This window comes from Glycine soja, chromosome 2 (genome assembly GCF_004193775.1).
Source record: "Glycine soja cultivar W05 chromosome 2, ASM419377v2, whole genome shotgun sequence".
In the NCBI taxonomy this organism is placed as follows: Eukaryota; Viridiplantae; Streptophyta; class Magnoliopsida; order Fabales; family Fabaceae; genus Glycine; species Glycine soja.
The window spans coordinates 11,840,994-11,985,172 of NC_041003.1; the positions used below are offsets into that span (position 1 = coordinate 11,840,994).

A 144,179-nucleotide genomic window follows, 5' to 3' on the forward strand; every position below is an offset into this window, starting at 1 on the left:
CAAAATCGACAAATAGCACCTGCAACCTATCACACCCAGTGCCTTTATTTGTGTCTGACCTTGTTACTCACCTAAATTAATTTAACGTGCCCTACTTGTAGCCCTCCTTCTGACCCTTATTTACTGTCATAATTATTTTCAGAAGATACTCTTCACTCTTCTCCTTTTAGAATCCCATTGTAGATAAATGGAGTTGTCAACATGTAGGTGTGTAGGAATATTTTTTTTTTCAATAATTCTACTGATACAAAATTGTTCTTGTTGAAAAATTTAATAAACTTTGATTAGAGACTTTGAATGTACCAAAGAAACATAAATAAATATATTTTTAACATAATTTATTTCATACACAATAATCAATTATAATTTAAATTATAAATCACTTGATTAAAAAACATAAATCATTATTATTTATGTTAATTATTATTAATGGTTTGTAGATATATATAAAAAAATATTTAATTATTATATATTAAAAACATAAACTTGCTATTTATTTCTGAGTTTTGTTGATGAGGGTTTTGAAAATAATTGTTGAGAAATTAACAAATGAAAAATATTAATACTCGTCATCCCATGTAATTGTTTAGCTAGTTGCCTAGTTCATTAGCATTCTCATTTTTTAGTTATCCAAATCTTTAACAAGATATGTAGTATTTAATTAAAAAAATCCAAATATATATAAAACAATTTATTACTCATTGTGATATTTCAAAAGCATGGAGAGTTAAGTCCTATAGGTTTTATTTGCATATTTTTTATCTACAAACTTGTCCATACAATTTTTTATAATAGAAAAAAATAAAAAGATAAAATAAATTAAACTTCTTTCCTTTTTAAAAACTTTAATGGTTAAATTAGAACAATTTCATGCAGATTAATTTATACGCTCAGTGTGGTTTTCCATAAGTTATAAATAATGTACACTTCAACTACATTTTAACTCTTAAAGAATTTTTCTCATGTAACTTTTCCTAAAAATTTTACAGAGAAATTTATTTAAACTTGTTATAGTTAAGTTTATGACGAAATTTTAAGCAAAATCCAGGTGTTACTCTTAATCGTGTTTCTTTTTATTCTAATAAGTTTTTGTAAATTAGTTTTTTGCAAACATAATTCTGCTATTATAGAACAAACAATGAAATTCATATATGATGACCTAATTTAGCAAATATAATATTGGTTGCATTTTGTCCATTTACAAAAAATATTCATTTGGATAACAATGATTATTTGGGTAAATAAAGTTCAAACAAAAGTATGATAGTTTTAATTGTTTTAATGTTAATAAATTTTTTATAACTTAAAGATTTACTTTTTACTTATTTTAAAAAATCACTAATTAAATAATATGAAATCAATATTTATATAATTACTATCATAAAATGTTTTGAACACACACATATTGAATAATATTAAATCAATATGAGATTATATAGATGATCTATATCATAGAAAACTTTCAATTAAATGGTAGATTTTAAAATAAAATTATCTAATAAAAAAGTTATTAAATGATATAAAATGTGATGTAACTTATGTGGGTGTAAGTATATATCTCCTATGTGTATGTGTGGTTATCACTTTATATCCATAGGTAGTTCGATAATGGATGATTTGATAAGCCTAGTAAATAATCATTAAGATAAACTTTGACACCATATCAAGATTTGGGTTATAGTTTAACTCAATTAATCAATCTTAATTAAAGGCTAGTTCATGAGATAGGAATTGGCTCCTATTTATATACACTAAGCTGATCTTGTCATTAATTAGTTAAAATTTTACAATAATGAATCAAAAGGGTGATGACACTCAAGGTTTTGTGATGCTCTATATGAAAACTTGAAGTGAGATGTGAAAAATGGATGCCACACATGAGAGTCTTTGAAAAGCTTGTTTATATAGACTCAACAAAAATAATTAATTATATGCTAAAGATAATCGATTAAATTATTCTTGTCAAGTTTCCTAGAGAACAAATAATCAATTATATAGCCCTCATGATCAATTAAATGCGCAACAATATTCTTCAAGACTAATGATCAATTAAATGCGCAACAATATTCTTCAAGACTAAATGCTTAGGATAATTGATTATTTGCTAGTCTTTGCTCTATTTCTAAGAAACAGGGGTCCTGAGATAAATAATTATATTTGATCTTGGATCAATTAAAAACATTTTTAAAACATATTTCGATCAGATTCTATCCTCAATCAAACTTATTCATGGATCTTGACCATGATATGAATATGAGAATACTGAAATGCATATACTAGCCTAAGATGCATGAGTCACACACATTCAAGCATATAAAGTTATAACATATATCCTAAGATAGACTAGTGTTCATACTAATAAGAAGCTTATTACATGTTACAAAATAACTCATCATCAAAATATAAAAGAGATGATACAAGAGATTTTCCAAGTTTTCATGTTCTACCTTACAGTGTGGGAGTCCTATCTTAATCAAGCTTGTTGAATTCACATAAAATGATTATGTATTTTATTTCTCAATTAAAAATAAAATAGTAGTGTTTCCTTATGGTTCTCCAAGCACGTAATGATTGGCTTTGCAATCGATCAATTTGTTAGGGAAGAATTCCGTCACTAATTTTGTTAGCCATTTCTATAAATGACTAATTCTGTTATTGGTTGCTAAATTAGCTACAATTTGCAATAAATCATTTTGCGTCACTATTTCACATTTTTCTTGTAATGCACACACGTCTTAATATAAGAATTTTTTTTATCACCTTAATTATATATATATATATATATATATATATATATATATATATATATATATATATATATATAGAAAATATTGGAAAATACAACTCTACGTATTCTTAGATGAAGAATAGATATTTATAATAACATATTATGATGTGAATGTTAAGAGAGTCTAATTCAATTGATTTAGTAGGATATGTGAGTTGTTATAAATTTTCTGGCAATGTATTCGATTCCTATGAATAAAAAAAATATTATGATGTGAATTTATAATCTTAGATGTTTCACTTCAAAAAAGAATCTCCACTTTTAGATAATTCAAAAGCTTCTTGTATTAAGCAAAACTAACAGTTAAAAACCCTAAATTAATTTAACCAAAACTCATAGAAATATTCGTCTTATTATTAGAAACTTGAAAACACACAAAAACCTTCATATATAATTAATTAAACATATTGTATAGAGCATTACTAAAAGAAACAGTAATTACATTGGTCTAGTTACATGAATTAATTAACAATCGTGAGAAATTATTTGCTTTCAACCATAAATATTTTAATATCACTACTAAAAAAAGGGGTTTCTACGACGCAGTTTCTACGACGGTCATTACAAAACCGTCTTAAAAATATAGGTGGTGGCATTTTCATAATTTGAGGCTGCTATACGAAGAAGGTGTTACTCAAACCTGTCTTCAAATTACTTCTTCAACGACGGGTACTGCAACATCGTTGTAGAAAGCTATATATCATGAAGCTATATACTGCAACACCTTTTGTGAACACAAGCTTCCTGGAGCTCTCCAGACAACATGATTTCAATATCGAGACTGCAGTTGGCATTAATTCAAATGGGGATGTGCACAACTTATGTTTAGGGTTATCGTCTATTAGCATTAATGATCATCTAGAAGATTCATACTTCACTCCTGATTCAGAAAAATTACCTTTTGCGAAAAGTCCAAGACAAAAATCAGTCAAGGTTTTCCTTTGCAAGACAGGATGATTTCATGAATGAGGCATCTAATTTGTAGCAACCATTTGCGGTTACTGGGCATGGTCCTGAAGGGAACTTTTCATTAGGTGGTTTAATAGGAAACAAACAGTCATTGGAAAATACCCATATGTCTTCCCATCTGGCAAATATGCATCATCAGATAAATTTGTTGGAAGTCAGTCTTTTGTGCCATCTAATTTTTCTAGTGAGTACTGATTACTAACATGATTAAGTGTTCCTTTTTGAGTGTGGAGATAGAGGTCCATTTCTTTCAAGTCTTTGTTGTTATCATGATTACTTATTCTTATCTGTGTTTGTATATATAATTCTTGTTGTTATAATTTCTATTTTCTGGTTTGACATACTTATTTACTATGATATTCTGCTTGTGCTATTAGTATTACTTGGTTGTTCATCATTTTCCTTCTTAAAGTTTCTATATTCTCCCTTTTGCTTTATCTTGTTTATTTTTTATAGTAGGATAAACATGGTATTTTGAGCACTTCTACAACCCTACTTTGTGGATGACTCCTTTTAGTTTTTCATTGCCTTCTTTTAGCCCTGGAGTTTGTTGTAGGTTGGCGTAGGTTTAAGATGATGAATTTAGTGTTTCTCATCCCTGTTGGGGCTACCCTATATAAGTAGATGTAATTTGTTGTTCTTGGGATTTCTGTTATGTGTTTGATTGGAAGTATAATAGTATAATTTGTTATAATAGTTTGCTAAAAAATACTAGTGCCCTTGGGGCAGTGGTTAAAGAATCAAAAGTGGAAAGTTTTTATTGTGAAGTGTAATAATATTAAAAATACTAGTGCTTACGTAAGCTAGCTTTTTAAGACGGTGCTTACGTAAGCACTATCTTAGAAAGCTACCTTTTGACAATCGTGCTTACGTAGGCATCATCTTAGAAAGTTCGCTTTTGAGGACGATGCTTATGTATCGTAAGCATCGTCTTAAAAAATAAGCTTTCTAAGACAGTCAATATGGATAACACCGTTTTTGGAAGGTGACTTTTTTCTAAGACGGTGTGTTTTGAACCGTCATCAAAAGTGTTAACTTTCAACGACATTAACTTCAAAGATGATTGACAACCGTCTTTGTATGCTATTTTGAACCCTCATAGAAACCCTTTTTTTTAGTAGTGTATGTATTTTATTTCATCTTCTTTTTATGAACATGTACAATGTTAGATTTATAGTAAACTACAAGATATATGGTCAAAGTCAAACTCAAATTTCCAATAAAAGTCAGACAAATTAAACTTTGCCAATATTGTTCCTCCTGATACTTTTCAGCTTCTAGTGCTCCTATAGTATATTAAAAGAAATTGAAAAAGATGATGAGTTGAGTGTGAATAGATTGATGGACTATATAAAGTATAAACCGTGGAGACAAAGAGAGTTGCCCTTGGTGCATTCACTTTCACCACAATACCTTTAATTTCATTTTCTTTTCATTTCTCAAATTGCTTTTCGTTCACCTCTCTTACACTTAAATAGCATGTGTAAGTATTATAAATTTTAAGATATTGTATGCGTTCAATTCCTACACAGAAAAAAAAAGTTCAACTCCTCATTTTCTCAACTTTTCCTTTTGTAATTAGAGGCAATGTGAGGTGACTGTTTTGATGTATCAACTTGCATTTATTCTGCAAATGCATACCAACCAAGCAACTAATGTAATCATACACAAAGGTTTAAGAAAGCAGTCAAGCTTATCTTTTTTAAGCTAAACAAGAATTGAGTGTGTTGAAAATGGCATGACCTACAAACAATTAATTTAATCATAACCCCGTTTAAATGAATTGCTAAAACAAACACTAACAATGTTGCTTTCATGAGCTTCAAGTGCTGTGCATGCGTTAGCATAATTTGCTTTCGAATGTTAATTTTGCGACAATCTTTGTGGCACATACTCATTACCAATGCATAAACATTATTGCTCAGGTCTTTATTAAAGTTTATTCCCTTTTTTCAAATGAAAGAAAAAATATGTTTATTTACAAAAAATATTTTTTACAAACAGACAGACTTTTCATTATTTTATTTTTTTACTCTTTCTCTCTATCACTTTTATTTTATTTATGGCTCGTATTTTTGGTGTTTAGATGAGAGAAAAATGGATAATAATATATTTTCTTTTATTTGCATGGTTGAAGAGAAAATGAAAAGAAAAAATTATAAATAATATTTAAAAATTTATTTTTTTATTTTTCCTTCAATTTAAATTTCAAATTATTTTTTCTCTTTTTCCTCACTTTCTTTTCTCATAATCAAGCATAGCCTTCTTACTAAGTTAATTAAACAAGGTGTTTATTTAATTTATCAATTCGGTATGTTTATAAGCTAATGAAAGTAGTTTATAAGCTATCAAAATCTCTACCAAGGAGTTATAAGGTTTCGATTTGGTACATAGTTGAAGAGAGAAGGAAGAGAAATGTGGTGTGTTTAAATCCTACTATTAATGTTCTAATTAATGATTAATATTTTTTTATAAAAAAAACTAAATTCCCTATCAAATCCAATGATAGACTTGATAGAAAAGTACTACTTGAGATTTATTAAATATTATTTTAAATTTAATCAAACGATTATCTAGTGCTATTTATTCTAATTTTTGATAAATAAAATTTAAAATATTATATGCATATACGGTATAAAAAAGTAGTTATTTAATATGAATTAAATTAAATGAGACAATAGTTATTCAATTCATGTGTTATGTTTTCATTAGACGGAGTATTTTATTTTATTTTATTCATTTTAGTCTTATTTTTATAAAAATTCATTTTGATTTTTTTAAAATTGATTCAAAAGTCAACACAAAATGTAAAAAAATATCCTAATCCCAAAACTTTTCTAGCTTATTTTCTTTACTTAGAACAATTAATCTTTCCTCAAAGGCCAAAACTTTTAGCATCTAATCCCTTCTAATTAACTTCCTATCCTTCAATAATCAAAATTTTTCTCATCATCTCGCTCTCCAACTTTTCCCAATTGGAATTCTTCTACGGTGCAAATCTCAAAAGATAATTAGAGAGTTACAGATTTTGTTCATTAGAGACCTGAACAAACTTGATTTTCCTTTTCATCATCGTCATCACTACATGATGCAGTGCCCTTCACATCAAGCAGGATGGCAAGATTACCTCCTTAGATGGGATCAACAAACCCACCAATCCATAACGTCATTCACTTGAATTCGATTATGATTTATGATTTGCACGTGGAGTCATGGGATTTTTTTATCTAAAAGAGGATTAGGTTGTGAACGATGAAACTAATATATAAAGAGCGTGTTCTGAGTGCTTCTTCTCATTTTTCATTTTGTGGCGGATTTTAGCTGTCAGTATTTGAATATCTTTAACGACGTTAACTTCAAACTAACGTAATGATCATTTTGAACCTTCTTAAAAAGATAAATGATCACAATGAATTTTCTAAAAAATAAATGACAAAGCAGTAAGATAAATGAGCAAATATGTCATTTGAACTTATAATAATAATAATATTTTTATGTATAATCTATTTCTTACCTTTAAAAAAGTCTTCCTGATATTTATTTGCAAATATGTTTACATTGTGTTTGATAGAGAAGAAAAAACATAAAAGTGTAAAAAAATGAAGAGTGAAAACTGAAAAATTAGGTGTAGATGAAAGAGAGTTTAAAAGAGATAAAATACTTAAATTAAAATTGTTAGATGGGTAATAAAAAAATTAAAATTAAATAATTTTGAAATCCCAATTTTACTCTAGTCTGAAAAAAATTGCTCTACGCCCTTTATTTCAAAAAATTAAAAGGCGTATAAACGATTATGCCAATGGCATAATCAATTATATGCTCCAGTTTAATATTTTTTTAATAATGACCATAATCGATTACGCGCTTATAAATTTTATAAGAAAATGGTTGAGAGAAGACCTTGCATGGTAAGGCCTACAGAAGCCATGCCCCCGAAGTTTTTAAATTTTTGTAATATTATATATAAAATTACTTTTTGGGTCCCCTGTTCTTAATTTTCTAAGTTATCTTTAGTAATTTTTTATTAACATATTTCATAAAAAATGAAAATTTTCTTTATTATTTACTTTCCTCCGTTTAACAATTATATTTAGTTTCTCATACACTCTTCTAGCTTTCGCAAGATTGTAAACTTTTTTTTATTGTTTGTTTCTACTTTATGCTATAAGTTTCTTTTCCTATACTTCTAACATTTTTCATCTTGTATTTTTTTTTTATCCCGCATGATTGTTTTTATTGTCTAAACATCTAATTATAATTATTGGTTTTGCAATTACATCTCAAGTGTACATTATTTTTTCTTGCATCTTGTATGTTCTTTCTGTATTAAAGATTTTTTCATTGCATTTCATTGTTGTGAATATTTTATTCGTTATCTTTTGCATTCTTATTAACTTTTTTTCTATTAATTAGACTATTGCCATAGTGATAGGATTAGGCTTTCAACTCAAAACCCCACATGTGCTTAAATTTTATTATAAATGCTCATTGTGTTTTTATTTATAAAATTCAATGACCTAACTCACTAAAATTAAAAAAATGATTAATTTAATTGATAGAAATATATTTTTCATATTTTTTTCAAAACATCATTGTCATTAATACTCACTATTTTTTTTTTGTTGAACTTGATAGAAACATCATTGTCCTATTTTTTTTCTTTTCAAAACTTCATTGGCATTGATACTCATGACTCTCTTATAATTGTTTAATATATAATATAATTAATTAGAAATATTTTGGTATAAAAATAGTTAATGCAAGAAATATTATGGATTGGATCTTGTAAAACAAAACAAACACCACTCTTAATTTGAGTCTTATAAACAGGAATTAATGGAGTTATAAAATAATTAAAATAACTTAGTACCTTTCATAAAATGATTAACTTATAGAAAAATTAGCTTTGAACAAATAAAATAATTTTAATATGAATTTATTTTTCTCTTGCTTACTATTTTTAACTAAACTAATTAATGTATTGACACAACTAAGTCATATGTTGGTTTATTTTTGTAACATGTGAAATATATAAAAAATATTTTTTTTAACATGAAATATAAAAAAAATAATAACACACGAGGATGAACATTTCACATAAAATACCGATAAAAACGTTTCCATGAGATGAACAACTTACTTTAAATTATGTTAACATTTGAATAACTTCAGAAAAATTATTTTTTATCATAATTTTAGCACTTTTAAATTTATTGGTTTAATAATTTTAATATGAATTTACTTTTATCTTGCTCATCATCATCTCTTAATCATACTAATGTACTGACACAACTCATTTATGAATGTTTTATTTTTATAACATGTGAAATATTAAAAACAAAATATCACATAAGGATGAACATTTTCATGAAAGAACAAAAAAAACATCCAAATCATAGGATGAATAATTTATCTTAAATTGTGTTAAAATTTTAATAACTTAGGAAAAATTAAGCTTTATTATATTTTCATTACTTATAAGTTTAGCGTTGTTATAATTTAATATAATTCACTTTATTTGGCTTATTATTTATTAACTAAAATAATTTATGAATATTTTATTTTAGTAATATGTGAAGCAAACTTTTAAATTTATTGCTGTAATAATTTAATTTTATCTTTCTTATCATAAGGTTCTGATATATTTGTTTGAGTTACAGGCTTTTTCAACTAAAAATGAGTTTTTTGGTTTCTTTCTTCATTTTTTATATTTTTATATTTTTTGATTGATTTAAGTTTATATATAATAATCATGGGTTTCTTTTTCTAACTGAATATTAAGGAATAAAAAAACTCACTTGAAATACAAACTTGTTGATCAATGTTTTTTTTGAGTTGGAGTAACTTTATACACGTGATAGCTCTACAACACTGTCAATTCTTAATTTTTTTAATACCATACCACTTTTAGGCAAAACCTTGACATCCGTGTATTTTATCTATTTCTTTATCTTTATTAGTTGATGAAAGCAAACTAAATGAAGTTGAGCCAACTCAAATTTCTCATTATTTTATAATAAGAGACATGAATATTTTTTTGAATGTTTTATGTATTCATGTTTATTTTGTATTTATATTAATATAAATAAATTAATTCTTATATAATTAATTTTTATATTGAAATGAGACAAATGTCTTCAATGTTTTGGTGGTTAGCCTTCTATTAGATATTTTTCTGGATAAACTTACTTTGTTTCTATAAATATGTTGGCCATCATACTATTTTTTTCTACGAAATATATATTATAAATAATTCTTATATAAAATTAAAAAAAAGTGCATTGTACGGTAAAAAAACTAGCAGGAACTTATTATACAATGCAAGTAAACCTTCATTGTGATTTATTTGAAACTTATTTATTTAATTTTAGAAATTGTATAATGTTTGTGTTTTTTAATAATTATAAAGAAAATAATTACCAAAATACTCATTGCACAAATTATTTACCAATATACTTTTTTTTATCAAGAGAACTGCCATCCCCAAAGTCAACTTCTCACTGTATCCTTTTTTTTTTTTTGGTTTAACACTATAAGAAAGTCGGTTTTGGACCCAATAACTTCCCAACTTGTGTTCTTTTTAGTTTATTAAAATATTTAATTTTAATTAATTTATGATTTAGGGTTAGAGTTAATGTTTTAGGTTAAAATGATGTATTTTCAATGTAAAAATATGGTCAACAGCTAGCTTAACCTCAACTTTGATAACTTAAATAGAATTTGAAATTAAAGTGAAAATAAAGTTTAATTTCAATTATTTTCCAGACATTTTCAATTGCTTAAAAGCTTGAAATGTGTTCAGTAAAGTAAACAATAGTACATAAAGTCGCCTATAAAAATAATCAAATGAAGCTGGCATATAGTACAAATATATTAATATTTACGGGGCCACTGCCAAACTTTTTTCCCAATAATGCCAAAATTGATTCAAACAGCAAACCTGTGATCTGACTTTCAATTCATGTCCAACAGGTTACTTGGCTGGTATTATTGGATGAAATGCAAATGATATTTCAAAAGAATGACCAAATGGATTTTTGACTTTGTTTTAAACGGTTGAAAATGATGGTTATGGTCACTCAATTATAAAATGACCTATAATCTTTATTTTATTTTGAAGAAACTATGCGCAGAATTTATTAATGATGGAAATTAGTAGCAGGCATTAATTTAATTATCTCAAGTATGGAGGAAACACAAGTTGGTATTAATTTTGTACCCAAATTAAATCAATCAAAGAAAAAAAAAATTTACCCCATGATCTACAAAAATAAATTTCTAAGCACTAACATAAGACACCTGTCAAAATGTGAAATTATTAGTTGCTAAAAACTTGGGATTCTAAGTTTGTGGTACCCTACTATACAATTCACGGTTTAAGTCTATAACCTGTTAGCGTAATACATAATTTTGTCTATCTTTTATATCTAACATTGTCTTTATATAAGTCTAGTTTCGCTTGTTAACTTATTCGGATACTTATATATTTCATATTGAGATTTTTAGATAGACCAATAGTCTTATTCTTAAGCAAGTCATGAAGAATAGTTGTGTTCTAATGGATCTATAACTAAAGAAAAAAGAGAGATTTATAAGCTAACAAGATTATCACTAAACAATTCAGTTACAGGTTAATTAACAGGCCTGTCACACCAAAAACAACTAAAACAACAAAAATTATTAAATTTTAGAGAAAATAGTTCATGTATGAATAATATAAAATAATTTTATAGTATTATGTATTCATTTGTAACACATCAAATATGATAAGTTTTTTTTATAATAATTATTTTAAGAGTTATAATAACCATAATTAATTGTTGGATGATATATAGTGTAGAACTCATTTACACTACAAGTAACCACAACATAAATAAAATAATGATATCTAACACACTATTAGGATGAGACGTGTGTCAAGAATGTAGTTAACACTATGAATCGAAGACGAATGTTGTTAAACCTTGTTGCCCTTATGTTTTGTAATTACTATTAGGTAGTTTGGATCAATTGACTAATATGAGAAGGGGTTGAAGAGATTTTAAAGTTTCTTATATATATATTATATATATATATATATATATATATATATATATATATATATGTTTGTTTTATGATAATCATGTGAAGTTGAAAAACTTTATTTTTCATGTTTTTATTTATTTTTTTTAAAAAATAGTATTCTTAGAATTTTGTAAAAAAAAAAAACATTCTAAGAAAATAATGTTTCTCCGAAATATTTTTTATGTTTTTACAAAATTTTCTTACGAGAGAGGTGAGAATTTAACTTTTTTATTGTGATAAAAAATATTATTATTTATTTATTAGATAATGTAATGCAATAAATAACTACTACCGTTTGACATGACATGGTGAGTTATATTACAAATGTTGAGTGTATTTTAATTCTTAAAGTGTTGAAGTTGGTGTGGATATTGATGATCAACTAGAGAACATAATTCATGATTGGAGTAAAGACCTTTCAACATGCACATGTACATATGAGATATAACATTAACCGTACAGTGGTGCAAAAAAAGCCTTCGTACTTAGTGTACACTAAATTCACACATTTGTTGGCAATTTTGAAAGTGAAAAATTGGTGAAGCAATAAGAATTTTACCAAATTGTTTGAATTGTTGAAAAACATTTTACCTAAAGGTAATACCACTACATATCGTAAATATGAGGCGAAGAAAGTCTTGTGTCAAATAAGAGGTTAAAGTGACACTTGGTTGGTTTGAGTATCTTTTTGTTTTTATTTTTATTTTTATTTTCTAAAGATAATTTTTGTTTTAAATTTTTCAAAATTTAAATAATATGTATTATTATGAAAATAGTTTAAGGTGCTGCCATCGTGTTTTTACTTCTTTGAAAATTTAAATGATTAAAGAAAATATTTTCTAAAATTTAAGTTAACATATTTTTACTCTTATTTTCTATTTTTAAAAAAATATTCAAACCATATTTTTTGGTTCATATACTTTTTGGAAATTCGATTTTTAAGTTAATGAACAAAAGTTTAAATCATCAAGGATCTTCAACTTTTTTTTTTATAAGATTTTTAGTAGTTTGAACAAAAGTTTGATCGGTGAAAGTTGTTAAACTTTTCAAAATTTTGGATTTTAGCTCCAAAAATCAAATCAAATAAATAAAAAATAACGGGATTCAAATTTTTGTTCAATGATTATTTTTTTTTAAATTTAGAGACTTTGACTAATCAAATTTTTCTTTCGTAATTAGAAATTTTAATGGAAAAAAGTTGATAGATTTTGATCAATCAAACTTTTATTTAATGATTAAAAATCATTTTAAAAAAATATAGGAATTAAAATTTAATTAATCGTTAATAATTTGAGCTAGTTTTGATATTTAAGAGATTCTTTCTTTCTTACCAAGGCTACCTGAATTAGACGAAAAACAGGAAAATGATGTACATGTAATAATTAAGAGGTGATCATCGTAAAAGGATACAAGAAAATATGTCCACGTAAAATTGGAATAAAAATATTTTTCTTATTTCATAGTTTATATTTTAATTGTGTTTTATTTATCTTATTTCATATCTTGTTTTGTTTCAGTATATTAATAGGTACATCGAGAATTCTCGCTAGATCATAAACCTCATCATAGACGCCTCATCAACACCAATATCCTTAGATGTATTATCCATCATTTGATTATGTATTTTTCTTTTTCTTTTATTTTTGTTTGATCTAATAAAAATTCAATTCCTTTTTTTATGATAACTGTCTTTTGTTTTTCAAATATTTGTTGACATAAACTTTATATTCGGATGACATTTATTAAATTCTATCAAAACCTTCGGGCACTACTTTGTATGCTTTGATTAACCGTTTATTTTTATTGGATCAAACTTAGAATCTATTAGAAAAAATGGGTACTAAAATCATAGTTATTGGACTCATCTTGGATTGATTAGGTGGACCTATTGGTCCAAAAACCATGCACACAATAGGTTTGAGTCATGTATTACATCGATTATGCATTCAACTCAGTATGTAGTGATCCGACCTATTTTTGAATCAATTACTTCGACTTGGTATGTAGCGATCCGACCTATCCTTGAATCAATTACTCGACGACGTGGTTGACTCGACGGGTCATGTATTACATCGATTATGCATTCGACTCAGTATGTAGCGATCCGACCTATCTTTGAATCAATCACTTCGACTCGGTATGTAGCGATCCGACCTATCCTTGAATCAATTACTCGACGACGTAGTTGACTCGACGGGTCATGTGTTTTAATTTTTTTAAAAAAAATTTCACAGTTGAACAACATGATTAATTAGAAAATTCAACATATACATTATATTGTTTATAGATTTACTTAATTTTTTTGAGAAATGTTAGAATGTGCCACTGTAAGAGACTGAATACTCCACCAAATCAATTATAACTTGACACCAATATACTAACTTTACTGCAAATTATTTAAATTTTTTTAAAATAGACAAAATCATGCAGGTTATTGGTGACTTTTTGAGTTAATCTCCAATTCAGTGATCTAATATTCCGGTTGAGCCCATAACATGTTTGAGTTTGATAACATTGATTTAAACATTCAAAATAGCATTAACACTTTCATAGTTATTAGTAAAGATAATATAAAATGAGAGGTTTATTATAGAGTTTTTATGGTACCCCTACTAACTTTGTGGGTTTTGATACTGTTAATATTTAATCAATAATTATCAAGTAATTAGATAATTATCTTATTATTTTGATATTTAGTTATAGTTTTATCTTAATTTTAATTTAATCACTGTTTAATATATATATATATATATATATTCTAAACTCACGAAATCAAATCTCAGCAAACAAGCAATTCAAACTAAATCCTCAACAACACACGTCCAGCAAACAGATCCAGCAATCACTGTTGATGAACAAGCTATGAAAAATTGCGTAGCCCAGTAGCAGCCGAATAAGTGAAAAGTGTAAACAGTAAAGTGTGCACAAGAAACATAGGATGTGCTAATAGATTTTACAATGAGTCAAATTTGAAAAAAAAAGTTAATATAAAAATCATTTTATAAGAGTTGAAAATAAGAAGATAAATGAAATAGCCCCTCTTTATAAAATTTGCTTATATAAGTTAATTTTTAAAATTTCACATATTTTAATTTTTATCTTATATACTACTCATTTGACTTATAAATAAGTTTATTTTATTTTGTAAAATATTTCTAAAAATTATCTAAACAAATCCTATTATTTTGGGCACTCGGCACTGATGCCTCTTGTCACGAGGTACAATTAATTTAGTACAGAACAAATTATATATTACATAGTTGCATATGAATTATGAGTAGCACCTACATCATACTTAATAATTAATCCTACATTATTTTTGTATTATCTGACCCTAGTTTTGTGAACTAATGTGACATAATACACATTCTTTAGCATATATACTATATAACACTTGTCTATTTAAATAAACACATTTTTAAAGATGATTATTATTTTCTTAAAGAGATTAAGTATACCCAACCATGCACCTAGCCACCTATACTACCAACAAACTTATCCTTTTAGACATGATATGATAGGATGTCTTTTGTACATACAATGATTTTATGATGAAAAACGTGGCCTGCTTGACACCTATACTACCACCCATATCTTACTTCTTCTGCAAGAACGTGGCCTGTTTGACACCCAGTAACTGTAAATTACTTTTCTTTTGCCATTGCTTTTGGCTGCAAGCATAGTTATTAGAAGGACACTATAGACTTCGAAATCAGACATTCTTATATCCCATGATGAAAAAGCATTTATTGCACAATGTCTCCTACTTGCATTTTTTCACATTTTTATAATTGTATTATGGAATAAAAATAAATTTGATATATCAACACAGGTAAGCATATTTGGTAAATAGCTTGATTCTTTAAACATGTTTTCAAAGACTTTGATTCTCTTTTTTATTTGTCGATCGTTAGACAATGGTAGCCTCTCTATAGCAAAAAAAAGAAGAGAGAGAAAATAGTAGCCACTCTCCTTATTCTTCCTCTTTCTAGGTGTTTGAAAGTATATAAGATGTTTGTTAAACATTTTTCATTTAAGAGAGTATTAAAAAGATAATATTGTTAACATTTTTCTTCTTGATTTTTTTTCTCCTTTGATTGTGCATTTTACACACTATACTTACACAATTTATAAAAAAAATTGAACAAATTACCCAGAGGTCCCCAAGTCTAAAGAAATTAAACATACATTTCTTTCGTTTTTAAAACCTACACCAACCTTCCTTAGGTTTTAAGGAAATTATACTTGTCTCTCTTCGATTTTTAAAACTTACACAAATTTATCTAAATGTCGTCCAAATATTTGATAGAAGTAAATCATGTGTATTGCACATAACATTTCATGAGTATTTTTTCTTTGAAAATATCATTGTCTTCTTCCTTCAAGTATGAGACAATTTTGATAAAAAAAAAAAAATAAGTTTTAGAAAACTCAATCAATTTGTCATACCAATAAACCTATAATCCAAATGAACATCACCATGAGTAACAAAATCATTGGAACCAACCCCATCCAGCCAACCCATAAGCTAAATGAACAATTATGAATTTCACAAACCAAATAAAATCACCCCAATGGAGCCATCAATTATCCAATACACAAAATCACTTGAACCAACTCCATACCAACAATAATAACATTTAAATCTAGCTATATTTTTAAAATAAAGATGAGGTGTGTGTAATTTCCTTAAACCTTATGAGAGGTTTGTGTAGGTTTAAAAAAGCATGTGTAATTTTTTAAGCTTCAAAGGGAGTTTCATGTAATTTATTAAAAAAAAATCTCTCAACTATCTACAAAAACCCTCATTCATATTTTTTTTGCATATTAATATTCTTAACCACCTCTCTCTTTCAATCTATCATCTTTATTCAACGGTATTTGTTTATTTTAATTATACTAAAATTTATTTAATTATTATAAAAATTACTTATCCCATGCACAAGGCCTGCCTTGATTTAGACTTAAAATATTTCTTTTTTTTACAAAATAAGAAATAAAAAAAAACTCAAACTATAAATGAATAAAACTAAATATCAATAAATTGATAAAGAACAAAAATATATGCAATATTTAATATGAAATGATATTTATTGATAATAGAAAATAACGACAAAACTAAAATATTTTCTTCGATAGATAAAATATAAAATTAAACTATAAATATAGAAGTAAATTAAAATTATAAGAAAATGTGATGAATTTCCCATAGGCTTGACCAAATTTGTAAATCTAAAATATGAACATATCATGTTTTATGCAAGAATGACATATTGAGTCAAACCTATCATTGATTTGTCGTGCTCTCATATCTATTTTATGTATAAATATTTATATTATGTAATTATTTTAAGAATAAATTGAATAATAATAACTGATAAAATAAGAGTAATTAAATTGAATAAAAAATGTGATATATCATTTTGAGATTTATTAAAACTATATTATTCATTTAATGTAAGAAAACATGTAATTTTTAATAAAATTATTGATAACTACTAATTATGAGTATATTTTAGGGTTAAATTATATAACAATTTATAATTTTTCTCTCCTAATTCTTCCTTTTTGAGCAAATAATTGTTAAATTAAGATCATTTAAATTTTTGTGTAGAAAATATTAAAAGTGATAAATTTATGATGCTTATGAGTAAAATAAATTCCAAAAAAGTAAAATAATTAAGGAAAATAGGGATAATAAAGAAAAGTAGACTAATTAAAAAAAAACAAGGCTCATTAAAGAAAACAGACTAGTTAAGAAAAATAGGCTAATTCAGAAAAATAGACTAATTAAGTATCTAAATAAATTCATCATTAGGGATATATTGATATTTGTTTAGCCTGTTATACATTTCTATTCTTAATGCAATTTACTATTTTATGTCTGCAAAGTGATTTGAGAGAGAAAATAGATAAATTAAATTCTTTCATGCGGGGACTAAAGTTAGAGTATATTAGTATATGCAAATTGAAATAATTATAAATAAAGAAAAATTATAAACATTATCTCAAAGAGTAGCTCTAGTAGACTAAGTTTTCAATATTCACATCTTCTGAACCTAACTTATGTAATAATTGACTCTTCTTTTCTTCTTTGTTTTTAATTAATTATTTTAAATTCTCTTCTTGTTTTATTTAATTTGCTGCCACTTTAAATTACTATTTCTTTCGTAACCTTTCTTAAATAATTTTCTTTAACTTCTTTTATTAATAAAATATTCATTTACCTAAGTACAAAAAAAGTTTTATTTATATGAATTCGACACTCGAACTTTCGTTTTAACTTTACTATTTAAAACAAATTGATGCATTTACTAATTCATCAACAATTATGTGTCAACTTTTTATATTATATGTATTTATATTTTGAATACTTAAATATAAATATAAAAGGGTCCAATTTAATTTTTTGGCATGGATAAAAAATCTCAGGATGGGACTGTCCGTCCGTGTAATATACAAACTAAAATATTAACAAATTTTAATTTATCAATTTGATTTCTCAATATTTAAATTTCTACTACTTCTATCAACTTTATTCCACCCATCATTCTCCTTTATTATTTCTCAGAGGGACATAAATTTAAAGAACTTGAATATTTTGGTACAGAAAAAATAAGATATATATATGTAAGTGACCGAATTGATATTGTCATAATCAAAAAAATTAGAGTAAAATTTTAATCTTGGCAATATGTGGGGGGGGGGGGGTGGGTTCACCCATGAATAAAACCAAGACGTGGAGCAATCTCTCGTTGACTAATTTTCGTGAAACTGAAATGGACAAATAGTACATACTTGCATGCAACTAGACCATAGAAAAAATATATGGTATAGTAGTATATTACATTATCACATTTTTTCTCTCTCTCTATCATTTATAAATTAGACCACAGAAAAGGGATATTGTGTGGCTGTACATTACATTATTACACTTATTTTTTCTATATAATTTATAAGAAAGCAAAAAATATATAAAAAGCACGTTAAACTGTGTACTGTTTATTTTATTTTATTTTTGAAAGAATTAATAAAAAATAATTATAATACATTGATAGTGTAAATTTTTTTATATTATCATCAATTATAAATTGACTAATATAGTAAGTTTATTGAACTTTATATTAGTTTACTTTTAAAATTATTACTAATTGATTGGTAATACAAATAAAAATTACCATGATAATCTATGAAAATTAAACACATAAAAGAATCTTGTAATAAAAATTGTTATATATGATTATTGCATACAAAGTTGTTAAGAACTAAAAAATAAAAGGAAAAACCACAATAGTATTTTTTTTATTAGCTAAAATATGTGTACCTTTCTTTCACTCTCATCATATTGCTCATTAAAATGAGAACAAATTTAGAAACAAATTTAATTAGAATGCATTAAAAGTATAAAAGATTTTATTATTAACTAATCTCTGCCTAAGAATCTAACTAATTACTCTTAATCACGATTTTTTATACATGAGATTTAAATTTGAAACTTTATTTAAGAGATCTGAGTCAAAGATTACTCACACTAGTGATATGGTGGTGTGTAAAAGACTACTCTTACAAAATAGTTAGTTATTTTATCAAATTATTATATTTGGAAATATTATTGATTTTATAACATGGAAAAAGTATTTCTAGCTATTATTTTTTATGTGGAGTATTTTTTTCTTAAGACAAACTATGTGAGTTGTTATGTGAGTTATAAAGTCAAGATAGATTTAAGTCTCAATGAATATTTTCAAAGGAAGGTACTCGTAGATTTCATAGTTTTCACATCGATAGGAATCAAATTCTCATTCTTTTGGATGTCTTTTTTTTTTTTTTTTATCAAGTGAAACAATCTTTGTTGGCGATGTGAAGTATTTCTATTTAATTGAGAATGGGTACACATAAAATGTACTAAAATTAAGCAAATTGGAACTACCTAGTTACTGTGGCATTAGATGCGAGATCTAGGAACTGCGTTGTAATCAATGCTGTGGTTACTTTCTAGTTCTACTTGTTGTGTTTGCTTTACAAAAGGGGTGATAACATATTCTCAATATCTTCCATTACGCATCCATCATAGGCATACCATACCTACTAAAACTCCGCGACAGATCATATCATATCATATCATTTCATGCGATAAGCTAGCTTATATATACACACACAAATAAGAGGGCAGAAGGGAAAAATTTGCTTGAAAAAATTTCTAATCTATTCTATTCTATATACAATTATGTCTTTTCCATCTGGTATTCTGAAAAGGCTAGTTTAATTTATTTGTGGAAAGAGATATAAAGCAAGCAATTAATAAAAACATGGGTAGGGGAAAGGTGGAGCTGAAGAGGATTGAGAACAAGATAAACCGTCAAGTGACATTTGCAAAGAGGAGGAATGGTTTGCTCAAAAAGGCTTATGAACTCTCTGTCCTCTGTGATGCTGAGGTTGCCCTTATTATCTTCTCCAACCGTGGCAAGCTGTATGAGTTCTGCAGCGGCCATAGGTAATACACACACAAACCCCATCAAGTCTTTTGTTTATGACAGATTTTGTGTGTGTTTGTGTTTCCTTGTGTGAAATAAGATTCTGTTGAAGTTTTGAGGGAGTTTTGTTTTCTGGGGGGTCTTGATTTTCTTTCCCTTGTTTCATGGGGTGCTTAAAGTTTGCATCTTGCTGGTGGTAAAGTGGTTGTTTGTGCTTGTGTTTTCATTAGGGGTTTGCGTCTCATGAGTTTTTTTTTTTAAGTTTTTGGTTGCTTTGCTTTGTTTCTGGTTTTCTGTGTCTGATTTGTAGGGCTTGATGAGGGCTGTGCCTTTTTGTTTTTGTTTCTTTTAATTATTTTTTTTTGCTTTCTCTTTGAAGTTTAATTTCTCTTTTTTTTTATGTTCTTTTTTCTTTTTTTGAAGAATTGTTATTAGAAAGCAGCTTCAGCTTGCAGATCGCTTTGAATCAAAATTTTAGCTGGATGGTTCAACATCATACATAGTGAATCTTCCCTAGTTACATGTATCTGATCATGGTTCAATTTCAGTTTATGCTTTAGTTTAATGATTAGAAATATTTATATTAATAATCTAAAACCACTCCTTTTTTTGTTTATTCAAAATCTAAATTGTGGTATATGGTTTTGCTATATTATAATATTGTGATTATAATTTCCTTTCTTAAGGTTTTACAAGTGTGATTATTAAAAAAAAAAGCTTTTACAAGTGTATCCCTTGCAATGGAACTTTCTCTTCTTAAACAGTTTCAATAAAAATTAAGAGGGAAACAACTGGGAAGTTTGGGTGAGTGGTCTCCGTTTCGGAGCTACCAAATTTTCTTGGAAATGAGTTGTTAGAGTTTGAAATATTGTGATAATAAATTTTCATGTATTTTCACGCACTAACCCTTTTGGATTCAGGTCCTTTACAGTTTTGAAAACACTTATGTCAGGTGCTTTTTAATTTTAATATTTGATAATTTAATATATAAAAAATAGATACACTCACAATGATCAATAAGTCATTAGTTTGAGTGTTATTATAAGTTCAGTAGTAGGCAAAGTCTCCTATTCAAGAGAATGAAAAAAAAATATTATTGAGAGGAGAGATTCAACTAAGAATAGTTAATTAATTTGACTGAGAATTATCAATAAAATTGATAAATTAATAATAACAATTATCATGATGACTAAAGAAAACAGATACACTCACATATGAATAGTGAAGTTAGTAACTGTACTACCGCAGTTCTTTTTGAAACCGCATGAAATTCACTTCCCTTTTGTAATGGATGATGGTTCATAACTTTATGACCAAGTGCTATAGAGCTTAGTCCTTAATTTCTTATTTTTGTATTAAAAAAAATTAAATTTACATAATCTTTCATATTTTTTCATTTTTAGATGTATTTTCATTTAACATATACAGCACTTACGAAAAATAGTCATGAGTATCTAAATTACATTATGCAATAATTAAATTTTTTACGAATTTTGACTTTTGAATTTTTGGAATGTAAATTCATATTAAATAAAAGGAATTAGCAAATTTTACCTTCCTGCAAAATGGCACCAAGAGAAAGTAGTTTTTGCCTTGATAGTTGTGTAAAGTTCCGTGTTTCTTATACTGAAAGACAAACAAATTAAGCAGTTAGTTGATTTACACCTATGCTACTACAGCAATGATAAATGTAATATTATGACGTCCAATCTTCATTTTAGGAAGCCTTAACACTAACATTCTAGCTAGATCTTCAGATAACAATATTTACAACCCCAAGATTCTCATTGTTCATGCATACTTGATTCTGATTAGACATTCATCCGTATGTCAGAACACATCAAAAGAAAAGAAAACAAATTATGCATTTGCATTCAATGTAAAAGATAGGACTTTGGTACAATGCATACTTTGGAAAGTTAAATTCATATATATCATATGATTTTGTGCTGAAGACCCGTGTATGATATTTGTACGAATATATTACTTTTGAAGTGTCATCACGTAACCTTTCTTTCAGATTTGATAGGCTTCTATACCGTTATAATAGGTTTCTCTCTACTTTGGTGATTTTATAATTAGACATCTATGTTTGATCAACATTCCAGTTGGGTTATACTTTTTGGCATATATGCATCCACATAATTTAATTATTGCATAAACATCATATAATAAGCATTTTACACTTTCTTGGCTAAATAAAACATAATGTAATTCTCTATCAGAAGGAAATCCTATATGCATAGAGAAGTTATGTAATATAATTACTGCATGATTGATTCTGTGAAGTGTAGTAGTTACTAACTTACTGGTAGCTCTAGAAGTGAATAGATTAAAAAGCTGCGTAGACTTTGCTGCATCAGACAAGCTTTAATTTGTGTTTATTTTTTGCTGCATGGCTAGATCTTCTATACATCCTATACCTTCATTGCCCTGTATGTATTAAACTTTAGTATTAGAGAGGATTAGTGGTCATGTCTGATATGTATATGGAGACATGTAAGAGATTTCCTTAGTTTTTATTTATTTATTTATTTATTTATTTATTTTAAGAGAGTTCTTTTTTTAATGAGAGACATGCTTTATATCCAAATTATATAAGCATGAAACTTTCATGAGCAAGCCAATGGTGATGGACTTGAATAGTTTGCAAGAGGCATATAGTTCAAACCGTTACTATGGAACAAAAAAAAAATTGAATAAACTTTCATTTCAGTTTTTGAAATTATGAGCCATATACTGTATGGCCTTTTTAATTACATTGTTGATGCTAATACTAACACTAATATATTACATATTCAAGGGTATATATATAGCTATTTCTTCAACTTTGATATCATCTAAAACTCTCTTTCAAGAAGTACACTTGGTCTGGGAAGATTTACATTCATCATATATAATGCTAATATTCCAAGACTTACTATAACCAATCCCAATATTGATATATCTACACGTGACTTGATTATATTAAGTTTCAAGAATAGTTAATTTGTCCGTTATGTGTTGTTAGAAATTCAAGTGTGGATTTTAAGTTTCACATTAAATAGTTGTGAATGAGCTTAATGCAGTTAAATATAAGAAAATAGATTATACATTTAATGTGGAGCCATGTTGTGGATATTTGACTCTGTTAATAATCTTGTGGACCCGTTTGCTCATAGATATTTCCCTTGAGGAAGAAATAAAACCATTTTAATTGACTCCCACTTAATGAGAAGAATGCTAGATTTTTTTTATTTTTATGTTAGAAATTTAAGTGAATATATGAAGTTTCACATTGACTGAGAGCAGGATTAGTGAAGATAATATAAGGGAACGTACCTTTTTCTTTTGAACATATACCTATATACATAATGTCTTAAGATATTTTGGATTAAAGATGCAGTAATGCAGGTCCCTCCTTACTTTTAGGCTCCCTCAAACCCCAACAATGAACATCTCCTTCCAAGAAAGTTCATAAGATCTTGAGGGCCAAAAGTGATAATATTTTCTAGAGATAGATGATTTAATGCTTGAAGAAATAAGGTGTGAGAATTGAGAAAGCAAAATGATTCAATAAATAAAGATAAGAAAATTAGAGGAAATGAAATTTTTACTCTCCTAACCATATTCAAAGCCAAATTTAGAAGATTTAGTTTGATTTCAATAATGTAGTAGTGATGTAGCATGCTAATCATTTATTGTAATCTTCCTCATCATAATTTATCCATTCTTATTCAATTGTTCTTATAATCAATACAAAAAATTTTGTGTGTGCGCATGCACATGTGTGAATATATTTGAAATGATAAAATAAGATGAAAGAAATTAATCTTAATTATACAGTGATTTGTGATTACAGTTGTTTCACTTAATTCTAATGTTGAGAATAAATGATTTCAAGTTAATTATATATTTGGGTTGGTAAAGATAAGATTTTTTTTATTTAGTAATTTTTGAATTAAATAAATATTAACTTTTAACTCCTAAATTCTGTACTAAATGAGAAATTATATTTTGACATGATTAAAACCCAACTTTAAAATTTCAGGGGTCCAAAAATAATAATTCTTTTTATTGATAAATGTTAATTTTATTAGAAATATTAGTGAAAAAAATAGAGAAGTTTGAATTTACAATCTCTCCTCCTCCCTTTGTCCTTAAGTTTTTTCTTCTCAATTATTAGGTCAATCTTATATCTTCATAGGATCCAAAATTAATAGTAATGCTTATGTGAAAATAAAATACGTGTTTGATACAGGCTGCAACTCATGATATATATATATATATATATATATATATATATATATATATATATATATATATATATATATATATATATATATATAGACACACACAAAGGATTAGTTTCATTGCCTGTATTATATGATTTGATTTACAGGATCTTGGTTGTTTTACCCTAGCTTGCATTTCCTTTTTCTTGATGTAAAATGTGTGGATGTACTCATACTGGCAATTGGTTTCAGCATGGCCAAGACACTTGAACGGTATCACAGATGCAGTTATGGAGCCTTGGAAGTCCAGCACCAACCTGAAATAGAGACACAGGTGTTCATCTATCTTATTTTGGCTAGAATAAGGTTTTAAGAGGATATAGAAGATAGAAACTGGAAAACGTAGGATATGTTGGGTTTGAAAAATAGATCTTAATCTTTATATTTTTACTTCGTTAATATTTTTGGGTTTTGTGGTCACGAATCACTCTTAAGTGATGACCTGATAGTCATATTAAAATTTAAGTGAGTTGTCATAACATCTATTAGTTTGACGTGACAATCACTTATAAATTTTTTGATATTCTATTTTTATTGATCGATCTTTATCCCTTATTTTTTTTAAGAAATTCACTTTTAGTACCTCAATAATATTTTATTGGTCTTAGTTCCTCAATTATTGTTCCCCATTGTTTTTAAGTTTCTCTCATCATCACCTAGAAGTGATGTAGCAAACATGTTGGTAGTGATTTGAATTGCTAGTTTGACATGAAAATCGTGTGATAAAATATTGATTTAAGACGTTTTCTAGTCAATTTTAAGGTGTTATAAATTTTCTAGTGGTTTTACACATCCAAAAAAAAGTTTGAAAATTAAAAGAAAAATATAAAGGGTATAGTAAACAAAATCAATAAATCTCAATACACAGATCAACAACCATTTAACTGTGGTCTAAAATAAAAAATCAACATCCTACAGTAGGCGACAAAGATGGGTTTCGATGTGATGAGAATTTTCAAGTGGGTTGTTGATTTGTGTATTGTGAGTTGTTAATTTTGTTTACTAGATATCCTTTCCTGCTTTTGTTTTTTCCTTCAAATTTCCAAACCCCTTATTTGGTGGTTTTACCACTAGAAACTTTGTAGTGTCTTGGAACTTGACTGTCACATTAATGCTTCATGATGATACTTGATAATACGGATTAAAAACAATGACGAACAATAGTTGGGAGATTAAGACTAGTAAAAAGTTATTGATACTAAAACATAATTTTGTGAAAAGACAGGGACTAAAAGTATAATTTACAAAAAAAAAGTTACATGTAACTAATACAACAAACTAGATGATATAGCAAACTAGATGATATAACAACTCACCTATTTGTTAATATGATTGTCACATCATCATTTAATGATGATACTTGATGATAGAAACGAAAAAAATGTTAATAAAGTAAAAGTGAAATAATTATTTTTTTCGTGTTATAAATAAATTTTAAAAATAAAACAAAGTAATAATGATTATGATATTTTTGTAATTATTTATAAAACAATATTTTCACAAAGCACTATAGATATTACATTGAAAATGTTATGTTCAATGGTTGGAGTATTATGTTTTATCATCTTAATTTATTTATTTTGATAAAAAATTTAAAATTAAAACGGACTTAACAAACCATTTTAAACCTAAAGAGTCAAAACTCCTAATACCATTACATTGAATTTATTTTATTAAAAGAAACTTGATTCTTTAAACTTCAATTTTAAGTTGTGTTCTTAAATACTCATTTTTATTTCCTTTTCTCAAGTGTATATGACTTATTTGTCTGCTAGTAAATGCAGTCTGTCAAAGTCCAATAACATGGATTAGTAACTTTTGGCAAAGTCTAACATATGTCACCCCATGCCCTTGTGCAGAGGCGCTACCAAGAGTACCTGAAGCTAAAATCCAGAGTTGAGGCACTACAGCAAACACAAAGGTAGCATGCTAGTCAAATTATCTTGTTTGGAGAAAAATATTTTCTTTTTATATTTCTGAAACTTTAATTTTTAACTGTGCTAAATGGTGTTGTGTATGTGTATCATTTAACTGATCTTACATAGTGGATAATGCTTTGTTGTTGTTTATATTTTTAATATTATTAATAATTACAAAAACTGTCATATTATTTTTTATTGTATTTTGTTATTTTAAACATTTTTTTATACAAAAAACAGTAATAAAAACAAAAGATGTTTTCAGAAAAAGAAAGTTACAATATAAAATGATACTTTCATAATTATCAATAAAAACAAAATGAAAAGGAATATATAAAAAAATGTTTTCTGGAATTAAGTCACAAGCTAGTTAAATCCACAAGTATGAATAGCAAACATTGGTTGTATTATTCTGTAGAAACCTCCTTGGGGAAGAATTGGAGCACTTAGACGTTAAGGACCTTGAGCAGCTTGAACGTCAGCTGGACTCTTCCCTGAAGCAAATCAGGTCAAACAAGGTATGCAAATTTTTCTTTTGGCTTATAAATAAAAAAGTATTCAACTTTGGCATCTGAGTATGATAATACTAACTGATCATATGTCATGTTGAATCCCCTCTCTTTTAGTTTATCCTTTTCATCTTTATTTATAAATTGAACTTAATGTTTTTTTTTAAATTATTGTAAGTTAAAAAATCCTTGAATCACAATATAAATTTTTCACCAGAAATCTAAAATGTAATTTACATGTTCAAAACATTTAATACAAATTTAATTATAGTATAATTATAATAAAAAATGTATATACATTTATGCTGTAATATTTGTATATTTTCTGTATTTTATTTTATGTGTCTTGGCTATTCTATGAATATTATTTATTATTTATTATATTCTTGATGGAAAGATGAAAAAGTGACATGGGTACTTGTTGTCATAGAAAAACTCTTGCGTGCCTAGTGCCTATGCAAGGTACATTTGGAAGCCATTGTGGCCCATGTTCAATGCCGCTTGGATTTTTAGTTGAAGTTGAATGAATTTTATTATTGTTCTTACTGGAAATATAACTGTAGGAATGGGGTTTGTAGTGAAAAGCATATTGAGGTATTCTTTTATGGCTGCATTGCACATGAGAAAGGACATGAAATCAGACTAGGGGTACTTTCTTTTAAGTCAAGCCAAAATCACTATCTCTTATCTATTACAGTCTATAAAAGCTGAAATTTGGGTTGCAGCATTGATCTCGCTTTCTCATTTAGCTTAGTTATTGTCATCAATATTAATTTGTATTCATTTTATAAATATTAAGAAAAATATTAAATAGATGAAAAAAGATAATAATTTTATAAAATTAATCTTATATTATTATTAATTTATTTATAAATTTTTGTTGTCCACCATTAATATTATAAAGAGATTTAAGTGGAGAGATTTAAGTGGAGAAAAGTAATTAATGTTATATTAAAAAATTAAAATAATAATTATTTTAGAACAATTTTTTTCTCTTACAGAATAATTAAAATGGGATGAAGGGAGTATAATTTATGCTTTGGAGGATGACAACTTAGGTTTTATGCATAGAAATTAGGGATTTTAATTAAATGAGCAATTAATGCATTGAAACTAAAAAAAATTATAATAAATTATATTAGCGATTAAATTACACAAATACTTTTTATTTTTTAATCATTATAGTAACTTTTTTTATAGAGAGTATTAGTGTAATATACCAGAGTTATCAGTGTAATGTTTTTGAACATTAAGAAAGTCTTAATGTAGTATATGTGGGGTATAGTGTAATGTGTTCAAAGTTTAAACATAAGTACTTATATTTGAATGGTGGTATCTTAGCATTTTGTGTTCTGGGTAAATCTTAACCCTCAAAATATAAGTACTTATCCTACATTGTTTGATCAGGATGCACCAAAGAATTGCCAATATTTTAATCACCAATATTCAAGCTCATCAACTCATGCGTGGATCATGGAAACTGTACTTATCTGTGTTGTCTGTGTACTATTAAACAGTTTTTGTACCCGTATCAGTCTGCCATATGTATAAGTAACACCAAGTTTAATTTATTTATAATAATAACTATGATGATATCAACCACATATTTTTTATTGTTTAGTGTACTATTTACATGCAAAGTCTAATTCTGTCCCCCACAAATTAGCTACTATAGTGGTGTAAAACTTGGTCTAACTTGAACAGTTTGAAATGACAAGTTGGTTTTTAGAAATCCAGACTTAAACAGAAATTGTCATTAGTTGTCCCATATGCAGCTGGCATGATTTTTTTATTTATTTATAATTATTTTAAAGTTTGAAGTTGAACCCTTGATCATCTGAAGTCTGAACTAAATTAAACTGATATTGGGTATATACGTGGTAAGAAAATAAACAAAAAGTTTGAGAGTATGTGATAGGAGCGAGAGGAATGGAAAAAGAAATGCCTTGAATTCAAGGTCAAGCAACCTCCTGTGCTAAACTATATTACTCGAGAATATTCTTTCTATGTTTTATTCATGCCTCATGATATCCTTTTATACGTATGGCTTTAACCAATAACAGCTTTTGCGATAATAACTAACAACTCTCATGCCCTTATAACAAACTAACGAACTCTCTCACTAACTATGGACATGCATACAATACATCACGTGATCCTAGTTTACACGTAGTCTTCTAAATGCTTTGGACGTGTGATATTCCTTTGTGGGAGTGGACCTATGTCATCTTCTGCTACTTTGTTGGTGCTAACATTATCCTGCCCTGGGAAATTCACCTTGTCCTCAAGGTGATGGATGTTACAAACTTCGTCCCATTTCTCCCAGGTAGAGTCTTCAAGGGCGAGGCCAACCCATTGTACGAGAACGAATCGAGTCAGTGGGTCAGTTGAAAGATCCATCCGAGAGTCTAGAATGGCTAAAGGCTCAAGTATAGGATGGTTATGGAGTGTATCCGGTGGAAGTGGGGAAGTTGGCAGTTCGAAAGGGCCATGGTGAGGTCGTAGCAGCGAACAATGAAACACAAGGTGGATTCGAGACCCTTCTGGTAATTGTAAACGATATGCAACACTACCAATGTGTTCCACTATACGAAATGGTCCGAAATAGTGCTTCGTGAGTTTATGGGGCCGGTGGGTACAGAGTGAAAGTTGACTATGGGGCTGGAGTTTAACATAAACCATTTGTCCAACCTCGTATTGAACATCTCGTCTCTTTTTGTCAACGAAGTACTTCATGGTATCTTGGGCCTTGAGAAGCTTACGTCGAAGGGTATCGTGAATGTCTTCTCGTGTGCATAACATCGTTTCAACCGCATCGTTGCGAGAAGAACCCAAGAGATAATTGGGAATGGAGGATGGAGGCTTGCCGTATGTGACCTCATACGGGGTGACGCCGGTGCCGGAATGTTGCGATGTATTATACGCCCACTCTGCCAATACGAGGAACTTATACCAGTCCACGGGCTGCTTGTGCATGAAAGATCGAAGGTACTGTTTAACGGTGTGATTCATTACTTCCGTCTGGCCATTTGATTGTGGATGGTATGCAGTGGTCATACGTAATGTCGTGTCACTTAACCTGAATAACTCACGCCAGAAGGAGCTGATAAACACTAGGTCACGATCGGAAATGATGCTGTGGGGAAAACCGTGGAGCTTACACACGATATCCAGGAACAAGTTGGCCACTTTGAATGTCGTAAAGTGGGTGGGTAATGCACCAAGATGTACACCCTTAGAAAATCTATCCACCACAACGAAGACAACCGTGAACTCGTGAGAACTTGGGAGGTGCGTGATCAAATCCATAGAAAGATCCTCCCAAACACCAGTAGGTGGTAGGATTGGTTGGAGTAACCCTGTGGATTTGCAGGTAATGTGTTTAACCTGCTGACATATGTTGCATTGACAGATGAACGACTTGACGTCCGTGACCATGGTAGTCCACTGAAAGTTAGAGCGAAGGCGATGTAAGGTCTTCTTGACCCCGAAATGGCCGCCAAGAGGAGTGGCATGATATTCATGCAACAATGAGGGAATGAAAGGGTTTCGAGAGTCGATCCAAATTGCTTCTTTGAAGAATATGAAATCGTTGATAATTGTGAAGTACGGGTGATCCTTAAGCCGAGATTGAATAGCCTCCTTTTGTTTCTGAAAATCTGAACTGGATACTAGTGCATGCTTTAGCTGGGTCATAAACTCATGGTGTGGAACCAAGAGAAGGAAGCACTATGCTGGGGTCGAGTTATCAATGCGCGAGAGTGAATCTGCTACTACATTGGAGGTTCCAGCTTTATACTGAATGTCATAGTCAAAGCCGAGAAGTTTGGCTAGATAGAATTGCTGCTCCGGGGTTTGAATGACTTGAGACATGAGGTCGTGGAGACTACGATGATTGGTAAAAATGGTGAACTTATGGCCGAGTAGATACTGGCGCCACTTGCGGACGGCGACATTGATTGCATGAAGCTCTCGCACGTATGTAGAAGCGTGTTGCAGGCGAGGGCAGAATGGCTTGCTAAAGAATGTGATGGGGTGACTTTGTTGTTGAAGGACAGCACCCATGGCGGTGCCTGAGGCATCTGTTTCTAGGGCAAAGGGAAGGGAAAATTCGGGAAGGGCAAGCATTGGGGCGGCGGTCATTGCATGCTTCAGCTTGTCGAACGCATCTTGGGATTTCGGTATCCATTGAAAAGCATCCTGACAAAGTAAGTGTGTTAAAGGTGTTGCGATTGCTGCGTATCCCTTAACAAATTTCCAATAAAACCCTGTAAGGTCAAGAAAGGCTCGAAGATCCTTCAAAGACTGTGGTGTTGGCCAATCGATGATGGCTTGTATCTTAGAGGGGTTAGGTTGTACGCCATTCCCAGAGACGACGTGACCCAAGTAATCAAGTTGGCGTTGGCCGAACAAACACTTAGAGTGTTTAAGATAATACTGGGCTTGTGATAACGAGGTGAAAACACAATCCAAATGATGAAGATGATCTGGAAGGACTCACTATAGATGAGTATGTCGTCAAAGAAAAGTGCCACGAATTTTCGCAGGAAAGGACTGAGAACGGCCTTCATGGTGGCTTGGAATGTTGACCGCGCGTTGCAAAGGCCGAAGGGCATGACTCTATACTCGTAGTGGCCATGATGAGTTGGAAAGGCTGTTCTTGGAATGTCCTCATACGCCATTAATATCTGGTGAAATCCTTGGCATAAGTCGAGCTTGGAGAACCATGAAGCTCTACCTAATTCATCGAGAAGTTAGTTAATTGTTGGAAGCGGAAATCGATCCCTCACTGTAATGGAGTTAATTGCCCTATAGTCAACACACATTGAAAAAGGGCTTCGGCTTGGTTGGATAAGGCTGGAATCAAGCAGTGTTGTAACCTATTTTTCGATTTCAATTTTTTGAAAATGAGGATATCTATAAGGCCGGATGTTAACGAGGTTAGCTGTGGGAACGAGGTTGATATGATTATCATGTTGGCGAGGTGGGGAAGGATTGAGGGTTGTTGAAATAATGAGCTGAATTGGAGTAAAAGCTCATTAATGGCGGAAATGGGATGGGGTGGGTCTACGGGTGGTTTGGGTTTGTTAACTAGTAAAAGGGACAAATGGAAAAGTCCAGATGTTGAATGAGTATGGATCATGCGTTTTACCTGGTGAGCTGAAATTGGGTCAGTATTGAATTGAACATCGGCGTGAAGGGTGACGGGCTGGCCCAGGTGAGTGAAATGCATGGTAAAGGCAGTATAATTAGTAATGATTGGGCCCAAGGTGCGCAATCATTCTACCCCTAACACGATATCGGCGCCACTTAGTGGTAAAACGTGCAATGTCACTGTGAATGAATGTTCTTGGATGAGTAAGTTGGTGGCAGAACAGACCTGCCGACAGTCTAAAACGGAACCATTGCCCACCATTACGCGGAGGGGGATTGTATCTGCCATTGGCAAGCTGAGAAACTTCGCAACCCGTGGTTGTACGAAGTTGTGGGTACTACCACTGTCCACCAAAATGGTGACTCGAGCATGATTGACAACTCCATAAAGACAGAACGTGTCAGTCGCAGGGACGCCAGCCATTGCATGAAGGCTTATGTGAGGGTGAAGAAGGGTTGGGTCAAAGGGTGGAGTAGTTTCGATAGTGAGGGGTGGTGGGTTTTCTGGCGGAACGATCTCAGAGGGAGAGAGATCATTAGAGTTTGCAATGAAAAACAAGACTCGGCCCTTACAACGGTGAGATGAGTTTCATTTCTCATCACAATTGTAGCAGAGGCCCTTTTCGCTCCAGTAGGTCATCTCTTCCTGGGTACGTTGTATGAAAGGAGTCTTAAGATGAGGTGTTTGGGTTTGATTGGGAGGTGTTGAGGCTGGTGGTAATGAAGCAAGTTGTAAAGTTTGTACTTCACGGCGAATTTCTGGGTTGAGACCAGAGATAAAACAACTCAACAGGATGGAAGGAGAGAGACTGACGATGCGGTTTGCTAACCTTTCAAACTCTGTGAGGTACTCGGTGACGGAACCTCATTGAACCAACTTGAATAGTGTGCCGCGGGGGTCATCATAAAATGATGGAGCAAAACGAGTCTTGATAGCTTGAAGGAGAGCTGACCAAGATGTGATGATTGAAACCATTTCTAAACATCCACTGGAACCAACTGAGCGCAGCTCCGTCAAGATAGAAGGAGGCGACAGTAATCCGATCTTCTTCCGGCGTTCCCTGATAATCAAAAAATTGGAAAACTTTGAAGATCCAACCTAATGGATTGTGGTCGTCAAAGCGAGGGACTTCAAGCTTGACTGGAGGACGAGGATGAATGGGGTGCTGCGACGGTGGAGGTGGTGCGGCATTCATGTGGGAGAAGCGTTCACACATGGCGTCCACTTTGCTAGCCAGTTCGGAATGCTTCTCGGAGAGGATGGAGATGGCTTTTTCCAGTCTGTCTTCAGTGGTGCGGCGGGTTCTGTGTTCGACCATGGTAGCAGGTCGGACCAAAAATGATAGGAGCGAGGGGAATGGAAAGAGAAATGCCTTGAATTCGAGGTCAAGGAACCTCCTGTGCTAAACTATATTACTCGAGAATATTCTTTCTATGCTTTATTCATGTCTCATGATATTCTTTTGTACACTGAGTTATGGCTTTAACCAATAACAGCTTATGCGATAACAACTAACAACTCTTATGCCGTTATAACAAACTAACGGACTCTCACTAACTATGGACATGCATGCAATACATCACCTGATCCTAGTTTACACGTAGTCTTCTAAATGCTTTGGACGTGTGATGTTCCTTCATGGGCGTGGACCTATGTCATCTTCTGCTACTTTGCTGGTGCTAACGGTTTGACATTTGTGATGAGTTTCTCAAGTTGTCTCTCTCTCTAGTCCAGATTGATACCTCTGTAACAGTAATTAATGAAGTCTTAAATATTTTTAGTACCTATAATGTTTCTTCGTTTCTCATTAACACTTAACAGAAAAATAAGCATGGATAGAAAGTTTTACAAATTACAACTACCAATGAGCATATGATTAATGCATTATCAATTTTTATGGATCGCTGACATTTGGTACTCAGCAAAATATTGCATGATAAGCTTAGAGGAAATATTCTGAGTACAACATATGATGCTGCTATAAATACTTGACATCATAATTTTGATTGAGATTATAAATTAATATTAGGATACTTCTAACAATATTTTCTTATGTATCTGTTCCTTGCCTCCAGACACAACAAATGCTCGATCAACTCGCTGATTTGCATAGAAAGGTAACACTTTGTTTATGCTTTTTTCCACCATCCTTAATATACCATTTACTCATAGGCTGCCCACCAACTCTGTTATTGATGGACACACAGGAAGAGATGCTACTGGAGACTAACAATATCCTGAGGAACAAGGTACCAAAAGAAACATTTTTCAAATGTTATCCAATTTATATATACTATGATGCACTGATACATTACATGTAATAGACACCATACATATCTGACATGGCAATATGGTTATTATAAAAATATATAGGATACAATGCCTGTAAGATATATATCTATCTAAATTTGTATAAAAGTTCATGAAACATAATAAATATATAATTTGAATTTTGCAAATCCAAATTAAGAATATACTTTTTGGACATTACTAAAAACTAAAAAAAGTTTAAAATTATTATCACAAATTACTTCCTATTGTTTACAAATAGAAATTATGCTACCAATCTCATTTGCTGAAATTGTCAATAAAGAAGATAATCTCCGTTTTTTATTCATAAAGAGACAGTGTTTATATATTTTTATATTATATATGTTTCTATGACTCATCTAGCTATATTGAATCTTTCTAATTTTTTTAAAGGCTCGGATATTTCAGCAATACATATCGGTAAAGTATTCAACAATATAATTATCAGATACATGAAGCAAATTTAAGTATCACGGCATCACACATATGATGTGGGTTGCTGAATTTGATCTTGTCAATCGTTGTCGAATTTCTCTTTGAATTTTTTTTTCTCAAAAAATTATTAAAAAGAATCAAGGATTCAAATTATTTATGGTTTAAAAGAATTCAAATTATACTTTTCACATTAGATCATCTAGAGACTGATTGTGATTATTTTGTTGTAGACAGCGGCACTAGGCATGCATTATTGTTCAATTGCAAATGTTTAAATATTGTAATAACCAATTGGTAATTATATGCCTTCCAAAAAAAATGGTAATTATATAAATCACTTGGATGAGATAAAATCTTTACAGTCTCTAATTTTGAGTTTTAGTACGTTGTTGAACTTTATCTTCCACAATCCTGTTGGTTATTAATGATTGTTGTACTTAAAACCTGCATTCTGTAGTATTGTGTTGTTGCCTAGCTTGTACTCAACTATGCAGAAATTGTGAAACTGGACCTAGTATCTCCTTACTGTCAGACTTCTAATGAATCCTGGTTCAGCTTTTTTAAAAGTATATATTTATTTTGAAAAATGTTAAATGTACACCTTATTTTTGGAATTTGAATTATATGGGTGGAAGGGAGAAAAAATCAAAAGAAAACAATAAAGAGAGAAAAATTGATAGATATAACAAATTGAGTAAAAGTGAGACAGAAGAGAAATTGAATGTATATATGATAATAATAGCCCATTAATTTTTTAGAGTGTTTATTGTACATATATAACATTTGAGGACTCAAAAACATTGCTTTGAATGTTAACAAGATACTATGCTAGGCAATGATTTAAAGACTTGTGAAAGTTTGCATCTTAATTAGTATCTTATACTTTAGAAGCTAGGCAATATGGCAATATGGTTATTATAAAAACATTGCTTAGTATCCTACACTTTAGACGATAAAGCTTTTTCTGTCCTTGTCCTTTCTTGATGAAGTGCCACATCCTTAAAATTTTAAAGCATTTGAAATGGTTGAGAAATTAAATCACTGCAGTACCTATAATTTAAGCATCTTTTTAAGGTTTGGCCACAGTATTCTTACCTAACTTTTTCCCCTCTTAATGAGAGGACATGAGAAAAGATAGGATCAAAATGTGTATTAAACCCTACCAGTAGTACTACCATCATATCATTGTTAAATTTTTGGCAATTTCAAAAGCTTAAGCTTGTAGAGCCTCAAGAGCTTTGATCTATATATTATGCATAGAACTCTACATGGCATCAATCACATGATTCAAATTAGTTATCTTTTTCTCTATTAATTGCTTTCAGTTTCATCTTAAATTTTGGAATGACTTTTTTTTCCACTATTCAAGTGTTTCTGTTTTCATTTTGTGCCATCCCATTTGATTAAAATTTCAAATTGTTCATGTTTCATAGTTGGAGGAAATCAATGTAGCCCTTCAACCAACATGGGAAACTAGGGAGCAAAATGCTCCATACAATTACCACCCTTCCCAATCAGAGGGATATTATGAGACAGCACATTGCAACAGTACATTGCGAATTGGGTAATTTTCTTTTCCCTGAATGCATAAAATGTGAAGTAGATTATGGTTTATGTGATATGAATGAAATTGAGTTGATTGCTCATTCTTTTTCTGCAGCTATGATTCTTCAGGGTTAAATGAAGCAGGAGGAGCTGCAGGAACCTCAGCCCAAAATGCTAGTGAATTCATGAATGGATGGATGAACTAAATTTATTTCCAATTTAGTTTAATTTATGATTATCAGAAAAAAATGATGCTTTTGTAGAGATCTTGGCCTACAAGAACAGGCTGTAATAATAGGTGTCATGCAGCATAAAATATACTTATGCTATTCTTAATATTCCAATAAGACATGTTTTTCATGTTTATAACTAGATGGATTGGGTGATTATTAAATGAATGGATTGAATAGTCACTCCAATTAGTATTCTAAGATGATCGATCTTCCTTCAACATAGAATCCTTTAAAGTATAACATTAGCTTTATTAGAAAAATGTCATAGTTAATATTGGCCTGTCATGTCAGCATAAATGGATGCAGGTATATAATAATAATAATGTGGTGAACCGTACAAACAAATGTTCACATTAGCCCATGTACTTGAAAATCTATAGGAAATACTGTAAAGATACTTACACAAAGATATCGATCGAAGATGTTTACGTATTTGATTACAACTATTTGTTTATTCTTTCTTTCGTGTGTGACCAAAATAAATGATCTGCACATGTATCATGGTTATAACTAGTCCCAGCTCACTAGGGTAGTAGTTGCTTAAAGACACACGGAAACATTTAAGGATAATTGTGGAGAGAGAGTGTTGAAATTTCAATCATCTCTCTCTCTACCACGGTATACTTCAATAAAAAAAATTAAGGACTAATTTTAAAATACAGAGATTTATTCTAGAGGTTGATTCTTTTAGTGTGTTTGATTTTATGTTAATACCTCAAACATACATTTAGAATCCCACAAAATTAGTTTGGTATCATGTTTGGATTTTCAAAAGTTAATTTTGTAACGTACGTTTGGGATAAACCTAGGTTTGGGTTTGGATCAGACCAACAAATTTGTAGCTTTTAAAGTGAAATTACTTTTTATTTGTATATTTAGGATAGAAACATGCATGAAGTAAAAATACTTTTGATTAGTATATATCCAAACAAATATCAACACTTTTGAACAAAAAGGGTAATCATGTTCTATTAATATTTTTTTTTTTTGTGATAAAGAAGTAGCTGAAGCTTCTTATTTGACAATTAAATAATTCTTCTCCTATCGGATTGGTCCATTTTTAAAGTAAAATGATACCTCAAATTGTGACTATATACACAAGCCGTGAATCAAATCTTAGACCTTGGTTAAAAGACTCAAGTGCTAAGTCATTTGTACCAATAACTTTTGGTATAAGTAAACTCATTTTTTACAACATACTTTTGATTCAAACTTATGTTCGCAAACTTTATACAAATATGCACTTAGTGTGTTTGGATATTTCCTAGAATGAATTTTGAGTGCCAAATCAAGGTGGAAATATTGCAAAGGTTAAAGTAAATATTTGTTACTTTGACCTTTTCAAGTTACCATGTTATTGATAAAGAGTATTTATCGATTTTTATTAATGATTAATCTTTGTCAAAAAATTTAGTTAGTTAGTTTTAGCGGGATTTTTTCCTCCTAATTATATTTTTTTCATCCACAATACTTGAATTTGACACCTTCATTAAAAGGATTAAGTCTGTATTACTCAGATTGTTACTTTGCCTGCTTTAAGTTGATTTTGATAAGATTGAAAGCTAATCCAAATATATATTTTCACATTAAAAATTTTATTGCATTTAAAATTAATTGGCTTAAAAATAAATTTTGAATTATATATATATATTGAATTTGTTATAACTTTTAGCAAGAAAAAATATTTAAACACAGACCACATTATCTCAAAATAAATTTTAATTAAAATTATTTTATTCAAAAATCAATTTTTATCAATATTCACCCAAACACACAAACTTAATTTAAAAAAAAATCCTCATTTATATTAGAGATCCACAATATAGTTATCTATATATCAACCATACACAAAATCATAACGTAAGAAATTTCAATTTTCAACCATCTCATGTGATCTATGCATGCTATTATTCCTCCTACCCCTCCTATTCCCTCACTAGGGAGCCAGCCATATTCCAAAAGCTCTTAACACACATGGGTCCCTCCATAGTCATAATAAAAATAATATCATCATCACTGTGTGGCCATAAAGAGCTACAAGACACACATGGACACAGTAGTACACTGCCCAACCAATCACACGTCGACAGCACAACGATCCCAAACTACTTCACCTTTCCCAAACCAGAAACCAAAACCACTTGTCACCAAACCCCAGTCCCAGATAGTTTTCTCACCATTTCCGTATTTTACTTCACCTTTAGTGGGTAGTGGTTACATGATATCAGCACACTTTCACTCACTGTGCTTTCCCGTGACACGCATCTATACTTGTCCAGAAGAAGTAAGATCCATGAACTAACATTCCCACACGCTCGCTTCACCATATTTGCCACCCTTTTAACCTCACTTCTTAGGGTTATTTTGCTCCCTTTTCCTTGTTTGGGAATTGGGTTTGGTTTGGTTTTTCTTGGTTGTAAAAGGTAAAGAAGAACTAATTGGTTAAGTTACTATATATCTAGCTAGGGTATATAATATTATATAATTATTGTTATTAAAGGAAACAAAGAAAGAACTAAGATGGGAAGAGGTAGGGTACAGCTGAAGAGGATAGAGAACAAGATCAATCGCCAGGTAACTTTCTCCAAAAGGAGAGGTGGGTTGCTCAAGAAAGCTCATGAAATATCTGTACTCTGTGATGCTGAGGTAGCTTTGATTATCTTCTCTCACAAAGGAAAGCTCTTTGAGTATGCTACTGATTCATGGTAATATATACTATAATGCCCTATATTATACTATTATAATAAATATATATGCATGTAATTCATATATATAACATGGATCTATATTATACTAATATATTATGTGTGTTGATCGATTAGGTGATACAGATATATCTAGTGTATACGCATTTATTGTTAAATTTTTTTTTCTTTTTTTGCTCTTGCTCTTGAGAAGGGTTTTTGGTTTCAGGTTGAAAAACGTAAGAGAAATTTCTCACTGTCTTCTTTGTTTTTTTGTTCATATCAAGACAACTGATCCACTTTTTTTCTTTTAAAAAGTAGATGTTGTGCAGAAGATAATTTTATTTGCTCAAATTTAACGAGTAAAATACACAGTTACACTTCTCTATGAATTTGTTTTCAATTTTTTAGGTACAACACGGATAAATGATTAAGTAAAGCTATAATTAAGTGCATATATATACACTTTTTTATGTGTATACATTTCTGTAATCAGAAAGAACTGAATGTTATCCGAATGAGAGGTTGTACCTATCCTATATAGCTAGATAATAGAGTACGAACTTAACCTGTATATAAGAGCCCCAACATTTTTCTCTTTTTCTTTTTTTCTTTTTTTCTTTTGCTTCCATTTTGTTGAAATTCAAGAGGGGGAGAATCTCTTGCAAACCGTGATGAGGAGACTTTGACAGTCTTTGCTTACTCAATATTTGTCTTGTTTGTTTGTCTATCGCAAGTCCTTTCAGTTTATCAGCACTTAAAGCAAGATTTGCTAGACCTTCCTTTGTTTTAGAGTTCTGCCCTTTCTTCTTCTTTTGAATTATCAAAAATCAAAAGCAGCACGATTTGACATTCTTGTTATTAAAGGGTTACTTTTTGTTGATGGGTGCAGCCTCCGAGATTATTCATGTTTACTGTCAAATTGAAGAAATTCATTAATTTCACAGATTTTTATGAACTTTTAAATTAAAGATTGTCTATTATGATATAGTACTGTTAAATAGAGCTACTCTTAATTAACAGGAACTTTTAACTTAAAAGAAGATTAAAAATTAGTAATCAAACATAAGAAGTGCCATCATACAGTTTTATAGATAACAGTTTCATCATTTGATTCAGCAACACATATATACATTGTTATTCAAACAAAGTAGTAATATGTAGTGTATAATGTATTGATATCTTTATAAGTGAATAATTTTAATTGAGAACTTTTGCTGTAATCTCTAATCTATATTATATTTTACTTAATTAATCAGCATGGAGAAGATACTGGAACGCCATGAAAGGTATGCCTATGCAGAGAGGCAGCTAGTAGCAAATGATTCTGAGACACAGGTTTGTCATGAAATATACGCACACATTCAAATACAAGCATATAATTTCTCTCTTGCATCAAAATTCTCTAACGGCAATTAATTCTGCTGCAAACAAACACAAAGTTGGGTCTAAATTGTAGAACGTAATTATATGTGGTGCAATCAAAACCAATATTTAAATATCATACCTGACAATAAAATTGAATTAAGCACTAGCTTTATACATGTACATTGTGCAGGAAAACTGGACCATTGAATACACTAGACTGAAGGCAAAAATTGACCTTTTACAGAGAAACCACAGGTAGATAAGGACCTTTTACATTGTGCATGCTTTTAATTTCGTCATTGTTTGATTTGATCATTCACTCACACGTGTCACTGTATCACTGAGTTTAATTTAATATATCTGATACTGAACCCTTAATTTTCCCAGGCACTATATGGGAGAAGATTTGGCTTCAATGAGCCTCAAAGAGCTTCAGAGTTTGGAGCAGCAGTTGGATACTGGTATCAAAAACATCCGCACAAGGAGGGTACATATATAACACATAATTCATTATGTTAATTTCACTTTCATGCTTCATGTGTGTGTGTTAGTTTGACACTTATCATTGAAATTTGTTATGTTTTAATAGAATGATCTCATGTCCGAGTCCATTTCTGAGCTTCAGAAAAAGGTACGTCTTTAACTCCAAATTTATCTAGGCTTTATTTTTAGCTTTTTGTCCTGAAAGTGAAAGACAATTGTAACATCACTGTGAACATAAAATGATTATATATGTGTATCTCTCTGGATAAAGAAAACTGATACGAAGATTTGTGCTCTCATTATTCTCTGACAGGAGAAAAGGATACAAGAGGAGAATAACACCCTTGCAAAGAAGGTGATCAAGATCTTCCTAATTTACAACTTTTTTCTTTCTGTCCAAATAACTAAACTTCATTTTATCAAAGTAATCGATGCTTAACTTAATCCAGTTAAATGCCTGTTGACACTATTATAAGAGTGTTAAATTGGTTTGATTATTGTTGTACCACTTTTGTTCCCAGCTCCTCTCTTATGCTTTTTAATTTTAACCTAGTGGACTCTACAGATAAGAACTTAAGTTGTTGTGTAGTGATTTTATTTGTATTCCTTTCTCTGATACTAAGTTAACATAAAATTACTCATGAATGATACTTATTTGAGTAAAGAGAAATACGAGTAAAACACTCTATTATAATGATTGAAATATACTAAAAATTACAAAATTTATGAGTTTTATTTTCTATATAATGAGTCTCACTCTCACTCGTAATTTTATAATATTTAATAAATTTTAATTAATGATAGAATATGTTAAAAAGTTCTCATTAGCACTTTTTTGTTATGTAAGAACATGCAATTTTTCCTTTGATATTACAAATTACGTACACCTTGCTATGTAACACGATAATTGTCTGTTAGTACATTTGAATTGACTGATTTAGTCCAGTTTAGCTGGGAACATGTCTAAGTTTATGCTTCAAATCGTATATTGATCATGTCTTTTTTACATCACCACAACCATGTCTCATGATCTCATTCAAATTTTAAAAATTAAAGAGTTAACAGAATATAAATAGAAATTCTCTAATATTTTCATACTCCAGCCAACTACCACGGTATGCATAAAGTTTTAATTTTAGAATCATATTTAATATTTGTATAAACTCACATCATGGTGCAATTTCTAATGAAACTAGCTCAAGCTTATTCTTCTGGCCTCTATTTTTTTAAATCATTTTTCAAACAACTTTTTTTTTCCCTATAAAGACAGTTGAAATGGAGAAAAATAAGCTGCCCCAAACATGCTCAAAGTAGCATGCAATTTGTAACTTACCAGAAGTGATAGGTTAGCCATATATATTTGTATATATCTTAACAACATGTGTGATACGAAATTAGATCAAGGAGAAAGAGCAGGCTGTAGCACAGCAAGCTGCACAATGGGAGCAGCCAAACTACAGGGTTGATACATCTTTCATGCCACAGCAGCAACCCCTTCCCACCAGTTTGAACATATGGTAGGGTAACCTTTTTATCATATGATATTGTAATTTCTCATCTTCATTTTCCTTCTATTTTTTAAGTAATTTAACATCTTCATTTGTTCATTTTCTAAATGGTAAATTCCTTTACCTTCTTCTAATTCTTCTTTGGTAACTGCAACCCTCCCACCATGCTGTGTAATTTTGTTTCTGCAGTGGCAATAATTACTGCCAGGAAGCTGCACCAGAACTAGGAAGGAACGGTCTAGACCTGACCCTGGAACCACTCTATTCTTGCAACCTTGGATGCTTCTGAAAAGTTGTTTCTTCTGAGTTGGATTATATTATATAAGTGCTGGCATATATGAACTACTATAAGTAGTCTGTTTGAATGTTTTATATGTATTTTGGTCTATGGCTTTTCCCTCTACTTTGAAGACATTATTTTGAATTGCTTCTGTTGTAAACATATTGAATTTGAAATCTAATTGTGTATTTTTGAAATATGTTAATTATACTGTTTTCCTTACTTTCAAGATCACATAAATTTGATTTTTTTTTTTATGATTACATCAATTTGAAAGGTTTTCATTTTGTAGTATTTTTTAATTTTTGGTCTTGATCCTATATACTTTAAATATTTAGTTGAGTTTATAGTTTTAAAACTATTACATTGTGTTTGGTAGGATGAAAAAAAATAAGTGAGAAATAAGATGGATGAAAATAGGAAGAAAGAAAGAAAGTAATTAGAAATACATGAGAAGTGGCTGGAGTGAAAATAAGGGTGTTTAGTTTAAGAGAAATAGGTCAAAAAAAAAAAAGGAAAAAGAGAAATAGGAAAAGGAATAATTTTTTTTAATAATTTTTTAACAAAAATTGATTGTCATATGTGAAAAACAAGTGTGTATATTTTTGGTAGTTTTAAAACGTCAGTATTGTCATTAAATGCCATTTTATTAGTAGTTTTTAATCATCATTAAAAAATTACCACAAAATGTTAAAAGGTGGGTTTTCATTGTTCATTTTCACTATTAAAAAAAAGGTACGTTGGAGTTCAAGTATGAACTCTATGAAATCTCATATTGAATAGGAATGTAAAAATTGAGTAATATATAAGTGACAAAAACCTGCAAACCAAATGCTTTAAGCTTTTTGGTTGAATGTGATGTCAAGTTCACTAGTGTGGCTCGCTAGTGGTGCATGAGTGGCAATCCCTCTGTGTTTTACCTTCCTCGGTTTCCTAACAAGTAGTATTAGAGTCGAGGGTATGATTAAGTACCTAGAATTGGAAATGAAATAGATCCATGTATAAAGATTCTTATATTGAAAGTTGATGGAACCCTAATTTGTGGATCCAATTTTTAGTATCAGCAAAATGTGGAACCTATATGGGACTCTCTAAAATTTGAGAAAATAAAAAGGAAAAAGCGGAATTACAAATCCGAAAATAGGCTTAAAATACAATTATAAACAAGAATAAATCTTATTTTAAAAGTTGGCTAAAATAAATGAGTTTCACTTCTTCTTCTCTTTCCTCCATCAGAGAATTTAGTCTCTCGTAAAGTTCTTATTCAAATCTCTTACTTCTTGCTCTAGTGATTGATCCATCCATGTTGAGCTCACCCAAGTCAAATCCTCCTTGATAGTCCTTTATCGAAAGTCTTCTTGGCGAAAAATTGGGCAACGCGCATGTCCTATTGATATGAGCTAATGACAGTGCAAGTATCTAGCGCATATTGACGACAATGAAAAAACTCTAACGGCCAAGCAATGGTGCAAGGGCCTCACATGTGCAATGCAAGTATTTATAACATATTGACGGCAATGGCTATACACTAAAAAGGTTGTCATTGAATATTGTTGATGAAACATTTAATAGAAATGGACAAGTTAAATAACTTATAAGAGAGAAGACATGCAAACCTAACAACTTTAGGTTTTAAGTTGAATGTGATATTAAGTTCATTTATATAGTTTTCTTTATTTAGGGTTTATGGTTGTTTGTGGTGTTTAAACTCCCCTTCCTATTCTAAACAAGGTGTGAGAGCCACAAATTTTTACTTATTTCTCCTCTATCAAATACACTCCATTTCCTATCTCTTTTCTATTTTCACCCCTCCATTGCATTCCCATCAAACACACCTTTAGGAATTGATTCTTATTATTGGGCACGAGGATGTACAAAAATTAATTTCTAATAATATAAACTAAAAAATGTTTAAACTAATTTGAAATTATTTTGTTCAAAGTAACTTGAATTCGAAAAGAAATTATATTTTTGGATGTCGCGTACAGTCTCATTAATATACTCTTATATTATAAACTATAATACATAATTTGAATGCGCATTTTACATATTATTCCTACTCGTAAAAAAAATCTCTAAACCTTCTCAAATTATCCCAGTTTCTTATTTGTATCTTAATTTTTTAACCCATATCTTCTTTTATCTCTAAATTGAATTTATAGTTTTTACAAAATAAAATTATCATTAGTTAACATTAATTTTGTGTCACAATTGAATTAACTTGTTCATTATAAATGGTAATTATTGGTGAAGAACATGCACACAATTAGTTCCAGAGCCTCTATGTTTGCTGATGATTGTAGAATGCAATGTTGATGATGATGTCCTTGTGAGAATTATCGTCGGACACACACACACAGACATGCCCACTGGCCAACACACACACACACACATACATACATAGAGTAATACACAACATCTCACACTCATACAAATCATTACCCACCATCACATAACAAGTCACAATGATCATTACACATACATCATGTAATAGATACACTGAGACTCAATCCTATATGTAATGTTATATCATATAAGTGAAAAATCTTGTCGGGCGCCTAGGAGTACATGACAAAACAGACCATATACTGGTAAGTCATATCACTCTCACTAGGTAAAATCATAGGAAGACCAGTCAGGGTCACGCTGTTTTGCGAGAATACTTCAACTACGTGGGATCCGCACAAGCTTAAAGGAACACTCAAACCGGGTATATTTACCCTCAGGGTCTAGACTCTGAAGAATCTGTCAAGACCTCTTCATCCTAATTCAAGTTCAACCCATGAAACATTTTAGCACCTGGACTCTATCTATTAATTGTCATAGGTTCCCACAGTCGTATGATTATACGGTTCATAGGTCACAACTCAATCCACACAATTTATACAACACAACATGGGGAGTAAAACCCCTTAAACAATTTCACATAATCATATCAAAATCAATGAAATCAAAATCACATGTTCAAAAACATCCAGAGCACTTAATTTTATCAACCAATTTGCATTAGAACATCAATTGGCCCGTCAAACATAACAATTTTGTGATTATAATCATAAAGGTAGAATTATAATCATAAACATCCCAAATTAAATCTCAATTTAATCCTGTAAGGATCCCTACATATGTTCATTCTAATCCCAATTGCGATAAACTCATCTCTTACCTCTAAGCGGGCTCACATGTGTAGTTCGACAGCGATAGTGGCGACTCTAGTGGTTCCCTAAGATTCCTCAAGCTTTTCTTTTAGTTGCTTTGTCAAGGTTTCTAAGCGGTAGAGAAAAGGAGAAAGGATTGAAGCCTTAATTTTATTGTCTTTGTGCGAGGGACATTTCTTTCTCTCTTAGACGTTATTTGGCAAATCCCAATGGTGGTACTGTGTGAAAATGAGTTCCGAAGATAGTGTCCTAATTTCACGATGATCCAATGATTTACGTCTGAAATTATAGTTTTACTAGAACCGGTTTGAGTGTATGAGAAAAAAAAGAAAGAAATTTGAAAAAAAAAAGAGAAGAAAAAACGAATTTGAGAGGAAGAGATAGCGTATTATTTATTCTATTTTTTCTTTATTTCATTATTTTATAAAAATAAACTCTATTTTATTCTTTCATTGAATAAATAATCAATTAAAACATCTATTTATTTTCTAAAATATCATTTTACTATATGTATTTTCTAATATTATGAAATCATTATTTTAATTAACAAAATTTTTTTCTCTCATTTATTTAATTTTTAAAAAATCTATTAATTTTAAAATATTTTTTTATTTATTTGACGAAAAGCCAAATATTACAAAAGATACTAATGAGTATTTATTTGAACTCCTATCTAAAAAATGTGTACCCATATTCTCTCCTACACCCCAATAGCTCCTTGTGTTTTGTAACAAATTTAAAGTTTCACAGCCCTCTTGCCTTTTGCAGTGCTTTGATGGTAAAAAAGAAAATAGCGTAAAAAGAACCATAGGTTAAAATGAAATGAAAAGAAAAAAGTTTTAAAAAAGGAAAAAAATAAAATCAAAAATTTTATTTTTAATTTTTTTCTCTTCATTTTCTATCCTTCTATGTTCTTCCCAAACAAAGAAAGAAACAAATAAAAGAGATTCATACCACGGCCACAATGCAACCCCAAGGTGATAGAGCAACAACTAAATCCAAGAACCAACCACTATGTATAGCTATTTCAAAAAAAATAAAATCCAATAAGTTACACTTAAGTTTATTCAATGTTTAAAAATGTTGTACTAAGCTCAAGAGTTTCATTCTTGTGTCAAGCTGCTTCATAAAATTCAACCACCTGCAAATCCAGAGAGGGACAAAAGGGCATTTGATAGTTTTAAGTAAAGTAACTGTCACAAACATAAAACAATTAACATAAAGTCATAAATTAATAATCAAGGGAATTTATTTTAATGCACATTTTTTTTTTACTTCTTGTATATATGGAGAATAGCACACCAATGAATTGCTTAACTAAAGAAAGAAAAATAAATTAATTAATATAGTCGTACCAAATACCAGCCTTTGTTTAATGTATGCAATTTTTATGTTCCTAAGTGTCCTATTCATATTTCCGGGTGCTTAATTGTTACTCTGTCTTTTCTCTATAAAAAAAAAAAAAAAATTGTTACTCTGTCTTAATAAACATAAGAATCTTCAATTTTCCACTTTTTTTTTTTGAAAGATTTCCACCATTTATTTAATATATAAGATATCTATGTCATTTTTATGTTATAATGTTAGGGAACCAATCGACTAAGAGTCTAAGACGAAAAGAGCCTCACAATACAAGAACTTCCACGAGAACCAAAAACACACACAAAAAAAAGAAGCTTTCAAACAGGTATTATTATCTATTATTTGGAAGAACACATAATTTATGAAAGAAATTTGTCAAAAAGGCTTTAAGTCAAATTTATACGATTAATAATACACAAATCATCTTTTATTTTAAATATTCCACCAATATTTCTTTCTTCTTATTACATAAATTTTTTTATTATATCTATAATATTTTTTTCTTTTTTTTTTTATTCTCTCTAAATGTTGAATAGTACATTTAGTGTCTATCAAATATTTTTGAATTTATATATGTAAATTGCGTTAAAAAAAATAACTGTAACTATGTAAGTTTGTATATTGCGTACCTTCCTACAAATTGGACAAGTTTCACGTCTCTCCTGCCACTCAAGTATACAGCTAAGGTGGAAATGGTGCCCACACTTAGTTATGATCATAGGATTCTGTTCAGTATATCCTGTCACATATATAAAAAATAAATAAAAAATACGACATTGACATGGGGACTGTGCAAACTTTAAAATGCTATCATGAAACCCTAATTTTTAAATGTACTTTATATCATTTTATAATTTTCTGTTTATTTTATAACACATTATAAATTAATTATCATATGTTTCATGTTATCTCTCTTTCTCTTTTATCCCTATTTTCTAGCTACAGTGGATATAGTAGTTATTGGCTGAGTAAAAAAAAAAAAAGTAGTTATTGGATATTTGAATCTATCTTTATCTTTTAATATAGGTATGTGTAACAAATAATTTTTAAAAACTAATTAGCAACCTCAACCTCCTATCAAATAGTAAACCGCACTATCGTGAAAAAAGGTTTAAATAAAATGAAAAACTAAGAATATATATGGCAAAAAATAACAAAACAGTAAAGGATAATATATAATTGTTAATTACTTAAAAATTAAAATCACCTTCAAAACATGTAGGACAGGCATCCCCATCGGAGGAGTTTGAATGGACGGATCCAAAACGTTTCGAACTGTTGGTTGATCTAGGTATCACAGATACAGAATTTTCAGCAGCATTATTAAAACATTCCTGTGAAGAAAAGCACAAAGAAAATCAAATAACCAATTTGTTGGAATTAAGTGCTAGATGTAAATAAAGAATAATGGGCAGGTTTATTTAATATGAAATGCATTCCACTCTCAATTCCCTTTCGTTGGAGTTTCTTGTAGTTGTAAAAAATTGAGATGTGTGTCCTAGGTATTTTTTTTATTTTGAAATCAAAATTAGACTTTCATCTTATTTATTAAAAGTTCACATTAATAAACATCAATATGAATTTTAGAAGTGAAAGTTCAATTTTGAGAGAACAACCCAAATTTAAGTTTTGTCTTTTCTAGTTACCCTCTTCATTCTTTTAAAAATACATACACAACCACACATGAGAAATATAATAGAACTAACACTGCCGTGCAATTTGCACAATTGGACGATGGACAAAGTAAAATACCAGGTGTACAACCAGCAATTTCCTACTTTATTTTCATCTATCAATAAAAGAAGAAAGAGAAAAATTCAGTGTTGTTGAATTTGATAAAATGCTGCACTTGTTAATATAATGGTGACTAGAATCTATTCCAATTACAATCAAGAATCAAAGATATCTAATTTAATTGATTGAATAATATGTTAAAGTAAAATGAGGTCAAATTTCACATTTCACATCTTACAAATATAAAAAGATTAAATATCATATATATAAAGATTTATAATCCTAAATCTTAAGATTGTGAACAATAAATGTTTTGAAAATCCACCTGAAAAGTCATATCATCTATGAAGCAACTAGCGCTTGCTTGTGCATCGTTTTATTATTGGACGAGAAAAATTACATCCTAAAATCATTTATAAACACAGGCGAAATCACCTTAATAACTACCTAAAAAGAATCATGTTACTAAATTAGATGAAAGAGAAAGAAAGAAATCAACATATATCAAAATAGAATTCAAAGAAAAAGAGAACGTTAATTACAGCTAAAGCAAGTCGAAAAATCGCTTCAGCTTCATGATCAACCTCGGCATCATCAGCAGTTTCTTCTTGATCATGAGGATGCGTTCTCTCAAAACACGAAAAACAGCTACCCATTATGCAGCTTAAGTAGGAAAAAGTAAATGAATTTTTATAAAACAGAAAAGAGTTGCGGAACTAATTTAAGCAATTGATGATTGCTTATTTGTTCTGTATGCGTGCTATTGAACTAGAATATATTTGTTTCCTATCACATCTTGCCTTCAACATAGTATAATTTGAACTGGGATAGATAGAGAGAAGGAAAAAAAAACTATATATCATTATCTTCAAATTTAAAACAAAATTATAATATACAATTTAAATTTCAAACTAAATCCTTTTTTTATGCTTCAGTTATGAATGTTTTTAAAACCATATCAATCGTATTCAATCGTTGTTAAATTGTGATCAAACTGATATTAATATAATGACAATAATAAATAAATAATATCGTAACATTATAATATTAAAAACTAAAATAAAAAATTATTTTATAGGTTCTTAACATTTGAAGTATACTTAGAAATCCAAATCAAATATTACCATTATTCTTAGGTTTTTTTTAATTTGTTTATATTTTCTTATAAGACTTATTTTATGTTATCTTTTGTATTTTTTTAAACAAAATATCCTTAACTACTCTACAATAAATTCTATAAATTAAAAAAATAAATATATTATCTCTCTCATATAAGAGTTGAAGATGAAAACTAACATACATTAACTAATTAGGTAATTAAGTAAAAATAGAGGTAACAAATCCCAATAATTTTAAGAATAATTTTAAAAATATATATAAATTATTAACAAATTTAATATTACTAATTAAATCAATCACTAAATCAATCAACTTTCTTTGAACGTATGAAATAGTTAAAATAATCAAATATTTAAGAACAAAAGTAGTATATAGTAACAAGTATGGTTAAAATTTTAATAAAATACAAAATTTTTCATTAATAGTATAAGTTTACATCTTGAACAAAACAGAATATGACAAATTAATTAGATATAATATTTTCATAATCAAGATATAAATATTGTAAATTTATATAAGTAAATAAATTACATGTTTCATATAAAAAATGATTTATACTGATTTATACTTATTTGTAATCCTTATTAAAAAAAATCATATTAAAAAAATAGATTAAATTCAAAAATTAATATTATATATATATATATATATATATATATATATATATTAAAAAATTTATTTTTATTAACGTATATTTTTTTATTTATGTCTATTTAAGATTAAAATATGTAAAATACGTTCTTTTTAGTTTATAAAACATATTTTTAGTGTTATTTATTTAAAATAGTACAAGTTTAATAAAATAATTTGTGATAAGCTTAGCAAAACAACTTTTCAACCAAGCTCATAGATTAGTTAATATGAAGTTGTTTTAACTTGATAGAAATCTCAAATTTGAATTAAGTATCTAGTTACATTAAATATTGAAAGAATAAGCTTTGTAGCCAAATATATAATTTTGTATCATAATTTTAACTATATATTATGGATTCTCTGTTAGACTAAAATTTTTAACCTGTAATGTTACAAACTACAAAAAGAAACACAGATCATTAACAAAATGCGGCAAAACAAAAATCAAATTATACCTTCAGCCATTGTTATGAAAGAGTTGTCTTGTTTTGGTTTTTCCAAGCTCTCACTCTCTCTAGATGGTGTATCAGATGAATTGGAAGAGATGAGCTCAGGGACCAAGTACATGTGCTATATATAGGCATTCTACCATCAAGAATGCATTTAGTAGCCATTACCACTCATTAGTGGTCATTACAACCCATTAGTGGTCATTACCACCTATTAGTAGCAATTCAATTTGTCTTCTCAATTCTAAAACTAATGGAGCTTTTCATTTTCCAAAATATTGAGACCAAACTTATTACATTCTCCTACTCGGTCCAAACATTTTGACTCAATGCTCAATCTTCTTAAGAAATGAATATACGAATCATAGTGACAGTTCCTCTTATAATGAGTAATATCATCCATGTATTACAATATGCTCAATTTCCAAAGCAGTATACTCAAAGTGGTAATAAAACTTAATGAATAAACCCAATGTTTATTCTTGGTCCAAAACATATTTTTTCTCAAATAAATCAATGTGCAACTAAATAAGAGAAAATATCACAATAAAAAAGTTTCAATTTTAACATATAAGTATACAATCATAAAGTGGAACCAAGTCTCATTCTTTCTACATGATCCTTAAATTTAAACGGTGGCATGCCCTTAGTTAAAAGATCAGCGATCATCAACTCGATGTTTATATGTTCAATGATCACTTTCTTGTCTTTTACTCTTTCTCGAATGGCTAAGTACTTAACGTCGATGTGCTTACTTCGACTTCCACTTTTGTTATTCTTAACCATAAAGATAGCAGCTGAGTTATCGCAGAAAATTCTCAAAGGCCTTGAAATGGTGTCAATTATCTTTAGCCCAAAAATGAAACTCTAAAGCCATACACTATGTGATGTAGCCTCAAAATAAGAGACAAACTCAACTTCCATGGTAGAAGTAGCAGTCAAAGTCTGCTTAACACTCATCCATGAAACAGCTCCACCAGTCATCATGAAAATGTACCCAGATGTTGATTTGTGAGAGTCAACATAGCCAGCAAAGTCTGAGTCTGAATAACCAATCACATCTAAATTGTTTGTCTGTCTATACATAAGCATGTAATCTTTAGTCCCTTGAGGGTACCTCATCACTTTCTTAGCAGCTCTCCAGTGGTCAATACATGAATTACTCTGATATCTTTCTAACATTCCAACTGCAAAAGCAATGTCATGCCTTGTGCATACTTGAGCATACATGAGGCTTCCAACAACTGAAGCATAAGGAATGTTTTTCATCTGTTCCCTCTCAAAGTCATTCTTTGGACATTGGTTCAAATTAAACCTATCACCCTTCATAATGGGAGCAACACTTGGTGAACAATCTTTCATCCAAAATCTCTCTAGAATTTTCTTAATATAGGTTTCCTGTGATAGACCCAAAATACCTCGAGATCTATCTCTATGAATTTTAATGCCAATGACATAAGATGCATCACCCATATCCTTCATGTCAAAATTCTTAGAGAGAAATTGTTTCACCTCATGTAGCAAACCCCGATCATTGGCTGTAAGTAAAATATCATCTACATATAAAACAAGAAAACATATTTTACTCCCACTGACCTTGTGGTATATGCATTGATCCATGGGGTTTTTATCAAAACCAAATGAAGAAATCATCCCATGAAACTTAAGGTATCACTGGCGGGAGGCTTGTTTTAAACCATATATAGATTTATTAAGCTTGCAAACCAAATGCTCACCACTATTAGAGGAGAAGCCTTCAGGTTGTTTCATATAAACCTCCTCCTCTAAATCACCATTAAGAAAAGTTGTTTTCACATCCATTTGTTGCAATTCAAGGTCAAAATGAGCAACTAATGCCAAGATAATACGAAGAAAATCTTTCTTAGATACTGGAGAAAAAGTCTATATGTAGTCGATTCCTTCTTTTTGAGTAAATCCTTTAGCAATAAGTCTTGTTTTGTATCTCTCAATGTTGCCTAATGAATCCCTTTTGGTCTTAAAGACCCATTTACATCCAATGGCCTTTGCCACATTAGGCAACTCTACAAGGTTCCAAACTTTGTTACTCTGCATGAAATTCATCTCATCCTTCATGGCATCATACCATAAATTTGACTCTTTACAACTCATGGCTTGATTAAAAGTTTTGGGATCATTTTCAACTCCAATATTATAGTCAGATTCTTGCAAATATACAATATAATCACTAGGAATAGCTGATTTTCTTACTCTAGTAGATCTCCTTAATGTTGCATCAATATTTTCTTGGAAATCATGTTGTTCAACTGGTTGCTCATCATTTTCAGGAAATTGATGATCAACTTGATCTACTGGATTATCAGCAACAGGTTGTGGAATACCAATCATGAGTTGTTCATCATCCCTTTGAATTTGAGGGGTATGAATTACAACCAATCTTTCACTTGATGTAGAAGGTTGAGACTCTATATAATCAATTTCAGAACCTAAGTCTCTCAATTGATCACTCTCACTAATCAAGTCATTTTCAAGAAACTTGGCATTTCTTGATTCCACAATCCTAGTAATATGATATGGACAATAAAACCTATAACCTTTAGACCTTTCGGCATATCGAATGAAATACTCACTAATAATCCTCAGGTCAAGTTTCTTCTCTCGTGGGTTATATATTCTCACCTCAAATGGACAAACCCAAATGTGTATATGTTTCAAACTCGGTTTCCAACTTTAAACAACTCAAAAGGTGTCTTTGGGATAGCCTTGGTTGGAACACGATTTAATATATACACTATCATTTTTAGTGCTTCAGCCCACAAGGATTTAGAAAGATTGGAGTTGTTAAGCATACTCCGCACCATGTCCAATAATGTTCGGTTCCTTCTTTCTGCCACACCATTTTGATTTGGAGAACCAGACATAGTGTATTGGGCAACAACCCCATGTTCTCAGTATATTTGCCATAGTATTCTCCACCTCTATCTGATCTTACTATTTTTATTTTCTTGCCACATTGGTTCTCAACTTCAGCCTTAAAGACTTTGAAGGCATCCAATGCTTCATTTTTGTTATGAAGCAAATAAATATTCATATATCGTGAATAATCACTTATAAAGGTGATAAAATATTTCTGACCACGTGCATTCATATCTGGACAACAAATATCAGTATGAATTATTTCTAATATGCTTGAACTCATATTAGCACATTTCTTAGACATGTTGGTATGCTTACCCCTAATACAGTCCACAAAAGTCTTAAAGTCAGCACAATCTAGAGTATTGAGTACCCCATCTTTCACTAACCTTTTAATTTTCTCAATAGAGATATGTCCTAATCTCTGGTGCCATAACATAGAGGAATTCTCATTAATATTACACCTTTTAATACCAGTTTGAACATGCATTGAACTATAAGTACCATAATTTTGTAAACCAAGAAGATAAATACCATCAGACAAGATACCATTCCCTACACATTCAGAATTATAAAATAACTCAAATGGTGTGTCTTTAAAATTAAAGAAATATCCAAAAGATACAAGTCTAGAAACAGAAATCAAGTTTTGAGAAAAACTTGGTACATAAAAGGTCTTTTCTAATTTTAAAATAAAGCCACTACTTAAAGTTAAAATGCAAGTTTCAATGGCCTCCACAGGTGAGCCTAACTTATTGCCTGATAAAATGCTTTGCTCACTTCCCATTGGTTTCCTTAGGTTTTGCATACCCGGTAAAGAATTTGTAATATAAATAGTAAATCCAGAATCAATCCACAAGGTGTTAATATTAACACTAACCATATTAGATTCATAACATACTAATGAGATTGATTTACCTTTCTTCTCAAGCCATTTCTGGAATCCGGGGCAATTCTTCTTCATGTGTCCCTTCTTCTTGCAAAAGAAACATTTTGCCACCTTCTTAATATCAGCTTGAGGTGGTATTTTACCATTCCCCTTCTGATTAGCTTGAGACTTAGTTGCTTTATTCTTCCTATAAGCAGTTGTCAGTAATGCACTCTCACTCATATCCATTACAAGCCTTTCTTCTTCTTGAACACACATGGTCATTAATTCATTGATAGACCATTTGTCCTTATGTGTGTTGTAGGAAATCTTAAATGACCCATATTCATGCGGAAGGGTGTTTAAAATGAAGTGCACCAGGAAGGACTCAGACATATCAACCTCAAGTTTCTTAAGTTGAGCTGAAATATCTCACATTTTCATTATGTACTCATGCACACCTTTCACACTGGTGAGCTGAAGAAAGGAGAACTTCATGATCAGGGTGTTTGCTAAAGTCTTATATGAAGTGATGAACTGGTCATCAATGGCCTTAAGCAAGTCTCAGACCTTTTCATACTGGTCAATAGAACCACGTATCTCAACCGAAATTTTAGTCTTAATGAATATCACGCTGAGCCGGTTGGATCGCTCCCAGTGCTCATATAGCGCAACATCAGTTGGGCTACTTTCATCAGTGATGACAGGTGATTCGTCTTTTCTTATAGTATATTCTATGTCCATCCACCCTAATTGCAGAAGAATTCTCTCCTTTCATATCTTATAAGTTATCTCCTTTGAGTTTGGGAACATCACATTGAATATAAAAAAAACTAACAGTTTAAGAAGCTGCAAAATTCAAAGGCTTATGTCAAAATTTGAGGCATATTAATCTTAATTGTATCTTTTACCAATGTAAACATACCAGAAAATTGAATCTTGTGACATAAAAATTATCTATGGGCTAAATTTTTAATTCAATAAGAAACAATTAAACCTTATGATAGAATAATCAAATTACATACTCAAATTCATGCTTTACGGGTACAACATGAAAATAATTTAATTTCTATCGCAAATATTTATTTTATGATAAAATCGACAAATTATACATACCTCATGATGCTTGTGCGTAAACCATGAAAAATAATATCATTTTATCCCAATTAATTATACAAATATAATAAAAATTCTTGTGGGATAAAATTCATTATATAAGTACAATTAATCATAATATTATGTCTAATTCCTTATATGATCTTTAAACAACTTAATATATCATTTTAATCAAAATATAGATGTTGTGGCTAATCTATAATTAATCAAAATTATAAAGACCACTTAGACATAAAACTTAATTATATGAGAATAAATCATATCATGCATTTCAATATCAAAATATAATATAATTATAAATAAGATTCTCATATATAATTACATAATATTATACATTTGATTTCATATATATATGCATATAATAAATTTTTTCAAAATATATTCATGCATAAAATAAATCAAAATTACATAAATTATAAAAGTAAACAAAATAAGGATATAAGATATGAAAAAAAAATTACATATTAAAGAACCTTTAATGATTCAATGGTTTGCACATATTATAACATCTTGTTAGTCATGAGTTCAACACTTAGTTTTAGTACATTCTTCTCCACACTCTCAATTAACGCACTATTGTCTTTTTTCCTCATTACATTGTAATCGTCACATCCAACTTGAAAGTGAAAGTGGTTTTTAAAGATTTATAAATTAGTATTTTAAATTTAATTGTGCATTAAACAAGACAAAAATTTATTTTATATATATATATATATATATATATATATATATATATATATTAAATTTTATAGCAAAATAATATTTTTAATATATAAATTATAGTATAATTAAAATTTATAATATAACTATTTGCAGAGACTTTTTTTAATTTATTTGAATTCAAGGGCTAACTTAAAACTGTCATATACTTTTAGGGACTAACCTATAATTAACATACGTCCAGCAATGCAGCATCGATGCCTCTTTTCGTAAGCCTAATAAGGAGATCCCCCGACCACCTATATATTACTCTGTTTCACTCTAAAAGAGTATAAAAGCAAATTAAAAAAATAGGTAAAATCGAAACTAACAACTTTTAATCAAACTAAGTTAATTAATAACCGCTTCATAATAGTCCACTATATCTATTACTAGCCCAATACACAAAAAAGTCCCACCGTTTATCTTTTAATAAAGGGTCTTGTTTTAAATTTTTATATTTTTAATTTTAAAATGAAGTGTTTAAAATGTTTTATTTTAACAAAATTAAAGTTAAATACACATATGTATGTACGTATGCTGTACAATTTGCTAAATTCTTAATAACTTTTAAATGAGATAAACATTTTAATTTATGAAACTTAAAAAACTTCCATTAATCCTTAATTTTATAAAACAAAATTTGCCATCATTTTTTATAAAACAAAATAAAATTTTGCTCATTAAAATGTTCTAGTTTCGCCCCCCTTCCATCATTTCCCGGTTCTTGTTTTGGCTATTATCCGAATTCAATTTTTGATAAAAATAATTATTAGTTAAACTTTAATTATCCTTTGATCGAATTCCAGACTAGATTGGGATATTATTCTAATGGACTAGAGGATGGAGGATTAAGATAAAAGTTTTTTTTGATGCCCCAAAGGATTGTTTTCAAGTTCTTTTCACGAAGAGGATTATAATCATTCTCTGATGGAGGGGCCTTGGATGGTTTTGGATCATTACATTTTGATTCAAAGATGAAGGCCATTCATTTTAGCAAATGTGACTGTTGGTCAGAGAGTGGCATTGTGGATTCGAGTTCCAGAATTCCCAATAGAATTGTTCAATGACCAGTTTCTTTGGAGATTAGGTTCCACATTAGGTGAAATGTTGAAAATTGACAAAGTTACATCGATCCAAGCTAGAGGATGTTTTGCAAGAATTTGTGTTGCAATTGATCTAGATAAGCCATTTTAGTCCAAGATAATTGCTCGCATGCTATTTGTTTTAATTGTGGACATATGGGCATAAAGAAACTATATGCCCAGAGAAGAAAACGAGTCTAGAGAACGTTGCTAAGAAGGCTCAGAAGCTAGTTGAGACGATGGTTCACCTATTGGAGCTAATTCCAGAGTCAATCAATATCCCCGTGCATTTCTCCTTATTTAATTAAATTGTCCCATTATCTTCAAAATTAAAATTTTTAACTAATTTAAAATATATTCACTAAGATCGTTATAGTTATAAGAGATGAGGCTAGTTTATATAAAATTTCACTGTCCTCGTTATACATAAAAAAATTAGAATAATTTGATTAATTTAGAATTGTACTCACAAAGGTGGGCTTTCATTACCATGGTACTGGTCAAGTTTTTTCTTATCGAATTACGATTTTTCTTCTTTTTTTTTTTTTAAAAAAAAAAAAACAGATCTTGGACCTTAACTGTGGACTTACCTTTTCATCTTTCCTTTTCTTCAATTTGTTCCTCCTATCTTGTTCAAGGTAATCATCTCAGCATTCCTAAATTGGACAACCAGGCAAATAATTACTTTTCAAATTGACTTATCTTTGTTGTTTAGAACAAAAGCAAACATTACAAAAATTTAAAATAAGATAAAGATTTCATGAATGTGACACCATAACTACAATGATAATTAAAAACTAGTCGAAGTCTTACCAGGTTTTACTCAATCGCCTAGTCATGACTTTACCATTCCAATCAAGAGGGTTATCTTGTTTAAGATGGGAGAATCTTCTTTTGCCTTCAAATCAATTGAGGATTCTAATTTTTTGGTGGAGGGTCAAACTTAGAAGTTAGAATGTAACTTTCATGTTCTTCCTTTTCTCTTTAATGTTGGTGTTTAAAGGAGCAGGAACAACATTAATTCTCGTATTTAGTGGCATTAATTTGCATGGACAAAAAATACGCTTAATTAGGAGACTCTTAAGTCTGCATGTGCATCACATGTTATTTGCTCATTTGCTTCTTGCTGCTTCTAAATTATCACCAAATGAAACATTTTAACCTTGGATGCCAAACTTTGCTCTAGAAAATTTTACAAGTCATAATTAGAGACAGAGGACCACAGAATCAAATCTTAGAACTATAACACGTTAAAGATTGGGAATCAACTTTGATAATGGTTGAGTTATGTGAGAGTAATTCGATTGTCAAATGTTAAGTGCCACCGTTTGTCATTTTAATTTGGTCAGCATAAGAAAATATGAAATGCATAGTTTGTCATTTTGATCAGTATAAGAAAATATGAAATTTCATTCTCAGAATTTGTGACCCTTATACACGATTTAGGAAATGAGACTAAAGATATTGGATAAGGCCAGCTAGAGTTGAGGGAAGAATTTTTTATTTTATTTTTCTTAGATGTCACAGAACCTTTGAAGCTATCTTTTTGAAAGAGAAGTCATTGACATTATTTGAAGCTGAACCCTTACCATATTAATCATTCTTTTATCCTTTTCCTTATGGGGAACATCATTGTATTATTACTAGTATCATCAAAATGAAGAGGGCATGTAGCGTAGGAAGAAAGTCTTTTATTAGATAATATGCAATGCAAAAGGAACTGATAAGTGATAACTGGTTAGTCATCATCATAGTCACAACAATTTACAATGTTTTTGACAAGAATTTCTACAAGAACAATTAACCATAAATTTCCTCAAATGTTGCACACTTGCACCCAAAAATCTCTTTGCCATTAGTCATTGTTTTTCGTTACTATCTCTGATTTGGATGACAAGTGTATAGTGACCAAAAGCTGCATCATTAGAAAACTATACCAAGAGTAAAGGATACACAGTAAGACTTTCACAACTGTGATATGTTAAAGCTACAAAGCATATCCTTTATTTTTATTTTCTTTTCGAGTTAGATGCTAGCAAAACAGCAAACAACTTTATTTAATTTGTTCATTCATTTTGGTTCACATGCTTTTTGTGGTTGTGAACCTAACAGTCCTTCACACTTAACTAATAAAACAATTAAAGTTAGAAAAGAAAAAGGGAAAGAGAAACATCCTGCAATGACAAGAAAATGTGGCTTTGCAAAATTGCAATCAACCACAGAGCAAGCCTCCAATGAGTTGTTAGAAGGAGAAACAAAGTGGTCTAATGATGAGACTGGTTTTTTTTTAACCATGTTTGAAGGGTCCTACTACACCTTGATGACAAGCACGTTCATGTGGAGCAATTCAAGGCCCCTCCACAAAGGGGAAAAGAGAAACAAAAGAAATTCCAAGAACTAAGAAAATGATCATTTGGAAAAGTAAAAGAGAAAGCAAAGCAGAAAAATGAGCTATGTCCCAGTCCAACATTTTGCTAAAAATTTGCTCAGCCCCAGCAGGTATTATTGTTGCTCTTTCTCTGTTGTTCTATTCATTCATTCATTCCTCCCCCTTATAATATAATTGGTGTCTTTCTCCAACTACATTGCAAGACAACATGGGAAAGAGAGGAACAAGGTTACCAGGCTTCTGCCTCAACAGAATTAGGCCTCATGCTAGGGTGCGTTCGCCACCAGCACAAGCCAACAACAAGCATGACACCACCACCACAAGTGCTACCAAAATTGATCAGAAAACTGAAAATTCTTGCAATGCATGTGAGGAGAAGTTCGATGACGGGGCAAAACCCGGGTCTGTGATTGCTAGGAAGATCATGATTGTGGTTGATTCTAGCCTTGAGGCCAAGAGTGCTGTGCAATGGGCACTCACTCACACAGTTCAGGACCATGACACTATAGTTCTTCTTCATGTCATGAAGCCTTCTAATAAACAAGGTGCAAAAACTTATCATACCATTGTTTTGTTAATTCATTTAACTTTGACTTATTTGTTATGAGTTATGAATGAAAGTGTAGTGATTGAGTATGGTTAATACTGTGTGGCAGCCACTGATGAACAATCCAGCAAGGAAATAGCTCCAAGGGCTTATGAACTTGCTTCCTCCTTCAAGAACATGTGTCATGGGAAAAGGCCTGAGGTGAGTTTAATTAGTTCTCTTTATACTTCATGTGGCTCAAAATGTTACAATTAATCAAAAACCCATGTAAATTTGTTGAATTTCATCTTTGGATTACCAATCTAGATTGCACATTCATAATTTCTTTGAATTATGATGTTGGAAAATCATTAATGCTAATAAGTGAGGCATGCATGGAAAAATCAATAATTCTAAGTACTAAGTGAACCCCATATCAAAGAAAGTACTTTACTTGATGCAAATGTGATGATTAAAGGTTGAAGTTAATTACATGACTCTGACAGGTACAAATTGAGATTGCAGTAATAGAGGGAAAGGAAAAGGGTCCAAAAATAGTGGAGGAGGCAAAAAAACAAGGTGTGGCACTTCTAGTTTTGGGGCAGAAGAAGAGGTCCACAACATGGCGTCTTCTGATGATGTGGGCAGGGCATAGAGTCACAGGTGGGGTGGTAGAGTACTGCATTCAGAATGCACATTGCATGGCAATTGCTGTGAGAAGAAAAAGCAAGAAGAGTGGAGGGTACATGATTACCACTAAGCGTCACAAAGATTTCTGGCTCTTGGCTTAATTAATCTGAAGTCAATACTATGAATGTTGTCAGCTTCAAGATTACACAAAGTATAAATGATTGATCATGTTTATTGTGTCTGTAATCCACAATGTTTGTACATAATAAAGTGTGCAGAGAATGAAAAAAAGAAAAAAGGATTGGAATTATTAATGGAATGTGGCAAAGTGTCATTATGTGGGCCATTAACCATAATGGCTACATTGTGGTCTTGAGAACTTTAGGTTCCTCAAGAATGCTACAGGGGCAGAATCAGAGCATGTGATGGATGAGATACTTGCCTACCTGGGATGGAAAAAAGGCTAAACAGAGCATAATCAATTACAAGGTTAATACATTGAATTAATTTTTTAATTACAAAGCATAATCAATTTAGTTCATAATATTACAGCAGAGCAAAGTTTTTTCTTTGTGTGAATACAAAATAGCAAAGTTAGTACTAACATAATACTATCTCTTGTCCTGAATATAATAATGTTAAATTATCACTAACAAATAATTAGTTTATCAGGATTAGTAAAATTTGTTAAATTAGTTTACTTTAATTAATAATGTTATAAAAGAAATTCAGAAATACTCAAGGTAACTCATAGGATTAAATAGTTTTAATAGAAGTTTAAGAGATAATTTTTTTCTACCAGTGTAGCTTTAATTGTTAATAGGTCATTGAATGAATTCACTTACATGAATAATGATCGAGTGTTTTATTAATACATTTTTTTAAATATTCATTAATAGATTTTATACAATAATATTATAATTTTTTTTATCGATTAACACATTTAAAAATGATTTTATGTTTCTTATAATTAATATAAAAAAATTACACTAATTGATTTCTTATAGAACGAACCAATAGTTAAATAATTTAGTACTTAAATTGAAACATTTGGTCGATTATACACATTACTAATTAAGACAATTTAGTCTGCAAATTTAACAATCATCATAGATTGATCTCTCAATTTGACAGCCATTAGTTGACCTGGTCTATGAATCAAATTAACCGACATATAATAAAATTAAAGGATAAATCGACTGATGTCAAAATCAAAGACCAAATGACCTTTTTGTATTTTTTTTTTTTGTAATAGACCAAATAACTTATACCTGTCAAAGTTGGTGATTAAATTGACAAACCATTTAACATTGAAGATTGAAATGATTCACAATTATTAATTTCAAAAACAAAGGTTTCTTTTTTCATATTTTAGACTAAAATAATCAGTATATATAATCTCAAGACTAATTTAGTCATTTAGTCTCTGGGAGTGTACCTGATTAAATTGGAGACCTTACCCAATCTCAACCTCAACGTATCATTACGATACAATTTCATTTTTTGAATACTACACAATTAACACCGTATAAATTTATTTTTTTATCTATTTCATATGCATGTAATTTAAAAATACGTTATAAATTAAAGTAAACAATAAAAAACGGCCCCACTTTATTATAATTTTTTTTCAAATATTTCCTTTTTCCATTTTAAAGAAGGCCAAACTTTTGGTCTTAACCCAACCTGCAGTAGGACCCTTACCCCCCAAGCAATGAAGCAAACATGATACTCCAGTCCAATTTCTGTTGGGCTAATACGTAAAGAATAGAGTGTTGCTAGGTGCACCTAGCATTATTGCTGGTGCACCCAACATTCTTTAAAAATGGTCAAATTACTCTTGCCTTCTTTCACCCTTTACGAATTAAGTTGATTTTTAAGACTTACGGATCAACTTGATCCGTAAGTCTTAAAAATCAACTTGATCTGTAAGAAGCTTGTGGATTAAGTTGATCCGTAAAAGACTTACGGATCAACTTGATTCGTAAGTCTTAAAAATCAACTTGCGGATCAAGTTGATCTGTAAGTTACTTGCGATCAAGTTGATCCGTAAGAAACTTACGGATTATCTATATCAACTGCAGATCAACTAAAACCTATGCGAATCAATTTATTGCATATGCAGATCAACCTGAATGAGTTGGGTGCACAAAAATATTTTTGAAAATACACAAAGATATTTTTACCTTTTCACGTTAAGTGCTGGGTGCACCTAACAACACCCTAAAGAATAAGGGGGAGAGAAATCCTATACGCAAAATTTCTTTTAACAATTCTTATGAACTCACTTTCTTTTATTAATTAAAATCTATTAAAATTTATAAAATTTTATGAATTTCACATTCTGTTTTACAAACTCCATATTATTCAGTAATTTATTTTTTTCATTTTCAACTTTTTCCCGTTGTTCTTATTTTTTTAAAAATACTTTTTTTTTGGAAAAATTAGTTTTCAAAACTTATTATATATATATATTTTGAAATGAGACATTCTTAGGTAGATATAACCTAACATACCATTATTAGGCACAAATAATGAGAATTTTACAACTAATAAAACAAAATAAAAAAAAACAGAATGTCAAGTAAAATTAAATTTAATATTCATTCTGTTTTTTTTTTCTAATCTTCTTCCTATTTTTTACTAAACTAAGGATACAAATTATGAGCTAAATTTATTAAATAACAAAATAAAACCTACAAAAAAAATTTCTTTATAATAAATTTTTACCAATATAAAAATATGCCAAAAATATTTTATAAAGTATATTGGTAATATTTTCTTTTTTATGATAAGAAAATTTTTAATCACGTACACAAACAACATTATGAAAGAATACATTATTTAAATTATGTAAACAATTAAAAACCTAATTTAAATAAATTAATTATAATGACAATAAATTGAAAAAAAAATATTTAAAATTATTTTGGTAATATATAATATTCATGTTTTCTATTAATCTTGAAGGTAAGTCGAAAACTTCTCTTAGAAATTTGATTTTATGAAGTGCATGCAAAAACGGATAAAAAAATATATGTATAGCAGCAGGTTCAAACAAGTGGAGCGAGACTTTATTCTATTTAAAATTTTAATTAATTAATAATTTTAAAAGAAAAAATTTTAAACAAAAAGTTAAAAACTAAAACACGCTACATCTTAAATAGTATGTGACTTCATGTTGAGGATTTTTTTTCTCAATTTTAACTTTTTATATATAATTTTTATTTTAAAAAAAATATTAATTATAACTATAGTTTGATTTTCATTTAAACTTTTGATATATTATATAAACTGAATATGTATTTCTTTTATAAATACATTGAATATTAATATTACAATAATATTTATAATTCCTGATTAAAATTGTATTTTAGAAATCAAAATTATAAATTCATAGACAAAAAGTCTTACGATTGCTTAAAATAAACATGTTTTATTTGCATTAATAAATTTATTATTTAAAATAAAATACTCTACAATTTTACACCACTAAACTATATTTTAAATTTAAGTTATATTTTCTAAATTCGAATTATAATCCTTTATATGTGAATGTATGTATACATGATTTTGATAATGCCAAAGAAGAATCAAACAAGGCTGCTTCAAATGATAAGCATTTGCTTCAAGAATAATTCAAGATTGCTTCAACAAACAAAGCCTTGTTTCAAGATACACTAAAGACCAAGCATTGCCTTAAAACAAAGTGCTTTCAAGACATGCAAGGCTCTGATAATCGATTATCAGGAAGTGTAATCGATTACCAAAAGACAGGGTTGAGAAATAACTGTTGAAAAAGGTTTTGAATTTAAATTTTCAACATGTAATCGATTACCATATGTCTGTAATCGATTACCAGCAACGAAACTCCTGAAATTCAAATTCAAAAGTCATGACCTTTCAAATTATAACTGTGTAATCGATTACACAAACATTGTAATCGATTACCAGTGGAAAGTTTTCAGAAAATCTGCCAACAGTCACATCTTTTCATTAGATTTGTGAATGGCCATCAAAGGCCTATAAATAGGTGACTTGGGCACGAATTATAGAGAGTTTTGCTGGTCCAAAATGTCTTATCCTCTCAAAAGACAATGAGAGATTCCAAAAGAACTTCATTGTCAAATGCTCTCTCAAAAGAAATCCTTGACCAAACACTTGCAAAATCAATAAGGATTCTTACATGATCTTCATTGTAATATTCTTCTCTTGAAGAGAGAATTCTTCTTCCATTCTTCTCATTCAATGAGATTGGTTAAGAGACTGTGAGTCTCTTGTTGTAAAGCATCTGAACACAAGGGATGAGTTGTCCTTGTGTGGTTCAGACTTTGTAAAGGATTTTACAAAGATAGTGGAAATCTCAAGTGGGTTGCTTGAGTATTGGATGTAGGCACGGGAAGTGGCCGAACCAGTATAAAATTGTGTTTGCATTCTCTCTTCCTTTATCTCATTTATGTTATAGCAATCAATTTTGTCATGCATGTTTATAAAACATTATTAAATTGATTGTTGTTGTTTCTTCTGCATTCTAAGCCTATCCCTCTTAAGATTATTGAGGCCACAAGGTCCAACAAGTGGTATCAGAGCAGGATTCTTGTATAAAGTTTAGAAACTTCAAGAATAGATATGGCCTCATCTATCTTATGCTCAATGGTGAGGGTTATCATTATTGGAAAACCCGAATGCAGATCTTTATAGAAACCATAGATTTAAAGATATGGGAAGCCATTGAATTTAATTCATTTATTCCTACAATGGTAGAGAGAAATGCAACTATGTAAAAAAAAAAAAAAACTAGAGAAGAAAGAAGATGATGATGAAAGAAGAAAGAAGAAGGTTCCTCTTTAGCCCCAAAATGCTAAGTGCGATCAACTTGGGCACATGAGATTCAATTGTCTTGTGTTTAAAAGAAGAATGAAAAATTTCGACAAGATGAATTTCAAAGAGAAGAAAGAAAAGAAAGGATATATCACTTGGGAAGATAATGTCATAAATTATTCAAGTGATTCATAGCAGAAAATCATAAGTCTGGGTATCATGATGAAAGACTATGAAAATGGAGAAGAGCCAAGTCGATACATTGATAGCAATTTCTCCAAACACATGGCATGCATCAAAATTTATTCATATTTCTCCCCAAGATAAAGGAATATGTGATTTATGGAGACAACAAACAAAGGCCACTTGATCAACAACCTCAACAAGTAATATCAAATGATACCAACAGGTCACTTGTCTTTGATTGATTACTTTTGATGATTTTTGTCTATGATTTTTAACTTTTGATTGAGTTTTTGATTGTCTTTGATAATTGTTTTTGATTGTGTTTTGTTGATTGCTTTTGATTGTATATTTGATTGATTGTGTTTTTGATTGATGTGTTACTATACTTGTTTTTGCTTGATCAATATTGAATGATTGGTTTAATGCCTTTTGGTATCACTTGATTCTCATACATTACAACAAGTGGTAACATTTTTTTTTCTCCTCCTATTCATGATTTGTTTTTGATGTTAACAAAGGGGGAGAGAAAGATAAAAGATAAAATAGTAAGAGAAATGATCTATTTTTTATGAGACAACTTTTTATATATGAAAAATATGAAATCTTCAATTGTCTCATATAAGCAAACATTGAAAAACCAAGGGGGAGCAAACTATATGCAAATAGATATTTTTTCTTTGTTGTTGCTCCTAACCTACAAGTGGTTGTCATCATCAAAAAGGAGGAGAATGTAAATCATGAAGATCTTGATGATGTCAAGAAGAATTTGCTTGAGAAAGGGGGAGAATGTAAATCATGCAAGCTTTGATGGTGTAAAGAAGAAATCACATGTTTGTCATCATCAAAAAGGGGGAGAATGTGAATGTATGTATACATGATTTTGATGATGCCAAAGAAAAATCAAACAAGGCTGCTTCAAATGATAAGCATTTGCTTCAAGAATAATTCAAGATTGCTTCAACAAACAAAGCCTTGTTTCAAGATTCACTAAAGACCAAGCCTTGCCTTAAAACAAAGTGCTTTCAAGACATGCAAGACTCTGGTAATCGATTACCAGGAAGTGTAATCGATTACCAGAAGACAGGGTTGAGAAATAACTGTTGAAAAAGGTTTTGAATTTAAATTTTCAACATGTAATCGATTACCATATGTCTGTAATCGATTACCAGCAACGAAACTCCTGAAATTCAAATTCAAAAGTCATGACCCTTCAAATTATAACTGTGTAATCGATTACACAAACATTGTAATCGATTACCAGTGGAAAGTTTTCAGAAAATCTGCCAACAGTCACATCTTTTCATTAGATTTGTGAATGGCCATCAAAGGCCTATAAATAGGTGACTTGGGCACGAATTATAGAGAGAGTTTTGCTGGTCCAAAATGTCTTATCCTCTCAAAAGACAATGAGAGAGATTCCAAAAGAACTTCATTGTCAAATGCTCTCTCAAAAGAAATCCTTGACCAAACACTTGCAAAATCAATAAGGATTCTTACATGATCTTCATTGTAATATTCTTCTCTTGAAGAGAGAATTCTTCTTTCATTCTTCTTATTCAATGAGATTGGTTAAGAGACTGTGAGTTTCTTGTTGTAAAGCATCTGAACATAAGGGATGGGTTATCCTTGTATGGTTCAGACTTTGTAAAGAATTTTACAAAGATAGTGAAAATCTCAAGTGGGTTGCTTGAGTACTGGATGTAGGCACGGGAAGTGGCCGAACCAATATAAAATTGTGTTTGCATTCTCTCTTCCCTTATCTCATTTATGTTATAACAATCAATTTTGCCATGCATGTTTATAAAACATTATTAAATTAATTGTTGTTGTTTCTTCTGCATTCTAAGTCTATCCCTCTTAAGATTATTGAGGCCACAAGGTCTAACATTATATATTTCAATTTCAATGCAATTTAGCAAAAACTTAGGAAGGTTGTAAAATAAAACAGAAATCAAATTTTATTTAGTTGACATTCTGATCTTTTATTTCTATTTTATTAGTTGTAAAATTCCTATTAGTTATGCCTGAAAATGATGTGTTGGATATGTGTCTAGCTAAGAGTTTTTCTTTCGAAATTTAGTTCTCAAAATGTATTAAAATTTTAACATGTTCAAAATCTATATTTAAGAATGTGCTAAAATTTTAATATTTCCAAAATCTAAATTTCAGATTTGATAAAAAAATTTCAACACATTTTAAGAACCCTTCGAAAGAAATTTTAACACTCCACTTACTCTTTGAACCACCTAATTTAATTTATAGGTTAGTTTGTTTAAGCTTTTCTTTTTACAAAAAGTTGTTTTTTACTTTTTTTTAAAAGCAAATATTTTTAAAAAATAAATCATATTTACTTTTAAAAAAATATTTATATAAAAAGTTCTTATTTTAAAACTATTTTAAAAAAAATTTAAACAAATTGACCCATGTCTCCAACAATTACTCGGTGCCATTGGATTGGAGCACTTAACATTTTTCCATCTAAATTGGACCATCTCGCTTTCCTTATGTGCCACAACCCGGTGTCTATATTTCTTACAGCTATAGCTAGGGACGTGGAAAAAAAAAAAAAACAGTTTGTAACTGAATCGAAACCAAATTTTAAATCTGTTCATTTCTTAAATTAATTTAAAATTATTTCAGTTTAAAATCAATTCGATTTCAAATCAATTCATCAAAATAGGTCATAAATTTAGATTTAACAACCAAACCGATTAAAAAAGATTTAGTTTTTTTTCTACCGAACCGGTTTTCCCACACGAAACTATAGGCATTGGATTGCAGATTCTTTGCCGACACACGATAACACAAATCGCTGCATTTTGTAATTTTAATGTTTTATAATCATTTTTCCCTAAAAAGATGTTTTATAATTATTTTCTTTTTCTTCTTTTCGTCCTTCCTTCACATGAGTCAATGACTTGGAAGATGACATTCTACATCTAAAACTACAGCAAGGGCACTTCTGTTGATAGCACACTCCGCGTGGACTAGATCAAACAATAAAATTGTAAAACAAATTATAGTATTAAAAAGCCAAATGTGGCATAAGGTGTGACAAATTTGGACACCACAAGTACAAAGAATGTATCAAGTGTACAATTATTTCAACACAGCCATTCCACCGCATGCCTTATGAACTACTCGCCTATCCTCTAGCATCAACAGAATGTGCAAATAAAAGAAACATTCAATTATATTCAACCAGAATTGATTTTGTTTTTTATATGTATAAGAATTAGTTCTACTGAAAAAGGATTAATTCTCTACAACACAGTGAATTAAGATTCAAATCTGTATTAAGAGGTGTATCATATTTTATGTCTGATAATGCCTTGAATTGGAAATAAAAATAAAAAATATAAAAAAATCCATATTAGAGAAGTGGTAGCTTCAGGTTTTAAGCCCGTAATTAAACTCTTCGTTTTGAAGTGTCATTCCCTTGACACCGGTTGAACCTCCACCAACGGCTAAAAGCATGGACTTATAAATATTAAAATCGTGAGATCAACAAAAATCAGATGCTAACTATTATCAATGCTATGTTAAACTTTTTCTACACCACCAGAGGGAGCAAGAATCTATCTTACCTCTTTGGAGCTGGCTGTCTCCAGCTACAAGACATCGTTGACCATTCAATACAAAAAAAAGTAATACCACACACAACGCAATGTGAAAGCCTTTGCTATAAAGATAACAAATGATTCTATGCGTAATAAAACTAAGCCTTCACCCCATATTCCTCTGTTCACTATGAAGGAATCCGACATAGTAGAGTCAAGTAGGTATGCCATTAGCTTGGTACTGCACCTCTTTTTGTTGTTGTTACTGTTCTTTCATTTAATCACTTGTAATCCAATTAATGTCCCAAATAAAATCCTCCTAAACTGTGGTTCTAATGAAGGATCAACATTCAATGGAGTAAATTGGATAGGAGATGTTGGCTCTAGTTTCTTGCCTCCGGAGTATGACAAGAGTTCATCAACACTCTTGATCTCAAGCATAAAGTCTCGAGCACCAAAAGTTCCATACTCAACAGCAAGAATAACTCATTCTCCTTTGACCTATTCATTCCCTTCCTCCCCTGGCCTTAAATTCATTCGTATTTACTTTCTCTCATCTTCATATCTGAAGAAGATGAACCTCTCCAAGGCTTATTTCTCCGTAAAAGCTGGTCCTTACACTCTTGTAAGTAATTTTAATCCATTTAATTTTGCAGAAGAGCTCAACTTGGTGTTTTTCACGAAGGATTTCTTAGTCAATGTTGGGGAAGAAAATCTAAAGATTACATTTACTCCATCTCCTTCAATTTCCAATGCATTTGCCTTTGTAAATGGCATTGAGATATTCCCAGTGCCACATAGTATATACTTTCCCAGTTCCATGGTTCCTTACCTTGGGCACCAGGAACCTTTATTTATTAATGATGAATATGCTCTAGAGATTCTTTACCGGGTTAGCATCGCTAGTGAATATAGTGCAGATGTTGAAAATGCTTTTGGAACATGGTTGGATGATTCTAATTACATATCTGGTTCACAATCTGGAAGTGTCCTTAGTATAACGCACCGTATCGTTAGAATGAATTTCACCACTTTGACCTCAAAGGATTACAATTATTCAGCACCAGAAGAGCTATATTTGACTGCCAGGACAATGGGTAGCAATGGAGATGCTAACATGAAGTACAATTTAACATGGTCTTTCCCTGTTGATTCTGGATTCAAATACCTTGTCAGGCTTCATTTCTGTGAGATCTCCACAGAGGTAACGCAAGTACATCAAAAGGTGTTCAAGGTGTACATAAACAACGAAACAGCAGAGGAAAGGATGGACGTAGTTGCTTTGGCTGGTGGACCATTTACTCCGTTATCCAGGACTTTGTTGTTATGGTTCCCTCAGAAAGTGGAAGAAGGAAAGATTTGTGGATCGCACTTCACCCTAACTTGGAGCTAAAACCAACATATGCTGATGCCATGCTGAATGGCATTGAGATCATCAAGTTAAGTGATAGCAATCTTAGTCTTGCGGCAATATTCGAACTAAGAAGGGAACAAAGGAAGAAGAAAGTTCCTCATGTCATTATTGTGGCTGGTGCTATTTTAGGTACCATTTTGGGACTGCTCACGTTTTTCATTCTTATCCGCAGAGCATGGAAAAAACTGAAGTGGGGAACTTCTCATATACTCTCATCAAAGTCGACTAGAAGAAGCCACAAAAACATTCAACCAACAGTGACCTCAGGTCATTGTCGTCAATTCACATTAGCAGAGATCAGCATAGCCACCAGCAACTTCAGTGAAGCTCTTGTCATTGGGGAGGGAGGCTTTGGAAAGGTGTACAAAGGCATGATGCATGATGGAGTTACTCCTGTGGCAGTAAAGCGCTCTAATCCTAGTTCTCGCCAAGGATTTAAGGAGTTTCAAAATGAGATCAATGTTTTCTCATTTTGTCACTTGAATTTAGTGTCACTGCTGGGATACTGCCAAGAAGGAAATGAACTGATACTTGTGTATGAATACATGGCTCATGGCCCTCTGTGTGATCATTTATATAAGAAACAGAAGCAGCCACTGCCTTGGATTCAGAGACTAAAGATTTGTGTTGGTGCCGCTCGAGGACTACATTATCTCCACACTGGCACGAGCCAACGGGTGATTCACCGTGATGTGAAGTCAGCAAACATATTATTAGATCAGAATTGGGTGGCCAAGGTTGCAGATTTTGGGTTGTGTCGAACAGTTCCCTCACTTTACCACTCACATGTTAGCACTGAGGTTAAAGGTACTTTAGGATATTTAGACCCTGAGTACTATAAGAGAAGAAAACTGACTGAAAAATCCGATGTGTATTCATTTGGAGTGGTTTTGTTTGAAGTGTTGAGTGGAAGACCAGCTGTGAATCCTGTGGCAGTGGAAGAGGAAAGTGAGAAAGCTGGGTTGGCTGTGTGGGCCATGCACTGTTGCCAGTTTGGAACTATTGATCAATTAGTTGATCCATATTTAGAAGGGAATATTAAGCCAGAATGCCTGAGGGCGTTTGTGGATATTGGCATCCAGTGCTTGGCTGATAGAAGTGCAGATAGGCCAACTATGGGAGAGTTGCTTAATAGTTTGGAGAGGATCCTTTTGCAGGATAGTTTAGAGGAACAAGAAATTAATGCAACTTAATTCATACAAGACTAGAGTGGAGTAAATGAAACATGTCTAATAGATAGATTATATGGTGAAAATGGAAACCTGTATGATGAACTATGGATTGAGTGTCTGATCTAATTCCAAATATTTTATTGCTCAATTTGATATAATAATAATTGCTATTAGGAAGTTTATGTCGTTTGTCTCAATTTTTGAAATGTAATTTATATATCAGTTGGACAATTTCATTTAATGTCAATTGGTTTTAAGTTATGAGTATCTGATTATTTTTTCTATATTTTTAATTTAAATAAAATTAATAGTAAGTCTGTTTTGTTATTATTTTTGTTATTCTTAGTTTATGAAGATTTTTGTAATCAAATTAGTCTAAAAAAAAATATTGAACAAATTCATCCTTTATTTTGTCACTGTTTTCATATCTCATAAAAATAATATTTTTGACAAATTAATTTTGTGAAGAAATTTCTAAAAGCTAATGAAGAATTAAAATTTTACGGAGTTAATTGGGTGACATAAATATTTGAATAATTAATGTGGGGTTTACTCTTATCTTCTTTTGTAGTTTCATGGTGAGGTGACAGCTTGACAATCGCATTGAATAAATGACCCATCAACAAAGTAACAATTGGCAACAAGGACAATTTCATTACTTGTCGGCAAGGCTTCTTGTAGCAAGGTGGCTTCCAAGGTGGGGACTGAAGCAAAAAAACATGTTATTGACTGGTAGACTCTGGACTTAGAATAGTCTTGAACAGATTTATATTGGCTGGATTTTGAAATTTGCGATCAATTTAGGAAAACCACTGTTAAAAGTGACGGGAGAGAAAGCTATTTTTGTTGAAAATTCAAACTAACGTATTAGGACAAAATGCTTAAGCTGCTCATCTTATCCATTCTCAGATACTTTGTTTAGACACAAGAATGATGCACAGAATTATGAATACTTTGACATGCTCTATGTACATTTTTATCTTGTATCTCTTACACCTACAACTCCTTGTACTTGCTGATAATGCCAGTTATGTTCCTTCGGAGAACATAGTTCTCAACTGCGGGTCCAACGTATCAAATGTAGTAGAATATGTTGATGGCAGGAATTGGAGTGGTGACATTGCATCACCCTATATGCCCTCCGATGCTGACACCAAGTTCCTGGTAGCCAGAGCCCCTAACACTCTTCAATCTATTCCTGAAGTTCCCTACATGACTGCTAGGATCTTTCAGTCTCAATTCACCTACACATTCAATGTAACCCCAGGTCCCAAATTCATTCGCCTTCACTTCTACCCAGCTTCCTACTTGAATCTCAACTTGTCCAATGCTTTCTTATCAGTAAGTGCTGCTAACTTCACTCTTCTCCATAACTTCAGTGTTTCCCTCAACGCTGATTACTTAAATGTAAACTATTTCATGAAAGAATTCATTGTCCATGTAAGTGGGAGAGTTTTAGAACTCACTTTCACCCCAACATATAATGCTTCTGATGCCTATGCATTTGTGAATGGGATTGAAGTTGTTTCAATGCCACTTGGTTTATACAGTCGTGGTGATGATGCTCCTCTTCCTTTAGTTGGTCACTATCCCGAGCTTGTGTACATCTATAATGATTCTGCCATGGAAAACATATGCAGATTGAAAGTAGGAGGCGAGCAAATTCCACCCAAATATGACACAGGCATGTTTCGCACTTGGGACACTGATGGTGCTTACATTTTAGGGAGTGATACTGGTATTGAACCCTTTGATATGAGCATGCCAGTTTTGTATGATGGTAATGCTCCACCATATTTAGCCCCGGCAGATGTCTACCGCACATCTCGTTCAATGCGTACTTTTGAAAAAGGCCTTATCAATTTAAATTACAACATGACATGGTTTTTTCCCGTTGATTCAGGTTTTTTTTATCTAGTTAGGCTTCACTTCTGTGAAATTTATCACGGTATAACAAGGGTCAATGAGGTAGTTTTTACTGTGTTTTTAAATAATCAAACAGCTGAAGAACAATTTGATCCAATTGCTTGGAGTGGGAGGCCAGGAGTTGCTATACAACTAGACTATGTCGTGAAGGTTCCCAAAGTTAACGAGGCAAAGCAGGATTTGTGGCTTGATCTACACCCATACAAGGATTCTAAACCTATGTATTATAATTCTTTCTTGAATGGTGTGGAGATCTTTAAACTGAGCAATTTTGATGATAGGAATCTTGCAGGGCCCAACCCTTCTCAAAGCTTCGTGTCTGGATCAGATGTAAAGCCTCACCATGTTGCACAATTTAAGAAAAGTTCAGAGAAATTAAAATTCATCATAATTGGATGTGGACTTGGTACAGTGGTACTACCAATTCTCCTTTGCTTAGTTCTATTCAGGTTAAAGGTGATTAGACCTAGAAAGGTCATGTCATGGTGCGGTCTTGCTGTCCACACTCCTAATCAAATTGAAAAGGCAAAGAAGTCATCATTTTGCAGTCATTTCCCAATAAGAGAGATAAAAGTGGCAACAAATGACTTCGATGAGGCTCTACTTATAGGCACTGGTGGATTTGGAAGTGTTTACAAGGGTAGCTTTGATGGTGGGGCAACTTCTGTGGCCATAAAACGTGCCAATCCAATGTCACACCAAGGTGTTTCAGAATTCGAGACAGAGATCCTTTGGCTCTCACAGCTTAGGCATGCCAACCTAGTCTCACTTTTGGGTTACTGCAATGAAGATGGGGAGATGATATTGGTCTATGACTTCATGGACAATGGAACTCTATATGAACATCTTCATTTGAGGCAGAGAGATCAACCCCCTTTGTCTTGGATTCAACGTCTTGAGATATGCATTGGAGTTGCAAGGGGTTTACACTACCTACACACTGGCACAAAGCACAGGATCATCCACCGTGACATAAAGACAACCAACATACTCTTAGATCATAATTGGGTGCCAAAAATTTCAGATTTTGGTTTGTCAAAGGCAGGTTACCCTTCCATACTCATCACCAATGTCAAGGGTAGTATTGGTTACCTAGATCCTGAGTGTTTTCAAAGCCACAAGTTGACTGAGAAATCTGATCTATACTCACTTGGGGTGGTGTTACTCGAGATTCTAAGCACAAGGCCTGCGGTAATTGTAGGTGAAGATGATGAGCATGTAAACTTGGCCGAATGGGCTATGTTGTGCTTTGAGAATGGCAACTTGGAGCAAATAGTTGACCCCAACTTGAAAGGAAACATAGTTGAAGAGTGCTTTGAGTTATATTTAGGATTTGCAATGAAATGTTTGGCTGAAAGAGGGGTGGAGAGGCCATCCATTGGTGAAGTGCTACAGAACCTTGTTTTAGCGATGCATCTTCAGAAAAAGGGTGGTGTTGTCCCCGATGGAAATGTTCAAAGAAATGATAATTCTGGTTTACAGGGTTATTCAGATTTGACACCTGGGGTCGAGTTCTCTGAAATCATGATGCCTGTTGGTCGGTGAATGTGATCTACTCGAAACAAATAGCCTTAATGTTTTAGATATTAAGACATTTCCATTTCAAATAATTTGATTAGTAATTCCTATTTTATGAAAATGTTACGGAGGTTAGATACTAACCAGAAATCATTGTGTACTGAATTATTAGTAATTTTTTTAATTGGTAAATATTAATTGTTCATGATTAATTTTTTGTTAGCTGAGAAAATTGAACTCAGAATCCTTCAGTCTCTCTCTTCTTTTACCATCAAACAAATCAATCTTTATTACTATTACTTCTTCTACTTATTATGCAGCAGACACCAACGAATATAAGGGAAGCATTTGTAGCAATTCTGATAGAAACTAGAAGTTCCAGAATTTAACTTTCGTAATGTATTAAACTCTGAAGCACGGATACTCTGTTTTCGTCAACTTATCAATATTGGATACGTATCCGATATCGATATGCTCGGATACGTCTAGGATACGTATCTCACGTATTCAGCCTTAGATCAATTCAAAAAAGGAAAAAAATTGTCCTGATACGAAATGGATAAGACATGATATTCAAATTTAAAATAAATCTTTTTTTTTTAAAATTGTCACCCTAACTCCTACAAGCCTGAGAAGTCTATTATTTATTTCTATTCAAAGTCTATAATTTCTATTCTGTTAGATCTATCATTATATATTATATACCACAACCAGTTTAATTTTCTCACTAACAAATAATATATCAATAAAAAAATACTAATAACATACTCATACTTTTAATTATTAGTTGAAACTTATTAAAAATTATAAAATTGTGTGGATCTCACTTCTCAGTTTAACGAGACTTTCACTTAATTTTGTAGTTTTCAATAAGGTTCAACCAACAGGAGTGGAGTGCATTGCTAGATCTCTCTAATTCGAAATTTCTCAGAAAATCCACAACGATAATTGGCGAATTGAATAAACAAGGGAGAGAAGTGAGCATACCTCACATGAAGGAGATGTGACGTTACTCTAAAGCCGAAGAATACAAATCCGAGGTTGAATGCTTCATTTCAGAATCCCAAATTCCTGAGAGCAAAGAGGCGAATCAGCAAGAAGCAGTTGTATGGAAAATGAGAATACAGTGAACGAAGGATTAAAGGCTAACCTGCGACATGCGAATGGTGTGAATGGACTCTGCAAACGGAGGAACGGTGCAGAAAGAGAAACAATCAAACGCGCAAAATGGCACAGCCAGGGACAAAGAGGGAGGAAAAGGCGGGAAAAATCTGAGGGGTAGAGAAAATAATCTATGCAAATTACGACTAAAAATGAAATTAATAAACTTGCATAAGAATAAAAAAACTTGAAAAAAATATATTTATAAGCACACAAATATTTAAATTTCACATTAATATAAAATAAAAATAAAAAGAAAGTAATTAAAAGATTTATATATGACAAAATATTGTTAAAAAATTGTTTATATTTTCAATAGTGACTTCAAACATTATCTAGGACATGATCAATGTTAAATTTGAATTTTGGATTGACTTGCTATTTACCTCCTTAGCAATAGCGTGATGTTGGTTTTAAAAAAATCATAAAAATTGTAGAAAATAAAAGTTAACTTCCAAAAATATTAAAAATTATAAATGTATGAAATTTTTTGCTAAAGATGTAAATATAAGAAGCTAAATTCTAATTTTAAAAGGAAAAATATGCAATAAATTTACAACAACTATAGATTTATAAATGAATTTGAATTTCAACTTACATGGCTAAGGAGAAGTTGGAGATTGCTTTCAAGGCAATATGAACAGATCTGTTTAAGGGTAAAGTAATTAAAATCCAAGCTTTAAATCCATCTATAAAGATATATTTTAGTTTAGTTTTTTTTATAAGAAAATATATTGAAAAAAAGTTTAATATATAATTTTTCATTTAAAATAAAACATTTATCTCAAAATTTGTTTTAAATATTACTTGTCGTTAGGCCAATCCAAATAAAAAAAGAGGAAAGAAGAAAAAATTATTGATTTGTATTCGTTTTATAAGATATGAAGACTTTGTAAAAAAGAAAGAATAACAAGAAAAAAAATTGTAAATTAAGAAAAGAAGGGAATCAAAATTGTTAATTAGCCAAAATAATTTTTTGTTTCAAAGGGCTGACCCATAAGAATTTTATTGTATACAACTGCTTCATTGGCTTGATTAATAAGTAGTTAAAAATAAATGTTTATTGATATATAAGTAGTTAAAAATAAATGTTTAACAATCAATTTATTTTTTCTAAAATCAAATTTTTAATATTTTCTTTACAAAAAAAATATTTTTCTAATTTGAATCGGGTACGGAACGGGATCGGGATACCCGACAACGGTTACGGAGATTGGATAATAAATTTTAACCTGTCGGGTGTCGAGTGAGTACGGGTATAGGGATATGTTAGGAAGTCAGGATTGGGAATTCAGGAGACAATACTCATCTCCGCCCCATTACCATGTCTACCAGCTACTTCATTCTATGAATAGGTAGAAGAAGAAAATTGGAAAAACTACTCCAATGAGCTTAAGTCATCAACAACCTTAATTTATCTATATTTCTCTATCTATCACATATCATAATCTTTCATATTAATATTTTCCTCTTTTCTCTTTTTATCTCTCAAGGTGTCAATTGTTTTTGGATGTTTGAAGACTTTTTTTCTTGTTTCAATTCCCTTTGAATGCATTTTTTACATTTTATTTAGTTTTTCAAAATGATTCACATGCACAATTAAACTTTGAAATTTATTTCCAAAATTTATTTTCAACACAATTTATTTGAATTGTAAATTGGTTTGGGCAATAAACCTTAAACTCACAAGCAATTAATATAATTAAGGTTTAAATATATTTAAGATCTATGATAAAATGATTGAATTTTGTTTTAAATCTCTAATAATTTTTTTCATTATTTTAAGTCTCTAATATATTAACTTTTTTTTAAATTCATGTGGTCATATAATTCATAACATGACACTATCACATCCATTTATAATATTGAGAAAATTAGTTTATAAGATGACACATCATCATTTAACTTATGAGAATGACTTAAAACAAAAATTTCAATATATCAGATATTTAAAATAATAATAAAAATTATTAAAAATTCAGAACAAATTTTCATCATTTCTCAGAAACTATTTACGCCTATAATTAATACAATATAATTCTTCATTGATTCAACAAAGGATAGGATCAGTAACAAGATCACTTGTACATTCAAGTTGGTGAAAGGATAGCATCAGTACATTACAATATCTCAACAAAGAAGAAAAAACAAATAGAAACTTGATCAGGATACTACATATATAAAACCAAACCCATACATACACATACGTACTTCCCAAAAGACAACCCAAAAAGACATAATAAATTGGCTTCCATTGGGTCCTTTCAAAATCCATGATCTCATATTCTCATGCTATTGCTTTTCATATTTTTATAACAAAACGAGTAAAAGTTGACACACCCCGTCAATTGTTATCCTCCAAGAAAATCTTTTTACAATCGTAATCCGGGGGACAAGGATACTTGCTGAAATGATGATGATCATGAGGAGAAGACGGTTTACAAACACGCTTGGCGAGGTAATTAGCGACTCGATTAGCTTTCCTAGGAACATAATCCAACCTCGCTAGCCACTTAGGATCTTTAAGAAGCCTATTTATGTCTTGAACAACCTTATACTCTGGACGATGATACTTGTACCCAAGCCTACTCTTCACCATGTTCACCGCGGGCTCACTGTCTGACTCCACAACCAGTTTTTCCACATTGATCATGTCCTCCCGAGCCACCTTCAGGCCCGTTAGAATAGCTTGTAACTCTGTATAATGGGCTTGTCGACAAATGTTGGGGTCCAATTTCTGATCAAAGCCCACGCACCATGTTCCCCATTCGTCCCTTATAACCCCACCACAACCCGCAGAGGCGGGTTCTTCATGAATACGTGAACCATCCACATTCAGCTTCACCCAACCACTCTCAGGTTTCTTCCATTTCCCCTGCATGTCAAAACTCAGAAGAAAAACATCTGTTATTATAATCAAATTTTGAGTTTAAAATATCAGTGTATGTTAACAGATATGGTATATGAAACAAGTATATGACTAATGACTGTACAAAGTATAATTATAAGTCTGAACATATTAATTAAACAATAAGACTAGAAACAGCAAACTTACATATTAATTAAAATATCAGTGTATGTTATTCAATACATAGTAACAGAGAAAAAAGAAAGAAAAATATAAATATTTGTGATGTGATAAAAAGAAAAATGAAAGGTATTACTCAGGTATTTAGAATTATAGGATATTTATATATTATTACTTGAAACAAGAACTTATCTGATATATATTTCAGCTATATATGCACACAAAATGAAATGCGGGCTTAAATAGATAAACTAAAACACTCATGAATAAGCTAAAAAAAATCATTAGCCTGCTCTCAACATAAGTAACATTTTAATTACCTTTATAAGCAATCACAAAAGCTGTACAAACGTTGAATTAAAAAAAAAAAAAAAAAAAAAACTCAATTTCTAATAGTGTAAAATATTTTACATTGTCTGCCTCCTCAGATTCTTCGTCATCCTCAGTTTCTTCGTGCTCATAGAATGACTCTTGTTGTCGCTTAGTGTTGCTCTCAGGCCGTGCGCTGCCAAACGGCACTTCCATCTCAGAGCTAGCAGAGGTTGAGGATGAAAGAATGGCATATAAACCGCCGGCAACGGCGGCTGTAGCGGCAGCTGCACTAGCCACCTTCAAAAACCTAGAGCTCCAGCTGCCGCTACCATCGTTGCTACCACTCATTTTGATGCTGCAAATGAAAAAAGAGTTTGGATCGTTTGCTATGTCTTGGTTTGATGAGGAGGAATTTGGTGGGGTGGCTTTGGTGGAATTTATACACACACAACATTCTATAATTTGTCCTTCGATGCTAAGGTTCCATTATGATGTGAATTTTAAATTATTAACTATTATTCACTCAACCCCACCTACATGACTTTTTTTCTCTAGTGGAAACATCAGCGTAGTTTCATTCTTAAATAATAGTAAGGTTCCATTATGTCTTGGTTTGATGAGGAGGAATTTGGTGGGGTGGCTTTGGTGGAATCTATACACACACAACATTCTATAATTTGTCCTTCGATGCTAAGGTTCCATTATGATGTGAATTTTAAATTATTAACTATTATTCACTCAACCCCACCTACATGACTTTTTTTCTCTAGTGGAAACATCAGCGTAGTTTCATTCTTAAATAATAGTAAGGTTCCATTATGTCTTGGTTTGATGAGGAGGAATTTGGTGGGGTGGCTTTGGTGGAATCTATACACACACAACATTCTATAATTTGTCCTTCGATGCTAAGGTTCCATTATGATGTGAATTTTAAATTATTAACTATTATTCACTCAACCCCACCTACATGACTTTTTTTCTCTAGTGGAAACATCAGCGTAGTTTCATTCTTAAATAATAGTAAGGTTCCATTATGTCTTGGTTTGATGAGGAGGAATTTGGTGGGGTGGCTTTGGTGGAATCTATACACACACAACATTCTATAATTTGTCCTTCGATGCTAAGGTTCCATTATGATGTGAATTTTAAATTATTAACTATTATTCACTCAACCCCACCTACATGACTTTTTTTCTCTAGTGGAAACATCAGCGTAGTTTCATTCTTAAATAATAGTAATATCTATAGAGATATATTATTTTTATTATATTTTTTTTATCAAAATTAAATATAATACATAACTGTAAAAATCAAATTAAAAATGCAAATACAAAAGAAACTGTTGAATGATGGAATAACTATGATTTTATTCACATTTAATTGTGAGCATCCAATATATATATATATAATATGCAAAAATGTAAAAACTTTGATAAGAAAATATACACGTGGATGAAAGTCAACATACAATGTTTAATTTCTTAAGAGAAGCAACACACTTAATCTGATCCTGAATATAGGGGTGCAACAATTCAGGATCCATGGCTAAAAGGAACCCAAAATTTTAAATAAAATAATTGTGTAATGAGAGTTTGAATCGTTAGTTTTCTATGTGTTGATTTGATGAGCAAAAATTTGGGGTGGCTTTGGTTGAACTTGTACACACAAAGACTTACGCTATAATCTGTCCTTCGCTGCTAAGATTCCACACTTCACCTTTATCTTTTCTTAAAGACCATATGCGCATTACGATGAATGTTAAATTGTTAGAAATTATTCTTCACTCAACCCCACCTACATGACTTTTTTTTTTCTCTTGTGGAAAGTGGAACATCAACGTACGTACGTACGTAGTTACATTCTTAAATAATACTCCCTTCGATCTTTTATATATATATATATATATATATATATATATATATATATATATAAAATTATACAGCCCAATATACTAATCATCTAAAAGCTGGATCACATACCCTGCTCATTATTATCCTCCAAGAGTAATAGGGTACAATTTTCTGGGGTAAAAGGGTACTTGCGAAGTTCATTAGAAAACAATTTACGAGCATCATTGGCGAGTCGATTAGCCACTCGATTCGCTGTCCTAGTCCTAGGAACATAGTCCTACCTTGCTTGCCACTTAGTATTTTTAAGAAGCCTAAATATGTTTTGAACAACGTTATTATCTGAATGATGATACTTGAACCCAAGCCCACTCTTCACCATGCTCACCGCGGGCTGACTCCACAATCAGTTTCTTGAAGGTCATCTCCGAAGCCACCTCACCTCCTGGCTCGTTAGAATGGCTTGTAACCATGGTTGTGACCAGCTATTTGAACCGGTCCAATCGGGATTCGGTGATATAATCGGGTCAATTTTACTATTTGATCGCTCATTCATGTGACATGGGATGGTCTGGTCAAACACAACCGATTTTGAAGAAATTTGATGACTTGACTGGTTTTAAAAACTCGAACTGGGTTGTGTACATTAAAAAAAATGTCACGCTCAAGAATGTCGTCATTTTAAATCAACCCTAAAACCTCAGTCACTTCTCTTTTTCATGCTCATCTTCACGCTCGATGGTCTGAGACTCTCTTCCCTTCTCTTCATCTTCACGCTCGACTCGACCACCACTGCATTACAAGTCGTCGTCGTTGCCATCGTCGCACTGCGAGGGAACTCGTCGTGCCAACCTTGTCGCTAGTAACATAGATGAAGACGTTGATGATCTGGGAGGGTTCGAACTCAACGACATTGTGAAGTGGTGATGATCAAAGAGGAAGAGGAAGAGGCACAAAGTACCAGGAAGAGGCACAGCAGGAATAGGAACAACGCAACAAGAAGAAAAGGTTATATATATTGGGGATTAGGATTTTTGTTTATTCTCAAACTACTAAAAGCTTCTATTTGGGCCTAATATGGCCGGATCCATGTACTTGCTTCCTGTACTCTTTTTATTGCTTCTTGCACTTTCCATTTTGCATTCTGAAATGGGCTAATTGCATTTTGTAATGGGCTTTTCATTATAGAATGGGAAGTGCAAAAAACAATAATGAGAGTGCAGAAAGTTTATCCACACTCTTTTTGTTTTTTTGGAAAACTGGGCTTGTGACTCATTTTGTTTATTGAAAATTAGACTTGTGTTTTATTTTAAGTAGTTTCTATTTACACTCTTTTTATTACTAATACATTTCACTTATGTTATCAACTTTAATACTTCAATAGTTATTTTAGATTTTGGAGTATGAAATTATAGATGGACTTTTCTTAACCAAATAATGTTAGTTATATACTTATATATGTTGGACAAGTGGTCTCAATAACTTAAGAGGGGGGTGAATTAAGTTTTAAAATTTTCCACTAACAAACTCTTAACCCCCTTCTAAATGATAGACTCAGAATGCAAAAGAAGAAGCAACAATCAATTTAATAATATTGTTTAAACATGCAAGACAAAATTGATTGCAATAACATAAATGAGATAAGAGAAGAGAGAAATGCAAACTCGATTTATACTGGTTCGGTCACTTTCCGTGCTTATGTTCAGTCTTCAAGCAACCCACTTGAGATTTTCCACTATCTTTGCAAATCCTTTACAAACTTTGAACACACCTTGGGATCCCTCACCCTTGTGTTCAAAGATTCTCCAAGAGACAACCCGTCTCTTGATTACAATTCTCACAATCCAAGAGACAATCAGTCTCTTGATTACAATTGACTTTCTGAGATAAACAGAAAGATTTCTTTCCTTTAGAGTGGATGATACAAATTGAAGTTCTTAGAGAAATTTCTCTCTTTTAGACATGATAATACAATTTGAAGTTCCTAGATGAATTCGCAATAGATTTGCAAGTGTTTTCCCAAGAGTTGTTGAGAGAGCATTTGACAATTAAGTTCTCTTATAATATCTCTCTCTTGCTTTTCGAAGTCAGACATGCACATATATATAGACTCTTCGTGCCTTTTCAAAATAGTTTGAAGAGAAGTATCTTTTCAAAAAGTTTTTTCTAAAATTCTTCACTCGTAATCGATTATAGGTTTCTGGTAATCGATTACACAATTATATTTTGAAGGGTCATGACTTTTCAAAGTGTTTTCTGAAGTATCGTTGCTGGCAATCGATTACAAACATCTGGTAATCGATTACATGATTCAAAATTCAAATTCAAATTCAAAACCCTTTTTAAAAACTATTTTTCAAAGTTGTCTTCTGGTAATTGATTACACTGCCTGGTAATCGATTACCATAGCCTTGATCTCTTAGAAACACTTTGTTTTGAGGCAAAAACTTGATCTTGAATTAATCTTGAAGCAATGCTTGTTTGTTGAAGCAACCTTGTATTAATCTTGAAGTAATGCTTAAACTTTGAATGTGTGTTGAAGTAATCTTGAAAGCCACCTTGTTTGATTATTCTTTGACATCATCAAAATCACGTATTCATACATTCACATTATAATAGATACATGTATAATTTTGAATTTTTTAATATAAACCGGATCAAATTAGGTTAATTACTAGTCCACCGGTTGCACCACTGACCCATTATCTCGACCAGGTCAATAACTAGATCGGGTTTTACAATTATAAGCTTGTAACTCTATCTGATGGACCTCGTAAGTGGGATCCACTTTGTTAACAAAGCCCATCATCATGTTTCAAATGCGTCCCTTAAAACCCCGCCACAACCAGCAGAAGGACCACTATCATGGTCGCGTGAACCATCCATATTCAACTTCACCCATTAGTGAAGAATTAATAAATAAAGATATAATAATTTTTTTAATTTATTGATGTTTCACCTAAACAATAATTTTTTATACAGTTAAAAGATTGAATAAATATATCTTCACTACTAGAGCATTTTTTTAAAATGAAAAAAAATAAGTATTGCATAGCTCAATTAACAAACAAGCTAATTTTATGAGAAAAGACTTGAGTTTAATTTTCATAAAATATATTCTTAGAGATAGACAATGAGATTTACATATGACTAAATATCCAAAGTCATAATTAGTTTCACAACCGATCAACCCAAAGGATTAAAATTTGTGATGATACCTTAAAAAATTACCATAACTACAAATAAAAAGAAAAAATTGTGTGTGCACGCAAGCGCCTTAAAAAATAATATTTTAAATACCTTGATTAATAGAAATTTCAACTTTGATTTATTATATTAGTAACTACTTTAAAAATCATGAGATTAACGTTATGTTTAACAAGACTTTTAATTAATTTTTAACTTTTTTTACAAGTTAAAAAACTCATTTTATTGTTCAGTAAATAATTTTTTTAATAATTTTTGAGTATTTTTTATCATTTTTTTAAAATGTTAGTTTTTAGCTTCTATCTTTTTAAAATTTATTTTACTTTTATCTTCGATATATTTATTATTTTTTATTACCTTTTTTAATAAATCAAACTATTATTTTATGTCATTTTATATTTTTTAATTATTTCAACAATTATTTTTACTAAACACTTTTAATTTAAGAAATTAATTTTTCAACATCCAACTACCAACAAATTTTTCAACTACCAACTAATTCTTCACACTATAGTCTAACATGTGATTTGTTCGGATATATAAACATTTAACAAAGTATGAAATCATGGTGTGCGGAAAAGAAAATTTAATCACGAAGTAGCTCCCACATTATTAACCGCAAATGGAGTCTAGTGATGACGTGACCAAGGACTAATAATTGGACTAATAATGAATTTAATGTTTCTATACGGTTATTCAATAACATCAATGGTAATTTTGTTATTTATAATAATAATTATATTAAAAATTATACTAACCATGATTTTTATTGGTTACACATAATTAATATATATATATATATATATATATATATATAACTGTTTTAAGATAAATTAATATAACTAAAATTTATAATAAATAAATAAATAGTTGATCAAATAGATTATAAATTAAATTTATGATAAATAATTTATATTTTGATAGAAAAGGTTATATATTTTAACCATTTGATAATTTCTTTTAGAGTCCGTGCTTGTAAGAAAAGAAAGAAATAAATGATAAATAAATTGTGAATGGAAATAGGAAAGATGAATGGAATCATATGAGGAATAAATAATTGAAAATTAAAGTGTTTGGTTTAAAGGGAAAAAAATGTGAAAATATAGTGAAAATAACTAATAGTCTTGACACCTTTAAATTTCCCCATCTCTTATTTTCCCTCAACTAAATACATTTACCTTTTTATTTTCGGCCTATTTTTTTTCTCCACCCTAACTATTTTTCTTTTACAAAAAAAAAGTATTTGTAAAAATGGAGATAAAAAATAAATACTAATGATTGCTAAAAGTACTTTCATTAAATATAACTATATATCTCCCCGTAAAATTAATAAAAATGGGACAGTTGCTTGTGCAATGAGACAGCATATCTCATCTTTGGTAATTAAAATTGGGATATGCAGTTAAGTGCTTGGGAACTGAGGCAGATATTCATCTCTCGTGAAACCTTGAATTATTAACGACCAAACATGCATGCAGATTGCAGAGACGGGAATGTGTGTAAGTGTATTTAACTCGCGCCAGGACTCGTGTGGGTTTGTTCACTGAGATTAAGTGTCATTTCTCAACACAACACTTCCCATGCATGGAAGACTTCTGTGATTTTCAAGTCTACCCAATTTCCAACACGCGCCTTCAACTTGCAAATGTGTTATACTCCCTCCCTTTTTCGTTATAATTCATTCATTCCTATTAATAATAAGACTCATGTTCAAATTAAAATACTATTTATTTCTTTTTATAAGATCTAATATATAATATTTTATTTATTAATTATTTTTAAATTAAAAATATTCTTAACTAAAATAAGATAAAAAATTAAAATAAAAATGAATTTTAAAGATAAAAATAATATTAAAAAAATTATAAATTTAAAATAAATTTATTGTTATCCGTTAAATTTTTAACTAGCTCTTGTGAATAATTAAATTTTGCTATGAAAGAAATTAAACTTTCACATTAGATAATTTTAGGTATTTTTCAAAACACTGTACGTACAAGATGGGATAAATATCACGATCACCTACAATAGCCGGTCATTTATTGTTATCATTGAGGAAATAGGAATTGGCTCTTTCAAACCAGCTCGTATCACTATCGAAAGAGAGGAAAATGGTGCTGCTGCACTTGCTGCTCATGGAGGGTTTAACTTTCCCAAATCTCTTGTCTGAAATAAACATTTACAAATGCATCCATATACCCCTTTTATACAGGGACCAAACTACAAATTGCCTAATTATGTATGAATAAGTATATGGTATTTTAATGTGTTTTTGGTTTATATTTTCATTTCATGTTTTCATTTTTTGAAAGTTGTTTTCATTTTCAAAAGATTAGAATTCTGAAAACATGTTTGGTTTAGATTCCTTGCAACCGCGTTTTCATTTTACTGAAAACGAAGTTCCTGATTTCAACTGAAAATGAGATTTTATTGTTTTCAGTTTTTGGTTCGTTTGAGAAAATATTTTTACCGAAAATGTTTTCAAAAATCCAATCAAACGCATTTTCATCACCATTTTCTATTTTTAGTGAAAATAAAAATAAAAAACAGTCAAACCAAGCACCTCCTTAGTATCTCATTTTATCTTATCCATCCATTGTTTTTATCAATCACTACTAAAATAATAGTATTCTACAACGCGCATTCAACATCGGTGGTTCGAAAACGATGTTGTTTTAGAGGCGGTGGCATTTTAGTAAATAAGAGATTTATTTCAACAATGTTTTGTGAAAAAACGACGTCATCTGCGCGTTACAAAAATAGGTTTAGTGGCACCGTTGTTGAACTGCATTATCCAAAGACGGGTTTTATAAACACCGTCTTTGAATCTAAAGTAAATTTTCTTCTTTTTTCCTTGCATACTCACACTCTACCCTAGCCCGCATTACCTCATTCATTTTTTTGGTGTTAGGGTATTATTGTATACTAATGATGATGTTGTGTATTTGATATAGAAAATCGAAAAGAAAAATTTGACTCAAGGCCAGCACCTCCAGAAAAGGTAAAAGGGGAAGGTAAGCTTAAGTTTTCATATCTCCATTGTGCCTTACAATTGCTTGTCTCCCTTTTCTTCTCTGTGTTGCGTGTTTGGATTTCTTTTTGTGGCTTCATTGTGGATTCCTAGGATTTGAAGGTGGAAAGAGGTTCGATCTCGATCGATGGAGGCCGAGGCAGAGAACAACGACTTGAAGAAGGAAGAAAACAACAATGATAACAACAACAACAACAATGAAAGTAACAGAAAAATCGGGAATTCAAGTGAGTGTCTAAGCAAGCCCAAGCATCAAATGAAGATGCCGTTTCAGCTTGAAACGCTCGAGAAAGCTTATGCTAGTTTGTTATTGTTAACCTTTTTTTTTCTTGTTCAATTTCTAGGCTTTTTTATTGTTCACTTTTTTATTGTTCAAATTTTTTGTTTTTGGTTTTTAGTTGAGAATTACCCATCAGAGACTATGAGGGTGGAGTTGTCAGAGAAGTTAGGGTTGTCGGATCGGTAGTTACAGATGTGGTTTTGTCACTGGCGGTTGAAAGACAAGAAGGAGTTATCGGCAAAGAAGCCGCGAAAGGCAGCGGCGTTGCCGGATTCTCCGGTGGAGGAGCCCAAGTTGGTTTTTATGGGATATGCAATTCAGCCGTTTAAATGAACTTGTCTTGCATGCTTGCTTTAGTTATTGTCTTTTCATTGTATGTTTCTACTTAGGTATCATGATAATGATGTCAACTATGGAGTTTCTATTTTTGATATGTATGTGTTTTTTATTTTGTTAAGTGGTAATGGGTAAACTAGTTTCTTGGGTGTTCTGTTTAAGAGTATCATAGGAAGCAGGGATGAAATGTTCATTTTTAGCTTTGGTTGTCTTCTTTCTGAATGATATATTGATAATTTGGGCTCATATAAATATGTGTTTATCCCATTGGGCATTTGTAATATGAGTTGATGACAGTGTTAATGACAACTTTAATCCTGTCTTCTGTATGTTTACTTAAAATAAATTATATGTGACTATAAAAAAGAAAATGAACTAAAATGAAACTATGAGCACAACCTTTGATTGGAGCCTATTCATGGAAACCTTTTGCCTGTTTTATTTGCTTGAAATGTATAACTTGTTAAAGCTTTTATATGGTAGAGATAATTGGACATAACTATAGTTCCAACTTCCAAGAATCATTATTAATTATATGCCAAGTAAGAGCATTATTATATTTTATGCAAGAAACTGAGTGATTAGTTTGGCTGGAAAGTTGAGCTTGAATGAGCACTATATGGAGTTGAAAACCATCGAGTATCTGGATTACAAGACAGTGTACTAGGGGTGGGAAAAAATAATGACTTATAACTGCAAGAATGAGATTGTTGTGTTGCCTTGTGGCCTTCGCGTTTAAGGCTAATTCATATATTATATATATACTGGTAAGAATGAAGATGGACTTCCCTATGGGGCTGCACTTCATGCATCATTGGCCACTAGTTATCTTACAAATTATCAACAGGACATAGCCAGGGTATGGTTTACAGTTTTAATAATTACAGGAGACTATGTAGTATGTACTTGACTATATTAGCTTGATATGTGACTGCACTAGTTTTAATAATTACAGTTTTAATGGCCAGGGCTGCACGTCATGCAATGCAAATGTCTTATTTCTTGCAACATCAACCTGATCTATGGCATTGTTTACAGTTTTAATAATTTGACTTGAACTAGAATAATAGTAGATTCTAGAAATGTATCTATTTTTTCATTTGATTTCCAGCAATGATTTGGACCTGTTGCTGACATGGCTTTCTTTTCAGTTGTTTATGTGCTATATTGGGTGTGACCCTTATGGTTTTGTTTGACTTTTAGAATTTTTGGATTAGTAGCATAAGCTTTTGGTATATCTGATAGAAGAATGTTCCTGAGAGTATCTGCCTCTTTCTACAGGTACAACTTGAAGAAGTTGACCTATGAGTACAGGAAGGCTAAGTTCATTTCACACATGGCGGCTCTCAACTCTGTTGCCGATAACGATGAAGATGATGAGTGAAAGTTCATTGCAGATGTCGTCTCATGGCTGCACAAATAGAAATTATCTTATTTGGTGTCTACATAATCATTTTCTTGAATGCTTAATTATCCAAATTTTTGAAGGAGAGCACATTTGCATTATGTTGAACCTGAAGGACCAGACCAGTAATTTTCCATGAATTTATATTTTAGAAATACAAAACAATGATTGTATTTCTGAATAAATCTGGTTTTAATGACCAGATTTGTTGTACAGGACTATAGACACTCAGCACACAAGAGTTTCCCTTCAAGAAATATTCTCCTATTTCTTATTTCTCCTGACATATACTTTCAAAGGCTTATTACCCTCCATCTATACTTTGTTGAAGCCGTGCTTTTTTTTAGCTTTCCCCTTAAAAGTGCTTTGATATATTAATATCAACAAAAAGATTAATTACATTGATTTGAAGCATGGTTTGATTTCTAAGATTAATTACATCTTATTCCTCATTCACTGCTTTGGTTGTTTGCAGTGTAGCAATTCTATGCAGTTTTCTCCTTCTTTTTCATCCTTAGGAGTCCGGATTTATAATTAGTGTTTGTAAAGGTAATAGCCACTTGTCTTTTTAATTTATTTCCTTTTATATTGTCTTTTTAATTTATTCTTCTAATGTGTTCTTTTCGTTTCAAATAGAGTAAAAAATCCATCATTGCATTAATGTTTTAACATAGATAAAGGTATATGTGGTGAAAAAGATTAACAATAAAGTGATATTAACGATTTTTGACTTGTAATCTTTTTTTTGTGAGACAGGAGTGGAGGAGGTGACTGCAGATAGCAAGGCAAGCAAAGTGGTAGTGAAAGGAAAGGCAGCAGACCCCATGAAGGTGTGTGAGAGACTACAAAAGAAAAGTGGCAAGAAAGTAGAGCTCATTTCACCTTTGCCTAAACCTCCAGAGGAGAACAAAGAAGAAGAGATAACCACAACAAGAGGAGAAAAAGGGGGAGGTAAATCATTCCCCTCATATTTGGCTTATTGTCTCCATTAATTTTCAGATTAGACATTGAATTCTCTTTTTGTTTCTGGTCTGTGTACAATTAATTCTTGTTGAGAGATTTTAATATTATATAATAATATTTATTAATTATTAGCAATATTGATAATATAAATTTTGATTATTAATTAACCTAAATTTTAATTGTTTGCAGGTTATTCAACATTTAACATCGGTGCTTACATCACCAACGATGTTAAAACACACAGATTATTCAACATTTAACATCGGTGCTTATGTCACCACTGATGTTAAAACACACATTTTTTTACATCATTGACGAATACAACACCGACTTAAAAGGTATAATTTCTACATCGGTGGTCAGGATAACACCGATGTAGAAAACATTGTACTTCTACAACGGTCGATTGAGGAACGATATCGAAACTTTTAACTTTCAACGACATCATATTCAAAAATGATTCAAAAACGATGTAAAATGTCATTTTCAACCAATGTAAAAACTGCGATTTCTAGTAGTGAATATATCTAACGGTAATTAATCATAATTTTATCAAACATAACCTAAAATATACTTAAGTGTTATCTATAAATTTTATCCACTATAAATAATTTTTATAAATGCTAGCTAAATATAAGGTCTGAATGTCATTAATACTTTGCAGGTATTTGTCACTCATATGAAGTTAGTTTTCTCTACCTTTCAAAAACAAGGATGGAAGCAGGGATGACCATGTCACCTAAACCTGCCCCAAAGTTGTGAAATCGAAAAATCTATCTCATACTAAGTAACTGTATAATAAAAATATTGTTGTAATTCCACAACTTAGACATGTTTGGGGACAAAGAGATTCTTCTCAAATCTTGTGTCTAGACGAACCCATCTTACTATATGAGTATTTATCTCATTCCATCAACTCTAGAGGAGAAAATTCAGAAGATGATGAACTCCTTCTAGTGGGGCTCAAGAAATAATCAAAGAAAAGAAATTATCTGACTTAGTTAGAAAAAATTGACCATGAAAAAGAAATTTGGTGGCCTAGGCTTTTGACATCATGGCTTTAACCTTGTCATGTTAGAGAAGCAAGGATGAAATCTCACAACAAATCTTGTTGTTGTAGTAACTAAGGTACTCAAATCTAAATACTTCCCTTAATGGTGATTTCTTGGATGCCCCTCTAGAGCATAATCCAAGTTTTACATAGCATAACATCCATGCTTCACAGACTTTGAATAAGGAAGGCATGAGAAGGAGGATTGAAAATGACGATTTAATTAATATTTGGACCCAAACTTGGATATTAATTCAGGTAAGTCTTACATTTCTTCTTCACCACCTTTGGGTCTCAAAAATTTGCATGTTAATTCAACTATTGATCATGAAAGAAATGGTTGAACGGATTTTTAATTATGTTGATGTGCGAGCAATTAAGTTTATTTCTTTGATGAACTCACAAGCTAATGATCTTCTTATTTGGAACCAAAGTGCAACTGGAAATTATACTGTGAGATCCACTTATCATCTCCTTATGAAAAAAATCATTTGTAACAATGCTCTTAAAGTGGAAGGAAATTAGTCTCACAAGCAATTAAGTCTATTCCTTTGATGAACTCACAAGCTAATGATCTTCTTATTTGGAACCAAAGAGCAACTGGAAATTATATTGTGAGATTCGCTTATCATCTCCTGTTGAAAAAAATCATTTGTAACAATGCTCTTAAAGTGGAAGGAAATTGGTCTCTTCTTTGGAAACTTCAAATCCCACCTAAGGTGAAGCAATTCCAATGGAACACTCTTAGAGGTTGCCTCCCAACAAGAACACATCTCCAGCAGAAAGGAGTCCAATTCACATGCCTTTGTGAATATTGCAAACTGACATTGAGAATGAATGACACGTTTTTTTTTTCAGGTTCACGGTATTTTGAGAGGTGGCAGGCTTATGGGACATCATCAATCTTCATATGCGAAGATCAGATTCTGCAGCTAACTTGATCTTCTCTTTGCTGGAAATCCTTCCAATGGAGACTAGAAACATATTTGCTATCACTCTTTTGTGCATTTGGAAAATGCGAAATGAGAGAGTTTGGGAATGGATGAGCACGCCTCCAGCAATATCCATTGTGCAATGTCTGCAATATCTTCATGAATGGTCAATTATTCGAAACCAAGCTGGAAACAACACGCAACATAATGTTCATCAACCCAAACATTGATTTCAATTGGAATAAACCACCACTTGGCTCGTTCAAAATAAATGTGGATGCAGCAATTTTAAAGAAGGAATCTTTGGTGCTGGAATGGTTCTCCGTGACGGAAAAGGATACTTTATGAAGGCTAAAAAAGTGACTGCACAAAGAAATCCAGACACAAAGGAGGCTAAGGCTTGAGCATTTTTTACAAGCAATTCAATGGAGCACTCATGGATCTTCTGCAAATCATATTTGAAGTGGATTATAAACCGATTGTTGATGGTTCATTTTCCAAATCAAAAGGAGTTTCAGAATTTTATATTGTGTTTGCTCATTGCCAATCCATTTTATGTAATTCACAAAACTCTAGGATGAAAATAGTAAAGAGACAAGCAAACCAGGTAATCGACTATCTAAATAGGGCTTCTAGATTTCAAGTTGGTCGTCATATTTATGATGGTATTACCATCTGTATTTACTCTATTGTTATAAATGAAATGAAATAAGTTTGTGATAGCAACACTGCTATGGCTGAAGTGTAGGATAAACAACATGGGCACCAGCTTCAAGATATTCCACCACTCACTCCACTAATTCTGTTATTGCCCCAAAATATCTTTCTGTTATAATAAACTTCATCTCATTCTGTTATTAGGATATTTTCCTTTTTTGTTATGACCATTTGGAATGCCATATATTATCTTTTGTTGAAATCATTGTAAATATGGCAGTAATGAAATAAGAAGGAAGAAGAATTATTAAGGTAACCATTAGTGTAATTTAGCATAGCTAGCTTTGTCCTCTGTTCGTAACAATTTGGTCTAACCTGTCGTCCATGGCTGCCTCTACCTGCCAGAACCCCTACCTTCAACCATACCCACTCACTCCAGCCACCAAGCCACCCTAGACCGCCTTGAAGAGGTTGTATACCACCTCACCCAGAACCTATCCACCATGACTACCCAAACTTTGGAGATGACCACCAAGACTCTAGAGATGACCGCCAAGGTTGACGTCATCCTTGACTGGCTATCCGCTCTCACACCCACTCCCTTTTATTCCAACTCATCCCCAACAGACGCACCACCACCTGTGAAGACCTTAACAATAGAGCCACAAAATACAGAAATTGACCTCCCGAGTCTTCGCTCCGCTTTCATCACCACCATGGACATCAAGAAGCGCATCAGCCTCAGCCCCACAATGAAGTTATGCATGCTCGAGCATGCTGACTCCATCTCCCTCCATCGCCAACAAACCCATCTCTCTTCTCTTAGTCTCTCTCCCTCTTGCTCCTGCGACAGTCAAAGGAACGTTCATAGTCACGGTCTCTCACTCTGTCCCTATCGGGCTCCTTCTTGCACCTACCGTTCTCGTCGTGGTTCGCGTCATCGACCCTCAACCTCTTGCTTTGTCCATCATCGACGACGACGTCTGCCGCCACACCCGCCACCACATCCACCACCACCACCGAAGCCACCACCTCCATCACCACCATGGCTGGCACAGGCTGAGTTTTGTCGGCACAAGTGTTACAGACGTCACGGTCATGGCCGTCAACATTGAAGCCAAACCATTTTAACAAAAGGGTAACCACTCAACGCAGAAGAATGTAAAAAAAAAAAAAACATAACAGTAGATTCCAATTGCAGTAGCCTTCATCAACTAGACCCAAACAGACCCACAAAAAAAGCAAGTTTACTCACACACTTTTTTTCTAAATCCACCCCCTGTTCAGCTTGTTTATATTGCCCAACCTTGAGGACAAGGTTAGTTTTTTTAGCAATGGGTAATGATAGCAACACTGCTATGGGCACCGGCTTCACAATATTCCACCACTCACTCCACTAACTTTGTTATTGCCCCAAAATATCTTTTTGTTATAACAAACTTCATCACTTTCTATTATTAGGATATTTTCCTTTTCTGCTATGGCCTTTTGGAATGACATATATTATCTTTTGTTGAAATCATTATAAATATGACAGTAATGAAATAAGAAGGAAGCCTTTTGGAATGTCATATATTATCTTTTGTTGAAATCATTATAAATATGACAGTAATGAAATAAGAAGGAAGAAAAATTATGAAGGTAACCATTAGACATTAGTATAGTTTAACATAGCTAGCTTTGTCCTCTATTCGTAATAGTTTGTTTCCTCTCAAGAAAAAAAAAGAAAAGGAAGGCAGGCCAAACTTGATTATAATTTTGGACGAATATTCATTAACTAACTACCTTCAGAAATTTTATCATTATCTTTGGTAGGTCAAATAATAAACCAGCTCATATTTTGGCTTCTCTTAATCACATCTTTTCCTGATTGTATTTTTTTGATGGAATTGGGTTTTAGCGGAGGTTACGCAGTCCTAAAACTCATAACGCACGTATTTTCCTTAATAAAACAAAAAAAAAAAAGTGCTCAATAAATATCAAGATGAGGACAGTAATATCAATTTAACTGTCCGTCCAAAAAATCCATTTTTATAAGAAATAAAATCCTTCACATATTCTAGTCCATTAACCTATTATCTGCTGTAAATTTTGGGAGAAAAGGAGGGGAGACTAATAGATACAGTTAAGATAAGAATACCAACAAATGAGCTATTATGAGGTAAAAGCACTTCAGTTAAAACACAAAATACCAACAACCAAATTTATCAGTTGTTAGCATTTAGTGACATGAAGTCATCCCAAACTTTTCCTTCAAACGAGAGATGAGCTTGAACTTCTCCTCAGCCTCAACCTGAGCACGAACGTCAGTTTTTGATGCACGGTCTGGATGAAACTTAAGCAACGCACGTTTATAGGCTGCATGCACCTGAAATGACCATCAACAGAAAAACATTAACATCAAACACAGAGCAAAGGGCTTTGGATAGATCAGAAAGAAAAATCCATTATAGACAAGACTTGAATTAAACTAAACCTTGAGACAAGACAGACATCTGATCAGAAGTCAGAACCACAATTAGCTGACAAATCCATTATAGATAACACTTAAAAATTAAACTAAACCTTGAGAAGGGACAGACATATGATGTTAAACAGGTTTCTTTAAAATGAAGCTTGAAATATATATAAATTTGCAGGTTGCCCCACACCCCTTCTTTCTCTCAGAGATGGTTTCTTTCTATTTAAAGAAAGATGGCCAGCAGGCATTGACTGGACTTTACAAAACCACCACCACAGATTCACTCCCCTTTCTTGAAAATCATTTTAAGAAAGGCTTGAATTTTTTTTCTTTAATGAACAATGATGCCAAAAACAGGCCATTAATTCAAAATATGAAAAGTTTAGGTGGGGAAGGGTCGTGATAATGGAATTTGACAAAAGGTTTTACAACAACAGTTTTAGGAGGGCTAGCTTAAATTTTAATAGCATCCAAAGCATCATTAAAGGTAAGAATTTTGAACAATTGTTGTCAGAGTTGTATTGGCTGACTAGTTTTCTTAATAGAAAATATTTAATAGCACCCGGGATCTCAAAATTTACTTGTTTGTATACACTTTTTAATTATTTAGTGAGATAGAGAATGATAACTTCTCTAAACTATTAAGTGAGATACAGAACAATATATTATTGAAAAACAATATAAAACACAACTTGCCTCATTTGGCAAAGGGATAAAGCTTCCTCCCACTTGTATTCCTAAGCCACGAAGCAGTGAGGGCATATCATGGCATCGCATCTCCAATTGATTAAGCCCCTTCTGTATTTCAACCCGCAATTGCTCCTTCAGGTTCATAACTTCTTCATCCTGAATTTGGCAGATTGAAAGAGAAATAATCAGTTACTACAAACTTTCCAAGATTGTATTATGTCCACACTGAGCATCAAAGGAGACATTCAAATGGCCAAACATAATTAGAAGGGAAAGGAAATTCTAAAAGGAAAAGTAAACCTAACAAGCAGTTACAATATAAATTAAAGACATAATTGCAACCTTCTTCTGTGTCTCTCTCACTTCTTCAATACGTTCTTTTTGCCTTCTTTGCATATCCAGTAAGCGCTTTTCAGCCTTTCTTCTTTTGCGTAATCTTTGTACTTCCTCTGCCTGTAAAAGACCAAGCAAGCACAATCTCAGTTTAAGGAAATACACAACTACATCATAATCATAATATGGTGCAACTAGGTGAGCAACATCCAAAATGTAGAAAGTGTTAGGGTGTAAGAATTAAATGCCATAAGGTAGACGAGACACAAGATTAATGATAAGTATTTAATTAAGTGCTTATTCAATAACCTCTTATCACATGATAACTTCTAATAAATTCAACCATGAAGTTTATTGAAATAAGCTAAAGAGGTCTCATTTTGATAAGCTTTGCCAAGAAACATATTGAAAGAAGTTAAAAAGAACTTATACTAGTCTAATATGAAACATGTTTCATTCCAAGTTAAAAATTAAATCATGACTTATATTATAATAATAATAATTGATCAGTCGCTTTCAAATGAAAAAAATATTAAAAAATAAAGGTTAAAAATATTTAAAAAATAAAAATAAAACATACCAAGTAATCCGGTGGATTGGATCGGATTGGATTTTCAAAAGTAAAATCCGAGATCAGATCCGAACTCATCAGATTTGCAGATTTTCCGGTTTGGATCAGTTTGGACTTTGGATTCACTGGGTTATTAGATTGATCCAGATCTGTGGCCACCCCTAATTGTTGGTGTTGTAGATAATTCATTTATATTACGATGCAGTTAGAAAAGCAAGTGTTTTACTGTAATGTTGTGTTTTAATGTAGACCACCCACATTATTTATAATATGGAAAAGGGAATCAGTATTGATTACAAGATCAATCAATTCCTGATTAATAGGAAATAGAATATCCTAATATTAAATACAATATCAAGAATAATATCAAAACATAATCTCGCACTCCCCCTCAAGTTGAAGCATATGTGTGATATGAACCAAGGTTGTTACAAATGTGGTCAACTCAATAGAAACCAAAGGGGGTTCAAGTCATGTGGTTGTGCCGGATAAACATGGTTCGGTGGGAGCCAACAAAGGTCCACAATGATGATGGAGATCAGTGTGACGCTCGTCAAGGCCTTGCGTGGGGTCGTGTGCAGCAGTGTTTTAAGTTGGCTGCGCATGTGGACAGTGTGGCAGTCTTCGGCGATGGCGACAGTTACTGTTCACCCCTGAAAACAAAGAAAAAATCCACCGAGGATGCCTTGAGGTGGAGGGAGAGAAGATAAGTGTGACGCTGACTGGAGATGCGTCACGCGTTGTTTGTGTGAACTTCAAGTGCTAGGGCCCTGAATGGGATCGCATGCGACGGTGTTTTAAGTTGGTTGCACACGTGGATGGTGTGACACTCATTGAAGATGGACGACAGTGGTCGAAGGTAAGCTCCAACGAAAAGGGATCAAAAAGTTTGTCAAACAAAGGCAGTCGCACGATATTGTTCAACACAAAAAGGGGCTGCACAAAAAAGAGAAAACAAAGGAAAACAGGGCTACAAAGGAACACCCCCCAAAACAGCATGGATCGTGCCCAAACTCCAGGGTTATGGTTGCACAAAAGGGGCGACCACTGTGTGCAAAGTGCGACCTGAATGGACGCCAGATGCACCACCACGTGCTGTTCAAGTGCGCTATTTGGCTTTCTGAAAAAGAGGCATGTAGGAGCGCATGACAATTCCAATGGTGACAAGCCAACAAGGTTTGTGTAGATCGGCGGACGGCGCACCAGAAGAGGTAGGTGACAGTCAAAGAGTCACCAGCGGCCGGCAACAATGGTTAGAGAAGGTGTCGGAAAGCGGGAAAAAGCTCCATCAGAAAGCAGAAACAGGTCGCCAGAAAAGAGGGTGAAGCAGAAAAGTCCACCTAGGACCTACAAAAGGTCCCCCCCCCCAGTGGAGAACGACTTTCGCTATTCCTCTACCAAGAATAATCTGAGCTCTGATACCATATAACAGAAGGAATTTATTGTGTTGTGTATCAACGTAGACCACCCTCATGTTATTTATAATATGCAAAAGAGAATCATTATTGATTACAAGATCAATCAATTACTGATTAATAGGAAATAGAATATCCTAATAATAAATACAACATCAAGAATAATATCAAAACATAATCTTGCAATTAAAGCACAACTCTAGCACTTTTAAGGTTTCTTTGGCCCAACACTCAATTTGGGAAGATTAAGTGATTTGCTTTGTTAACATGAACACGTGGCCTTTTTAGTGGGGTTTCTTAAACAAAATTATAGATATGACAACTATTATGCAACTTTGCTCCACTTGTTTTTCTTTTTTCTTGGTTGTTTTCCGCTCAACTGTATTGTTTAGGACTTAGAGTTTGTTTGGATAAATTTCCCTAAAAGCACTTATACCAGAAGAAAACAAGGAAAAATGAAAAAAAGCTTCTCCATAAACTAAAATTAACTTATACGTAAGTTAAAAATCAAGTTTTGGAGAAGTTAATATAAAAGTTTCTACAAATTAGCTTATGCATAAGTTAATTTTAGCTTAAGGAGAAGCTTTTTTCATTTTTTTTTCTTAATTTCTTCTTCTTATATAATTGTTTTTGAAAAATTTTATCCAAACAAACCTAAGGAGACTTCCTTAATTTCACTTTGCAATTTTTTCTCTTTGTAGCACATGTTTGGTTCAGTTTATCTTGAGAAAATAATAACTTTTTTTGGCAGCTTTGTAAGAGAGCTTATGCAAAATAAGTGGTTATATACCTAAATAAACTCTTCCAAACATGCACTAAATCTGAAGTTCAAGCACGAACAAAAGCTTAAAATGTAAAGAAGATAGATCTCTCTAAACAATAAATTAGACATTTAAAGGGAATTGCCATTTACACAACCAATTGACCCCTCGTAAACTTGTGAGACCCCCCCCCCCCCCCCAAAGGCACACATTTTGAAGAACCAAGAAATCTAAGGGCATAAATTGAAATAGATAGAATGGAAGAGTTTCCATTGAGCTAACTTGGGCTTATCTTATCATATAAGCACTTCAGCTGAAATTTGAAAAAGTGTTTGACTCAAATAGTGAAAGAGGCTTCGAAGTCATAACCCTTTTTAATTCTATATTCTCTTTTAAGCTTATTTATGAAGCTTATCTAAAGGTTGCATAACCAATTTTCCTTTCCTCAACTTGGGAGAACACTAAGCACTCACTTTTGAAGAGCCCAGACAACTAAGGGCATAAATTGAAACAAATAGATTGGAACAGTTTCCATTGAGCTAAGTTGGGCTATCTTATCATATAAGCACTTCAGCTGAAATTTGAAAAGTGATTGACTCAGATAGTGAAAGAGGCTTTGAAGTCATAACCCTTTTAATTCTATATGCTCTTTTTAGCTTATTTATGAAGTTTATCTGAAGGTTGCACAACCAATTTGCCCTTCCTCAACTTGTGAGAACACTAAGCACTCATGTTTGAAGGACCAATGCAACTAAGGGCATAAATTGCAGGGTCTTTTGGAAGAGCTCCCCACCAAGATTATTTGGCTTATCTAATCATATAAGCACCTAAGCTTAAAATTCAAACCATTTGATTAAATGAAAGTGACTTATGAGTTATGGATACTTGAACATAAATGCCTTTTAGCTTATTTGTGGAACTTATCAAAATTAGCTAAAAACACCTGATAAGAAGGTCATAAGTCATTTTCCTATGCTTGTCCTATCAAAATAAACTTATTGAATAAAGTGCTTATAACACTAGTACTATAGTCATAAGCTCTTATTCAATAACTGTATAAGCCTCTTACCCAAAAATGCACATAAAATATTTAATTAATGGGATATGTGTATCACCTGAATTTGCAATTGCCGCTGCCTAGATGCCCATTCCTCTTCCATTGCTTGTTTATATTCATCAGTCTCCTTAAGCTTTTCTCTTTCATTAATTATATCTTTCTCATTTGAAGCAGTAAGACCACAATCTTGATCATTTGAAGCAAGCCCATCACAATCAACTTGTCCTTCATCAACATAGGCACTTTCATAATTCAAATCAAATAAATTGCCATCTTTACTCTTCAGTGTAGATCCAGTATTGCTAAGCTGCCTTCTACATGCTTCTTGGCTCCTTGAAACACCAGTAACATCACTACAGAAATTGTAGTTATTATTATACTGGGTGCAGGGAGAGAAATCTTTGTTTCTTGTACTTTTTCCATGCTCAATATCAGAACTTTGATGCAATGATTGCATTTCCTCTGTGGATTCAAACAAAGAAGATTTAAAAGTCTCCCACTCAACTTTCTCATCAGAATCCTTGAAAGAATTTTTTGCCCCATTATTAAAACAAATCCCATCTACTTGACTATCACCCTTAACAGAAAAGGAAGATTGATTCTCCTTAACATATTCACCATTGGTGGGACCAGAATATGCGGTGCCTCTAGCATTCTCTTTGGTCATATTTTCCTCGTCAACATCAAGGTATACATTATTATTACAATGTAATCCAGAAGAACTGGCATGCTCATCATAACAAGATTGGTCATTAAACACACTGCGCTTTCTCTTAAGAGAAATCTTTTCCCACTGTTCACGATCCATGAGTTCACAATCAGAGCAATCACTCTCTGACTCACTGTCACCCCAATCGACACCATAGCGACATCCGCCAGTACCATTTGTAGAGCATGCTTTCCTACATTTTAGCTCATCAGATTCAGACTCCTTTCCACAAACACCACTATCATCAACAACATCTATGTGTACAGAATTCCGCAAGCCACTTGGGTCTGGAGGAGACCTTTTACTAGAGCAGGCATCGCTATCCAATTCCCCAACACCTCCAGCAACACCTCCGGGAAACTCCGCATCATCACTTTCCTCGTCATCGTCATCATCAATGCTAATAACACTCTGCGGCGTACATACCCTGTCTCTACTCGACGCACCAGATCCATGTGATTTAGACATGAACTCTTTGTAATCTATGATCACCACATCCACATCATCAACTTGATCATCTACATCAATAAACACGGTGTTTTTTAAATTCTCTGTCTTCCCAGAACACGGCCTGGGTTGAAAGTGCTCTCTTGAGACACGTTTTCCCATCATCTACCTATACCTGCACACCAAGCACCACAATTACACACAAATAATTATTCAGCAAAACATCACCATTCTCCAATCTCCAACATCATAAAATCAAAGTAAAGCAAACAAATATTTGGTCCAATCAAAATTCCACTGGAAAGAAATTAACGGTTTCATCACACGTTCATGTATTCCATACACTATCCGTTACCCTATCGACCATAACCTCCTATTCTAACAACCCGAGCAAAAACCCTAATTAAGCTAGAGTGAAAAAGTAGAATACGCATCGAATCGAACAAATTCGAGGGAATTGGGGAGAATAGAGAGTGAAACGAAACGGAACCCTACCTCCATAAAACAAGAGGGGAATGATCGAATCGAAACCGTAGAAAGCTCACGAGCAGAGAGAGAGATTGTGTAATTGCGATTTCAATTGTAAATTGGCGAATGAGCGAAGATAGAAAACCTAGAAATTATGCTGAAAACGAAAGGAGGGTGGGTCAACCCAGAACGCCAACACACGTTAGGTAATTTCAAATTTGGCTTTGGATTTTCCGAGCACGGTTTTCTATCTTTGTTTTTCTTCTTACCCGCACACTCACACACCCTTTTATATTTTATATTTTATATTTATAATAATAACAATTTTATTTATTGTTTATATTTATTATCTATTACTCAAATTAAGTAGCCGTTGCTACTAGGAAAATAGTAATAAACTGAAGATACGCCTCTATTTGGGTATTGTAAAAGGAAAGTAAATAAGTTTAATTAAATAGAGAGAAAAAATAGATTGCCTCTTTCCTTTTTTTATTTTCTTTTATCAAACTAAACATATCATACATGAATCAGTTGGTTTGGAAATATATAGACTTAATCTTGATATAAATATTTTTTTGAGGGATTTCTCAACCCAAAGTAAAAAATGAGTTAAACAACATCATCTTCAATAACCAATAAAGTTTTAATAATTATCTTATTTTGAATTTTATCATTAATGTAATATTACATTTAATGCATTACCTTAATTTATCTCTCATCATTTATGTGTAAAACTATTGGTTATAAGGGAGTGTAAATAGCAACTCCCCCGTTCGAACCCACTGTAAGTGATGCGTTACAATGCTTTACTTTACAAAAAGGAGTGTAAATTCCAGGATATTAGGAGGGGGAAAAATTTAGAAGGGGTGTAAATAGTAACTCCCCCGTTCTAATCCCACTATGGACAAATCTAGCAATGGGCCCAACCACTCAATACTGTTGCTGCTGACATGAGAAAAGATTTTTCATTTTGTATATAATAAAAAGGAAGCAAAGTTGTGGGATTTAGGAATATTTATTTAGTCATAATAACTTCTAATGCATCACTTGGGTCGAGAAGAAATAAACAGAGCTAATAGAGATATTGATGCTTATAATTGGTGGGGATTATATGTATATATATATATATATATATATATATATATATATATATATCTAGATGAAGATGTAGCAACATGACAATCAACTAGTGTTGTTCTTTCACATTGAGCAATCTGATTTATCCGTGGATACAAGTTTATACCCTGAATAATATTTCATTTATATATATTATCATATAGAATAAATGACGTTTCGTCAGTTTTGAATGATACTGAATCTTTAATTTCTATTCTTTTAGCGACATTGTAAATGTAACAAGATTAAATTCACGTAACAGTTATAGGAAACAATAGAAACAATGGAATAATGACTCAGCTTTCACTCGTCGACAAGATCAAATGGCTATAATTCGCATAAAGGTAGCATGTTGATGAGGGAAAAGGCATCCAAAGCTTATGTGTTACAAATTTTTTTGTAGTCTTTTGGATGATTAACCAATTAAACCAGAGCGAATCATTAACATTAATAATGGAGATTTGAGACAATATGCTAGCATGGACCAGTCAAACACATAAAACACTAGTTCTGATTTAACAATGTTTAACTACGTACCATGATTTAATTACTCTATTACAGCAGAAATTCAGTAGTAGATACAAGCAATGTTGTGAATTTGTATAACCTGATTAATTAGTAAAAAGAAGAGTGGATCCAAAAACATTGGGGAAAATTCAAGCACTGCATAACTTTTATAGAAACCCCACGAACAATTTAGTGAATTTAATTTACAATAGGACTTGTGGTACATAAGTTTATAAGATCAAAAAACTAAATCGAGAAAACTATAGTACAGAACATGCAAATACAACATATCAATGTGATTTTGCAGTGTTTTCTTCTCTGATGGAGGTGGATTCAAGCACCACAAGAGGAGAAAGAAGAGGTATCGGATCTTTACTAGTGAAGAAGGAATTTAATGAAGATGAAGTTGAAGAGGAAGTTGAAGCAGCCCCCACTGAGTTCTGTGCTCCATTGCAAGCAGAGGATATTATCACAGTAGTAGTAGGCTTTATCTGAAGTGGACATGGAGCTCTCTTTTGTAGCCTACTCATCATGGACCCTCTGAATGCAAACTCATCTTTATGACTGTAAATCTGGAAACCAGGAAACTCAACTCCTGAGTCCATTTTTGGCTTCTCAGCTCTTCCTGTTTTTGGACCTCTTTTTGTACTTAGCTATAAGAAAGAGACCAATAATGAAGTAAAGTTGAAAATGGAAAGAGAGAGTCAAAGATAAACTAATGAAAGTTAGAATATTTCTAGTGAATTTAAGGTACATTGAATAATAATAAAATCCTATAATTGAGTGTGCAGATGAATCGATATTAGATTGTTCTAGCTTAAAGTTTTGAATTCAAACTCCGCAACCAATATTAAATATTTGAAGGGAAAATTTTATTACCTATAATAGTCTTATAAATTCAAGTAGGATTATCTTTGATAGGGATATTTTATAGTGAGGACAAAAAAAAATAGAAGTTTATAATATTTTGAAAGAAAAAAAATCAGTTTAAGATTTTACAAAATATATAATTTCATTGTAAAAAAATCAAATTATTTAAACTTCTAAAAATTAGAATTGTGTCAATGTGTGTTTGTCTCACTTGTTTATTTAAAAGATAAAATAATAAAACTAATATCAATTTACTGTCTCTTTTATCTCTTATAATTTTTTAATTTATTTATTTATAAAAATAGTTTCATATTATGGGGGTAACATCTAATTTTTTGTGGGGGCAATTTTTATTCAAATATCTTCGTGAAAAAAAAATATATATCTTAGTGGTCGAAAACTCCTCACTATGTAAAGGAATAAGAGAATTTTCATAAGTTTAATTCAACTCTACAAAATCAGTTTGTAAGGTGAGAATTACTCTCCACTTATATAGTCTATCTCGATATTATTTTCATTCGATGTGGGACTTCATCGGTAATGCTTACCTCTATGTCAGGGTTCGTCCTCAATTATCTTTTAAAAAAATAGACTTAATTATATTTTTTATCTTCATTTTTTAAATTTTTGATGAATCTTATCCCCAAAAAATTAATTTGGCATATTTTAAGAAACTTATGAATTTTATCCTTGTTATTTTACTCCTAACATAATTGCCCTTTTTATTCCTAATTTTTTCTTTTCTTTAGCAAATTTTACACCCAAATTTTTATTTTTGACAAATTTTACGTCCATTTTTTTTATTTTTTTTGGCAAATTTTACCCTCATTTTTTTGGTGCTTATTAATGGGAAAATGACAAGAATAAAATTCACAAATTTCTTAAAAGTTAAAAGTAAAATTGTGAGTCATGGGTTTAGCCTGTGTTGAGTCATGGGTTGATTTGTCACTTGAAAATTGTGACATCCATGTGGACCTAGTGGTTGCCTAATAGCTGATGGGCATCTCATATGTATTTCATAAATAAATCACTAATAGTAACGTAAATTATGGTGGCTAAATAATAATATAATCAACTCTGCATTATTGTATTTAGAGGGCTCTCTTTCCTTACATGTGAGGGAAAGTTATGGGGTTAATTTGCCCATTTCTGATTCATGTGAGGGAAGAATCAATGCACATATGCACAAATTTTTAAAAGACCTAAGTTTCAGTGACATTGACACTCAAAGTTAAGCACATGACACTCTTAGTAATTTCTTATTGCATTGTTTTCCACCCACTTTCTTTTACAAAGCTAGGAACGTGATTCCTCTATTATTAATAACATTTGGCAGCTAAAGTTGTGGCTATTGTCTGGTAAACCAGCCATCTTATATTAAGCAAGATAATTTTGTGGTGTCAGAGCTTACTGTATTCTCTCTTAAAATTTGAGATCATGATTTGGCCATGATTGTCAGGCCAACCAAGATGATTCAATTCAATTAACTTAAACTGATATTTTATTAGTACTTAACATTTTGTATTTTGTATTTGTTTATATTTCATGTTCCTGTACTCAGACATGTTGAGGAGATTTGACTGCTGACCAGTCTAAGAATGAAAACAGTGAATGATCTTATAACTATGTGAAGGTCTGTCTATTATTCCTCTTCTTAATTTGATCTTGCAAGTTACATGCACTTGTATTAAAAATGTAAGGTTAGCATAATGGATGAATAGTGGAGAAGAAATCAAGAAAACTGGCTTATGCAGTTATGTAAACCCTGATCTGGATTTAGAAGCTTCTTTAGCTATGTACCCAAAAAAAATGTACAAAAAAAGAGCCTCTTTAGCTTGGCCCAAAAGTAGATATCTGTGCATATTCAACCATTTTATATTGCAATTAGCAATCAGTGGGCACTTCTCCGTTAGAAACACTGTATCAACATTTATTGTTTCTTTTTATCTTTCCTCTTAATATAAAAAATATATCACCTAAGTGTCAAATAGCATTTTGATGTCCACCAATCAGAGTTTTGTTACCACAAAAAAACTCCTATAAGAAAGATTTCATGGTAAAATCAAGAGAGTTGAGTATAATTTAATTGCACTCTTGAATTTTTTTCAGGACTGTTTAATAATTGACTTGAAGACATTACTCTCACTATCTTGGTTTAATCACATCTTATGCACATTTTTTTAAAAGACACATATTATAAACATATACACCTATAAAGCTTAAATAGCCTATTAGATGGGTTCCACCCTATGCAGAAAGTTAATTTTTGGATTGACAAAAATTAAATTTCCATTGATTGTTCATGAAGACTTTGTTAACAAATAACAATTGAAAACCAAGTTAGAACATAAAATTTTATTTTATATTTTGTATCTTTTAAAAATAAAATATTAAAAAGAAATACAAAATTAAAATACCATATATTTTAATTTAAGTTTAATGGTTATATATTATTAGCTTAAAAAATCAATAAATTTATCGTATTCATATATAATAATTTATAATTTGACATAACCCAAAACTACTGGACACTCATATTACATATCCTATTTTCTCTTTTGATTTTGCTAAAAGAGTAAAATCAAAGAAAAAAAATTCATACACCGAACACTACTACTTTTTTTTGTGAACCACCGAACATTATTGTCGTGTCAACAATTTATCAAATGTGAACATTGGGGTGTTGATTTATTGTAGATACTAGTTTGAGACACTGAAAAGAAGAATCATTTTCCTAGCCTATCTTCTTGATGAAAACGATATTTCTTCAGACTTCAGTAGCAATTTTATATTCTCTCTGTAGCTCTCTAATACTAGCTAGATAGTTTGTATACTGTAATTTTTCTTCCTAACAATTTCTTATGAAATTTACTTCAAGTATACTCATCTTTCATGCATCTAGGAATAAAAATTAAGAATATTTGTCAAATTAATATTACAGATTTAATTTATTAACGATTAAACATAAAATTATATGATGGTTAGCGTAAGATGGAGCATTGTTACCAAAATAAGGAATAAAAGGAAGCGAAGAAAATAGATGATAAGAATTATTTGAAACTACTCACAGAATACAAACCAGTCTGCTAAAAAAAAAAGATACAAACTAGTCATTATTTCATGGAATGCATCCACTACAATGTGAAAATAACTGCACCGAATGCGATAAGTCTAGGAGTGCTGCTATTATTATTATTATTATTCTATAATAAAATTAACAAATTAAATATATTAAGTATTTAAAAATTAAGAAAAAAGAGTTTTAAAAATTACTAAATAAATTACTGAAATTTACAACTCAAGTAATTGAACCGGTAACAAAATAGATACGCGTGTCTTAATACATACTCACATATAAAGTAAGGATGATTAAGGGAAAGGTTGTAAATTCGCTTTTAATAAAAAAAATAGGTCTAATTTAAAAATTGAGTGATTTTTTATTTTAAAAAAAAAGAGTAATAAGTGGAATCTTTTAGTCAATATGTATTGTATTTTTTACTTTAAAAACTAATAATAAATATTGGTAGGTTTAAAACTCAAACTTGAGTTATTTTACCTTTAAATCGATCCTACCAGTTTGATCCCATGCTAACAAAACTAACATTTGTCTATAAAAAATAGCTTTTTCTATCCACTTATTAACTTTTAATTTAAATGTCCTTAATTATATATAAAAAAATCCTGATTATCCTTCCTTTTGTGCCACTTCTTCTACTTTGCCTTTATGAATTTATTTTACTATAAGTATATATTCAAATTGTTTATATTTTTTAAAAATTTTCTTAAAAAATAATTTTTAATTGATATTAATGAGTATTACTAGATACTTACAAATGCTTATAAAATTGGTGCATACTTATTTAACAAATACTCGCATGAAATAGTGTAAATGAGTTTAACTATATATATTCATAAACTATTCAAGTTCAACTTCTCAAGTGTTCATTTATTTAATAGAATAAAAATACTCAAGCTTGAGATTTAACTTAATGATTTAAATTAGTTAAGTTTAAGCTTTTACAAGATCAACATTAACAACTCGACAATAACTTGAAAATAATGGGAAACTTACTATCCTTTGTTGTATATTTATTGTGAAAATTTGTAGAACTATATTGAGAGTGTTAAAATTTATTTCTGAAGTTTTTTTTTAATAGTCAAGAAGTTGTGATTTTTTTTATTTATTGAATTATGAAAATGCAATAGTCTATAATATTTGAATCTCACATGTGACATATGTTGAGTACATAGTTTTATTTGTAGATTATCATCTAATATTAAAATTTTTATTAAATACTAAATTAATTTAAGAAAAAAAAATCATAAAAATAAAAATAATCAAGCTATAAATGAGCTAATCAAGCTAAACTTAAGCTATAGTTTTTTTTTCAACAAACGAAGCTCAAGTCTTCGGTTAGACTTTTAAATAAATTAGTCAAGCTTGAGTATATAATTAACTATTTTTACAAATCAAACCTAAATTTCATGGGGTTTAACTTGACTAGCTAGATTCATTTATACCCCTAACCGTATGAGTATGTGTCAAATATGAGGCAAAATTTTATTCAAGAGGGTAAATGCTAGAGGATTATTACCTATATGCCTGTTGTTCCGTTATAGTCCCTACTTACAGTGTATATAATACCTAAATCATGATCCAATATAGTTAAAATAAGTCAAAGTTTGAAACTTAACTAGATTTACCTTAAAATTAAAACCAACCTTAATTTCATCAAAGATATTTGTTACTGATCAATGAAACTATATATATATATATATATATATATATATATATATATATATATATATATAGTATACTTCAATTCAAGGTTTAAAGTTACAAACTACAAAATATACTATAATCTAAATAGGTAATGAAGGCTTAGTTCATATAATGTTAAGAGACTAATTCACTGGTGATAATTTAATTATGTTTGTATTTCAGTTCATAGTTCATCAGTCATTAATTTGAAGCTTCTTAACCTGAAAACAAACATTTTTTTGTCAATTATGTTAGCTTGAAGTTTCTAAAAGAAAGTATGTTGGCTTGAAATACATAGCATTTCTTAAAAATGTTCACCCAAAAAGAAAATAGTATTTCTTAAAAAAGAAAAAGATATCTTAAATTTCTTCGGACGATTTAAAATAATGATAATAATCGACTAAAAGATGTAGGCAAATTCATCGTCCTTAAGATAGCACTGTTTCTGGCTCTTACTTTATTTGAAGCTAATCTTTCTCTGTTGCCTTATGTTGCATTCTTCTTCAGTCTAATGGAGCAACATCCCACGTACGTGGCAAAACCCCATATAGCTGTTACTGTCTTTTGACGATAACGATATGCCAATCACGGTGGGAAGGGATATTTTATAAATAAATTTGAGAGTGTGATCTTCAAAATTACAAAAAATGAAAAATAGAGAGAGAGAGAATGGTTTTCTATGCTTTTTCTTCCGTTTATACACATTATTGTTGCCACTACTCCCTCACACTGTTTGGTCAAAAGGAATGTTGAAATGGGTGTGGATTGGACAAGAAGTGTTTCGTAGTGGACCATTTCAAATGGAGCAAATAGCATAGTGGGAAAGTTCTTGATGACGACAAAAATAATACTAGTAGCTTATTATTAAAGCAGCAGAAACTTTATTGATAACATTTTGATTTCCAAATCCTAATTCTCTTCTAGGGAGAGCCTTCCTCCCTAATTGGATTGGCCATTATAATGATTTCAAATTTTTTGAATGATAATTGAGGGAAGAAACATATAGGCACCTAGTATCAATAATTCGGTCAGTTGAGTGAGAAAGGACTCTATCTTTCTTAAGTAAAATTTTAATTCAAGTTTTATAAACAAAAAAAATAAATATTATTAAAAAATTCTAAAAATAATCAATCAAATTTTGAATAAATATTAATCATCAATCAAAATTGATAAGTATTTCATTCTAACACGATAATCAAATAAAATATAAGCAACATGGTCAACGTCACAAAAGATACTTATTTTTTGGTAACTCTAACCCAACCCCATAATAGTGCAAGTCTCAATCGGACAGCGACCCTAATAAATTGGCATTTAAATTTGGCATACACTTCATTTTTTGGTAGCCAAAACTAAGCACAAAGTTAGCCGCCACCACCGAATTGCCTGTCCAATAAGACATGGAACGAGGATATAGCTAGGTCCTTGGTATGGCATGGAAATTGCTCACGTTAATAATGGAGGGAACAAAAAATTAAATTAAATATATATGTGCAATATCTAACTTTGCTCAATTCTGACGCAAGTCAAGGCTTGTTTTACTCTAATTTCCCATGTCACGTCCATTTTCATTAATTTTTTAATTTCAAATTGTATGATATCCTTTCAAAGATTAGCGTCAAACCCAATCTTACACAGCAAACAGGACCAAAAGGTGTAAAGGATGATGATGAAATTTTAATTTTTATAATCAAAACTTGCACAATATTATGGCTAAATAAAAGTCTTAAATTTAAACTAGTGTAGAGTTACTCCAACTTAAATAAAAGTCTTGAATTCGAACTATTGAAGAGTAATTTTTCTCTAGCTTTTAAAAAAAAAAATCAATTATATTAAACATAACAGGCTTTCAAACACGCATGCAGTCATTTTATCTGTGACTTGAATAAAGTTATTTTCAATAGGAATACATATTTGGTTTGTAATTAAAATTGTTCTTATACGTGTTTAATATAAATTCAACAGATAAAAAGGAAAACAAAAATCATGATTCATTGATAAAATTACTTTTATTTCAAATGTAATTTTATAACAGTAAATCAAACATGTAGAAAGATGGTTGTGATTTATATAAAAAAAATTAAAATTAAAATTATGATTAAGACTATGATAATTAGACCCAACGCAGTCAATAATGTGGAGGGGTATGTTTTTCGCGGAATCGTCGCCTTGTGAAGAAAGATTTGCAAAATTATTATATACATATTTCCTTATGAAAAAATTGATGTCATTATTATACTTTATTATTAAAAAAAACTTATGATTCAAAAGTTACTTGCTCACAGCAATAATGTGTTACAAAGAAATATTTTAATAATATGAATCAAACTTTAAATAAAGGCACCAAATTAATTGGGGCCAATCGCAAAGCAGACAATTAAATGCAAGAATTAGTTAGCAGCAGCAATCAACAAAAGTAAAAGACAAGGAAGATGAAAAAGATTATAACTGCTGCTAGAAAATGAATGAGTATATTTACAAATGATGATGAAAGCTTGAAACTACTTGTTTCAAGTTTACACAACTAAGGTTCTCTTTTGCCTTCATAACTCAACCTAGTGTGATTGGATTCCATAGTGGAAAAAACTAAGCTATATTAAAGCAGAAGGGGTAGTAGAAAATTTACAAGCCACTTTTCTCCCTAACGTGTGATATGATGGTGTTCCTACTTCCCTAAAACTAAAGTCGTGTCACACTTCCTAGTAAAGCCCTTTTGCATCTTCTTTCACCTCTTTCACTGTACAAGAAAAGATAGCAATAAGTGTGGTAATAATGGCTTTCTCAAGAATAAGACTTCACCAAGCCAAAGTTCACAAAAGATCTGGACTTGAAAAGACCACTAAAGAGTGATCTGGTGGGAGAATCCTGAGGAACAGATTTCATCTCTTCAGGGCTACCCTTTACTTTAAGGATTGTGTTGCCAATTGTTTGCCTTATGGATTCTATGGTCTTGGAATCAACAGGGAAACCTGAAGCACCACGAACATAGAAAGTGTTCACAGCTTTGCCTCCTTTTGTGGCCACTTCTGCCCTTGTAACTGTGAGGCTATTCTCTCTGAAGATACGTGTGACATCAGATAGAAGTCCAACTCTGTCGGTGGTGCAGAGTTCTAGCTTCAAACCCTGAATCAACAAGAAATAAAAACAAATTAAGAGTCATATAAAATAACATGAGACCAACAAATATGAGGGTAGATGGAGAAATGAACCAAAAATACCTAACTGGCAATTGTCTAGAATATATATACTAGAATATATATATAAGAAAAGACAATTTGCGGTCTAGAAGATTTCTTGACTAAAGAATAAAAATTTAGCAGAATTATAGAGTAAAAGGTACTAATCAGTAATATAAAATACAAGAAAGGGTACTGTTGTTTATTGAAATCTTGTTTAGGTTCTGTAGAGCCAACAAAATTGTGACTAATCTTCGAAGTAGAGTAACTGTTAACCAAATGACAAAGAAATCTAGTTGAATAAGTCTGTTTCAGTCCTCAATAAGATAACCAACTTGGCAGTGAGACATAACAACTGTAGTCAAAGTCCACCAACTGCATTTCAACTAATCTTGGACCATTATTATTCAAATGACAAAAAAAAAAGGACAAGGGTCACGTTCAGCTTAAAAGTTTTCGGTGAAGATTAAGAATAAATCACTACCTAGACAAAAATAAGGCTTCAAAAATACACAAGCATGACTGTATGAATTCTATATGAAAATCTATAGAAAGAAATCACAAATCCAGTAAAGTTAATAAGTCACTCACCTCAGAAACTCTTCTCTCAATTGCAGCTGCAAGACATTGTATCACTCTTTGTCTTTCTGCATCTGATTTCACAGGGGACCCATCTATATGCTTGATGTAGTATTCCTGCACAAGCAACCATAAAATATTAAGCCAATGTCCTAAAAAGACCAACATCTCGCACCAAACAACAAACAAAAGGAATCACAAGTCTGTGTGTGTCCATGTGTGTTTGTTCAGAACAAAGTGGTGAATCTGATATACCTGATATGCTTCTGGCCCCTCAGCATCAATGTTTGCATGAAAAACCACATACTGCATGTCTGTCAAAGTACAAACTGTGTCAAAGAGAAGCTTTGGCCTATCCTTACACTGAATAGTAACCACAGAATAATCTTTATCAGACCAATTCACAACATTCACATTAGGCCTTTGCTTCTCAGCGAAGTCATCATCATCATTAACTCGTTCATAATCCCTATCAGCAAACATCATTTGGTGAAGCCTTCTCTCAGTGTGTGTGGCTTCATCCGTGACAACAGTCTTGGCCCCCCTCTTCTTGTTGCCACCACCAAGCACATTGCACAGAAGCTCCTTGATTATAGAAAGCCTCTGAGGATCAGAGATGGCGGAACCGGTTTCTTCGTCGGTCACGTGCATTACGGCCGCAGCACGAGTGTTGTGAGTCCACACCTCTGCATTCAGTATATTGCACTTGAGGTTGGTCAGAACAGCACTCACTTCTGAAAGCAGCCCTGGCCTATCAGTCCCCATAAGCTCAATTGCAGTGTGGTCCATTGTTTGCTTAACCCCAACAGATCTCATTGGAGATGTAACACAAGATTCGGGACCAAGAGACTGAAAAACACAAATGGAACCAAACACATGGTTCAGTGGTTGTTTCATAAAAGCAGAGAAGTTAAAAGAACACCAAATGGGGACACACCAACCTTTCTAATGTAATCCAAAATGGCTTCATCAGTTACCTTGTTTCCATCTTGGCCAGTAACATTAAAAACTGGTAGAACATAATAAAATATTCAATTTTTCAACCCCTAAAACTTATGATGGCCAATGTATCTTGCAATAGAAATTAATTAATGTCAAAGAAAATTATTACCATCCATGAACCATCCACCATCTGAAGATATGTAAGCCTTAGTTATGATGAGGTTCAGATCAGTGAGGATTTGTACAACTTCAAGAAGTATTCCATGCTTGTTTGCACTATCAACCTGCAAAATTAAATTCACTTTCAACACCCCTTTTGAAAAAAAAAGCGCCATCAAACTAGGCAAAAGCTCTTTCAATCATAGAAGCATGAATTGCAGTCCACAAAAGGAAGCAGAAGAAAACACTAAAAAAAAAAAAGGACATAGCCATACCCGTATAACAGTGGCATTCTTGCAGGCTTCATTATCGATTACAACCCTGACAAAACAAGACAACAAGTGGACAAAGATATGAGGACTGAATCATTGAAATTCTATTTATTTTATCCAAAAAAGAAGGCTAATTTTCTTTTCATCAAATGGGAAGGGAAGAATTGGTACTACCTAGGAGGGTTCATTCTCCGGAAGAGTTTCTCATATTCATCATCCATGTAGTGAGAGAAGCTCATGTTGACCTCAGACATAAAAGCTATGAGAGAGAGAAAACAAACCAATCAGAGGACAAAACATGGCAACAGAACCCCCATAGCCAATGAGAATCAAAAGCAAGACCAACTCAATAAATATATACACACACATAGAAAGAGAAGACAATGATGGAAAAAAAAATCTTTGCAAAATACTAGCACTGTGTGAGAGAGAGAAAGAATATAGGAGCTGGGGACAAGAGGCTGAGGTGTGTAAAGGAGAGTGGCCAAAGGTAAAGAGATGAATAAACACAAAAGAATAACCAAGTAATGAAGAAAACCAGAACCCAAAAAAGTGGTTTTGGTAAGAATAAGCCTCGTGCTGTATGCTTAGCTGTTACTATTTATGCTAAAAGAAGGAATCACAGAACAGAACCCATTAGGCCAATGAAACCAAATGAAAAAACCCATCACAGACACCTCATAAGAAGAAGAAAAAAGCACATAAGAGAAACTATGAAAACAAGAAAAAGAAGCTAAGATGCAAACACATGACACACCCCAAATGAATAGAGTTGAAACTAATTAACCACTTGAGAAAGAAAAAAAGCCTTGAAATTTCACACCAAAGAAGAAAACCCCATGATTGTTTTTCATGTCTTGCCACCCAATTGCAGACACAAATTCCTCACCCCCAAAACAAACAGAGAGATTCACAAAACCCAGAAAGCAAAAAAAAAAAAAAAGAACAAGTTTTTCAGAATGCCCAAAACCAAGGAACAAGATTCTAAGAACAAAGCACGAGAAACCAATCCATAGCAACAAATCAAAAAGAAAAAAGAAAAACAAAAAAAAGGAACCTACCCATTGCAGTTTTCTGAGGAATCGTTATCTGCCACACCAAAATTTCGTGGGGTTTGTTTTTGTTCACTCTCAAAAAAAAAAAAAAAAACAAAGAGACTCTGCTAATATGGTGGTGGTGTTACGAAGCAACAAACAGTATATGTATATATATATGTATATATATATATACATATATATATCTATATAATATTTCTACATTTCAATAAATTATTTTATCTTTTTTCGATTTTTAAATTTTTATTACTTTTCTCCTAATAACAACTTATTACTTTCATGTTATTAATTTTTTTATTTTACTTCTAATTTAATCTTTAGTTAAAATAGCTAAAGACTCTCCACGGGTATATAATAATAACAAGTGTTTTTATAAATATAATAATAATATGAAGTTATGAACACAAACACACCCTACAGGGATCTCACAGACACACCTTTTGGTCTTCTCTCACGTCTATAAAACTTAGGAAAGAAAAATAGTAATTTAAGTAATTATAAATTATAATAATTAAAAAAATGAAAAAGAAAAAAAGAAAAGATCCCTTTGATTTTTTTTATAATAATAATAAATGAGAACCTCCCCGACACGATGCTCCAAAACCTGCAACTCCGAAAAGTACCCAACAAAAAACGCAGACTCTCTTTCTTTTCTTATCTTTCTCTCTCTGTCTGTCACTACCTTCTCTCTCTTTCTCTCTTACCCGTTTCTGTTACTATTCAAAAACACTGTTGTGTGTGTTGTGTCATTATTTTAATTTTAATTAATTAATTCAAGGGAGGGCGCACGTTAGCAGTACGAGATTTGTGGAGACTGAAAAGGAGTGGGAGGAAGAGGAGGTTTGCTAAAGTGCGCGTGAGGTTGAATGAACATGTGTGCTAGATAGAATGAATGAATGAATGAATGGGACTGTTTGATTGCGTTCTGATTTTTTTAAAAGTTGATTTAGTGAATGTTTTTGGAAATTAATTTTTTAAATAAAAATATTTAAAAGAGATTAATTTTCATGTAACATTTTGTTTTAATTGCAAGTCATTCATAAATTGGTATGAAAACAATTTTTAAAATATTTATTAAAAAAGTTAACAAATTTATTAAATTATCATATATGATAATTTATAATTAAATACAAATTTTTAAAAATATTATTAATATATTATAATTGAATTCATTTTGAAAATAGTTTTGAAATTTTTGCTTTTAATTTTTTTTTACATATTGATAAATATATATATATATATATATATATATATATATATATATATATATATAATCAAACAATTGTTTTTTCTTATTGTCTAGAATATTTACGCTTAGTTTGGTAAGATGAAATGTAGTGGGAAAGGAAAGAGGGACGAGATGAGATAAGAAATTTTGATCACATGAAATAGCAGGATTTTTTTTTTTAATTGAGTGGGACTCATATGTTGCAAAAGTTCCTCTCTAAAGTGAAAAGAAAAGATGAAAAAGTCAAGGTCATAAAATGTTGCCAAGCTTATATGTTTAATAAGAATTAAAGAAACTAGAACATTTTTTTTATATTTTAACTTTTAAAACTATTTTCAAAATGAATTCCATTAAATATTTTTGTATTTTGTTTTTTTTATAAATATTGATAAAAATACATAATCAAACAATTGTTTTTACTTTTGTTGTCTACAATATTTACGCTTTATTTGATAAGATGAAATGTAATGGAAAAGAAAGAGGGACGAGAAAAGATAGGGTATTTTGATCATCTGGTAGACAAGAAATAACATTATTTAAAAAAAAATGGCACTTATGTTACAGAAGTTCCTCTCTAAAGTGAAAATAAAAGACAAAGAAAGTCTGGTTATAAAATGTTACCAAACTTACTCTCCATCGTGTCACTAGTGAGATCATTTTTTCTTTTAGTTGTTGTGTGCTCTCTTCTATTGAAAGGCTTGCACCATAACCGAAAGAGTGAATTGCTAAGATTTGTGGTAAAAACCGATTATGTAAGTAAGCATAATCTTACATAATTAGTTTTATTTATATAAAAAAAATGCACTATGAAGAAAAAATGCATTAATATTATAAGGTTTAAAGAGTCTTTTTATTAATAATCTATTTCTCTTTCATTTCTTTTAAACAAAATAATTAATATATTTATCTTATTTTTCTTCTTTCCTTTTCTTGTCTTACTTACTCTATTTTTTTCCCTATCTACTAAAGATAGCGTTGGTGTTACTAACAGTTGATTTTTAAATACTCTATCATTACTTTAAGGTTTTTGAAAAAAGAAACAAATATCTAAACATTTTTATTAATAATTTTTTAAATTTTATCCACAATTTCTATTTCATCTTTTAAAATTATGAAGCTTATAATAAGAATTTGAAAGTTGTTAACGAACCTGAGTAAGTGAAAACTATCTCTAAAATGCTTGTTTATATTTGAAAGAAAAAAGCAATAAATGAAAGTGTGATCAAGATATATAGTTTAAACATTTAATGAAACAAATAAAATTCACCTATTTCTATTTTTAGGTGAAATATCATATTTATGTAATCAGATTATTCAATGTGTAAATGTGTAAAATAATAATGTGTTGTGAGCTGTAGTTGGAGTTGTAACTTGTAGCCTCAAGTTTATGGAATTAACCATTGATGAAGGGTAACCTCGTCATATTCTGTTTCTCAGAATTTGTCACCGTATCGCTTTTTTACCATTTCTGAAGGGTCGACAATGTAAGCGCTTTTTCACCACTGCTCTGTGCCGCCGGTTCAACCTTTCAAATCAATTTGGAATTCCTTAATTATTTTAATAAAATATATTAAATATTTAACACTGTTATATGCATGTTAGGATTTGTGTCTTAATTAATTGAGCGTGTGTTTGTTTTATGTTGAAGAATTATTTTTGGGTTTAGAATTGATTTTAAATAAATTCTTATATGTTTTTTTTATGTTGGAGAAGATTTTATATTTAATTCTGGATATAAAATAGATTCTAAATCAAAGTAACTTTTTAATGTGTCTGAGTATTGATAAAATTAATTTTTAAAGTGATATGATTTATATTTGAATATTTTTATTATAAAATTAAGTTAGAAGTAAAAATTACATCATTTTATTCAAAATTATTTTCGTCAACATTCATCCAAACATATTTGGAACACTAGAATCAAAAGAGAACAAAACGGAATGGAAAGGATAAAAAAAAAAGGATGCTTAAGTTGTTTATTACATCTGAATATAATTTACATAAAATAAAGCATTTCAAGGCCAAAACTCATATCTCATTACGTACAAGATATGGTTTATCACTACGAAAACAAGTTTGGGGTTTATTTTTTACCCTTATGTTATTATCACTCCCTCAAATCTAGATTCTTTCCAAGTGGGACTTTTTGGAAGCTTGAGTTGGTACCAACCCAAGCTACACATGTCGTAGAATATGATCTTCCCAAGTATTGGTATGTGAGGGTCTTAGATGACGAATTAGAGATAGTTCCATTATTCGGGCTTGGGGCGACCTGATTTATATGATATGCAGGTTAGTTTGATTATTGATCAAAATCAATGTAGTTGGAATAGAGAACTTATCTCTGCTAAAAAGTATTGGAGATTGAAAATTGAGAAAAGATGGTCTTTATTTGGTTTCAAGACTTATCACTTTTTTAGAGAATGTATGTTGGATACTACTGAGCTACAAGTATTTGGAAAAATGGAAAGAAATTTGGGATCTTGGAGTACCTCCGAAGGCAAAGAATTTAATATGAAGAGCTTGCAGAAATTGCCTCCTAACTAGATTAAATTTGTAAGGCAGGGGCGTAACTTGTGCAGGTACGTGTGCTTTTAGCATGTTGAAACTTGAAAATCGTTGGAACCTATGTTTTGGTTGTGATGGAGTCAATGAGATGTAACATGTCACAAATTTGTGGAATCTACTACAACCTTTAATCTCCCAAGCAAAAAGCTTCAACAATTCAATCTTTGTTATGTATAATGCAATTGGTTAACAAAATCATTGAATTTATTATGATTTTATGAAGCATATGAAACCGTAGAAATGGTCTCATATGGGAAGCAAAAGCTTTCCATTCGAACAGCCCTGCCCAATGGTCTCCTCCTCCAACAGGAGTTTTGAAGTGCAATATAGATGTTTTCAAAACAAGCGTATTGAAATCTGGGAACATTATGACAAATTGCACAACACTCTTTGGAGCTTTTCCAAACTGTCACATTGACTATGTAAGGAGACAAGCAAAATCAAAGAGTTCATGCCTTAGCACATGCTTCTAATTCTTTTGCTCTTTCAATTATATGTCATTCCATGTATTTCTGAATGGAATCCCAATGAAATAATATGAGTTTGTTTCTTAAAAAATACTAAATCGTTACTATGTAGGTTTGTAGTAAGCCATTACTATGTGATATTTTTTTAAGCAAAAACGGTTGTGCCAAAGCAGCACAACTAGGAATATATCAATTAGAAAAGGCAACAGAACATAAAACCATTAGGGGGACCAAAACCAAACCCATGAAAAAACAAGCAGAAACTACTTAAACAATCAAGAACCAATGCTCCAAATAATAACACTAACCCTTGGAGCACTTCCAAACAAGGCGGATCCTAGTGGATATGTTTCTCCTTGCCTTTGCTTTATTTTTTCTAGGCTTTGGTTGAGGTAAGGATGAAAGAGGGATCCAACTCCATATCTGAGCTTTCAAGCTCTTCCTTAGCCTCATTCGCCCAAAACTTGGACAACAATCTAAAATCTTGTTGAACTATGATAGGCTAGAGTTCCAATGAGTTGGCTAAATCAATAGTGAGGGCAGTCTCTTTACCAGAAACAACCTTAGATGATCATAGTTGAACCAGTGATTCAAGAATCCTGTTGAGAGAAGAGTCCTCATCAGAAATAGAGTGAGGGCTTAATTCTTGTTGATCTAAATGATGTAGGGTTAATCCGTCTTATAGTTCAACCATCGATTGGTGCTGATTCTGAAAATTTGAAACACCCACTTCCCATTCGGGTTCAATATGAGAATCGTTCTGATTTCCAAATTCATCATTGGCTTCTGGAGCCTATCTCACCTCTAAAGGATGAGGTTGAACCACTTTCCTGATGGGTTTGTTAGCAATATTGGGTTTGCTCCCTTGTGGGTTCTTTTGATCTTTCTTTTAACATTGGGCTAAACTATGGCTAACATTTTAGAGAAGTCGCAGAAAACAGGTAGTTCTCATACTCAACCCCGACAAAGAATGCAAATTCCTCTCTCAACCAAGTCAATAAAATAAAGTTGGGAGGAAAAATCGACATGTATGAGAACCTGAGTGTAATACCCAAACACTCGATGGTGCATAAAATATGTACTTGTTAAGGACAAGTGTATCCTACACAATAGCAATAGTGGACTCGAAAGTCCAAATATCATACCTTGGAGATTAGTTGTGTTCCTGAATACTTTAAATCGCATAAACTAAACAATTTTAGGTTTTTAATGAGTTTACAGGTTGTTGTGATTGCATTCAAGAAAATAAACTAAAGATAGACACATCAACTTCAAGAAAGAGATATGTATGAGAGATAATGACTTGGATTATGATTTTGCATGCACCGTTCCCCTTAATTCCTAATTCAATTTAGATATCTTAATTATCAAATAATTGCTTAATACCTCTTAATTTAATTGTCAGCCTATGATCAAGGTCTGAGAATACTCTTCCCCCTAAATTAACCCCGTATTGGTTATTTGATATTCAATTTAGGGTTAAGGATGAATTTCAAAGAAGTTTTTATAAAGGAAGTTCATGCCACCATTTTGGTCCTGCAAGTTTTATGAATTGTGTCATTCTAAAATTCAATTAATTGCAAGAAAATGGTCGCTAACATGCAATTGACTAAGAATCAAAGTGATCAATTCAAATATAAAATAGAAAGCAGTAGAAACATATAATCATTTGAATAACAACGAAGAACTTTATTAAAAAAAAGAAATTAGGATTCACGGTGTAGCTACATCACAATCCAAGGCTTAAGGTTTTTAGCCAATCATGATTATCGAAAAGCTAAATAACATACAATCATGCATTGAAAGTAAAAGAGATTGAAACCCTTACAATTTAGGACCTCAATTGTTGTCAGTGCAATTCACTCTCTCCAAAGCTCTCAAAAATCATAAAATAAACAAAAGGTAGGTTAAAAAGTGTTTCTCAAGGCTATTTATACTAATATAGACGTAGCAGTCAAGAAAAGCGCATAACGATCGTGGTAAATCCACCACGACCATGATCAAAAACATTGATGTTGAGTGCTTTAGGGCGTTATGGATCTATCACGACCCTCATGGATTGATCACGACCATTATAGAATTATCACACTCGTGATTGACTGATAGACGCTAATCTTTAGGACAGTAGTGATCTTATCATGGGTGTTGTGGTCACCACAATCGTAATAGAGTGCAAAATCTTCAATTTCTTCATGGATTTGGATTGATTTTGACTTTTTCACTTGATTGAACATTTATACTTCCTACACATAAAATTAGAATTCAAACATGAATTATGCCAAGAAAAATACATAAAAAATCACCTAAAATATCACTCAAAATATGATCTATTGCTCAAAAATTGGAGTCCCAATTCCTGTGGCAATTTTGAATAGAAGTTGTTGTCGTCTGTTGTCATCAGTATTCTTGAGGAAGGCCCAAGCACCCAACATTGAGCATATGGGTTCGTTTCGTGGTATTAGTGTTGAAATGATTTGATTATAATAATTTGATATAATAATTTTGCAAAAGTTCTGATTTTATGATCCCTTGTAAATTACGTAAAGCCCTTGTTACTTTGAAATTAATCAGACGAGCATGATTCTTGTTATGCTACTTTGGTCATTATATTGACAAATTCAATTGTCTAATGAAGTTTCGAGCTCTAAGAATTTAATCTTTTTCTTGGTTTTGATGGTAGCGCCTTAATCATCTTTGTTTTAATATGATATGTTGTGAAAACAATCAAAATATATAGCTAGGGCCTAGGGGGGAAATTGTAATCTATCGGATATTGATATCTGGTTTTTTTTATATCTAAAACTAAAATTAATTTTAATGTGCATCATTACTTTGAACCTACTAAAACTTTTTCATATGGTCACTCATAATGATACTTATTTTATGAATAGTTTGTTTCATTAACATTGTTAAAAACATAAAAGAGGAATAAAGAGAGAAAAAGGTGAAGCAGCAGACAACAGGGCACAAAGCATTCAAATGTTTGGAAGGCCATTCCTTGTTTGAGTGGAAATCCGTTTCTCAATTGAACACAAAGATGCACGTTCTGATCTGGCACAGAATAATGGAAGCAGATGGGACTCGCATGATGTGATTGGAAATTCAAGGCCTAAATTATACTACTGGTATTTTGTTATGGCTATTAAATCCTTCAACTAATTGACTGTTGGATGACTTTAGTTTAAAATCCAAAAGGAAAGGTGACCCAAATTGATTCCTGCAGAGATCACGTGTGTTTGATTAATTTCTGGGTTCTGTACAATTGATTTAGTCATAGATAAAAATTCATTTTCTAAGAAGGAAAACTATTTAATCTTTTATTGAATAAGATTTTTTTTCCGCGTTAAATTACTATTGATGGAAAGTATCCTCAAGTTCTATTAATGATTAATTTTTATTAGATTAATTTTCTATAGAATTTTCCTTCCAATTAATTGAGTTTTTAACATTAACAAGATTTGAATTTTAGAACTTATTTAAGAAAATCAAATTAAGTATTATTTAAACCAACGATTTGTTAAGATTAATTATAGTTATATGATTTACAACTTATATCTTATATATATTTTTAATTAATTTTATCTTATTATCCAAATGAAAAATTCTTTTTAATTTTGTTTAAAAATATCATAGGCAACACCAATTATTTTTTTAAAATCAATTTTCCAAAATTAAGTAATTCTACTAAAATTTAATAAAAAGAAACTTGAATACCCAGACTTGTGTAGGCTACCCAAACTCTCTACCCTAATGAGTTTATTCTTCTTCTTTTATTATAATATATAAAACTACCGCATTTATATAAAATAAAATCCATTTTAGTTCTTTTAGTTAGGTTATCTTCAAAAAATTATTTTTACTTAATTTTTAGTTTTTTTTAATTAAAAAATTTATTTGACTATTCAATAAACGATTTTTTTAAGTTCTAGTTTTTTATATTTTACTCTATTTTTATTTTTAAAATATTTATTACATTTTTATTATCATTTTTAAATAAAACATGAATTTATTATTTTTGTTTTTTCACTCATTCCTTCAATACATTTTTTATATTACATTATTTTATTTTAATCATTGTACTTTTATAATATTTTTATTATTATTTCAACAATATACTTTGTGAATTTGAAAATGATAAATGTTAAATTCTTTTAATAGTTTCATATTATATTATATGCTTTATTTTAATTATTACGTTAATTAACATAATATAAGTATAATATCTACTTAACTATATTATTTTTTATTTTAAAATTGATTAAAAATATTTTAAGAATAATATAATATATAATATGAAAGGATAATGATTTAAACTAAAAATGTAACAAAAATAATTTAGCTATAAATAAAAAAATTACAAGAGTTTAAATGGATTAAAAAAAATTATAATACTTCAAAATATATTTTTATCATAAAATAAAATTGAAATTTATATAAAATTATTATATAAATATGTCTATTTTTATCGACACATAATTTTATCGAACAATTATGATTTAATAAATTAAGTTTTCAAATTTCAGTTATTAGCTATTAGCTAGTTTTCAATTAGATTAGTCAAATATAATCTTAAAATATTATATTTATAAAAACAAGCTCCAAGCTAAATAGTAATTCGATTTTTCAAATCTTCATAAACTATATGTTCTTTGGTACACAATATACGTTTAAGATAAGGAAAATAATACTTATTATCATTTTATTTAATGCCATCCAGCTTTTAAGTTTCAAATATTTTTTTATTTTATTTTATATTTTAGTATATTGAATAAACTAAACAAATTGAACTCAAGTTTCATATTTTTCAAATAAAGTTTTTAGTTCAAACTGTACATTCCACTTATTTAAAAAATTGAATCAAATTTAAGCATTACATCATTTCATTAATCAAATTTAAATTTCAAGTACTCTAAAATAAATCCTTCCACAAAAACCTAGAATATATCTAAAATAAGTGAAATAAGTCCTCATCACAAAAATATAATATACTTTCTGCTGAAAAAATGTTACCATGTTTGATAAAAATCACGGTGCTCAGTAGTTTCATAGCTATTATTAGTATTCGTATTTTAGTATTATTCTCTGGTACTGCTTTCATTTTTATTTATAAGATTTAAATTTAAAATGATATTTATTCTTATCATAATACTTAATCTATAATGTTATTTATATTAATTATTTTTAGATTAAAAATATTATCATTAAAAGAAGAGAAAATATATTAATAAACAATTAAAAGAGAAATGAGTATTAACGAGAAGAATAATTTTTAAAAAAAATTATAAATTTAAAATATATTTACTAATATAAATAAATTAATATTTTTCTTAATCTTAATAGATTAAGTAATTGGGTTTAGAGAATAATAATATTGTGACCACATGGTTTAAGGAAGAAATTTGGCGTGCAGGCTCATTGGGCTGTTTAGAGCTAAAGCGATGATAATATTATGAGCTAGCACACACGCGTGTCTTGCGCTAGCGTGCCGGCCTAATGTCCCTCCCCACGTGCCTGCATCTGTGATATGTAGCTTTTGCCTCACATTCCTTGTTCTTTCTCTCTTGTTCTAGCACTTCCTTTTTTCTGCTCCTGCTTGCACTTTATTGCACCTCATAAATATGGCTCAGTAATGTTTTTTTTTTTGTGTAATGTTACTCGCACAACTATGTTATTATAATTGTAATTTGTAAACAACATTTTTCTCCTTCAGTTTATCACCATACACCATTTGTACACATGCAACGGCCACATATATAGTTGAGATGATGACTCATGGTATATCTAATAAGAGACTTATGATAATGACAACCACAACTTGATTTTGTTTATATTAGTAGTGCATGTGGGCGAGAAAGTTGAGTAGAGAAATGTTAATGAGTTTACGGCTTTGAAAAACTACACGTCTTTGACCCTTGTTAATTAGTAGTTAATTGCATGGATGCATGGTTAGACTTGCGAGATATTAGTTGAAATTGTTTCTTCCAACTCTTGAAGAGAATAAATTTGAACTTTCAGGAAGAAAAAGGTGATTTATCTTCACCTATTGAATACATGTTTGGTTTATATTTAAAAATGTAATGTTAATTTTACATATAAAAATAAAATAAACCCAAAAGTAATCTGTTGGCAAAACTTCTTTTATCTCAAACATAAATTTGTAATGGATTTTGAATTGGTACTTAATTTGAATTAGTTTTTTAGACTAAGATTGAAAATTTACTTTGACATTTATCTTATATGATAGATTATAAATCTCAACCAACATACATTTTTCTTCTTCATCATTTGTTTGAACTTCCTCAACATGAAAGTTACTTCATCATTTGTGGACCCTTCAGAGTTCTAACTCATTAGACTCGACCATCTACACTTTAAGAGTTTTAGAGGAGTTCTTTTTTTCTTCTGTTCTAGAGCTGGTTTCTCCACACTACAAGACAACAAAAGCTTTCTTTTGCATATGATCTCTATTCTAAAGATGAACTTCATGAACCTTATGAATACCTAACAGCTCATGCCATGCAAGATTCTTCAAGTCGTTACTCTTGGATAGTCATGGTCTTTTAGGTTCCCATACCTTGAGAAAATTGTCCAACACCTTCAAGTTTATCTGGGCCTTGGTATATGTCTAACCTAGGGTCTCCAGATTGTTAAGAAGGACTTGTAGTCTCCCAAATACATCATCCATAGACTCTTCATCCTTCATGGAGAAACTCTCATAGTGTCGAGTTAGAGTTATTATTTTTCTAAGTTTGATGTCTTTTGTGCCTTCAAAGCTTATGCTTAATGAGTCCTAGATCTTTTTGGTTATTTTTAGAATACATATCTTGTTGTACTCATTTTTGGAGAGAGCATATGTCAAAGTATATGTGGCTTTTGCATTCAACTCCATAATGGCCAGATCAACACTTGTCTATTCACCTTCAAATCTAGGGGTAGGAATATCGCCATTCATGATGATAAGCTAGATTTTATACTGAGTGGACTAGATGTACATCGCCATTATGTCCTTCCAGTAAGGATATTCTTCTCTTGTAAAGCCAGGTGACCTTGTAAGAGAAGCTCTTTTAGTAATAAACTGACTATTATTGTTATCTGTCATTAGGATCTTTTTCTTTAGACATTCTCAAGTGTTCAATCCTTAGAGGCTGAGCTATGATACCAAACTCTAAAGGAAAATATAACAAGAAAGGGGGTTGAATGGTGATTTTAAAAACTTTTTAAGCCTTTTTCTGAGAAAACAAAGTTATCGTCTGGAAAACTTTGTAAAACAGATAAGAGATTTTTGTAAACACTTCCAGGCGATGAAATATAGACTCTTCACCGATAAATAGTTTTCAAGCAAAAACAAATTCAAATCCTAAGTTTAAACGAAGTGAAAGTAGAAACATAAACAAAAAGAGAGATTTACATTAGTTCGTCTCAACCACAAAGATTACGTCCAATTCTTGATAAATCACTAAGTTTCACTAACTTCTCAAAGTTACAAGTATTTTGTCACAACCACTCTTGGCTTTACAAATCAAGCTCTATCACAAGCTTGATACATCCTCGTATTCTTTGTCATGCCAAGTCACTGTTGACTCTATACAAATGAAAGAAATATGTTATTTGTTTGCACAATGACTAATTCTTAAACGTCTTAAAGATGAGTCTACAATCTTAGCACTTAATCTTTTCTCTCAAGGTGTTTTGAGAGCTTTTTAAAACAATACAGAAAATTTAAAAAAATCATTTTACAACAAATAATTAAAATGATAACGTGTAGGTTCATGTCTTCATTTCTTCAAAATTTCTGGTATTTATAGGTCTTCATCTTCAAGTGTTTGTTGTCTCACATCGGATGAATTTCTTTACTTAAGCTTGTGTTTGATGCTTATGATCGTTAGAGCATTTAATGATTGCATTAAATGTACCTCATTTCTCATACATTGAAACAACTTTGATTGATTTTCGTGTAGGACATTTTAGTAGAAAACCACTTTCTCATGCACGTCTTTTGATGCTTGTTTGACATTTTCAAAACTTGAATTTCATTTATTCTTCATAGGATTCGACAAATTCTATGAGAATATCTATACAAAATTAATACTAAACATAAAGAAATAAATAAAGTCTTAAATGTAATTCTTTAATTTCATATCAAATCATGGCTTTAAGCTTGTTTTCGTCCACATAATCATGATCTGATTTGCATAAGACATAACTTTTAACCTTTGTATTTATTTGCACTTGATCAAAATAATTAGGGGTTCTGATTCATCTTAAGACACAAATGTCTTTTGACTTAACAATAAATATTGTGAATGTCACACTTACATAAAGAAATGCAAAAAGTATATCTACATGAAACTTAAAAAACTTTTGTCCAAGACCACTCCATCCTAGTTGAGACAAGAACAACAACAAGATGCTAAGGATAAGATGCAATCTCCCCACCATTTTAGGAATCACTCCTTGGCCTTGTCTTACCTATTATAGAGTATTAAAGCATAGTCACATGAATAATATGGTGATTAGAGGTAGTGGTTAGGACAATATGTCATTAAGATGAACCTCTAATAGTCTCATATCTACCAACGTTTATACATAGAAATAATTGATCCTCCTTCAAGTACATAATTCTCTTCGTTGATACACTTAACTGAAATTTCTACTAACTAGGCTATTAGAATGTTTACCCACACAAATGCCCCTAATTAATTACAGGAAGAACCATTGTTTATTTATGCAATACAAGCTATAAAACTCGTTTGTTTATTTATTTTATTTTTTAAATAAAAACACTTTTTTAACAAAAAAAACACTTGTTGAAAATTTTATAAATGCTTTGATAAAAAAATTTAAATAAGCAAAAGTAGAAAAGAAATTACAGAAATTTGCTTATTTTTAGAAGCAACTTGGTGGCTGGTGCTACTACTAAAAAAGCTGGTGTGAAAGTAGATCCTAAAAAAGAGGATTAGGACCGTATAGAAATATCAAGCATCATCTTCAACATTTTAGATTGCCTCTAAATTTCATATCAAAATGAAATATTTAATTTTTTATCATTTTAGTTTGAGAAGTGTTATTGAAAGAACTTTTATTGTTCATGAAACAATATGATAAAGAATATTATAAAACATGATCATTTTTAAACTTAGAAACTCAAATTTTCAATACATGAGCATGAGTTTGCAAAGCATGTTATGTTTAAAGGATGGACTCAAGAGATTTAGATATTCTTAAAAAAAACTTATAAAATGTCATTGAGCTATAAGCTACAAAGCAAAATGTTAATAGTGGAAGTGATAACACTATACTTGATTATGAAGAATGATAAGAACCAACTCAAGCATATGTCAAACACATGAAAGTAATAATAAATGCTATCGTAGACCAATTGTTAAGCCGAGTGTGACATCAATTTCTCTTTTGTATGTAGTTTTGAAAAAGAAAATTAACATTTTAATGCTGTTTGTTTGCAATTAGAAGTAATTGATATGAGTATTAAATATATTAGACATGCATTTTTTAGCTAACTTGACCATTTAATTAACTAATTTATTGAAGTGCACATTTGAGCCAATTAGGGCATTTATTTTGTTTTTTTATTTTATAACACAAAAATACATTTACGCAATTTTGTAAAAAAAAAAATCACTTCTACAATTGTCACACCAAAATAAGTTAAAAATCACTTTAATTATAATTTTTTTTTATGATTTAAGCAAATACAAAACAATTTCTAGTTATATAAGAATCACTAAAAATAAATCAATTTTAAAAGCACTTTTTTAAGCCTAAACAAACAGGCTCATAATTTCTCTTCATAGACAAAATAGCTAAACCTATTAAAAATAGAAAAACAAAACATAAAAAAGGAAAATAGAAAAGTAAGAAAAAAAAATCCTAATAATAACAAATACACAGCAAAATCCTGGCTTTCAAATTTAAAATTCCAAACTCCTCTTTCGATTACCCTATATAAAAAATCAATGAAATAAAAAAAATTAAAAAATGCAAATTAATAAAATAAAACACAAATTAGCGAGAGAAAAAATCGAAACCTAAATCGTAGAGATGGGACACGAACATGTTCTGAAGTCTGAACGAGAGAGAGGGTTGCGAGCGTCTAGGGAGAGGAAGAGAGTTGCGAGCAGTGAGAAAGAGCGTTCCCAAAAAAAAGATTTTTTTTTTAATTTTTGACCGAATTTAAAATCCCATTGTTTTATATAATTAATAAAAATATTAAAATTTTAATTTTGTTTCAAATATTCTATCGAAATTCGAAATAGATTGTTTTATCATGAAACATTTTAAATTCTTTTAAAAAAATGAATTTTCCTACTAAATTTCTCATCCAAATACAAGTACAAATGAACTTGTTTTTTTTTTAAGGGAAACGAACTTTTTTAAGAACTGTGATTTCGGTGATTGCATACCTGATACAAACAAAATCGAAGGAAAAACTAATTAAAGATGAAACTGTTGGAAACACACATTTGGCACCACCAACAAACGCGCAAATTGAAATCAAACATCAAACATAGGAAACTTGTAGTAGCATAAGTATAAGACAATACTCTAACGTTAGATGCATGAGATTTTTTTTTCTTTTCTAAAAGATGAGATATACAGTATTATTATGTTCATTAATATTTAGTCACTGTATATGTAAGTATGTATTATATATACTCCTAAAGTGAAACGATAATTTACCCAATAAAAACATGATACGTTGAGTGGTGTATATAATAATATATCATATATACTAGTAGGATTGTGTTATCCCATATCTGTGTTGGTGGTGTTTGATGCAATTAATGCAAGCATATAGTGGTGTTTGATGCAAGTGAATTCCACTTTGACCATATGCCACTGAAAAGCGAGGGCAGGCCTAGGTAGAGGGGGCATTGGGGGGATCATGATCCATGTGGTGTGTGTGTGATCACTAGGCCTATCTAGGCAGCACCCCCATTAAGGGTATGTTGATGAGTTGCCTTATCAAAGTCACGGCAATTTTGTCTCCTGTTATTTGACCATCACAGTGATGAGTATTGGGTTCCCATATATAATTATACAGGGTTGGCCACCCATGAGATGAGACCCACCCAAGTAGTGTCCTAATCACCTCCTTTTTTTGGGGGGGAAATTTCAATGCTGGTGCCTCTCCTAGGTCATATAAAACACAACACTTTGGACATTGGTATCCGTTTTCACACTTCACTAGAGATAACATAACATGTTCCTCATCAACTTTCCTCTCTTTTGGTTAGTTAGCAAAATTCCACTTTACTTTCCTCTTTCTGGCTTGAGTGTGTGTGTGTTTTTTTTAAGCTTTGTGGTTGGTCAATTCCCGTTATTTACTATTGATTAATCCTTTTATGATAAGTGTTGTTATTAATATATTTTTTAACGCAACACTTGATTAAAATTTAATGAAATTTACAAAATCAAAACATAGAATTGTTGTACGAGAAGTAAAATGAGTAAATCAATAGTCAATTTAATCCCTCATTGTCATTTTAATTTTTAAAATTAAAAAAAAAACTCAAATAAATCTCTTAATTTATTAAGGTTTTATTTAAGTCCCTAAATTTTAACCTTTTTCTCTCATTTTAGTCTCCAATCAAAGGAAATTTGTATCTTATTGTCATTTTAGTCTCATAATAACAACAGTTTAGGAACTAAAACAAGAAGAAAAAAAAGATAAATTTTAGGAACTTAAATAAAACTCTAATAAATTAAATAAAATTATTTAAGCTTTTCTTAGTTTAATAAGGATTTATTTGTGTTTTTCTTAATTTTGAGAACTAAAATAATAGTGAGATAGGAACTAAATTCATTATTTACTTAATTAAATCCATTCAAATTTAAAGTTTTTGATAAATTTTAATTAATTATAAAAAAAATATATTAAAAATATGTTATTAATAAATTGTTTAGCCATTAATTATCCTTTTACTCCCCATCTCTAAAGTCGTTTGCCTTCGATAGAGACAAGAGAATGCTACTACATATCGACATGAATTGTTGACATATTTACTACTATGTACAATTTTATCTCTATATACTGATAACAAAAAAGATAGGGATAACAACTTCTCATCTTGGTTGCTGTTGACAGGATATTAAATTTAATGGACATGACACTTGACAATTGACTTAGATGTGTATAGAGTAGACAAGTTACTGAGCTACGTGTACTTTTCTCTGAAACCAGACATGTGAAAAACACATGGAAGGGGCAGTGCAATTAATATATACTTGGCTTGGACGAGGTAACCAAGGCATGTCTCATGACATTTCGTCTTGTGGTTTATTTATTTTATAAAAAAAAATTCTATGTTGTGGAAGTTATTAATTAATTAAGATTCTGACAAGCCCGATGCCGACTGAAAAATATACTCATAATAGGTAAGAAAAAGAAAGCCTACGATCCTATAACTTTATGTTGTTAGTTGAAAATCTGCTCTACATCACATGCGAATTGTTGTTGCATCTCCATGCATGGAATTTGACTTATGGGGGTGAACCCCTCCTGCACATAGAGACAAAAATATGACTTAAATTCCTGCACTAGAGATTCGAACCATGGTAACTCCAATATCATTAATTCCAAGAAATTTTGATTGAGTAAACAATTTTGATCATGGCACAGCAAAACTTAACTTAAATTAGTGTTACTTATCTGTTTGGAGGCATAAAATATGCTTGTAGCATATATGCTTGGTTCAATGTCACTGGTGGAAAGAGAAACTAAGCCAAATGACATAAAAAGAAAAAGAAGGAATGGTAAGTAATAAGAGCTTTACTGCATAGAACACATTACAAGCTATTGGTTATTGAGAAATTTTATTGATCGTTCCTGGAGATGTTTTGATAAAATAATACAGACTCATAAATAGATATATGGGACAAATCACTTAAGATCAGGTATATTTTAACAAATTTAATTATATTTTTTAATAACTTTTTAAAAATAATAAATTTTATCTGATAATTTACTCAATGAATATAATTTAGTTGACAATGAATGCTAAGTTTATGGAAGAAGACCTAATTTGATCTATGCAGAATGCATTCTTAGAAAGAAATAAAAACTTTAAATGCGATTAAGTTTCACATAAAAATTAATCTTATATCCAACCTAAAGAATCCAAGTTTATAAAGATATCTTAGAATCTCATTTAAAAGATAAAAATACTAATTATAATAATTAAAAAAATCTGATGTGACCATTAAATTATTTTTTTATAAAATTGATTAATTTACAAAACTTTATAAATAGTTTATACAATTCAAAAAATAATTACATAGATTTCACCACAACGATCTATTTTAATGTAAAATATATTGTATAAAATATAAATAAATATTTATTATTAAAATATACATTTATAAATTTCTAAATATATATTTCTTAAAATAATACCATGACATAATTTAATAATTAAGTTGATAATTTTATCATTAATAAAAATAGAAAATTATAATTTTATTAAGACTTATAATAAAACTCCATTTTGTGTCGACTGTGGATGGATGGCTTTGGAGTACAAACGCAAAAACGAAGTTAATTAAGAGGGACACGGAAACTTGCTTTTGTCTGTTTACGAAGATTCATTAAGAATAGCACTTTTAATTAAATTAAACTTTTCAGATATTGTACCTAGTATTTAACTAGGGTTTAGCTAGCCAACTCCTCAACCTCCTTTTCTCCAAAAACTTCTACACATGCATATAACGGAGTATTAATAGTTTTTTTCTTTCTTTTAAGAGATGGATCGAGTATTATTTATTGAGTCTTAAATGGTATTTTAAATCTCCACTGTTCTAAATTTAAAGAAATGAAATTTAACTAACGTCTATTTGTTATATATTTAAAAGACTTCTATATAGAAATTAACTTTGTTCGAAGAGGAATAAATTCCTAGTGATTATATTACTTGAATTCGCAGATGTTAATTTGTGTACTGATATATATTATAAAATGTCATTATAAAATATCTAATTTTGATTTTTGAAAAATTAAAAAATTAACAGTATACGTAATTAAAATTAGTCAAATTTGATTTGATTTAGAAATTCATTATAATGTTTGGAAATGATAAAAAAACATCTGATCATTTGATTTCGAAATTAATTTTACATTTATAATGCATTAATAAACAAATTAATTTTATTTGGTTGTTTTGCCTTCTGATCCTTATACCATCTATATATTAAATTCTAATTTAATTAAAATTCAACTATAAATTACTACCTTTCATCCTCTATATAAGAAACAGAGATCAGTTTTTATTTTAATTATAAGAAACATAATTCTGTAGTAAAGAAAAAACATAAACTTATTTTTTATATTTGAATTGCTTGGTTTCTTTTGCACCATTAATTTATTACAATTTTTTTCTGATGAGACACTCACACATTCTTCATGCAAATAAAAATTATCTCTATTTTAAAATAAGTGTCACATTTAAAAAAAATGTTCCAAAATAAGTGTCATGTTAGTCTTTTAATATAATATTAGTTCTTTAATTTTTTCACTAACATCCTTAATAAGTATCATTTTAAATTTTCAATATAGTATTAATAATAAAGTTAATTTTATAAAATTATTAATTTTTTCATTTATTTATTAATTTTTCTCGATATACATAAAACAACTTAGAACAAAACTTATATTGCAACTAAGAGAATACATTCATTAGCATAGTAAGAAAATATATTTTTTGAATTACAAGTATTATCATTAAATACAATAACCACTTAAACAATTTTTAAAATAAAAATTACTACCTCCATAGCTAAATGTAAGATTCAAACCAAATAAAAAAAGCTAATTAATTTAGTTAATAGTGTTAAATTTTTTAACAATTCATATTATTTTCCTAAAATTATCCTTAAAATTATTGGGACTCACCATTTTACTCTTTCTACTTAGTGTTTTTTACCTAATTAATTAATGTGTGATAGTCATCTTCTCCGGTCTTTATAAAAAAAAATAATAAATTTATCATATTAATTTATAATATCTTTAGTTCTATATAAAAAATGTATACATAATTCATCAATACCAACAAAAATAGTTAAATTAATTTATTTTAATTAATAATATCACAAATTTAAATTTTATTTTAAAATATCCATATAAATTAAAATTAAATGATAGTTATATATAATCACACTATTTATAAATTCAGTAAATAATTTTTCTTACCAACGAGTATGACTTGTATTGTTAATACCCAATAATTACATCTATTGTGTAAGAAATGAGTAGTAGATGTCTCTTTAGGTGCATGTTTCAATTAAAAAATTGGTAAGCATAAATTTGAATAAAAAAGTGTGTTGTAAACTTAAGTTTAATAATAATGAGTTTACTACAACATGATTTATGTTAATTTGCATATTTTTTGTCCAAAAGTATGTTGATAAAAATAAATTTTTTTGGATGATATTAATCAAATTTACTTTTACTTCATATTTCTATTGTAAATAACAAATCAAAAGTACTTTTATTTTAAAAGCAACAAATTTGTTGCGTCTACTCAGGGGCAGAACTAGCTTAATTTTTATGAGGGAGCCATATGTAGAGAGTAAATAAATAAATATTTTAAAAATTAGTATAAATTAAAATTAATCAATAAGCGAAAGATGCATCATGATTCATACAAAACGTAAATTAAAGTAACAAGTTAAAGGAAGAAAGTTGAGCTCGACGATGCTTCAAAGAATTTGGTTACTTTGAAAACAAATTTTGGTTTATAGGAAACTCCTAAATCATTGGTTGCAATCCAAGATCTAGTTCAATACGAAAATTGATTACATCTTCAGGACAAATCTTGAGTATTTTGGCTCACTTTACTCGATCTCTTGTTCATTAGATGAAATTTTGAGGTTGGATGTCTCAAATATATAAGAATTCAGTGGCACATTCTTTTAAAGAATTTGTCGATTGTTTTCATTTTACTCATACCTAAAAAGAGATCAATTAGACATATGAATTAAATATTTTTAAAAGTCACAAAATCATTTTTTCACAATAACCAACCATAGCAATTTTCTTGAAAAGGAATGGGATATAGACAAACATGCTCAAGGTTGTAGTTTTAATATAATGAGAAAAAAGTGTGGGAATTAATTTTAATAGAATGAAAAACTAATCAGCTTAAACTTTTTTTTTTTATTTAGAGTATCATCGTCACGTACCCAATAAATAAAAAATAAAAACTAATCTTTTAAGTATTATCATGCGTTAAAACAAATAACCCCTTCCAATTACATTAAAAAAAAATTCTTCCAATCATTGCATATTAATAAATACCAATAACCTATTTAAAGGGAATTCCTTTTATTATATGTACGTGAAGTAGCCCCAATAAATTGTTCATAAAACCTAAAAACTAAAACAAAGTAAAACAAAATGATGTTAATCTAAGATATGTAGAGAAATGTATATTCTGCGTTGAAAAATCTGAAATGCATGTGAAATGCTTTGATATAGTTTATTAAAGCTAAAATAAATTAACGTTTTTTAATATTTGGATAGCATTAAAAAACAAAAAAAAATTGACTTTTTTTTCTTTTATTTACTTAATAGTTAACAAATTTGGGGGCTAAAATACTAATATATATACATATTTTATAATATTTTGGGATAGTCATGGCCACCTCATTGCTATGAAAGGATCCGCCCCTGCTTCTACTCCAAACCCAGGTTTGTCCCAAATTAAACTTGGGTTGCAAAATTAATTTTCTAAGAATCTAAGCATAATACCAACATACCCTAACAGGCTTCATAATAAATTGAAGATATAAAAAAAAAAAATACATTTGATAGCGGTATCATATTTCTTATAATTAGAAATTTTTATTTTTATTTATTTCTTATATACAAGATCAAAATTAATAACATTTATGATAAAGTAATTGATGATGTTTTGGTAAATAAATAATTATCAATCTACTTTTTTCATTCAAAATTATTAAATGGAAGGACAATCATATCAAAATGTTAAAAAAGTAAAATGATAAACAACAGTCTACAATGTCTAAATCGTCTTAACTAAATAGTTCCCAGAAAAGAAATGTGCTAAATTGTTTGTGTTTGTTTTTTTTATAAGCAAATGGTCTTTTTCTGTATACGTCTTAAAACAGAGAAAAATTAGTCGGGGTGTAAATTGTATAATGTCCGTTGATTATGTGTCATTTGTAAATCGCTAAGCACCCAAAATCCTAAGTTTTGTGTATATGAAAATATAATTGACACAATGACTTCCAAATTCTAAAACTCCAATATGGTGTTGGTTTGTGTTTAGCTCCCCCTCCCCTTTTCTTGGTGCATAAAATCCACATTAAAATTAGTTTATAGTCTCATTTAGATCAACTTTATTTTTATATACAAACATTTATAAATAAAAAAAGAAAAAAAATAAATCTACCATAAAAAATTAGCTTATACATAACTTAATTTTTAAAAATCCTTTCATTTAATTTTATCAGTTAGGTTATGCACAAATTAATTCTAGTTTATATACATTTTTTATTGTGTCTTATAAATATTTATGAAGGGAGTTTATTGTTTGGAATTTTCCACTTCCTAATTAATTAATATGGACTACATACAACATTATTATTTATATTAGTTATTTATATTTAGATGGACTCAATATAAGTTATCTAATTTAGTGAATCTATTAAACAACCAACAGAAAATTAATAAGGTTATAAAGACTTAATATTAGTTATTTATATCTAGATAAACCTAATATAAGTTATCTAATTTAGTGAATCTTTTAGATTATCAATAGAAAAATAATAAGATTATAAGAGTTTAATGAATGGAAATCAATTTGATCTATTTATGGGTGTTAACCATGAAAATTGTAAATAGGTTTCTGAAAATAATTTCTTTCTAAAATGTTAATTTTTAGTAGTGATTTTATTAACCAATAAATCTTTAAGAATGAAACATATAATTTATTTTCAATTATAAGTTTTTTAATTGAATAAATAATTATAATTTTAGCTTAGAAGATATCTACACAATTATGAAAATAGTGATAATAATTTCGATAGGAATATCCATAATAAAAGTTTTTGTATAAGTTTTCATAAAGTAGATTTTGTTAATAATGATTTCAATAATAATACTTTCCATCGTAATAATTTCAATAACGATTCTATAACAATATCAACTACAGTTTTGATGATAATTCTTTAATGATATTGCATATAATTTTGATATTAGCAAGTAATGAAGATTTAATAAAAGCAATTCAGAAAAGAAATGAGAATGAAAAAAGTTAAGGATAGATAAAGATGCATAACGAAACAATAATTTATCAAAGATGGAACGAATAGGTACACGACAGCACGTGAACCTATGGTCATTTTTGATATATGTTGCTATTTGAAGATTTAAGTCAGAAATCTTATTTATAAACTTTTAATATTAAGTGTTAAATGACATTATTTTAATATGTGTATAATAATTTTCTAATTACAAATCTAATGGTGCTCGAAATGTTCGCATAACTCCTTCCATTAACTGCAACATTTGCTAATCTTGAATTCGAAAAACCTTCATACTAAGTGCCCTCTGCATCCACGTGTTTAATAGGTTCATCAAACATCAAACTCATCGAAACCTACTATCTAGATAAAAACATCAACACTTAAGCTCATATTAAATACTTTAATCTGATCTTAAATTACCATCTTTTCTTTTTTTATTGAAATAAAAAATTGCAAAAATTCACCAAGTTCTTATACTTATAATTTTTTATCATAAAGATAACAAGAAAATAATAGAAACTCTGATAGGATAAAATGTAATATGCAATTATGATACTTAATAAATCATATCAGAAATAATTCCTCTTCTTTTAATATGAAAAAAAATAAAGGTGTCAAAGGAAAAAGGTAATTTTGTTAAAAAAAAGATTATTAAATTAATTTTTCATCAACATTATTAAATTTTATTATGCTTGTTTGATCAAGTTATATGAAATCAAATATTTATTATATCTTTTTTGATAATATAAGGTAATGTATTTTAATGTTCATTTGGTATTTTATATAATTGTCCAAATTTCCAACAATATCTACACAAACCCTATGTTAGTTTACATTAAAAAATCATGTTTAAAACATCGTAAAGTTTATATTGCAATATATTTCAAATGCCAATTAAAAAAATTGAACATGCATTGATTAATGATAAAATTTAGTGAGGGGATAGGAGGAGGAGGTTGGCATACTGTCTTCACGATAATGGCTTCGGATTCTTGGAATCTTAGGTGCATCGTTATTATTGACATTTGACATTTGCTAGCGATCACCATATCCATATATATATTATTCTTACAAGAAGATATTTATCCATTATACTAGTACTACTATGTAAAATCGCAGAAATAACAGTCAAATAATAATGAACACTAGAAAAGTAACAATTAATTAATCTAAACTCATTTTGGACGTGAACGGAAACAAGAATCATTGCGAATTTGCAATCATTAATCGGTTGCACTCAGGAAAAAAGCACACCGTACTAAGTTGAATTCAAATACACTCTTTGACATGAAATTAATTATTATTTCTTTCATTTTATATTATTTATCTTTTAAAATAAGTGTTTACGTACTCAGAATATAAGATTACTTATTTTTATTAGTTGTATTTAAGTAATTTTTAAATAATAGAAAATGTAAAAGAATTTATGTTAATAGTGTATAAAAAATAAATTATTAATAATTAAATTATTGTGTAAAATGTGTTTTATAAAAATATAATTATAAAATTATTTTTAATGAAAAACCAGAAACCAAGAAAAATGAACAAATGATTACACCTTAATATAAATCGTATCCAGTTTTTTCTTATGAAAAATAAGTTTAAAGAATTAGAAAATAATCAAAATATTTAAGTGGGATATTGATAAATAAAGATGGTACTATTATAAAATAATTAATCTTTTAAATATTTTTTGAATAAATTAAAATACGGCTGGAAGAGACTTACAGTCACATTTTACAAACCAACACTATCATTGGGTTAGTTTAAGGGAAATTAAACTCAAATTTCTTAAATAATGTTTTGAGTATAAGCTTTAAAAAAGAAAGATAATTGTGAGAAGTGATTTCATTGACACTAAATAGGGTGGATTTTCAGTGAGAAAAATGTAAAAATATGTTTGAGAGTAAAATTAGTTTGTAAACATATTTAATTATCTTTCGAAAGTATATTTCAAAATTGAGAGTAAAATTTTACTTGCAAAATCAATTTTAGAGAATTAAACTTTGTGATACTTTTGCAAACTTATAAGGTTATCTGATTTAAATTTAAGTTTATAAACTTTAAGTTAAGTGTATAAGATTTTATAACGACGATTAATAATGAACAACGTTATTGGATATTTCACACATTATATAATACAAAAAAATCATAAACAAACTAATTATTTATTTACTGGCACCGTATAAAGCACAGAATTTCCGGGTTCCATGATTCAATCATATTCAACGTGCGAATGAATAGGTGCGCGTGCACACATGGTCTCTCCGTATGCTATAAGAACCCATAGTCTAACGACTAACGACTTGTTTCTAACTGTCACCCACTAAACCCCTTCGGAATGTGATTAGTTAGGTAAGAGTACTAAGAGTGTCGTTCATCGAACTTGGTGCACCGTACGCTTCCTAGTCAACGGTCCACACGATTAGACCCCCTACTCTATCTTTTTGTAGGGACAGTTTCGTAATTTTGAACTCTTTCTTTTTTCTTTTTACCACTCACTCATTTGTCATATTTTGTTTTTTACTCGTTGGTAAAAGGTATAAAAAGATTTTTCTTTTTTTAACTTCATTGTTTAACTTTTCGAGATGGTACAGTATCACGTGACATGTGGGCAGATCTTGTCAACTGCTACTAGCTGGCATGGGTGTCACTGCCCCAGCACGTGTGGATGGATCATAATGTTCTTTTCTTTTTGTTTGATCATTTTTTTTTACAGGAAATCGTGAAGTGTGAGATGGAATAATGGAAGTAAATGTTCCGAAGACCTTTGGGACACATGAAGGGTCTACATGGAAATCGGAAAAAAGGGCTATTAATTGTAATAAAGAATAGATGGTTATTAATGGCTTATATTTCAATATTATTTATAGCTTGTCCAAAATAAATATTGGTTATAAGAGATAAAATTAGCTGAAAAGATAACTTAAAGTTAAAAGTTAACTTGAAAGTTAAAATCTGATAATTAATTTTTTTTCCAATTAATTTATTAAATTATAAATATTTTAAGGATAAAGAAGAAATAAAATGTAAAAAGTTAGAAGTTATTTAAAAAAATATTTACCGAATAATTAAATACGTTATTCAACACCAAAAATTAAAAACAAATTGAAATATAATAATTATTTTTAATTGAATTAATGTTGAGATTTCAACATGACCACTAAATCATTCAAATAATAAAGTACACTAGTGAATAAAGTATCATCTCCACATATACATATTTCTTTTGTCCCAAAATCACTAATGTTTAAGAAATAATTTTACTAAAATATCTTTGTTCTCACTCTAAATTTCAATAAATATATAATTAATTTTTTCAAGATAACATAATTTATTACATGAAAAATTAAAATAGATATTTGAATCTCAATGAAAAGTGAGAACATCAATGAATTTAGATTTTTTTTTCAAATGCTAAAATTGCAATCATTTTGGGACAAAGGAAATATAAAATAATTGTGTAATTAATAGTTAAAGAATAATTATAAATGTCCTTACTTTATTATCCTATAAATTCTCATACTATTTTTTATGGTAAGTTTTAAATGTGTTTTACATTTCCAATATATTAAATGCATCTACTTTACTTTTCATTGAATACTTACCATAGAAGGTAATAGGAGGATTTGTAGGACATTACTCTTACTAAATTTATAGACTATGAGAATTAAAAAATTAAGTAACCAAAATTAAATGACAATTGCATATAATAAAAGAGTAAAAGAAAGGAAATTTGATTTTTTTTTGGGATTTTCGTCAAACACATAGGTTTGCAATAAACTTGGTCTAAATCGGCGGAGGAAATTTATTGGGGTTTAACTTCATCAAATCATCCTAACATGGAATCATATTTTTCTTATTCAAATAAACTTTTGTTATCATCAACCCACATTTTTATTTTTATTCAAATCTTAATTCTTTAAGCATGAGAACATAAGGCCTTTGATTTCAGTGTCAATCCATTAGTGTAATCAAAATATTTACATTAAGAACCAAAGTTTTAACGATGCCTAATCCTTTTCAACCTATCCCTAGTAAAAAATTATTTGGTGGTCTCTTTGCTTCATAATTCAATCAAATTTCTCAACTATAATTAAATAAAGAAAATTATGCAATCAGGTGATCAAACCAAAAATACGCATTGAACATATAAGAAAAGCAATAACAATTCTTGATTGAATAATAAAAAAGAGTAATTACATGAAGATAAATTTGATTACACTAAATCCTAACGAGGATAAAATTAGGTACTCATTACCATGGAGGAAGAAAAATCTAATGAGGAAAAAGATGGAGAAGAAATCCTAAGCATAGACGCCACCATGAGCTTTCTATGTGATCTTTCTCCCTTCAAAATCACAACGATCAACCCATCAACATGTTTAAAATTTGTCTTTTATAATAGTTGTGTTTTTTAAGTGGGTTTTTCTTTTGAGTAAAGTGAGTTTAATCCTCCCCAATTGGTGTGGCTTAAGCTCGAGCCAATACAAGAGCCTTCCACGATTGAGCTTAATTTGCACCAAAGTGGTGGGTCTAAGCCTTATCCACATTTTTTTCCTCCATGTGCAAGCTTAAGCCACACCAAATTGATAGGCTTAAGCCTTGTCCGTGAATCTCAAATATCTTCTTTTTCTTCTACATTGGTGATAATACTCTTGGACTCTTCCTCAAATGAGTCCTTCAACAAATTTTCTACAAAACACAAGCAAACAACCCTATACCAAGAGTAAAATGTAAAAAATGAAGAAATTCTAAAAAAACTAAACCTTTATTCCAAACTTAATCGCATATGGAAATCACCGAAAGAGAAAGA

At 30.6% G+C, this 144,179-nt stretch overlaps 8 protein-coding genes and 1 pseudogene across 8 annotated transcripts; 5 read left to right on the forward strand and 4 right to left on the reverse strand.

Annotated features, from left to right (window-relative positions):
• Positions 1-19,728: 19,728 nt before the first annotated feature.
• LOC114387754 (MADS-box protein CMB1-like) lies at positions 19,729-36,873 on the forward strand. The gene is made up of 8 exons (XM_028347960.1): positions 19,729-20,315; positions 24,762-24,843; positions 26,429-26,490; positions 26,907-27,006; positions 34,228-34,269; positions 34,360-34,401; positions 36,331-36,461; positions 36,558-36,873. The coding sequence occupies exons 1-8, from the start codon at positions 20,131-20,133 to the stop codon at positions 36,646-36,648; spliced, it is 735 nt and encodes a 244-aa protein (XP_028203761.1). The 5' UTR covers positions 19,729-20,130; the 3' UTR covers positions 36,649-36,873.
• A 1,955-nt stretch (positions 36,874-38,828) lies between these two features.
• Positions 38,829-43,203, forward strand: LOC114387765 (truncated transcription factor CAULIFLOWER A-like). The gene is made up of 9 exons (XM_028347967.1): positions 38,829-39,098; positions 39,176-39,380; positions 40,619-40,697; positions 40,918-40,982; positions 41,115-41,214; positions 41,317-41,358; positions 41,524-41,565; positions 42,609-42,727; positions 42,908-43,203. Exons 2-9 carry the CDS (start codon positions 39,196-39,198, stop codon positions 43,005-43,007), a joined length of 732 nt encoding a protein of 243 aa, XP_028203768.1. The 5' UTR covers positions 38,829-39,098; positions 39,176-39,195; the 3' UTR covers positions 43,008-43,203.
• A 4,086-nt stretch (positions 43,204-47,289) lies between these two features.
• LOC114372688 (probable E3 ubiquitin-protein ligase RHB1A) lies at positions 47,290-49,908 on the reverse strand. The gene is made up of 4 exons (XM_028330379.1): positions 49,795-49,908; positions 48,726-48,852; positions 48,148-48,257; positions 47,290-47,349 (listed from the first exon to the last, which is right to left on the reverse strand). Exons 1-4 carry the CDS (start codon positions 49,906-49,908, stop codon positions 47,290-47,292), a joined length of 411 nt encoding a protein of 136 aa, XP_028186180.1.
• Positions 49,909-60,410: 10,502 nt separating this feature from the next.
• LOC114387774 (universal stress protein PHOS32-like) lies at positions 60,411-61,975 on the forward strand. Its single transcript, XM_028347976.1, has 4 exons — positions 60,411-60,615; positions 60,709-61,050; positions 61,162-61,253; positions 61,538-61,975. Exons 1-4 carry the CDS (start codon positions 60,570-60,572, stop codon positions 61,820-61,822), a joined length of 765 nt encoding a protein of 254 aa, XP_028203777.1. The 5' UTR covers positions 60,411-60,569; the 3' UTR covers positions 61,823-61,975.
• Positions 61,976-70,325: 8,350 nt separating this feature from the next.
• Positions 70,326-73,061, forward strand: LOC114387783 (annotated as a pseudogene).
• Positions 73,062-73,381: 320 nt separating this feature from the next.
• On the forward strand, positions 73,382-76,480 carry LOC114387792 (receptor-like protein kinase FERONIA). Its single transcript, XM_028347998.1, has one exon. The coding sequence runs from the start codon at positions 73,745-73,747 to the stop codon at positions 76,283-76,285; it is 2,541 nt and encodes an 846-aa protein (XP_028203799.1). The 5' UTR covers positions 73,382-73,744; the 3' UTR covers positions 76,286-76,480.
• A 19,967-nt stretch (positions 76,481-96,447) lies between these two features.
• On the reverse strand, positions 96,448-103,633 carry LOC114387809. The gene is made up of 5 exons (XM_028348015.1): positions 103,408-103,633; positions 101,815-103,087; positions 97,962-98,072; positions 97,626-97,775; positions 96,448-96,836 (listed from the first exon to the last, which is right to left on the reverse strand). The coding sequence occupies exons 2-5, from the start codon at positions 103,075-103,077 to the stop codon at positions 96,690-96,692; spliced, it is 1,671 nt and encodes a 556-aa protein (XP_028203816.1). The 5' UTR covers positions 103,078-103,087; positions 103,408-103,633; the 3' UTR covers positions 96,448-96,689.
• Positions 103,634-105,293: 1,660 nt separating this feature from the next.
• LOC114372702 lies at positions 105,294-105,608 on the reverse strand. The gene has a single exon (XM_028330380.1). The coding sequence runs from the start codon at positions 105,606-105,608 to the stop codon at positions 105,294-105,296; it is 315 nt and encodes a 104-aa protein (XP_028186181.1).
• A 7,460-nt stretch (positions 105,609-113,068) lies between these two features.
• Positions 113,069-116,955, reverse strand: LOC114387821 (ACT domain-containing protein ACR4). Its single transcript, XM_028348026.1, has 8 exons — positions 116,825-116,955; positions 115,938-116,022; positions 115,767-115,812; positions 115,502-115,616; positions 115,332-115,399; positions 114,646-115,239; positions 114,403-114,507; positions 113,069-113,758 (listed from the first exon to the last, which is right to left on the reverse strand). Exons 1-8 carry the CDS (start codon positions 116,826-116,828, stop codon positions 113,417-113,419), a joined length of 1,359 nt encoding a protein of 452 aa, XP_028203827.1. The 5' UTR covers positions 116,829-116,955; the 3' UTR covers positions 113,069-113,416.
• Between the last annotated feature and the right edge of the window lie 27,224 nt (positions 116,956-144,179).

What these genes read in the sequence shown, in the direction of transcription:
- LOC114387754 (XM_028347960.1), top strand. Translation starts at nt 20,131, where the DNA reads ATGGGTAGGGGAAAGGTGGAGCTGAAGAGGATTGAGAACAAGATAAAC. An exon ending in TCGCTGATTTGCATAGAAAG is followed by an intron (nt 34,270 to 34,359) that starts GTAACACTTTGT and finishes ATGGACACACAG; the next exon opens with GAAGAGATGCTACTGGAGAC. An exon ending in AACAGTACATTGCGAATTGG is followed by an intron (nt 36,462 to 36,557) that starts GTAATTTTCTTT and finishes CTTTTTCTGCAG; the next exon opens with CTATGATTCTTCAGGGTTAA.
- LOC114387765 (XM_028347967.1), top strand. Translation starts at nt 39,196, where the DNA reads ATGGGAAGAGGTAGGGTACAGCTGAAGAGGATAGAGAACAAGATCAAT. An exon ending in CAAATGATTCTGAGACACAG is followed by an intron (nt 40,698 to 40,917) that starts GTTTGTCATGAA and finishes TACATTGTGCAG; the next exon opens with GAAAACTGGACCATTGAATA. An exon ending in AAAACATCCGCACAAGGAGG is followed by an intron (nt 41,215 to 41,316) that starts GTACATATATAA and finishes ATGTTTTAATAG; the next exon opens with AATGATCTCATGTCCGAGTC.
- LOC114372688 (XM_028330379.1), bottom strand. Translation starts at nt 49,908, where the DNA reads ATGGGTAGCTGTTTTTCGTGTTTTGAGAGAACGCATCCTCATGATCAA. An exon ending in TTTTTCGACTTGCTTTAGCT is followed by an intron (nt 48,853 to 49,794) that starts GTAATTAACGTT and finishes TTTTCTTCACAG; the next exon opens with GAATGTTTTAATAATGCTGC. An exon ending in CTTGTCCAATTTGTAGGAAG is followed by an intron (nt 47,350 to 48,147) that starts GTACGCAATATA and finishes TGTTTGTGACAG; the next exon opens with TTACTTTACTTAAAACTATC.
- LOC114387774 (XM_028347976.1), top strand. Translation starts at nt 60,570, where the DNA reads ATGTCCCAGTCCAACATTTTGCTAAAAATTTGCTCAGCCCCAGCAG. An exon ending in AATTTGCTCAGCCCCAGCAG is followed by an intron (nt 60,616 to 60,708) that starts GTATTATTGTTG and finishes CTACATTGCAAG; the next exon opens with ACAACATGGGAAAGAGAGGA. An exon ending in GAAGCCTTCTAATAAACAAG is followed by an intron (nt 61,051 to 61,161) that starts GTGCAAAAACTT and finishes ACTGTGTGGCAG; the next exon opens with CCACTGATGAACAATCCAGC.
- LOC114387792 (XM_028347998.1), top strand. Translation starts at nt 73,745, where the DNA reads ATGATGCACAGAATTATGAATACTTTGACATGCTCTATGTACATTTTT.
- LOC114387809 (XM_028348015.1), bottom strand. Translation starts at nt 103,077, where the DNA reads ATGATGGGAAAACGTGTCTCAAGAGAGCACTTTCAACCCAGGCCGTGT. An exon ending in AGCGGCAATTGCAAATTCAG is followed by an intron (nt 98,073 to 101,814) that starts GTGATACACATA and finishes GGTCTTTTACAG; the next exon opens with GCAGAGGAAGTACAAAGATT. An exon ending in TGAGAGAGACACAGAAGAAG is followed by an intron (nt 97,776 to 97,961) that starts GTTGCAATTATG and finishes TGCCAAATTCAG; the next exon opens with GATGAAGAAGTTATGAACCT.
- LOC114372702 (XM_028330380.1), bottom strand. Translation starts at nt 105,608, where the DNA reads ATGGACTCAGGAGTTGAGTTTCCTGGTTTCCAGATTTACAGTCATAAA.
- LOC114387821 (XM_028348026.1), bottom strand. An exon ending in TGGTGGATGGTTCATGGATG is followed by an intron (nt 115,400 to 115,501) that starts GTAATAATTTTC and finishes ATGTTCTACCAG; the next exon opens with TTTTTAATGTTACTGGCCAA. An exon ending in TTTTGGATTACATTAGAAAG is followed by an intron (nt 115,240 to 115,331) that starts GTTGGTGTGTCC and finishes TGTGTTTTTCAG; the next exon opens with TCTCTTGGTCCCGAATCTTG.